This window comes from Aethalodelphis obliquidens, unplaced genomic scaffold (genome assembly GCF_003676395.1).
Source record: "Aethalodelphis obliquidens isolate GAN/ISIS:26980383/991018 unplaced genomic scaffold, ASM367639v1 scaffold2, whole genome shotgun sequence".
Lineage (NCBI taxonomy): Eukaryota > Metazoa > Chordata > Mammalia > Artiodactyla > Delphinidae > Aethalodelphis > Aethalodelphis obliquidens.
In genome coordinates this window covers 62,648,913-62,774,234 of record NW_020837946.1, presented here as the reverse complement: position 1 = coordinate 62,774,234, position 125,322 = coordinate 62,648,913, and the positions used below count along the sequence as shown (strand labels likewise).

Sequence of the window (125,322 nt, the reverse complement as noted above, 5' to 3'; positions counted from 1 at the left end):
GTAGTCCCTAACCCAGTAGAAATTCAATGACACAAAACTTTTAATAGCCAGGAGAGGGGCAAGATAGGGGTAGGGGATTAAGAGGTACACACTACTATGTATAAAATAAATAAGCAACAAGGATGTGTTGTACAGCACAGGGAATATAGCCAATATTTTATAATACCTTTTTAAAATAAATTTGTTTTATTTATTTTTGGCTGCGTTGGGTGTTCGTTGCTGCACGCGGGCTTTCTCCAGTTGCAGTGAGAGGGGGCTACTCTTCGTTGCGGTGCGCGGGCTTCTCATTGAGGTGGCTTCTCTTGTGGCAGAGCAGGGCTCTAGGCACGTGGGCTTCAGTAGTTGTGGCACATGGGCTTAGTTGCTCCGCGGCATGTGGGATCTTCCCGGACCAGAGCTAGAACCCGTGTCCCCTGTATTGGCAGGTGGATTCTTAACCACTGAGCCACCAGGGAAGCCCTATAAATACCTTTAAATGGAATATACTCTATAAAAATATTGAATCATTACGTTGTATACCTGAAACTAATATAGTATTGTTCAATACTATAAAAAAATAAATAAAAAATAATAAATTAAAAAAATTTTAACAACTAAGATTCTTGCTACCTGCTGTCTCTGATTGGCTGTATTGTATATAAAAGTGCAAGGAGAGACGTAAGTCAGAGGTAATTTAAGGTTTGAGACAATGGTGATACTGCTGGCAGAATTGAAATTGCCTTCCAGTAGGTTTGGTGTGTTGGGGGAGGGGTGTTGTGGAGACGCAGAAGCATCATGAGTCATAATTTTAATCTGTTCAGTTTCAGAGGATATTGTTGTACATATTAACCAAGTGCTAATGTCCTGTAGTCAATTTACTTCTTCAATTAATTACACAGTGGGTAACAGCTTCAACTCTCTGGTAAGACTGCCTGGGTTTGACATCCAGGCTCCATCATTTGATAAGTGTGACGGTGGGTAAGTTACTTGGTCTCTTGAACCTCAGTTTCCTTATCTGTAAAGTGAGGGTAATAATAATAATAACAGTAAGAGTAGTATCTTCCTCCTATACCCAATGTGAAGACTAAAAGAGAAAGTAAATGCAAATACCTTGGACTAGGTCCTTATAAGGTAAGTACTCAAAATGCCTTCTTGTTTTTATGATTTATACACTACCTACTTCCTATACAATAGGTTGTCATATTAAAACACATATAAATAAGACTTTAAATAGAACAAAATCTAAGTTAGCAAAGAAATAGAGAAATTGTTGCAATTCATTACTAACTTTAGCTAAGGCGATGCATGTAGCTCCCAAAACAAGAAAATCACACTACTTGTACAATTCTTCTTTTAAGGAAACATGCATTCTGCTATGTCTGGATAAATACAGAATGCAACCCTTCCACCCCAATCCAAGTTGAATTAATTAATCAGTTAGGTGTGGTTATTTAGCATTATCCATTTAATAATTTGCCAGTGTCTCACAAATACAATTTTAGTTTCAGCATAATGAATACTAAATTTTTAACAATAATCAAAAAACATTTTCAGCAATTTCTTTAGGCCATTACTAGTTCAAGATAATAAATTACTTCTTCAGATTAGAATAATGCTTGCACCATCTCTCTAATGTATTTTTGATGGAATCTGGACGCGCATGACTGATCCGTGAGCAAAATGGAAAAACTGTTCATTAGCAAGGCTTTGAGATAATCAAGACTGACACAGGCTGCAACTACGTCTCTTAGACTAAGGTGAACATCTTGTACCTGAGATTTTTTTGCCCTCTTCAGTGGACTATTTTTGTTAGGTTGACTTCTAGTATGAGTGGGCAGAAACATCCAAAAGATCCTCACAGAAACAAATTCCTTATTACACATGTATACACATCCTCTTGGTTCTGTTTCTCTGTAGCACCCTGACTAATACATATGCATATACATTTTGTTTCTCCATTCATCCATTGATGGACATTTGGGTTGTTTCCACCTTTTGGTTATTTAGAATAATGCTGCTATGAACATGCATGTACAAAGAATATTCAGTTTTTATTTCTCGTAATTTAATTTTGGTCTAATTGTTATGGGCAGAATAGTTGATGCCACTAAGCTTAAGTACCTACACGAATGTGAAGTTTTATACTTTCTACCTCTCTACTAGTCCCTTCTCTGGTTCCTCTTCTCTTCCCTAATCCCTAAATTTAGATGCTTCCCAAAGTCCTTGACCCTCGTTTCCCACCAACTTATTTCCCAGGGCAATCTCATCCCATCTCGTATAGTTGTCTCTCAGATTCAGCTGTTTTGCCCACTTTTCTGCATTCCAGTCACAGATTTCTAGCTATCTTCTGGTCATATCACAAAGATTCCTCACTAGTAACATTTCAAAACCAAACTTTATCATTTTCTTGGTAAATATGCCCTTTTTAAAAATTTTATTTATTTTATCTTTGGCTGCGTTGGTTCTTCGTTGCTGTGCGCGGGCTTTCTCTAGCTGCGGCAAGCGGGGGCTACTCTTGGTTGTGGTGCGTGGGCTTCTCATTGCAGTGGCTTCTCTTGTTGCGGAGCACGGGCTCTAGACACTCGGGCTTCAGTAGTTGTGGCTCACGGGCTTAGTTGCTCTGCGGCATGTGGGATCTTCCCGGACCAGGGGTCGAACCCGTGTCCCCTGCACTGGCTGGTGGATTCTTAACCACTGCACCACCAGGGAAGCCCACAATATTCCCTTTCTTTTAATGGCACTGGAGTTCTCCCAGTCCTCCAGTTCAGAATCTTGGTATCTTCCATGACTTCTTTATAGTTAACTGGTTGCCAACACCTACAGATTCACCTATATTCCACCACCCCCACCTTCCCTTTTTTCTATTCTCTAGATCTCTATTCAGGCCCTTACTACCTGGTCCTTACCTTCAGACTCTTGCCCTCCCAATCAGTTTTGCCTACCATTGCCACAATAATATTCTCAAAGTGCACTTTTTTCATATTATTTCCCTGTTCAAAACGCTTTCAGTGTTCCTTCATTATCTTAAAAATATAGTCCATATTCCTTAGCGGCATTCAAGTCAAATCATTGATTGACTTGGTCTCAAGTTACCATTTTACCCTTATTGTTCAATTGTTTACTTTATATTCTGATAGAAATAAACAATGAGCCCTGCACTTCTTTAGGTTAATTTTGCTCATATAGTTTCTGTTTTGGAAAAATTTTATTATGAAGAATTTCTAACATACACAAAAGTGAATAAAATAGTATAATGAATCTCTCATGTACTCGTCACAAGGCCCCAGCTATCATCAACCACTGGCCAACACTGCTCTATCCAGACCCCATCCACTTTCCCAGACAGCACGTCATATCACCCACAAATATCTCAGTATGACTTTCTAAAAGTTAGGGACTCGTTTTGACATAACCACAACACCATTAGAACACTAAAAACATTAACATTAATTGATTAGCATATTGCATTAAAAATCTTTTAAAAACACAATTTTGACATTTATGAGACAATTGAAAATTTTAACAATTTCAAATTTTGAATTGTCTCGTAAATATCAAAAACAGGGGATTTTTTTTTACAGTTTTTAATGCAATATATTTCAAATGGAATGCATTTCTCCATTTCATCCTGCTGTCTTGCATTTCTAAATTCTACCCATCAGTCAAGGCTCAGTCACTTGCCACCTCCTCCACAAAGGCTGCCTTGATCTCATAAGCTGAAAGTTAAATCTGCTTTTCCTCTTGTCCACTTACTCTGTTAGCCCCTAAGGACACAGCAGTATGTCATTTACATAAATATCTTCCCTGCGAGACCACAAGCTCCTTGAGGTATGAGTTAGCCCTGTCCTGACCAGTACAGGTAAGAATTATGTCTTGCACAACTAGTGCTGCTCAAAAGTGATGTTCCGCATGCACCCAACAATATCACCCTCATCTAGGAATTTGCTGGAAATGCAACTTCTCAGACTGGTCTCCATTCCCACTGAATTGAAAACCCTGGGTGTGGGTCCCAGTAATTAGTGCTTTAGCAAGTCATCCAGGTAATTCTAATGCACACTGAAGTTTGAGAATACACATAGTAGGAATTCTATTATTTATTTATTTTTTTTTGTGGTACGCGGGCCTCTCACCGCTGCAGCCTCTCCCGTTGCAGAGCACAGGCTCTGGACGCACAGGCTCAGTGGCCATGGCTCACGGGCCCAGCCACTCCGCAGCATGTGAGATCTTCCCAGACTGGGGCACGAACCTGTGTCCCCTGCAACGGCAGGCAGACTCTCAACCACTGCACCACCAGGGAAGCCCAGAGTAGGAATTCTTTAGACCATCTACAAAATATGAACCCAGCTATAAAGTATCTTAACTCTACTGTTAAGAAAATGAATAGTATTGTCCAAGGGTAACTCCACTGGGTCCTTTGGTGATCCAGGAAAAAGTTTATAAATGTATAGTTCATGATCATTTCTAGGGAAGAATGCATAATGAGACTTATGGAGGGGGTACCTGGAACAGATGTAGCTGGGTCACTTATAATAGTGTCATTATGGAATGCCAGTATTCCTGGGATGCTAGCCAGAGTGGAGGTAATTATTTTCTGAAAGTCACTAGGGTATAAACTCGGTCTGAAATAAATCCATTTTACATTGCAAGGTGACACTGGAGAGATCTTAAATACAATTTATTTTGCAGGAGGCAGATAAGCTTGTGGTAAAAGGAAAACGACCATGCACAGAGACATTAAAGGTCAACACCTCCAAAAGAAATTTTTGTTTATTGCCACTGCACCAGTGACACAAGCTAAAATCAAATATCTCTGAATGATGTTGAATTGCAGTGAGTGCTATAACTCATAGGTGAATGGTTCATGTTATAAGAATATATCTTGTGGTTATACAATATTTGGCATGGCAAAGCATATTGAAGAAATTCTAGCCTCTGTCCTACAGGTTGCAATCTAAGTAAAACAGGCAAGATTTACTGAAAATCAAAACCTCAGGAAAATCTAAATGAATCAGAATAAGAATGTTCTGGGAAGAACTGGAATCATTCAACTACTGGAATTAACTAAAAATAAGGCAACAAGTACAGGGTTTTGAGACTGGCTATCGGATTAAAAGATTTTTTTTTAATTGAAATATAGTTAATTTAAAATGTTGTGTTAGTTTCAAGTGTACAGCACAGTGCTATGTTCTTTTTCAGATTCTTTTCCATTATCGGTTATTATAAGCTATTGAGTATAGTTCCCTGTGCTATACAGTAGGTCCTTGTTGTTTACCTATTTTATATATAGTAGTGTGTATATGTTAATCCCAAGATCCTAATTTATCTCTGGCCCCCAAACAAAAGATTTTTTTAAATCTAGTTGTTAAGAGGAAAAAAGGCATTAAGACAAACAAATTGTGCTGAGGAGACTGGAGGACTGAAGATATTTCTGAAGAGACTGAGGAAATGAGGGGATCCTGGGCATAAGCACCACGGACAGTGAGTGGATGGGATCCCAGTGAACCTTATGTTCTACTTAACTTGTTTGAGTCAGGGATGCCGTTGAGAATCTTGTGAAAGCTATGGCCTTCTTCAAAGAAATGTGCACATGCACTAATATTTTGCATATGATTTCAAGAAGTTCAACGACCTCTAAATAAATCAAATTCAGGTAAGGGACTCCTAGCCTACTGACCAGATTTGGCTAATATTAGACCCCAAAGCACACGCTCCTAAAGATTTCTTTTGTTCAGACATGCTGTTTCTGGCACATGTCAGATGACTAGCAGAGTTCTAGTCATCGTACAAAACATGAACAGAACATGTTAAATGCAGAGTTCTACCACAGCAGGAAGAAAAGGTATTGATCCTAAAGGGGATGGTGGTTGGCTGTACAATTTTCTGAAGCCCCTCATTATGTGGAGCACACCTGGCTTGATTCCGAGATACAACGGTGAACAGTACAGATTTGGGTCTGCTCCCTTCGAGTTGTCTTTGCTCTCAGGCTATAGGAGAAGGTTGATGTTTGTGACCGATTCAAAGAGTGAGCTCAATAAGTATTTAGTGTGAGGGTGGGACAGAGGCAAGGAGAGAGAGAGAGGAAGAAGGAGAGAGAAAAGGGAGAGAGGGAGGAAGAGGCAGAGGTGTCACAGTGCAAAGGAGAAGCAACAGAAGAATTGAGTGGAAGACTGAAATTTTATCACTTTGCCCTACTTCTACTCTACTCTGATCAAGAATCTCACAATTGGAAGTCAACTCCATTTATACACATTATTTGGCAAAATAAGAAAAACTAATGTTAATTATAGGTAAGATTTTTGGGGTGTCTACCATGGGCCTTAGATAAAAAAAAGAAAGAAAATGAGATTATAAAAGGATGAATGCCAGAACACACTAAGCCTACATCCACGGGAAAGAGTGGGATAGTATAGGCCCCAAATAAGGTAATTGAGAGAAAATGCCTTAGGGTAGAAGTGAGGAAGTTCTATAAAGAAGGGTAAACTACACATAGGATGCACAGGAAGAGTATGGTGCCTTGTATCAAGGGAGAGGTGAATTAAGATGGAGCTTCTAAAATTTAATGCGCATAAGAACCACATAGGAAGCTTACCAAAATGCTCATATCTGGACCATGTTCCCAAAGAGTCTGATTAGCTGATCTGGACTGCGCCTGGTAATCTGCATGCAGGTGGTCCATAGACCACACTTTGAGAAAGACAACCTGAAAAGAAGGAAGAGGAAACTATCCATTTTTGGATCTTGATCTACAGAGCTTAGAAATGGCTTTGCTCCATCACTTGGTGAATCGATCTGGGAGAAACCTTGAACTCTACCAATCTTTACTTCGAAATGACCCAGCTTATCAGGCAGGCTCTGTTATTGGTGGGAAAAATCCACTCGAAGATTATTAGTACCAAAAAGAACCAACCTCCTGAATCTCCCTCCTGCTGTGACCCACATAGGAAAAGTTCTGGGGAGCATCTCCACCCCAAGCAACGGGTGGCAGATGGCAAACTGAGGAGGACCAAGGAAATGCTTTAAAACAGGGTTCCCACAGGAACAAAATCATAAACACGTATAAGTACTCTAGAGCTGGAAGTGAATAGTTTACAGGAACAATGGGTCAAGTAAGCACTGTTCTCCTTTTCATCATGTGTTCCATTTTAAAATTTTTTAGGAATTGCTTTTAAAATTAAATTTAATTTTATAATTATGTAAACTATTTACATGGCTTCTAATTCAAATCTAAAAAATAAGTGTATTGGAAGAAATTTAGTTTTTCTCATTCCCTATACTCTATTCCCTTCTCTCCTTTATAGATAACCTTAAAACATTTAAAATTGTTTATTCTTCTATTATCTTTAAACATAAGCAGATGCTTACAAATATTACTCTTTTCTTGGATAAACATTTTACATAATTTTCTCTACCTTAAAGGAGCTTTCCTGATCTGGACACCTGATAACATCGTCTCTGTGGAAAAATGCATTCGAGTTTAGATTAACTGCCTCTGTATAAGTTAGCAGTCATATCAAGTTTTGTGACTTAATAAATCCATTCATTCAAGAAACATTTACTAAATAACTATAACAGGCCTAGGGTTAGTTCCAGATCTTGTGGGATCTAAAGCTTCTCTAATATTGGGTCCTCTCTTTAAGAAAAAGACTATAAAATTAGTATTACAACTTGCAGCAGCTCTCAGCAACAACCTGCCCTGCCAGGGGCCCACGCAAGATTCTCCAGCATCATGGGAAATCAGCCCCTGCATGGGCTTGTGCTAGGGACTGTACTGGTGGTTCGTATACACAGCAAACATGATCCCTTATTTTGTGGAGCTTGTACTGTGGTGCAGGAGCGAGAGATTAAACACATAAGCTCAAGACAAATATACAATTACAAATTGTAATTAAATTCCTGTTATGCGCTGAATTGCATCCCCCCAAATTCATATGTCGAAGTCTTAACCCACAGCACTACCGAATGTGACTATTTGGAGTTAGGGTATATAAAGAAGTAATTAAGTTAAAACAAAGTCATTAGGGTGGGCCTTAATGCAGTACGACTGTTGTCCTTATAAAAAGAGATTAGGACACATTTGTACAGAAGGAAGACCGTGTGAGGACACAGGGAGAAGATGCCACCTGCTAGCCAAGGACGGAGGCCTCTGAAGAAATCAACCCTGCCAACACTTTGATCTCAGACTTGTAGGCTCTAATTTCTGTTATCTAAACCACCCAGTCTGGACTTCCCTGGTGGCGCAGTGGTTAAGAATCTGCCTGCCAATACAAGGGACACGGGTTCGACCCCTTGTCCGGGAAGATCCTGCATGCCGCAGAGCAACTAAGACCGCGAGCCACAACTACTGAGCTCGCGTGCCACAACTACTGAAGCCCACGTGCCTAGAGCCCATGCTCCGCAATGAGAGAAGCCACCGCAATGAGAAGCCTGTGCACCGCAACGAAGAGTAGCCCCCGCTCACCACAACTAGAGAAAGCCTGCGTGCAGCAACGAAGACCCAACACAGCCAAAAATAAATAAATAAATAAATAAAAAACGAAAACAAAACACCCAGTCTGGTACTGCATATATTAGCCCTGGAAGACTAATACAATCCCTAAAAGAAAAGAGTGTTGTAGAGAAAGCACTATTACAGGAATGGTGAGGAAGCTGATCAGAGAAGGCAACTCTGAGAAAGTTCATATAAGCTAAGATGTGAAAAGACGAAAAATGATCAACTATGGGGAAGAAACCGATTTTGCAGATCCTGTTAAAAGGCAAAAGAAATCAAGGTGCTTTGCTTTGGTTAATTATCCCACAGTCTACAGAACCAGATGGTCCCCAGGCGACAGTCTTCTAAAATTATCCACCTAAGATGAAAAGCTAATGTGCAGCCAACTTCCATACAGTCCACAGACTCTGAAGGACTGAATGAGCAGGAAGTTGAATTTTTAATTATAAGACACGATGTATTGATATCATTCACACCTTGATTTAAGGATGTTTCTGAAGAAAATGCATATGATGAAATATGTAGCTCAAACACTTCTTAGAAAAAGAATAAAACAATGTCCTTCCTTATGGTTCATTAAAGAGATTATGGAAATTATAGAACCTGAATATGCAAAAACAAAAAAGCCAAGAGCACAGACTCTGATTAGTCAAGGCTAACGCCTCACAGAGTAGTGATATACTTGAATAAATTGATTTGTCCTTGGCGAGGAAGTGTATGTCTTCATTTTAACTCAATGAATAATACGAATTATAGAATCACAGGATAGACATGGGAGTCCCTTATTTCTTGGTGGGATGCCACATAAACTACTTCTGACATATGCTTATTCAATTTGTCTTGTGAAAGACTGAATATACAAACGGACAATGGCTGGACCAAATATGACAACAGAACTTTGACCACAGCCTCTGAAGCAAAATGCCAAGAATGATCAGGACTTGGTCAGTGACTGTTAGCTTCCCTATTTTTTGCCCCTGGCTTCAACTCAGGACCAACCAGAGAAAACAAAATATGTTTCCCAAACCAATCACCTAAGATGCTCTGTTTCTTGTAAACTCCTCTCTAGCTTGCCCATGCCAACAACCTCTTATCAGAACATACCTGAGGCCTTCCTTCTTTTCACTATAAAGTGTTTCCACTCCTCTGCCCATTTTTGAGTTTGTGTCAGATGCATGAGATGGTGGCTGACTCTTGCTATAGTGAGCAGAATAGTAAATAACCTCTGTTTGCTCTCATTTGGGTGGCTTTAATTTATTTCTATACATGACTGTTCCCAGAGAAGAAAACGTGTGCTGGGTCCCAGGGCCATCAGCAGAGGATGGGAATCAGAGCCCCCTTCAAGCCCTGAGGTGCCCACCTTCATGCCGCTTGATATTTCCTTCAGGGAAGATGTCAGTGATTGGGAAGGTAAGAATAGCCACTGAATCCCCACTGTGTCCCTGCTGTCAAATGATGGGATAAGCCAGCCAACAATTAAAAGTGGTGCATGTATCTGTGAAGTTCTTAGTGATCAAGCAGCTGGCCAGATGTGCTTCAGTGTCAACCAGTCATGATCCAGGTAAACTGGAGTTCTGGGTGGTTGAAAGCATTTGAAACAAGCTGGTTATAGCATCAGCTTTTATTCATTTTGCAGCTGTTTAAAAATCTCACCAATGTTGGCCTTGAGCAACCCAGCCAAGGCTTAGACTAAGAAGAAACATTGCTCTGGAAACAAAATTTCATCTCCAAACAGGGCTCCTGCACTAAAGAAATGACCTGGGGCAGGTTACTTGTTCATTTCCTCATCCCCAAAATGAGGATTACTAGACCTCTGTGAAGTTAAACTTGGATAATAAGATGGAGTATTTTTAAAGGTAAATAATTGGCAGAGCATAAACGCAAGACATTCTAAAGCACAAATGAGTTTTCAGCACAATTGATTTTATCCCAGCGTTTACATCACTCGGATTCAGATTAGCACACTACTGGCAGAAGGAGGGTGAGTGTAATTCATGGGCTGCCTGAGGGAAGAGCAAAATGTGGGGAGAGCCAGGGCTGGCTGACTACTCCCTGGTTCTCCTCCCACTGCAATAAGAATAATAAAGGAGACTGGTAAGGTTCTCACTGTGGACAGAGATTAATATTCACTTCCTGGAAGCCTTGTAAAGTCACTTTCTGAAAAATGACCTGGTGCCATTTGCCATCCCACTTAGTGACTATCAGACCCGAGTTCTCATCCACAGAAACCAGGCTGTATTTTAAGCTCCTTCCAGGTGAGCAGCCCAGGAAACTCAGTGAGCAAAGTTGCCATCATTACGTCCTGTTTTATGAGGAGTGCATTTCAACTGCCACCATTGCTTCACCTCTTCTGGAAATTAGGGTGGTTTATTCTTTAATTCTAGAGATAGATTCTCTGAAGCCTTGATAACAAGATAAATCACTTAGTGCAAAAATCGAATTTGACAGGAAATCCAGTTACACCCAATAGCTGACATATTAAATGTCACTGAAGTTTCTTTCAGGTTGACTTTTGGCATAGAGAGGGGCTTAAGATCAAAAGGAGAACAGGTTATATATATGAATGCTTTATCCCAGTGATTCTTAACCCTGACTGCACATTGCAATCATTTGGAAAGTATTTTTAAAATGCCAATGCCTAGGTCCCATCACCAGAAATTTAATTTATCTGGGGTAGGACAAAGACGTGAGATGTTTGGAAGCACCCCAAATTGACCCCTTGATTAATGGTCAATCAAGACATTTCCTCTAGGAGAAGCCACAGAGCCTGGGGAGGTACCTGTAGACACTGGATCCCCGTAGCAAGATGCCGTTAAATGATGGTGCAGGGCTCCAAGAGAAGCTCAAAGTGATACTTACAGACTGTGAAGAAGATGCCTAAGTGGCTGGGAGTAGCAAAGGCAACACTATGAATGGTAAAATAAGTCAGGTTACCTACCTCCACCTTCCGCCACCTGGTGGGGCTTGATAGCTTTCACAGGCATCCTCGCAGAGAAAACTTTGCTCTCTGAAATCCAGCATCTCATTTCTGACTTGGATTCATAGTTCCTTTTGAGCTGCCCTTCTGTTTATTCCAAATCTACGCGTTTGTTTTGGTGCTTCCCAGGTACTCGTAATGCACGCTCTGTTTTCAGCAAACCATTTTCCTGATTGGTCAAAAGCCCTTTGAAATCTGTCACGTGAGCAACTCTCCCGTGCTCTCAAGTGTATTTTCTAGTCAATAAAAATATGCCTCATTCCTAACGGTTCCACTACCCAGGAGATCTACTACCCAGTGATCTCTAGCTCTGCTTTCTGGCTTCATGGTCAAAAAGCAACACATTTACTTCCAGATTTTATATATTCCATGTATTTCCTTCTCTGTTCCATATCCATCATATTATTCTCTTTGCTAAAGAAATCTCAAAATATTTTTTATTTAAAAGTCTGCAATCAGAAAACAATCTGTCGTATCATATAAATTTTTCATGCCCAGATATTTACTCATCCATTTTCCTGAAAGACCCAATAAAATAATCAAAGAGCCACAGTCTATTTTAAATTAAAATGCATGGCTTTAAGGGCTATTTGACATGCAGTAATTATTTGCATAGTCTTCTAGCCAAGCATAGAAATTGCTAATGTCTCTGCCCTTGAAGGAAATGAGCTGTGCAAAAAATTTCAAGCAAACATGATCCAACTGTTCACACAAAAGAGAGATTGCATAAGAAATGCATTGTGTCTCTACCCAAATTTCTCCTCTACTTGTCACAGATCAGCACGTACTTCACCTCTCTGGCACCAGTTAAAATCATAAACAGATGAGCTTTTCCGTAGAGGAGGGCAGACATGCCCTCTCCACAGATGGTCAGTATCACATGTTGCAGTAATGGCTGGACACGCCATGAAGGTACCATATAAAAACAGTGGGACTCAGAGAACTTCGGCTCCACTTGCTCTATGTGTAGAATTGCCTCTCTTTCAAGATGGATTTCCTTCATAGGAACGGAGTGCTCATTATTCAGCATTTGCAGAAGGACTACCGAGCTTACTACAGTTTTCTAAATTTTATGTCCAATGTTGGAGATCCCCGGAATATCTTTTCTATTTATTTTCCACTTTGGTTTCAACTTAATCAGGCAGTTGGAACCAAGATGATATGGGTAGCAGTCGTTGGGGATTGGTTCAATCTTATTTTTAAATGGTAAGCCTTCTGTTTTGTTTCATTTTTCCTAAAGCTTATTCTTAAATTTGTAGCTTGGTCTTAATGATCACATTTCAGATGTGTATAGTTTTACTTGGAAAATCTTTCAAACATACCAGTCAACTTGAAACACCTATTCCTAAATAGAACGTACATAAAGGCATAGAAATGTATACTTGATCTGACTTAGAAGAAAATTCCAAAAGCCTGTTACATATATGATGTGATTAACCAAGAAGTGAGTTAAACGAGCAGCATCATAATGAACAGATTGATAATTCCAGGAACCACTCTGATATTTCCAGTCTAAGTATCCTAAGCACCCAAGGACTTCCCCTGCAAGGAAAACTGTCCCTGTTTTTATTGGAACCTAGGCTGCCCAAACTCCAGATGACTGTCATCCTCTGTATTGAGACACAGGCCAGAAAGCAAGTTCTTTCAAAGTCTTTTAATCACGAGTTTTCCCCATCAATGTTCTGCTTGACTCATTTTTATAGGAGAGAATCGTTGGTCTCCAATTAAGTAATAGTTGTATATTTAAATATATATGCATATTTATATTTCTTTAAATACAGGATATTATTTGGTCATCGGCCTTACTGGTGGGTCCAAGAAACTCAGATTTACCCAAATCACTCAAGTCCATGCCTTGAACAGTTCCCCACTACGTGTGAAACAGGTCCAGGTAAGCAATTATAGCAGCTGCAGGTTAACTAAAGATATTCCAATAGAGAGCCATTGTGCATGATTATCAGCTAATAACTGTACGATATCATAAAGCGTACTAAAGAAAATGTCATGCATGAGGATGCTAAAAGTTCATAAACAAAAATTGCTAATGAAAAGGACAAAAGTTTTATGAGTAAGAAAATTTCATTTTTTTTATTTGTAAAAGGGTTAATTAAGAGAATATTCCCCAAATGATTTTTTTTTTTTTTTTTTTTTCTTTACGCGGGCCTTTCACTGTTGTGGCCTCTCCCGTTGTGGAGCACAGGCTCCAGACGCGCAGGCTCAGCGGCCATGGCTCACGGGCCCAGCCGCTCCGCGGCATGTGGGATCTTCCCGGACCGGGGCATGAACCCGTGTCCCCTGCATCGGCAGGTGGACTCCCAACCACTGCGCCATGAGGGAAGCCCCAAATGATTTTATAGTTGGTGTTTTTTAGAAAAATGTCATGGTTTGATACTGAAACAAACAAAAAACAATTAGCTAGAACAAATTACCCCAAAACTATATTAAAATTCTAGAAATGTAGATTTATCTGCTGCTGTGCAATTTTCAAAGTTATTATAGATCTTCTGAGAATCACATGAATGAGGAGACAATAGACAGTTTCCGTAAGAAAGATAAGGACTTCCTGGTATTACTATTGCCTATAGAAATTCTCTCTAAGCTTATAATTATTTCTTTTAAATTTCTTTTTTCTCTTGTGTATACAGTATATAAGTAGACTTCTTGATCCATTTTCTTTTTTATTATAAGTAAGATTCTGTATGAGTGTAAAATCTTTACTATGGGAGTTGAGTTTAAGATTTTTAAAAAGGTTTTTAAATATATATAAAGGTAAACTACACGTTTTAATTTCTAAGACTGTGTTATATTGTACCTCACCACAATTTGTTACATAGGCTAAAATTCTTGGCATTTGACATCCTGAGACTAACCCTGAATACAGTCAATGTGTAAGTTCCTAATAAGTTTTCTGAATATCTTTATTTTTTGCTCTCATAAGAGTAGACATCCATCTGTTATAGTACTTATCAAACTATATTATAGTTAATTCTTTAATATCTGGCTCCTCCAATAGACTGTGCATTCCATCATGTCAGGGTGGTGTGTATTTTATCTTTGTGAAAGCAATGTGGGATGGATGGATGAATGGATGGATGGATGGATGGATGGATAGCCTTTCAGACAATTGAAATGGTACTTTGGTTTACCCCAGAACTTCCCAGCATGTGTTCTGTCTTATGAGACATTTTCTGAAAAAAAGAAAAGAAAAGAAAAGAAAAGAAATAATACATTTTACATTCACTCCTTGAAGATTTACAAGTCATGAAGCATATAAAAGGCTCTGAAAATTCCTGTTTAAGAAATAGACTTGAAAGAAACAGATCTATAAGAAATAGATTAGTCTTTATTTAACTTAGTGTTTTTCACAGAGACTGGTGTTGGGCTTTCCTGGTGGCGCAGTGGTTGAGGGTCCGCCTGCCGATGCAGGAGACGCGGGTTCGTGCCCCGGTCCGGGAGGATCCCACATGCCGCGGAGCAGCTGGGCCCGTGAGCCATGGCCGCTGAGCCTGCGCGTCCGGAGCCTGTGCTCCGCAACGGGAGGGGCCACAGCAGTGAGAGGCCCGCATACCGCGGAAAAAAAAAAAAAAGAAAGAGAGACTGGTGTTTAACCTGAATGAATCTCCCCTTGGTAAAAACTCAGGGAGGACATCAAAGTAAAGTGATTTTTTAAAAAAGATCAAGCAACATGGGAAAGGCATTCTGGGGATAGAAAGGCTACCTGTCTGCTAATTTCTTCTGCCAGGATTAATACCCCTTTATAGCTTCCCTCATCCTTTTAATGACAAAGACTCCTTCTGCAGCGGCCAGCCAAAAGATAGGCATGGGGGTAGCTGTTGGTACCCAGCAGTCAGTTGGTAAATCAGACATAGCAATGATAGCCTTTAGATGTTTGACTTTTCAACCCAAGGAAAATAAGCTGATTCAAGATCCAATCCAAGTACTCCAGTTTTCTCATCAATTAAAAACAATTAGATATGAAGAATGACTAAGGATGTGGCAGATTTTCTGATGCAACTGCCTGAGTTCTTACTTACCCTTGAACATTTTGATTTCTGGACTTTGATGAACTTGAATAACCTGGGGAAAAATTTTGAAATAGTATTTTGAGGCTCAATTTGACTCAGTTTTCTTTATTTCTACCTATTTCTAAACCTTACATAGAGCCTGTGCCCTGTGGCTTTTTTTTCTGAGTTATTTATAATTTTCATGGCTAATGTGCTATTCTATTGTCCATTTCTGATAGTGATACTCTATTAACCACCTTTCAAATGGATTGCCACTTTCTTGTTGCAGGAAGTCCATCTGGCCATGCAATGGGCTCATCATGTGTCTGGTATGTCATGGTGACAGCTGCCCTGGGCCACACCATCAGTTGGATGGATAAGTCATTCCCCACTCTGCACAGGTCAGCTTTGCTCCAGTCTCTGTAGCCCTGGAACATGACAGTTTCAAACACAGAAAGTCTTTTGAAAACTTCAGCTTAGTGTATTTTTAGTTATTGAAATGTGCTTATTCAATTCTATCATATCCAAAATAGCAAAATGAATAGAAAATTAAGATTCTGCTTTAAGATAATACCTTAATTAGTTCACAGCAATTACATTATAGGGTTGGATATGTTTAATTGATTAATGACTTTCTAAATGTGCCTTTGGGAACATTAATACAATAATCCATAATACAATAATACAATGTAATCCATAATACAATAATCACTTTGGTAGCTCACAAATAGATCATCTAAAATTATATAATGATGTATTTCTGCATGCACATTCCCTTGCTTTAAGATTAACTAGACATTTTGAGAAGCATCATTCCCCTTGAATGTATCCGTTACTTTCGTATAATTATGCTTTCTTCTTTGAACAGTCAATGATTTTGAAGTCAATAAAATATATTCTAGCTTTAAAGACTATGCAACCTTTTAATTAAAAACATTCTAGAGACAAACTTAAATTTGAACATTAGTAGATTTAATGTTAGTAGATTAATAACATTCCGAAAGGCCTAGACCTTTAAGATTATTCAAAATTTTTGTAGAAATTAGACTTTTTCCTTCTTTTCTTTCCTGATATACTTTATCATTAAAACAATTCTGAGCACCACTTTAATCATAAATTATTAGGCTACCTGAGATAAGATTTGTCAGTTAATTGCATAAAAAATACTGAAACGTACACCATTATATAAGTTATTTATAATAAAAAATTTCCAAGATCCATCTCATATTCTACTTTTTAGAGTAATATTGGGTAATATACAAAACAAGTAACCAAAGGAATTTGGGTATCTTTAAAGTTTATCCTGATGAGACTGTGACCTGTATGCCTTAAGGTATTCATTATCTCAAACAACAACAGTAGAGAGTTGTTGTAATTTAAAGAAAATAGCATTTTCTATCCGTAGACAGTTTTTCAAAGTAGGAATCTAGCTAAGCCTCACCTTTTCTCTGTTAGTTCATTTGCTCCTCCAATTCCCAAACCTGGAAAATCATTTGTTTCTTCTAAAAAGAAATTCTCTTGACTCCTCTTTGATTCTTATAACTGCAACATCTCCTTCAGCCATCAAAATGTACTGAGTGCCTACACCTTACCTAAACATTAGCACACCCTTATTGATTCTTCTTCCATATGGATAACTCCTGCTTACTTTCTCTTTGAAAGTCTTGTTTCTCTCTATTCCATAATTTTTCAGTAATCAAAGTTTGGTCCAATTATCAGGAACAAATCATTCAGAACACTCAAGGATTCCTAGAACTCATTATCGCTAATTCTTTTTTTATTAAAATGATGAGCATTGCTTGGATTTAAATATTTTTATAAGTTTTCTGCACACTGTGCTTCTAATCCAAGACATATAACCCACAGGTCACTTTTCTGTTCCTTATTTTCTATGTGTCAAGAAACAAGGAGCCAGGACTCTTGAGAGTCTGTGAAATTAAACCCAGTGAAAACTTGCCCTTGATGGAATGCTCATGTGTTTTCATCAGCGTGGCAGCTGCCTCTCCAGTGAGTTTTCTTCAAGCAAAGAGAGGCTGAGAGAGGAAAGAGGAAGCACATATGACAAGGAGCAAAAAATATATATAATTCATTCTTGATCGTTGTGGACATTAATAATTCCCCCAAACTTGAATTTCCCCTACTTCATTAAAATAATTATCAGGATGCCAAGTTGGCTTCCTTTTATAGCATTTATTAAAATCTCAGGATATAGCACTGGTTAAATTTAATGCATTGATGAATGTAGAAACATCTGTTAAAGCTTTTCAAATCCTATGGGGTACATAGAAAAAATTTTTGGAAGAAAAAACTCAAGAATCATGATATTATATCACAGCTAGAAGATTCCTCTGAGAAAGATCATCTGGTGTCACTTCCCCCGCCCCCCGCATTTTTATGAATGATACAATTTCTTTGCCTTTTATGCTTGTATCTATTCTTCCATCGTAGACTCACCTGGTCATTTCTTTGGAGTCTTTTTTGGTTGATTCAAATCAGTGTCTGCATCTCCAGAGTATTCATAGCAACACATTTTCCTCATCAAGTTATTCTTGGAGTAATTGGTGGTAAATATGATCACTTACCTTTAGTTGTGTCATTGAATGCTTTAGTGTCCTTTTTTATGTTGACTCTCTCTGCTAATGTTCCCCAATGTCAGGTAATCCTATCAAGCCACTGATACTTAATGCTACCCTGGGAGCTTAAGGGGTTCCACACACCTCTCAAATTCTCCATGGACACAATGGCACATTCTCACTCAGTAGGATAAACCCATTACCTCTTCATGAGATGGGCTTCTCTGAAGTGTGGCTAGAGCTGAGTCCAAGTCTTAAACCACCACTTAGGACGGCGTGCTTGTGTCTCGGTTTGGGGGACTTAATAAGGCCTTCCAACCTGCACACCATGCCGTTCTCTCTGAAACACCTGCAGTGATTATTACCTACCGTGGACTTCATTCAGCAGCTGCTTTGTATTTCCAAGGCAGCGTTCACCATGACTGAGTTTACACTGTTCAGCCCCATGTACCTTTTGAAGGCTCTCTGCGTTAATTGGCTGTGGCAATTGAAAAATGAACTGCAAGCACCTAGATCAGTGCTCTGCCTATGAAGTGGTTGTCACTCAGTGCCCTGGACTCCTGACCCATGCCCCTGCACTAATGTGGATGGTGAAAAGACATGGGGCAAGTGTGGTTTTAGTTACTGCCTTAAAAAAAGGCTTTGGAAAATGGATAGAACCTAGGTTTCTACAGCCCTTTATCATTGAAAACTATGGCTAAATTCTTTAATGCAGAGAGGAATAATTCCTGAGAGGTTCAAAGGCAGACAGTTATCTTCAGTGTCTCTTTCCAATCCCCAGGCATGCTTGTGGCAGAGGCCTTTGAACACACTCCAAGGATCCAAACGGCCAGCCTGAGCACATACTTGAAGACCAACCTCTTCCTCTTCCTGTTTGCACTTGGCTTTTACCTGCTTCTCAGACTGCTTGACATTGACCTGCTGTGGTCTGTGCCCATAGCCAAGAAGTGGTGTGCCAACCCTGACTGGATCCACATTGACACCACGCCTTTTGCTGGACTCGTGAGAAACCTTGGGGTCCTCTTTGGCTTGGGCTTTGCAATCAACTCGGAGATGTTCCTTAGGAGCTGCAGAGGGGAAAACGGCTATAGGCTGAGCTTCCGGCTGCTCTGCACCCTGGCCTCGTTGACCACACTGCAGCTCTACCATTTCGTCAAGATCCCGACTCACACGGAGTATTTATTTTACATGCTGTCTTTCTGTAAAAGTGCGTCCATCCCACTGACTGTGGTTGCCCTGATTCCCTACTGTATTCATATGTTAATGAAACCAAGTGAAAAAAAGATTAATTAGAGTTGTGCGGAGGGTTAGTGCCATGTGGCCCCAGGGTGACCCTCCTCCTCCATCCTCCAGTGAGACCATAGGGCAGGGAGAGACTGGAAGCTTCCATTCGGAGGTCACAAAATGGCGGCCATAGGACCCAATCCATTCACATGTATGATTAGTTTGGCCTTCGGGGTGGTCTTTTTTTTTTTTCCTATTTTAGATTAGTTGCCAACATTTAAAACCAGGATATTTGACACAAAAACCTGAATTTCTGTATTTTCCCAAAAAATCTGACAATATGGTAACACAGGGCCTGCATTCCCACCTGGAGACAATCCACTGTTGCTGACTGCCCCCAGTAGGAGACGTGCTCTTTGCAGGCTATCACAGCTTTCAGTACCCTACAGGCCCCCCAGTATATCTTAAAGTCAGGCTGCTTCTGGCTCCTGTGGGCATTTTAACGGCAATCAAACCTGATCCCCTCAGTGTTCAGATAAGGAAATAGAGGTTTATTCAGGTGAAAGAACTCACCGTTATCACACCACCGTCAGAACAGGAATTAGAACCCAATCTTCTGACATGTATTTCCATGACACCATGTTTTGTTTCTTCAAGAGGTAAAAATCTGTAAGAATGAATGCTTTTACATAGGTTCTATGATGTTTGCCATGTAAATCAGCTATTTTTTCAGAAATGACATTAAAATACCATATGCTGTTTGACTTAGACCCATGCAAGCAGGGTCTTGATGGGGCCAGCAGTAGCTCTAGTTATGGTTACATATCCACAGGAAAGGAAACAGGCCAGGTTACTGTCTGGACTTGAATCTCTGCTTAACTCCTGGTCTCTGTTTTATGGTAGTGCTTTCCAATATTTTAATAAATTCTGCTGAAGATGTTCGGCTTAGAACATTATTTACCCCCCAAAGGTTTATCTCTTCACTATGACATCCTCATACTTTATTTTTAGGAGCTAATCTTTCAAAACCAGGGAAATCAAGTGCCTTTCTTAAGGTCATGCTCTAACCCAGGAAAACTATGAAATGCTTATATCTATTAGCTGGGTTCTGTGTGTACTGAACTGTGATGAAAAGCCACAGCTTTATTTCAGAAAATTATTATTGATGGAATATTAATATACTAAAAATTTTTCAGTAAAGTTTTTTTCCCCTCATTGGACCTAGTAATTCTGGACTTGAAGTTGATAACTAGGGAATTCCCTGGCAGCGCACTGGTTAAGAATCCACCTGCCAATGCAGGGGTCACGGGTTCGACCCCTGGTCCGGGAAGATCCCACGTGCCACAGAGCAACAAAGCCCGTGCGCCACAACTACTGAGCCTGCGCTCTAGAACCCGCGAGCCACAACAACTGAGCCCCTGTGCCACAACTACTGAAGTCCGCGTGCCTAGAGCCCGTGCTGAGCGACAAGAGAAGCCACTGCAACAAGAAGCACGCATACGGCAATGAAGAGTGGCCCCCGCTCGCCACGACTAGAGAAAGTCCACACGCAGCAACGAGGACCCAATGCAGCCAAAAATAAATAAATAATAAAATAAATTTAAAAAAAGAAAGAAAGAAACCGCTTAGGCAGCAAGAAGAAGAGTTTCTCACAGCCTTGGTGAAAATGCCTGCCTTTAGTAATGATGGAAAAGACTCCTCTGCTTCCAATTTATTTGCCAAAACTAAGTGGAATTGAGCTTATTTGACTTAACTGTAACTATAACCATATTTTCATAATGTCCACATATCTACATATTCAGAAGAAAAATGTCAATATCATGAGCTTTCAAGACGAGAAAATCTAGACAAGTGACTTGAGAAACATACATTTGAAAAGATATGCAAATTAACAAGAAAAGTGTGGAATCCCTTCCCTTTGACAACATTTTGAATGGGTATCTGCCTTAGCGGGTTAAGTTGATGCCTTCTCTATGCCTATTTCAGTACAACAGAAGGGTGATTTAAAAAATTACTATAAGGTGCCCTTTAAACTCAAAGTTATATCTCTAAATGCTTTATATTTATTCACACCCTGTAAATAAATTCAAGATCAAACTGGTACATATATATACAAAAAAAACTTGGTATAAGAGAAAGTCAAAAGACTTGCTATTTAAAATGTGAGTCATTTCTTAAGGATATGAAGACTGTATATTCCAGCACGTCAATTGAACTTTCTGCAATGATGGAAATGTTCTGTGTCTGTATGGTAGCCACAGCTATTAAACTCTTGAAACACAGCTAACACAACTGAGGAATTGCATTTAAAAATTTTATTTACTTTTAATTAATTTAAAGTTAAATAGTCATATGTGTCTGTGGCTACTGAATTGGATAACACAGATCAAGTCCCAAAGTGCTTTCCCTAAAAAAAAAATTTTTTTTATGTTGTCACCTGTACCACATTCCTGTGAGACAGCATGAATCGATATTAACTGCTTTATTCTATATGGAGAAACTGAGGTGTCAGTGGTTTGTTGGCAGAACATGGACAAGGTATGTTTATTCCAACCAGGAGATCTTTTGATTAGCCCATGGATGTTACTTTCCAGATGAAAAAAATAATAGTTACTGTCAACAGGTTCAAAACATGCATGGTGATAAGTAATTCCCATTGTGATCTTCACACATTTTAAAAGAAATTTTAACATGTGTGGTAACTGACACGAAACATTTCTGGGGCTCGAAGGATTAAAGTGACCATAAAAAGTTAATAGTAAACTCTGCTACATTTTCGAGAGAAATCCTCTGCAGATCTGGGAGTCTCTCTCTGTGCAACTCTCTTGTCTTACTCTGTCCTGTGAGCTCTAACTGCTTTGGTGTCCCAGGACTCTTAGCTCTGTCACCTCAAATCAGGGAGTCTGAGTTCCCCCTCCCTGCACTGTGCCCCAGAAACCCTTGAAGGGTGACAAAACTGAGTGGAGCTTTATCCAATATTCACATGGCTGGATGACTTTCTGACCAAGTTTTCCTGCTTGTCTGGGTCTCTCATACCCATATGCTGGATATCAGTACTTCTGAAGATCTTCAAAATCTATTCAAAAAGGATCGCTGGTATCTAGTTGCACCTGAGAATTTGGCCCTTGTTGACTGACTGTCCTAGCCTCTCTGGAAATTGCAAACAGCTTTCTGGAAGAATGGACCTCAACGCTGCCAAGAAACTAAGGTGGTGTTCCTAATTTTTCCTTCCCCTTACCTTTAAGGCTTTCTGATGGTGATTCCACACTGAAGGTAAAGTAGTGCTACTTGTTTATTTTTTGAAGTCTTCATTTTGTTTTTCTTAAAAAAAAAAAAAAAACAGTTAACAACAAGAAAGGTCTGTAAGAAGCAACACTCCAGCAACTTCTGCCAAATGACAGCAACTCATAAGAAAATTCTAAGAATTAGAAACGCTTCCTTTTAGCTCTGCAGAGGACAAATGCAATTTATGTCAAATGTGAGGCTGATTTGGTGTGGAGTACTAATTACTGTCTTTGCTGTTCTTTGATGGAGATCACAGTAATGACTTGGAAGAAATCGCATCTCGTTTCTTTTGTTAGCACAGATGTGATTGCACTCAAGGAGGGAAGAAATTCAAAGGTTGGGGTTATAAAGGTTAACACAAAGCTGACTAATTATTTGGTTTTTAATTTCTTAGAATCTTTTCTTCGAACATTTTGCCAGGTGATTTCTGAATCTATCTTCTGCTCAAAAACTGTGATATTTTCCCCTCAATACACTATGTCCTGAAGAAGCTGCTGGGACCCAGGGAAGGTAATGAGAAGAGTGGCAGCTGTGGTCCTGCCGAGCGGGATTTGTGGCACAGACCGGGGGCTGCCAACAGGAGCGATCGCTCTCACCCACCTTGGCCCATTTCCAGTGCTGGCCCAAGCGAGAGCAGAAACCACTGCCCTGGGACAATCTGGGCACTCCACAGGAGGTGCAGTCCACATATGTGCCTGGGAAAGTAACCCAGAGCTGGTTAAGATGAAGAGCTTCCTTCTCCTCTAGCTCCCCGCTGCCTTCCATATCAGTTGGGCCAATCACGCCCCAACTTCTGTTCAAAGACTTGACTTCTTCTTGAATTCAGTCTTGGGAACAGTACTGGCCAGACTGTCATCCCTGCTCACACGCACTGCCATTAATGGAAGGGGTTTTTTTAAGGTGGGCATTGAGTTCACCCATCACTGCCTTTCTTAGATGCCACCCTTGCCCTCAAACTCAGTAATTCTTCATTGAAAGCATCTGATCCTCGAGATCTCTTTTTCTACAGAATCATTCCAAACTCCGCCTTTTTATAATTTTTTTTAGTGAAAGAAATTGTAGAGGCCCTGCTGCCTTTCTATTTGAAGATTGCATTGACTTAACAAGGGGGAAGTCAATGTTCCTGTCCGAGTTTGTGAAGATTTTTGTGTGCATCTCATCCTTTTAGCATTGGAGTATCGGTGCCCTGCTCATGCTGGCCAATCAAGAGATGGTACCGCACATCCCTATATGGATCCCAAAAGGTGTCAGAACTCAAGGGGGCAGGTGCTAGAGAATTCACAGACAGATAGATGTACAAAAGACTTCTTGGAGTTTGGCAGCAAGCACCCGGGATGGAGTCCTTAGACTGGGTTCTAACCTGTCTCTGCGTCTAACCACTGGGATACTGGGAGTCCATTTAATGTTAGTGGATTCAGTTGACCAGTTTCTAAGATGAGGGGCTTAAAATGGGCTTAGAATGAAAGGTTCCTTCCAGCTCTGACATTCTGCAATTCTGAGGATTTCATTCAATAAAACTGGAAGAAGAGCTAGAGTACATTAAATTTTACTTACATGCAAATGAACAAGGCTGTAAATTCTAAAGTGTACTCCATTTTGTAATTTGCTACTTTAATAAACAATTTTAGATTTATGTAATACATTTAAGTCTTTAAAACACCCTATTCCTATTAGTATCTGAATTGTATCGCTATGAAAGGAGATGCATGGAGACGTGAAATAATGTAACTGATCTTAGAGGGCAAAATTATTCATATGAAAGTATTCACAGACTTCCTGCTCGAGTATCTTAACAAAAGAAATCCTGTAACTAAATCACCAGCTCCATTTCCCCTTCCTTAACATCGTAAAGAAGAAATTCTTCTTGCTGGAAGAGATACTAATGGGATATGTACAGTAACAGGCTGAGTGAGAAGGGAAACAAGAAAATTCACTCTGGGGGAGGAAGGGTTTAACCAACTTGCTATGTGAGGCAAGTGCTAGAACTTTGAAATAGCATTTTAGTAAGTTTGTTGTGGACTAATTGTGGATCTCTCAAAGAAATAAAGATAATATTTATTTTTTAATTCTATATGGCTGTTGAAATGTACTTCTTGAATACAACAAAAACTCTAACACCAAATTTTATGATGCCAAGGTTTTTGAGGATGACCGTGCTAAATTAAATTAGAGATTCAGTTCCACGTAGCTTCTAAAATCTTCTCAGACTCAAATAGGGCCCCTTCGGTCTTTGCTCTTTTTTCTCTCTAACCCCCTCTGTCCACTCACCTGACAAACACTTATTAAATGCCTGTAGGTGCTAGAGAATCAAGGATAAGGTTCAATATAGGCCTTTCCCTGGGGTAGATCCCCACGGGCTCCAGGCTCTGGGGAGACTCCAGGGATATCTCTGGCTTGTGGGCTTGGAAGGTTTGGATTGACACCGTCTCCAGCTACAAATTAGCTGGTAACATTATTCCCCATCTCTTCTAAACCCCTGCCTGCCCCCCTTTCAAATTCATCCTCTTCTTGAATCACTTTCTTTTCGACTCTGGCTATATCTTGCCAATGGAATCCAGATCGTTCCCAGTCTGAGACCAATTTTATAATGGGAGAGGATGAGAAAGCATAATCACAAAACACTAAGTTTCTAAGTAAAGGTCTCATTCACTTAAAGTGTAATAAAGCAGGGTATATGGTACGTTCCTGAAAAACCACTAGAATGAGCTGCAAAGGACATCCATCCAGTGACATCTCCTTCTCATAGTGGTGACTTTTGCAAAAAGACTGAGTAATTTCTTCTCTCACTCAATGTTTTTGGAATACTTCTGGATATAAAAGTCATACTTTGAGGTCATTTGTGCACACATCAATACTTCAACATTGCTCTATTGTCTTTATACTTATGTTTCAACATTTTTTATTAATAAAAATCTAAGTGTATCTACTGAGGGTGTTAATCCATAATCAACAACAAAAACTACAACTATGACAAACTACTTCAGTAGCTTATACAAGTGAGAGGTGTTTTTTTCTTGTGTAACAGGTTGGCTGGAGGTGGGCGGTCCAGGCTGCCTAAGGATGTCCGGGAATCAGGTTCTGTCTCCCTTCCTGCTCTGCCATCCATAGTGTGTGGCTTCTATCCAAATGGCCACAGCATGGCTGCTGTGCATTCAGGAAAGAAGAGAGGGGAATGCAAATGGGCTTTCTTAACCCAGGCTTTGTTCCAGAAGGGAAAGCCTCCATAGAGACCTGTGTCTATATTTCATTGACCAGAACAGTCACATGGCTCACCCTAGCTGCAAAGGAGTCTGGGAAGGTAAATATTTTACTTTCCAACCTCTGAGACAGAGGCCCCTCTATCTCAAGGGGTAAGCAAGGGAAGGGGTGTAGGATTGGGTGTCAACCGACAACTTCTTACGTATATAACAATGAATGCAACTTACAGCTGCCTTCCTCCTCTGCAACCTACTAAATGGTTTCACAATAACACACAAAAATTGTGAAGGCAAGATGCTTTCTAAATTATGAAATGGTTTGTGAACGTTACTATGGGGTATATTTAAATGATTAATTGAATTTTCAAACTCTAAGGTTTTTGTTTGTTTGTTTGTTTGTTTTTTTGCGGTACGCGGGCCTCTCACCATTGTGGCCTCTCCCTTTGCGGAGCACAGGCTCCGGACGCGTAGGCTCAGCGGCCATGGCTCACGGGCCCAGCCGCTCCGTGGCATGTGGGATCCTCCCGGACCCGGGCACGAACCCGTGTTCCCTGCATCGGCAGGCGGACTCTCAACCACTGTGCCACCAGGAAAGCCCTCTAAGGTATTTTATGAAAACATTGCTCGTCTCCTACTTTAATTCCATACTTGATATACCAGGAATATATACTCTCAACCAGTAAGATAGCACAATTTTCTCTCTTTTCTGTAGTCATTCTTAACTGTAGACACTAGCTCTGGGTCACCTTCAGTGAACAGTTCCCTTTCTATCTCCAGCTATTCTGTTCTTCTCACATCTATCTCTTTGTATCTGAGAGTAGGAGCTGTACCTGAATTACAGGAAGGAAGGAACTGCCAACTCACTGACTGGCTATATATTCTTCTTCCTTTTTCTACTGCACAGTTTGTCTTAGGACTGATTTATTGGGTTGAGTAGTTGCATCCAGACAGCTACATGCCAATCACGCGTACCCTGGTTACTCATTATGAGCCTTAGGATACCATACAACTCACTAATGAGCACATTATAATGTTGGCCAGTGCTAATTAGATGATAATCATGTGCATTGCTTTATTTACAGTCTATCCATTTAAATTAATTTGACATTTAATTGAATACAGTGTGAAAGAAATTGGAATTGTGTTTCAAATTTCGTTTAAGTTAATTTCACCTGACGTCTCTTATAGGCAGGTGAGATTATTCACTTGATCTGGAAATTTTCAGCAAATACAAATGGACATAATGCTTATTTTATAATGGCACACACGCATATGTAAATTTATCTCAAAATGTGTTTGGAAACAGCAACCAAATTTGCAATTTTTTATCTCCACTAATATCCTTATGTGCTCTGACTGCAGAGAGATTCTGCATGCATAAGAGATATTAACAGATCCAACTCTTAGTTGGAAACATGAGGCAGGATCCTAAAACAACCTGAATAGAATATTCTGATATTATCTTAGGATAGGAAACTTACATTTAATTCATGAATAAATATGTGGCAAACTATACCTAATTATGATCCTATGTATTTTCCTCTTTCAGGACATAGCATCAAAAAATTAAAGGATCTACCTTTTTAAGTGAGTGTATGATTGCCAAAAAATTGCATGCATGACTGCACTACTAAATTCAAAGTCTTTTTATTGAAACAATTTCCTAACAGCACATGTAGAATAGACTTAGAGTAACTGTATGAAAAGGTGTTTCTATACAAAAGGATCTGGAGGCCAACTCTTCTATTTTTTTCTCAAATAGTAGCATTTCTGGTTTATGGGTATCTGCTTTCATGCAGTTTTGAGACACTTACATGACAGAATTTCTTTAGGCCTCTCTCATTCTTGAGAATAGTTTGCTAGGTATACAATTCCAGGATGGAGATAATTTTTCCCTCAGAATTCTGAAGGCAAATCTTTATGTCTTCTGACTTTTAGTGTCATTGTCAAGAGATCCTATGTCATTATGTTTCTTTATTATATGTCTCTTAGAAAATTTTAGTATCTTCTCCTTTCCCCCAGTTTTCCAAAATTGCATAATAGTGTGCCCAGGTAGGATCTTTGTTTATTTATTTTATTTGACACTTGGTGAACTCTTTCAAGTTGGAAATTCACATCCTTCAATTATAGGACATATTCTTGGACTATTTAATCATTTTTCCCCTCAGTTTCCTCTACACTGTCTTTCTGGAACTGCTGTTAGCTAATTATTGCATCTCCTGAATTGTTCCTCTAAATTTTATTTTCTAACTCTTCATCTCTTTCTGTCCTACCCTCAGGGAAATTTCCCCAACTTCATCTTCCAATCCTTCTATTTTTTTCTTCTGTAAACTTTTATTAACTGGGGTAACAGGGAGAGTTTGATCACAGCAGAACCCATCCTGAAAGCATTAGAAATTACAGAAAGACGAGATAAGTGTCAGACACAACAGATTAAGCAAGTCCCTCCATCACCTGAGAAACAATAATATAAAACTGTAGAAACCAAATCTTTGTGAGTGATACAGGATACGGAACAAAAATGAAGACATTGGAACTCCTGGTGTTGCAAAATAAACTTGCAACTTCATTTCTATATTTTTGAAGTTGTAATTCAATGTTTTTCCCAAATCATTTCAAGCCTTCTCCAGTCAACATTTTCCCTCTCATCAATAACTTCCAAGGACCTTATTTAAAAAATAACTCTTTCTTTAAAATTTTTATTTATTTAATTTATTTATTTTTGACTGCGTTGGGTCTTCGTTTCTGGCTGTGGGCTTTCTCTAGTTGCAGCGAGCAGGGGCCACTCTTCGTTGCAGTGCGCGGGCTTCAGTAGTTGTGGCACATGTAGGCTTCAGTAGTTGTGGCACATGGGCTCAGTAGTTGTGGCTCGTGGGCTCTAGAGCACAGGCTGAATAGTTGTGGCTCATGGGCTTAGCTGCTCCGTGGCATGTGGGATCTTCCCGGACCAGGGCTTGAACCCGTGTCCCCTGCATTGGCAGGCAGATTCTTAACCACTGCGCCACCAGGGAACCCCCTAAAAAATAACTCTTAATCATCCATTTTTCTCACCCCACACATTCTATTCCAGGAAACTGGCAGCCTCCCAGCACAGAGCTTATGTTCCTCCTCTTTGAAATGCAAACTTAAACAGATTTTGGTCTTCTTTCTTCAATATTACAAGATGAGCACATGCTTACTGCAAAGCTTAATTCCTTCTCATGGCATTTTTATTCTGCAACTTACTTGTCACTGCCATTTGTCATAACTTAACTAGAATGCTGTCCTCCACCCTCTCCCTCCCTGACTTTGCAACCATCAATGCTCCTGACCTAACTAGTTAACCTGTTAAACCACCTGTGTGGTTATGTACCAGGAAACACTGGACCAGAAACAAATAATATACCTCAATATACAATAGCTCAGGCTTAATTTGTAGGCAGAATTTCATTTGTTGGCCATAGGAAGAAAACACTTATACAAGGTAAAATTCACTATTTTCATTTCATGCTGGGATTTGAAGAAACAAAGGACAGCAACCAATGTGGAGGGGGACAAGGCTTGGGATAGAGCCCCCTGCTCCAGGGACACCGGCAGAATCTAGTCCAGTAAATGGGGACTTCACCACCCACATACTACACCTTGAATCTATAAATCAACATCCCTGACTGCTAAGCTCCTGCTAATACTTGCCTTTTTCTGCCCCTTTCAGCCTGAGAGCATCCAGAGTATCAAAGTCCTCCTTTCCCCATCTTCATCCTTAGACATAAATGAATCTGCTTTCACATGCAAGAAAACTTCAGTCAAAAAACACAGTTGGTCTTCAGTCCTTCTGTTCTTCTCCATATGATCTTGGCCCAGCTCAGTAAACATTTGTCGAGTGCCTATTCTCGACCAGGCTTTGTGTACACTGAGGGTTCAAAAATGCAAAGGATGGTTCTCTGTCCCTGAGAAATTCAAAGTCTCATTTCCTCCAAGTCTTGCTAATACCCACGTAGTAACTGGGACTGGCTCCTGCATGGAGAAAGCACTGGGTGACGGCTGAGCAGCTGCTTGACACTGGATTCTCACTGCCACTGATCCTAGTTTCTTTCATTTTCTATATACAGACACTTAAAACTAAATTACTATTGAAAGTCATTAGAAATTAGCTCGGATGCCAATGTATGACCACGTCTGTAAAAGTAAAATATCACTATTTCTGCTTAAAGAAAAACAAACAAAAAAAAAACCCCACAGCACTTCTGTAATTGGTGCACCAACTGTGCATGAAGTTCTCAAGTCAGGTCAACTGATGGGGGCTCCTGTGGTGACTAGTTTGTAGTAGGCTCCTTTCTGGGCCATCAGTTCTTCATGGGTCCCCTTTTCAATTACTATCCCCTGTGACATGACAGCAATGATATCCGAGTTCCGGATGGTGGACAAACGATGGGCAATGACAATGCAGGTCCGACCTTCTCTGGCTTTGTCCAAGGCGACCTGCACCGTCTGCAAAGGGAAGATGGAAAGTTGATGCAAAGACGCATGCTTGTTCCCTGGCCCACCATCACGAGAGTTCTGTTTCATACCACCTGATTAACATCTCTATATTCAGGGGTTAAATCCAAAGGCTTGACAGGAGAGAGAGGATTAAATAAATATTTGCTGAATGCAATGCATCAGTGACTTAAATTGCAGTCTACAAGCTGAAAAATTTCAGTGAAGCCAGAATGAACCAAACTACAAGATCACAAAGTAATTTTACAATACTTGAGGGTCTAGTTTGCTAAAATGAAACCAAGGAAACAATGTAAGGTAACAGTTAAATGGTCACTCCTGGGCTTCCCTGGTGGCGCAGTGGTTGAGAGTCCGCCTGCCGATGCAGGGGACACGGGTTCGTGCCCCAGTCCGGGAAGATCCCACATGCCGCGGAGCGGCTGGGCCCGTGAGCCATGGCCGCTGAGCCTGCGCGTCTGGAGCCTGTGCTCCGCAACGGGAGAGGCCACAGCAGCGAGAGGCCCATGTACCGCAGGAAAAAAAAAAAAAAAAAGGTCACTCCTGATACTGTTCCTCATTGAGGACATTTTAGCTCTCTCCAGAACAGAATCCTGACTTTTAAGGAGTTAATTCTAAATGGTAAATTTCATAATTGTGTTTCGCCCAATTACATTTCCTTTCATGCAAACTGCACATCCGATACCGCCTCTAACTTTGTGTTGTATGCTTCCCACCTGCTCTGCCATGGAACTTTAGAACTATAAAATATGAAATACCTATCAGATGGCCTGGATTATTTTATTTTATTTAAGAAAGCTCATTATTTGCCCATGAAAAAAGTGTCACCTAGCCTAACAATCTTAAAAACAATTCTTATTTTAAAGTGAAAAAAATTTTTTTATTTGAAGCAATCCTATTTTAAATCACTTTCTCTAGACTATTGTCTTTGGGCGCTACAAAGGAGTGGCAATTTCTACTATTAATGAATCAGAAAATTAACAATACTGCCATTTTATAAGGACAAATATTACAGCAAAAAACTCATTTATAATGATCTAAGACTTTAGAAAGTCAGTACCTACCTTTTCACTTTCTGTGTCCAAGGCAGAAGTAGCTTCATCTAGTAGCAAGATTTTAGGATCTCGTATGATGGCCCGAGCAATAGCAATGCGTTGTTTCTCCCCTCGAGAGAGTTGAGACCCCTGGGACCCAACATTAGTTTCATATTTCTGGAAAAAATATGGTAAGTTTGAGAACCAGAAACAGCCATTGTTCCTGTGCTGTAGGGAGCCCACATCAATGACCCCTCTGAGGATTTAAACAATTTGTTTTTTTTGAAATTGGGAATAATTTGTATAAAGGATGTCAAATCCATTTAGGCATATTAAAAAAATATGGCGTTTTATGACCTTTCATGTTGGGAAACACGGGGACTTTGTATCCCTTTCTCTGCATTTCTTTTAGGTTTGTATTTTTGATCTCTTTCTCCTTGAGTATGAGATCCTCCCTGATTTAAGATTCCCTGATTTCCCAACTCCTGTCTGGAAGATCTTTCCAAGACAGAATGATCCTAGGCATACAAGGGCCTTCAAGAGATCTCCTGGTCCATTCCCTTGTTGAGGTAGCCTCATTCTGGAACACAAGCCTAACTTTTAATCTTCACTCTTGCTGCATACCAGCTCTGTGATCATGAACAAATTATTTAAATTTCTGTGAGCTTCATAACTAGTTAACATATTTGTTGTTTTAGATGAAATTATGAAGGAAAATCCCTACCTGACGCCTATGTAAAAAACAGTTACATTCACAGAGTATTTACTATGCATCAGGTACTGTACTAACTATTCTAGCCAGCTTATCATTTAATGTTTACAGAAATCATTTTCTCCCGATTACTATTTTTCAGTTTCCGTGTCTTAATTTTCTTAGTGATCAACCACCAAGAAAGACCCTTGGTGGATGGAAAAAAGCAGAGTCAATATCACACTACATTCAGACTTGGCTCTGGGAAAGTGAGGAACTCCAAGGCAAATGTAACTTACCCACCACGCACAGGAGTTGCTGCCAAGTAATGAAATGATCATGATGATAATAGTAACAGCAGCAGCTTTCTTTCTGAGGCTATTATGTGTGCTCTCTCATTCTGTTATTTTTTGCATTTTGTAGACGACTGAGTCTCAGAAAAGTAATTGTTACAGAAGTAACTTTACACTAGAAAGTGGCCAAGCTTGGACTCAAATCAATGTCTGTTCTAAATCTCAGGATGTTTTTCCGTTATGCTAAGCTGATGCTCAATGTGGTACTGCTTCACTTACAACAAGGAATAGAGCATCCTTTGCGTTGGATAACATACTACTTTCCAAAACTAAAGATTATGTTGATGAAGGACATTCATTTTGCGTAAAAGACTGAGACGATCTCAGGGCACTGGGAAATAAGTTGTGTTGCCTTTGACCTTCTCCGTGAGCCACAGTCATAATAGTTTTTAGTCTTTCTACCTCTCTTCCTCCCTGTCTGCCATAGGGAATGACTCTGACTTGGTACCCACCTCTGGAAGGGACATGACAAAGTCATGCAGCTGAGCCTGCTTTGCGGCCTCTATGACTTTTTCCGTGGGGATTTCTTTGGTGTTGTCTCCATACTTGATATTGTCCACTATGCTACAGGCAAACAACACTGGTTCCTGGGAAACGATTCCAATCTTCGAGCGGAGAAACTGGACGTTTACATTTTTGCTATCATGCCCATCTATCATCTGCCAAACAGAGGTGACAACCAGGGCACTGAGTTTTAGAATTCCAGCAGTGAGGAAAGTTTGTATCCTGAAGTTAGTGTTATGCAAGATATTTGCTTTGCTTAACAGACAACAATCTAAGGATTCTTGGAAATAAATTATGTTGCCTTTGACCTCTGGAGGTGGTGTCTGCCAGAAGTGGTGTCAAAGTTGTGATCAGACATGGCTGTTTGTTTCCCAAATTCTAGTTCTACGGGTAGTATTATACAAACAGGAAAGGCACTCCAGACAGTATCTAGTTAAAAAAAAAACAACAACTTCCCCTTATCCTTTGGTGCAGCACATCCTCTCCAAGTACACAGAATTGCTCAATTTTGAGACTCCATGGGTTATGAAATGGGGTTTCCTATGTAAAGCTGTTGGACAATGTAAGAATCAAACCTGTTTCCTTGATTTCACTGATACTAACCTCTGAATAATTGAGATAACAGACCCCAGTAAGAAAGGAGTACATTTATTCACTTAGTCAACCAACAAACATATATTGAATTACCTGCCACAAAGGCACCATGCTAGACGGTCTTTTGTATGCTATATAAAGAAAAAATAATTTGTAGTGAGGTGGATGGACCTAGAGTCTGTCATACAGAGTGAAGTAAGTCAGAAAGAGAAAAACTAATACCGTATGCTAACACATATATATGGAATCTAAAAAAAAAAAAAAAAAAAAAGTGGTTCTGAAGAACCTAGGGGCAGGACAGGAATAAAGACGCAGATGTAGAGAATGGACTTGAGGACACGGGGAGTGGGAAGGGTAAGCTGGGATGAAGTGAGAGAGTGGCATGAACTTATATACACTACGAAATGTGAAATAGATAGCTAGTGGGAAGCAGCCACATAGCACAGGGAGATCAGCTCGGTGCTTTGTGACCACCTAGAGGGGTGGGATAGGGAGGGTGGGAGGGAGACGCAAGAGGGAGGAGATATGGGGATATATGTATACATATAGCTGATTGACTTTGTTATGAAGCAGAAACTAACACAACATTGTAAAGCAATTATACTCCAATAAAAATGTTAAAACAATAATAAAGAAAGAAAGAAAAAATCTCTGTTTTTTAGGAACTCATGATCTATCTAGGCAGTTAATTACAGGAACTCGTATGTCTACCATTTGAGCTCTTTCACTTAAAAGGCTTAGAATAGTAAAGGTACAGTATGTCTCACATACTGTAATACTGTAAAGTATTTGGCCCCATGATTTCAGAAAAAGATTATATTAAATGGTGTAAATATATGACGTTTTAGATAATTTTTTCACAGTGTAAAAAACAAACACTACCAGAAAAAATATAAGGCATTCTTCAACAATTAGCCCTCGCTCATCTTCCTCTATGTGTTTTCCATAGTACTTATAGACTGCAAAGCACGATTTAACAATTAAATACTGGAGCTGTTTGCTAATTGTTGTCTATATGCTAGTATTGTAAGCTCCTAGAAGACATAAGACATGCTTCATGCTCCTTAGAATTTCTCACAGGGCCTAATGCAGTGCTGGGCACATCACAGGTACCCAATTAAATGTTGAAAACGTTGAATGTTTGCGTTTGTTAGTTTCCTTAAAAGCAAAGAGGATTTTTAAAAATTGCATTAACGGTGGTATTTTTCCTACTGAAAAATGTTTGTAGAAACATTTTACGATGATGTAACAAAATATATTGTGTCTATGAAATGCAAGGAATCATACTGATTTCTTCATGGGCATTGCTTTCTACCTGTGACCAGAACATTCACTGAGTACATTCAGAGAAATATACTTAATATACATGTTAATGTTGAAGAAGTCAAACATGAAGGATTCAGGTCCCTGCATGTCATGTAGTTCACAGTCTACCTGGGTGATAGACATGAAAGATCTGACATTTGGGGAAACTAGATCCTCTCCTTTGTAGAGATCAGACTCCCAGTGCAACGTACTTTCTAGATTCATCAATCACCAAATACTTTCAAACAAATTAAAATCTTTTTACCTAAAATTAATAAAAGTGATTATAAACTACAGATAATCAACTCTTACTCCTTATTTTCATAACTTCCTGGATTTTACCACTATCTGTTTGCTTGCTTTCTTGTTTTGCTTTATGCAAGGGAAACTTCAGTTGCCTCTTTCAAGTTTCTTTCAGCATTTCTCATCATGTTATCTATCCTCATTGCAATGAAGATTATACTATTCAGGGATATCAGAAAGTCCTTTTTCAAAAAAGAAGGATTAAATAATCAATCAGACCCACACCTCTGCATCATTTCTTAGAAAACTACTTGCAGGTGCACTCCAACAAAATGAGACAGAAAACCGAAGAAAGAGGAAGATACGGGAACTAGGAAATAATGGATCTAATGCAAAAGATACTGCAGGAAACTCATAGGCTGACAGTTGTTCAGCAGGTGTAGGATGTAATTAGTCCAGGCAGTGGCAGAAATAAGGGAAAGAAGCAGGTTCCTCTGAATAGGTATCAGGAGAGAGACATTGGAAGAAACTAAAGATTTTATAAAGGCAGAGAATGCAAGAAAAAAGCAAGTCTTTCAGAAAAACAATCAAGAAAGAAAAATGTAATGCTAATGTACCTCACTACTTAACTATGAGATGAACAATATTTACTTAGCCATAATAAAAGTTGTTAATAGATTTTCAACTTTTAGAATCAACCTAGAGTAAAAGCGTGAAAGACAATAAATGTTATAAACAAAAGGTAAGCGTTTTATATATATTTTTTAAATGTGGTACATGTATACAATGGAATATTACTCAGCCATAAGAAGGAATGAAACTGGGTCATTTGTAGAGATGTGGATGGACCTAGAGTCTGTCATACAGAGTAAAGTAAGGCAGAAAGAGAGAAACAAATATCGTATATCAACGCATATACGTAGAATCTAGAAAAATAGTTAACCTATTTGTAGGGCAGGAATAGAGACATAGATGTAGAGAACAGACACATGTGGACACAGTGGGGGAAGGGGAGGGTGGGACAAATTGGGAGATTAGGTTTGACACAAATACACTACCATGTGTAAAAGTGATAGCTAGTGGGAACCTGCGGTATAGCACAGGGAGCTCAGCTTGGTGCTCTGTGACGACCCAGATGGGGGGTTGGGGTGGGGGAGGAGGAGGGAGGGAGGTCTGAGAGGGAGGGAATATATGTATACATACAGCTGATTCACTTCATTGTACAGCAGAAACTAACACAACATTGTAAAGCAATTATACTCCAATTAAAGGAAAAAAAGATAATATAAAAGTATAGTTATTAGGACTTGAGAGGTAAAAAGAGGGAGGAAGAGGTGAAAATAGAGGTAGAATTGCTAATATTCTCATCTTAGAAAATGAGAATTCAAGAGATGTTATCTATAGGTGATCGAAAAGAAACAGAATTGTATTGATTAAATTTACAAATAAAAGACCTTTTAAAAGTAATGTAACCATATTGGGAGGAGGTGGGTAAAGGGAGGGGGAGAAGTGAGGGTAAGCTAAATTTCCATCTCTTGAGAATAAATCAACAGAGGGTCTAAATTCGTTAAATCGTGAAACAGCAGCATAAGCATATTATTTAGGGACTCTGAGGTAATCATTGGGAGATCTAAAAACATAAAGTGGTTAAAGATAGTTGCCTTTGAGCAGGAAAATGGAGAATGGGGGGTGGAAAGGGTGGAATAAGGGGTTGGTTTTGTTTTGGTTTTTTTAACAAATCTTTCTTATTTTACTTTGTGCTCCTTTGCATATATTATTTGGAAAAAATAGAAAGGAAAAAGAAAAGAAGAGAAAAGAGGAAGAAATTCTGTGGAAAATAAGCAACAAAGCAAACCACCAATTTTTCAAACATCCTAACCAAAGATTTATGGAATATGACTACCAATGTGAGGTCCTTATATTATTTAGACTTTAGCTTCTTGAACCAGGATTGTCTCGGATTTTTCATACTAAATTCCCTTTCTTACTCATTTATCATTGTGTTTCTTATCACCCCCACTTTTTCCATTCCCAGTCATTAGTTTCCTGATTAGTCTGCACTTTCTGCCCCATTTACAGGTAAGTGAATGCTTCTGTTAAGTACACTCATCTCCAGCTTTGCAGTTTTCTTTGCCTAACTGGGCAGCAGACCATCTGGAACTGGGAAGACTATAATGTTAGAAATTGTGAGGTAGAATCAGGTCAACCAGCAAATGACTGGAACTGGAAAATACTGTCCAAGGCAAGCGCTTCGGAATGAGTCTGGCAAGACACAACCTTGAAGATGACTTTTAGGGGTTGGAGATACTCTGCAGAAAGCCAAATTCTCAAATGCATTGAGAATTTTGCATTGCTTACCACCTTCCCTTGGTCAGGATCATAGAAACGTTCCAACAGCTGAATACTGGTGCTTTTACCACATCCACTGCTTCCAACAAATGCCAGGGTTTGCCCTGGACCAACAGACACTGAGAGACCATTCAGAACTTGTATATCAGGTCGGGAAGGATACGTAAATTTACAGTCAACAAAGTCAATCTGCCCCTGGAAGTTGTCCTGTGGACGGGAAGATTAGAGTTACATATGCTCTACTAGAATCTCGACTATTGAAAATGCACATAAGCCTGAGTTTTAAATCCTTGCTTAAGATACCTTCCACACCAAGCTGCTGAAGTGCAAAGTACAAAGACAGCAACTTAATGGAATGGCATTCTAGTCCCTATTCCAGCAGATGTAGAATAAAAGGAGGCTTGAGCATCGAATTTAAAGATATTTGATCTCTTATTCCCATTCTAACCTAAGGGGATTTCCTTGTCACCCATTCTTTGACATTCTGCATGGAAGAAAATAGAGGATATGATTACATCACAGAAGCCAGTAACTGTGCAAATTCCTACAGCTCTGTTCCCCCAGAGATTTAAAATAATAGCGTTACACTTGAAATGACTTACACAGAAAGTTACTTGAGCCCTGAATTGCAAAGGTGAAATACCTTGAGTTGTACTCTCTGACGTGTAAACCCTAGAAATGGATAGACATTTAATAAACCACACAGAGACTTACCTTTTATTGAGCTGAAGGAGAAATAGGGCATTTGACCCATTTTAAAAGATTTCTGAATTTAGTTGACTTACTGGGGTTTAGGGGTTTTTGGCTCTCTTGAACATACCGGGATATTAAAAATTAGGCAGGGAAGATTAAAAAACACCTGTAGGGACTATCAATTAGAAAAAGTGATATTTCATTGAGATCAAAATAATTTTCTGGGAGTCCACATGAACTCATGTGGAACACAGATAAACATGAATTAAATCAGTATTATCGGACAGGAGAAACTGGTTTTTCTACATTCCGTACCAGGATATCAGTAGAAATCCTGGTGGTTGGGTAGGTCTCAAAAGACACGTAGCTTCATTCATTCCGGAACTAAGTGTGTTTTACAGTACCTGTGTACTATAAAACAAGTATTCACTGGGTATCATTGCCTTATTCAAGTTCCAGCTTTATGAAGAACTTTTAATGCTAAGGTACTTCATTCCTTTACATTTCTAAATCTACTGTCTGTCCATTCCGAGGGCATATGAGTTCACCCATACACTGCAGAATTTAGAAGATCAGTGGTCTTGAATAACCAGCCCCAATGGCTGCTCGGCACACACACAGAAGCACAAGCCTCCCCCACTACCCTCTTACCCCTCTGTACTTACCCATCTTTCACCCGCACTACTATACACCTTGATTGTGGGTTGTCGGTCCAGCAGTTGGAAAAAGCGTGCGGCTGAGATTTTAGCTTTGGCATAACTTGGGGTATAAGAGAAGGCTCTCCCAAGAGCTGTCGCACTCAGTACAACTGAAGAGATCACCCTGTAGTTGGACAGACACCCAGGTAGAAAGGGTGCGGTGTGGTTGGTGTCACGGCCTAAGAGGCAGGAGTTTGGGGGTCTAGCCCTGGAAAGGACCAAGCAGCCTTGAGCAGGTCTCTTTAGACTTGTCTGGGAATGGGAGATTGGAGAGATTAGGCTTTTTCAAATTGTGTTCTAAGAGGAAAGGGTGAGGGGAGGATTGAACAAAGGGGGCTCAGATCTCCAAACCCTGCTGCAACTACAACAGCATTTTAAAAACAATTTGTTTGAGGAAAAAAGACTTCTTAGGAAAAAGAAAAAAAAAAAGAGGGAGGTTGAAAGATCACTGGATTGGGTTGCATTTTTACAATGTTAACATTCTATGAATCTATGATTAATGTGTAAAAGACAATTATTGGCGATATAAGCACCAATTCTGTACCAAGCAAGCACGTAATTCATGCTTCAGACAGCATGATGCAATTGCCTGTATCCTTCTACTTGTCCCAGCCTCAATGTGTGCATAATTAACGAGCAAATAAGTGAATAAATAAATGAATGATAAACGTGATAAGAGATAGCCCTTTTGCTCTATAGACCATGCTGCGAGGGGCGCTCCCCGAAGTTGTCCACCTGCACTGCAATGCACCATGGGGCCTGCCTCAGTGTGGGTGGGGTGGTGTGGGGTGTCTCTGTGTGTTTTACTGCTCAGTTCATAAGCAGAAATTGTTTTAGGCCAGACTGGCAAAGCCAGACATCTCTAGGAGCCCAGTCCAAAACTTAAAGCTATGACAAGCACCCGGAATAAAATAGGAAATGATGGAAGGTCATCTTTCATTTTTTAAAGAGAAGCCAGAAATTGGGAGCTTTCTGCAGTGTCCCAATTTTTACACGTTGGCAAATAATTCTTCAAAAGTTTTACATAAACTAAATAAGTCAAGAGTTTGTGATTTCTGATTTGGGGTTAGTAGCTCTACATATGCAAAAATTTAGAAAGGAGACTTTCCTGGTTGAGGTGGGCATAGTGGGGCAGGAGAAAAAAATTTCTTCTATATTTCTAGAAGAAGATAGAGGGCGAGCAGACAGAACTCGTGGCTGGAGAAGAGATTTCTTTTAGGGCTGATTTTCCTAATGCCCTCCAAGGCTTTCTCAGACCGTCTCCCCCGCATTTTTCAAGGTTCCCTGCCCCATCACGCCACACCCATATGCATGTGCACCCAGTCCCTTGCTACCTTGACACATTTAGGTGTCTGGAAATGTGAGAAACCGGACTCAAAGCTAAACTTATTAGAAGAGCAGACTCCAGCTATAAACAAAAGAACAAAATTCCCCGACTAGTCTTTGCTGTCTCTACCTAGGAAGAGTCAGCTAGACATCTGCCTTCTTCACAAGAAGTAGAGCTCAAATAAGGTAGTTCTAGGAACCATCTTATTCAAGGACTTTAGATTCTCTCAGCATTAACCAGTATGGTAGATTGTGAAAATGCTTAATTTGTCCTATTACTCTGTACACACCCTTTTGCAATACGATTTTTTTATTCCTCTGCGATATTGTGACTTATGATAAGAAAACTATATTGGTCTTTTGTCAGTTCCTGGCACAGACTCCTAAACCCTTGGAATTTCCCAAGTTTTGAGAGGACCGAGGTGTCTTTTGTTAATGAAGTGACCTTGGTAAAAACTCTAGATAACCTAAGGATGGGGCCTGGTTGCCTGGAGAGCCAACCATGCGATTAGAGGGGTGAAACTTCAGTCCCTTCCCCAACCTCAGGGGAGGGGAGAGGCTGGAGTTGAGTTCAATCGACAATGGTCAATGATTTAATTAGTCAGGTCTACGTGATGGAGTCTCCATAAAAACCCAAAAGACAGGGTGCAGAGAGCTTCTGGGCTGGTGAACACGGGGAGATTTGAGGAGAGTGGCATTCTTGGGGAGGGTATGAAAACTCCAAGCCCTTCCCACATACCACACTCTATGCATCCCTTCCATCTGGCTGTTCCTGAGTTGTATCCTTTTGTAATAAACTGGTAATCTAGTAAGTACATGTTCCTCTGAGTTCTGTGAGCCGCTCTAGCATATTAATCAAAGCTGAGGATGAGGTCATGGGAACCTTGGGTCTACAGCTTGTTGGTCAGAAGCACAGGTGATGACCTGGACTTGCTTTGGTGTGGAGGGTTGGGGGAGGGGCAGTCTTGTAGGACTGAGCCCTTAACCTGTGGGAGGACCCAACGCTATCTCCAGGTAAATAGTGTCAGGATAAACTGAACTGTAGGACAGCCATCAGGTGTCAGTGCCATGTGATAGCCATGTGAGAGTAAAGGAGAAACACTTATCGGATCCTCTCATCAAAAGATGGGGTCCGTTCCTCTTTTCTCTGAATCTGGACTTGGTCGTATGACTTTCTTTGGCCAAAGAAGATATTAGAAAATGTGATGCATGCAGAGTTGGCAAGTGCTTGCATGTTGGGTTTTGCAATCTTCTGTTGCACTTGGAACTCCAAGAGCACAATGTGAAGAAAACAAGCTCAGCTGCTAAGAGGCCATGTGGAGAAAGAAGGGCACTCAGAAGCCTGACTGAGTCAGCCCAGTCCAGAAGAACCACCCTGACAGCACACAGAATCTTTAAGAAATATTAATCTGAGCTGTTTAAGACACCATGTTTGGGATGGTTTAAGCAGCAGAAGCTAACGGATAGAACCAGACCATTCCTCCCTGGAGTGCTGATCTTTTATGACTCTGGCCAGGTAGTCCTCACCTGAACACATAGCTGAAATGGAGCCCCTCATTGGGAATTAAGTAACCTCCATATCTGTAGGAAGCAGAATTAGCAACAAACACAATGCACTGGGAAAAACCAAAGCAGAATCCGTAAACATTTGCTTTTCGGATGGCTGTCTTGTATGGCTTCTCCAGTTCAGTCTCAAACACTTCTATAAACTGCCTCTCCTTTCCAATCCCAGCCACAGTGCGAATATTACTGAGGGCTTCGTTTGTAATCTGAAGAATGAAAAAGAGTTTTAGAAATAAAAGAGCAGAGATAACTGCTTTCATGACATTTTCAACCGTTACATGGATTAGATCTGGTGCAAATGACAGAAGGCAGTATACAGCACAGATGGGGGCATCATCTGGGAACACAGAGAAGTTGCTGGAGATCAATTTGACTGGACCCTGAGACATTCTATCAGTTCAACACAAGTTCTACTTGATCCTAACATGGCTTTGTTGCCTCTACTTGTTGAGGAAGAGAGAAGAGGGGGAAAAACGGCACACAAGGCTATCTTTGTGAATTCATTTGAAATGTTCAAAATGGTATCTTTAAATGTGTCTGAGAGAAAAAGATTGTTTAATAATAGAAACCTAAAATATTAGATTCTATTTCTTAAAAAATTATGACCAAATACTATATAAGATAGATTAAAACTGAGTATGAAGTTTATCTTTTAGTCTATACTACAAATTTGTATTTGTTTCAATCCCTACTCTAAGGTAAATAACCACTGTTTCTGAATTACGGTCCTATCGTAAAAAAGGTACAAAAGTGGGCTACTTCCTATCATCGGCATACGAAATTCTTTTGGCTTCTGCCTACTTGGGCGATGTTCACATTCCCTCTTTAAAGAGAAAAAACCTAGTTTAGAGTAAATTTGTTAAAAGGTGAGGGTGTGTATATGTGTGTGTGCATGATTCTTTATCCCTGATATCTGTCCATGCCACCATATCTTCATTTACCTCTGATAACCAGATTTAATTAGAACATACTCTTAAAAGTGCATAGCTGGGCTTCCCTGGTGGCACAGTGGTTGAGAGTCTGCCTGCCGATGCAGGGGACGCGGGTTCGTGCCCCGGTCCGGGAAGATCCCACATGCCGCGGAGCGGCTGGGCCCGTGAGCCATGGCCGCTGAGCCTGCGTGTCTGGAGCCTGTGCTCCACAACCGGAGAGGCCACAATAGTGAGAGGCCCGCGTACCGCAAAAAAAAAAAAAAAAAAAGTGCATAGCTAAAACCTAAGCGTATTCGAGACCTAAACTGTGTATATCTCATGGTTCTCTTTGGGAAAGACATTTGCCACAAGTCAGGCAGACACTGAAGTGTGAAAGTTAAAAGCATGTGCCATTAAAAAGATAGTAACTCCTCTCTGTGTGGTTGGCATGACCTGGAGAAACCATTAAGCTGAAAAGACCAAATAAAGAGGAAAGTGAACTATCCTCTCTTGCAAAGGAGAATACTACACCTAACTGGGACGTATAAAAAATAACTGTTTGACAGGAAACTGAACATGTAACCCTCTGTGTTTTCCCCACTATTTCTCCACACCTGCTCAATCTCATATCATCAGAGGCATATATGAAAAAGGCTAATGGGAAGTTTCTAACCATGAATGTTTGTAGGCTGACAGTTTCCTTAAGTCTGTTTGCACCCCTCATTCTTAGCAGTCTGACAGCCACTCAGCCATAAGCAGTCTGAAAAGTGGGTCTGGGAGATTACCTGTCCTGCGACCTCCAGAGCCTGCTTGTCATGAGTGGCAAATCCCATCAACATTTTGGTCTGTATGGCTCCCGATAAAGCCAGGAAGGGGAAGAAGCACACTATGACCAGGCTTAGCTTCCAGCTAAAGAAGAAGGCGATGATCATGGCCACGGTGATGTTAGTGAAGGAATTGACCATCATCCCAATCTGAGAGCCGGCAGCCTGCAAACCAAACGTGATCAACCAATTTCAGACACACAGTCTCTAACTAAATCATGAAAAAGCTATTTTGTAGCAAACAGATAGGTTTTAAAAAATTATTTTGATGAAATATACATAACAATGTTTACCATTTTAGCCATTCCTAAATGTACAAGACAGTGGCATCAAATACCTTCAAAATTGGAACTATCACCACATTTATTCCCAAAACTTTTTCATCATTCCTAACAAAAACTATACCCATTCAATTTAACATCCCTTCCTCCCTCTCCCCAGCCAGCGCCTGTTAACCTCTATTCTATTTTCTATCTCTATGACTTTGCCGATTCTAGGTACCACATATAAGTGGAATCATACAATATTTATCCCTCTGTGTCTAGCTTATTTTATCAAGCATAATATTTTCAAGATCCATCCATGTTACCGCAGGTATCAGGATTTCATGTATTTTAAAGCCGAATAACATTCCATTGTGTGTATATACCATATTTTGTTTATCCATTGATCTGTTGATGAAAACTTGGGTTGTTTTCACCTTTTGGCCATAATGAATAATGGTGCTATGAATATGGGTATATAAGTATCTGTTTGGTCACTGCTTTCAACTCTTTTGGATATGTACCTAGGAGTGGAATTACTGATCATATGGTAGTTCTATGCTTTAAAAAGGGAGGGTCTTTTAATTAAAGAGCCCCCCCACAATGCACTTGAAGGCTGGATTAATAAAAGTACATCTTATTCACACCTTCTTGGGAGCTCATGTATTGACTAATCTCATTACATGGGTATCAGAGCTAGACCAGTCAGCGTGAGATTAATTCTAGTGATAATGAATAACCTATAAAAGCTCCTTGCAGATTGAAGATTACGAAAATAGAAGAGATGAGATTATGGCTTATTTATCTAATCTAAGGTCAAGAATAAGGTGAACTAGACACTAGAATACTCAAATGTTGAGAGTAAAATTAGTAAAAACTTTAAGCAGTAAGACAATGTATATTAAAACCTTTCAAAATGATTATACATTTTGATCCAGTGATTATATTTTGAGAACTAAAAAAATAATCAAGGGTATGCCACAAGCTTGATGCACAATGATATAAATTGCTTATGTGGGGAGGGAGGACCTAAACGGGGAATTCTTTAAGAAATGATGATATATTAAAATGATGAATTAAGCATTCATTAAAAATTCATTGTAGAAGGATATATAAGGACCAAAATATGCTCACATCACATTGTTTCAGGAGAAAAAAGAAAGATTACAAAATAATATGTACGGTGTGACCCAATGACTGTGGGAAACACATTTTCTATTTATACAATAGAAAAAGCGTAGAATGATCAAAATGAAAAATTTACAGGGATTTTCCTCTAAAGAGGATTCCATGTTGCTTTGAAATTCTCCATATCATGGTTCATATTGTTGGTTGAACTGGTAGAAGTCGAGATATACAGTACAGCACTACCAATCCAGTGAGTTTTTTCTTCCAAGAGCCTCACAGGCAAACCATGACTTTTCTTTTTCCTCTTTTTCTGATTTTCATGGCAAGTGAGCAGTGGTGTTGAGAGGCAAAGTGAACTCTCATCCCTTTAACCCAAATGCCTGGTTTTATAAAGGTGTTGCCTCATCTTGTTCACATGTTTAAATCTCCTGAACAAGGCTACAGGTTCTGGGGTTTAGAAACCACAGCTTAGTCTCCCTTAGTCAGAAAAGACAGCCCTTGGAATGTGTCAGGATTCTAGATAGCAATCATCTCCCGTCTTTCCCTCAGGTTCCCGGCTGGGCTGCTTAGAACAGCTTCTTTTCCTAAGACTAACTTACAAGCCAGGCCCCTGTGGAAGGAGGCTTTTTTCCACACACACACCCTCTAGGGGTGCCATTAAGTCTTGTGGAATCTGAGCCTCTGGGCCTAAAAAAAAAACCGATCTGAGAAAGGAGGGAAAGTTCTTCTCAATTGCTAGACTCAGAAAATGCAAAAGTCTGACAGATTTTGATTCATGCCATAACACTGATTCTGGGCATTACCTAGGAGACAGTATGCTTTAGCTGCTGTTTGTCAACTTTGGAAATGGGCAAAAGTGTAGCTCTGGGGTATCCTCCCTTGAGTTCCTGTTTTATAGGAAATATGTACGTGGTTATTGGAATTACGTGATTATTGGAATACATAAAGGAAAGAAAGTCTACTCCGGTTACTGCGTGCCTGGTTTCCACCACGGCTTACCCCTTGAACTTGAGAAGCATCTGTAGCAAGCCTTGTTGTCAGTGCTCCAGGGCTATTTCTGAGGTCATCAAACCAGCCAATGTCTTGCCCTAACATTGCTCTGAAACCCAATTTACGTAGCCTTTTTGTGAGGAGTTCCCCGGATTTAGCAAAAGCATATCCCTGAAACATAAAGGAGTCTTTAGTGATATTTTAACAGGAAAAGGGGGAAAATAACTAAATCGCTTACTGAAAAATAAAATTCCTTACCTGCAGAAATTGAGTGCAAAAAGATACACAGCCTATTGCTACAAAAAACAGGCACACACCATGGATCTGTGACCTTTGTTCTTCTTTATCAGGAATTGAAAAAATCTTTGCAAGACAGTAAGCAAGGAAGTAACTTTAGTATTAACAAACAATAGCAAAAGAAATCAATTCAAATATGTTTAAGAGAAATTTCTCTTAGGCTTTGGGTTAAAAACCAGTTCACTTTAAACATACTAGTGTTAAACCAAAGTTAACTATGAACATGTGCACTTAATTCTCTGTGGGGAAGGAAGGCTGGTGAACGAAACCCAGTGGTTATGACTGACAGAATTTTTGTCTCGTTTCTTTGCCTGATGTAGGCAATTTTACTGGCTTTTCTTTGATACAGATGAAAAATATGATGAAATGCCTCAAATTCTTTACATAATAAGGCAAGGAAAAAAAGAAAGGAAGGAAGAAAAGAAGAAGGAAAGGAGGAAGGAAAGAAGTGGGGAAGTTACTTGAGAATCTGAGAATATTATTCTGGGACAAAACTCAAAGTAATATGACCTATGTCTTTCCCCAATAATAAAGATGGCTTTCACACTCAGGTACCTCACCTATTATTAGTTTTATAGATTACTTATATATATATACAAATAATAGCATCATTATAAAAGCAGCTGGCACACACACAAAAAAGCAACTAGCTATCAAGGCATTGACTGGAATTGTCTTAGGACAGAAAAGCTTCCATCCATCAGAGGCTGAAATTGTTGCTTCTAAATCACTAGAAGCTGAAAACATTCCCCTCAAAAAACTATGGAAATTATGAGTGGGGTTTTTTTTCAGTCTATAATAAGTGGTAAACTATACTCATAAGTATATTCTGAACTTACAGGCACATGCTCAAGTAACTGACTGGGACCCACGCTGTTGCAATAAGAAAATGGAAAGAATAGCTGCATATTCTAATGACATCGGCCCCTACAGTGAAATAGATCTTAGGTGCATCAAAACCCTCCTAATTCAGGCTAAGTGAGGTAACTGTGAGAGTTCAGAAAAGCTATTTATTAGAGAGCTGCACAATAAATCCTTACTTATTGCTCTGCATTGATTTGAGTAACTAGAACAATGCCAGAAAGCAGCTGCTCAAAGGAAACCATTTATTCAACAAATATTTACCGAATGCCTGCTATATGCCAAATAAATCTCCTGCAAACAATGCAGACTACTCCATTAACAAATCCTTTTTTGTAAAGCAGAAGTAACCCGTTGAAATGATCACAAATTCCAAAGTAGGGGGAGGGGTTCTAAATTAATGAGATGTACTCTTTCTAGGACAGAGTTTTTGGGCCCGTTATGGTTCTTAGCAATAAAGAATACATTCATTCTTAATGAATGAAGTGGGTTCAAAAGATGCCACAGTCATTCACCCCACCATGGAATAACTCATGTAAGTTTACTTTACAGTTTACAAACACAAGGACTTAAAGATATATTTCAGTTTGGTTTTAAAAATCACTATACAAATCCCCACAAACCCCACACGGTGATGCCACAATTCTCATTCCTCTCTAAGGTCACCTATTATAATCATGGACTATCGTACTGCATGTTAGCCAGTTTAACTCTTATTTTATAGATGGGAAACTAAAGCCCACAAGATCGAGTCCTTTGTCCAAGTTCATTTAGCTGGTGGTTATTATTAGATAAGGAAATGCCTGGTTTCCAGATTCCAGTGCAGTGGTTTTCTTCTGGGCACGCTCTCTTGGCTCTTGATATTACCCGTCTTCTCAGGGTTAAAAAAGAATGTTTGGCTAATATTAAATTCAAGATTGGGCATCAGCTGTCTGTAACCTCCCCACCCACCCCCACCCCCGCTAACAAATTCTACTGCATGAGTTCTTTGTACATTCTTACTGAAATGCAACCCAAAGGGCTGCCCATCCCCCGGTTCCTCTGTTTTTAGACTAGCTGTAGTTCAAGCACACATCTACATCATTTTGTAAAGGTAAGTTTGTTTAAGGAGAAAATGAACATTCTCTAGACTCTTGCTATTTACCAGATGCAAATGTGTTACTTAACCTACTTTAACTTAAATGAGGATTTCCTTAAATTAGGATTCTTAAAACAACCCAGTGAGGTAGATTTTCTCACCCTATATTATAGATAAGGAAGCTAAGACTCATCAAGGGGAAACCACTTGCCCAGATGCATGCAGACAGCACAGAGCAGAGACCTGCGGCAAGCCCAGGGCTGGCTGACTCCAGCGTTCATGCTTTTCCCCAGCACGCTATGTCCAAACTGCAGTGCTTGGAACACTTGGCACCTTTTCCAAGTCAAATAAACCCAGGGAAAGTGCACCAGAGAAATTATGCTTTACGTGTACATTGAGGCTTCGCTAGATTAGCAACCAGGCCCCTAACGCCCAGTCATTTGCTGGGTCCTCGTTCCAAACTGTGGTCTCAGTACCAACTGTGAATATTGTGCCCTTTAGATATGTCAGAATGAAAACAGTGCAATTAAAACCAGACTATTATCTGACTCATGATTATACCCTACAAGATGAAAGAAAGCATCATGAACCCACTGATGAATATGTGATAATTATGCTAAGAGGCACACAAAAACAACCTTCTTTATCAAAGAAGAAAAATAGTAAAGCTTTATCCTCTTAGCAAATGTAACCCTGTGAGAGCCTTAACGATGAGCAGATTTTGGATTTCACCAACTAGATCCTGCTACTCTGATCCTTCGGTCCTTAAGTGAAAAGCTGAATTGCTCAGGCTAGGATTTTCTGGTTGTGACCAGAAGAAACACAGAGAATATTCTCACCACCAATAACCAAGGGCAGGGGTTATAACTGGATCATCAAATTTTTTTTGACTTGGTCATTTCATAGACCACTAGAGCTGGAAGTTATCTTACAGATCATCTTTGCCAATCCTTCCTCAGTTAAGGAAACTGAGACCCAGAGAAGTGGCATGATGTGACCCCAGGGCAGAAAAAAAGTCTCCTGGCAGGGAACCCAGGACTCTTCCCAAAGCAGTTCATACACAGGGTTTGGGTGAAGTTGAGTGAATGCATTCCATACTCTGCATTTATAAGAGAGAAAGAGATGATCAGCAAAGAAGTTGGCATCCTGGAATTATTTTAAAAGTGAACATCTAGGGCATAGTCTTGGGTCTTAACAGATTCAGTGCCACCCCCTACACGCTCTACATTTGCATCACTGCTCAGTGGAATGCATTTCCAGAGCCTGTCCCTGGTAGAATGTCAGCTTTATGAGAGCAGGAGGGCTCTGGTTTTCCTGCTCCTCCTAATACCAGCAACAGTGTCTGGAAAACAGTAAGTGATGTGTAAATATTTGATGAATGATGAGTGGATTTTTTTTTTTTGCGGTATGCAGGCCTCTCACTGTTGTGGCCTCTCCCATTGCAGAGCACAGGCTCCAGACGCGCAGGCTCAGCGGCCACGGCTTATGGGCCCAGCCGCTCCACGACATGTGGGATCTTCTCGGACCGGGGCACAAACCCATATCCCCTGCATTGGCAGGTGGACTCCCAACCACTGCACCACCAGGGAAGCCCTGATGAGTGGATTTTTTGGTTTAATGTCTGTCTTCCTCATAGACTGGAAACTGCATTAGGGAAGGCACCCTGACTGACACTGTGTTCCCAAGTCCCTAATCTAGGGGAGATAACCAACAAATACCTATTGAGTGAATAAAAGAACATTTCTATTATGTTTAGGGTATGGTATTTACTAGATATTAATGAATATAAATTAATTATTAAAATATTTTCAGCATAACCAGAAATTCAGTTCACCAGAGTTGGCCCCTGTGTTTCCAATTTCCTACCTTTCTGATGATTTCCTCACTTAACACAAGGGGGCAGTGTGAACATTGAAGCCGTGGCTGAGGCCATCCCTATAGGATTGATTTTTTTTTTTGGCGGTATGCGGGCCTCTCACTGTTGTGGCCTCTCCCGTTACAGAGCACAGGCTCTGGATGCGCAGGCTCAGCGGCCATGGCTCACGGGCCCAGCCGCTCCGCGGCATGTGGGATCTTCCCGGACTGGGGCACGAACCCACGTCCCCCGCATCGGCAGGCGGACTCTCAACCACTGTGCCACCAGGGAATCCCTATAGGATTGATTTGATCTTGCTTGTGGACTATACAAGTCTTTCTATACACCTCATGCCTGAGGGGACTTAACTTCTGGTCAGGAACTCTGCCAGAGAGACCGTAAGAGAGAAAGAACAGCAGAGGAGGAAACTAAAACTTAGGACTCTCACAAATCCTTCAGAAAAGCTGGTGCTAGTCCTGGTCCCATCACCCAATGTGACCCTGTGTCACCTTGAACAAGTTGTTACAGTTCTCTAGATTCTAGGTTTGCCACCTTGTTGATCTCACAGGATTTGTGTGTGTGTAAATTTCAACTAAGAAAATGTGATAGCATTATTGAGAACTAATTTTGCAATGATAAGGTTTTATTGGAACTTGGCTCTGCAGTCTCACTGCCTGGATTTAAATCCCAGATCCACCACTCACTCCCCTAAGTTCTTTACGCCTTGGTTTGCTCCTTTGTCAAATGGGAACAATAAGGATACCTACCACAGGTGGTTATTAGAAAAGTTTAGTGAACTATTGTATACCAAGTTCTTAGATAGCGCCTAATTATTGTTTGTAGTCATTATTATTATTGTATTATAACAATGAAGTCAGATGGAGAATATCAAAATTCCTAGGAGGAGAGAAACTGAAATAAGCTTATCCTTTATCCATGCCTTATTTTACTTCTCTCTTCCTTTTCCTGTTTTCTCCCCACCTCCCCATTTCAATGGTGCAACCAGCGGAAGAGAAGAGCATAATACAACATGCATGAACACCTGCCATTACAAGTCAAACTTTGCACCTCAGCTGTTCAGCAAGATCAAAATAGCCCCCCAATCCTTTTGTATTATTCAACCAACCTGCTTTGCATTCTGATTTGGTTTGCATATAGGTAAACTGCCCTCTTTGGACACTAAATTTCAGCCATAGTGCTGTTTTTTTTACAGACACGATGCCTGTTGGAGGGTGCTGCCAGCCCAAATGAAATACCGCTTCACCTTCTTGCCTCCTGTGTGATGGAGACTCGAGACATTTTTAATCCTTCAGAGATGAGAAAAAAGAGCTAAAAAAAAAGCTTAAAAATAAAAAAGAGCTAAGTCCATTACAACAAAGAGCCAACCTATCAAAAACGACAATATCCACTGATAGACAAACCAAAGGCAGGAGGAGAATAAAGCTGGTCCAGCTGTTTGCTTACCCCAAGAATCTGGCTGAAGAAGAAGGCATAGAAGGGTGTGACTGTCCCATTGACAGCTGCGCCCACAGCCCCTACCAGCATGTAGGGCCATTCTGGAGCATTAACTTTCAGAATCCTCCTAACTGGGGCAGGTTCAATTTCTTCTTCCACAGGAATGTTCTTGTCCTTGAGGGAAGAGGGAGTTATATTAATCATCTAAATTTCTGCATAGACTCTTTTGTTATACAGCAGACCCTTTGGCATTCACAGATTTGAGTCATGGTTTGATTGGTTATGAGTGGCGTTAAAGATCTATGAGACGAAGTGATTCGTTATTTTGTGAAAAATCTTTCTGAATTGCTTGCCACCATGCTGTGACTTGGATGGGATCGATCTTAGAGTGTCTGCTCATCTGAAGGTGAGCTCGTAGTTCTCATTTCACAATTGCATAGGTATTAACTCTTGGGGAGTAATAAATATGTTGGATCTGTAAGAAAAATAACCCCCCAATTTTAAAAAGTTTTTGTGCTATAGTGGTATTTACATATTTGAGGACTTGTGAAATTTTCAAGATATGTCCTTCATAAATGTCAAAGCTCTAAAATCTTGTAACTGGCTAAAGCTCTAAGGCAGGCCAGTGTATCTAAACAAGGCAAAATAATTTAAAAAATGTATTAAGTGGTGTCGACGGTTATCAATTGCATGTTTTCTCTAAGGTTTTCCTTAATTAATGCCCAGAAGTAAATGGTAATCAATTTGGATTTCTAAATTCTGCATTTTCTTCACAAGGAGTAAAAACTATTTCAAAATTTCCCTATTCCAATTTCTTTTTTTTTTTTTTTTTCCGGTACGCGGGCCTCTCACTGCTGTGGTCTCTCCCGTTGCGGACACAGGCTCCGTACGTGCAGGCTCAGGGGCCATGGCTCACGGGCCCAGCCGCTCCGCGGCATGTGGGATCATCCTGGACCAGGACACGAACCCGTGTCTCCTGCATCGGCAGGCGGACTCTCAACCACTGCGCCACCAGGGAAGCCCCTCCAATTTCTTTAGTTGCCATTAAAGTGTCAGAGCTAGCAAATTTTTATCCTCTTAAAGGCAAATATATTCAGAACATCATCGTTTTTACCATCATTTTTCCTTGTTATAGATATTGTTCAGTGCTTGGTCTTTAGACCCATTATTCAATAATCTGTTAAATTTATTGCCCACTTTGTTTGAGAAAGGCTTTTAGGTGACATATATAGATCTGTATTGGTTTATTTTTTACTTTTTCTATTAAAATATACTAAAAACGTCTACAGCAAATTGACTACAAAACTATTAGTGCTCTCTTTCATTAATACGCATTTACCCCTTAGGGAGCTGAATGCCAGGAACAGAAGGCAGCAAGGAACTTCAAATACTATCCTTTTGCTTCCAAAGTCAAAGTCTACATTACCAAGTCAATTGAAATAAAAGGCTGGTGTCCCTCTCATTCTAGTTGCAAGCCAAATAGGATGGACGAAGGCAGCTCAGCTGGTGATAGATTTGTCAATGCCTCCGTCTCAAGTTCTCTCTTGGCCTGCCCTCAACAGTTGCACTTGTCATTACTACTCACTCATGCAGCAAATCCTTCAATGATTTCATCTCTGACATCTTACTAAACTCTAGGAAATCAATGCAGAGAGGAAGACAGGTGGCTGGGAAAGCATGAGGGAAACAGGTGTAGAAAGAATGGGGTTCTTGGATGCGCCTCATATGGCCACTAATGGAATGTATCACTGAGTTCTTTAACTCTCTGAGGCTCAGTTACCTCCTCCTCAAAAGGAAAGTTGCATGGGGAAGACAGTTCTCTATGGGTCTCTCATGATTCTCCACATCTTGCGAAAAGAGGCATTGACTTCCTTTGTTCAGGCTATCTCTTCAAGGATATTTGTACAGCAAATAGCCTTGGAGGACAGAGGTAGTGTCTCCATCCCAAGAAAAGGACAGATGTGCTTATTGCCCATTATAAAAACATCAGGTTCCTCAAGCCCAGGATTCCTCTCCCCGTTCATTTGCTGGTATCATCTGGCTCTCTGCATCAACTTAACGGGAAGTGGGGTTGGGCTGGGGAACTAGTGCAAATGCTCTACTCTGGCTCCTGCTTGTGCTCTGAGTAAAAGGTCGTTTGTCTCCGACGCAGAGCTCTTGTGTATTCTGCCAGCATCCATGAAATTGGGTCAGGCTATAGCCTGCAATAGAGCAAAATATCAGACCCTTTACAGTTCTAAACAGTGGTTGGTGTCCAGTTCTGGATGCTTACCAGACTCATGTGGGTCGAAGATTAAAATTACAGACACCTGGGTCCCATCAACAGAAATTCTATTTTAGGAAGCCTAAGTGTGAATTTGTGTTTTAAAAAATACTCCGCAGGTAATTCTGATGACAAAGCCCATTTTTTGAGGTCCTCAGCAGTACACAATCTCCAAAACTCCTTCCAGAACTAAATGTTTGGGGTGATATGTTTGAACGTTTTGAAAGTGACAGCTGTGCTATACCATCTAGGGACATTAAACTCCAATATTTCCTGGAACCACTGTCCCACAGGATGGTCCACCCACAGTCTGACATGATACAAATCTCCCTGGTCTTCTGATATCTGAAGGTATCCCTAAACCTTAACAACAAAACCAAAGACATCTAAAAGCAGTATGAAGTACCTTTTGTCCAGTAGTTAACATTCCAAGATAGGCTAACAGGAAGCAAAATTTAATTAATTTGAATAACTTTCTTTTTTCCCCTTTCATTAAAAATTTGACTTTAAAGGAAACTATGCCCCAACCCCCAAAAAGATGAGGCTATTAAGACTGAATGATGCAAAAAATAGGAAATCTGTCCCTGAGTAATTGACTTTTGATTGACTTTTATTTAATATTGCTAAAAGACAGTAGAAGAATAAAAGAAAATTAAAGTCGCTATGTACAGAAGGGTTTTTACCTCTGGGATTTTGCAAAGCTAAAGACGAATTTACTCATCTAAAAAAAGCTAAAGATTTTATATATATATATATATATATATATATATATAGCAAACCAGTAACTCACAGAGAGATACAATTATAAAAGTTTATATATGCCTCCTCACTGCAGGATTCCTGCCTCTATTGTGTCAATGTCAAGTTGCACAGTGCTCATTTATTTATCATATGTCATGAAGGATCCTGCTAGCAGCTCCAGTGCAGGGAAAAGGACAGTGGCTCTTGTTCATCTTTACATCCCTAACACAATACCTGGCACGTGATAGGTGTGCAATCAGTGTTTATTGGATGAAAGAATGAATGAAGCTTTTATGCCCGTGGCGCATACATGCAACAAAACATTTATTTAAAAAACAGTGATCACTCACTTACAATGTAGATGGTACAATGCTAGACAGTGAGCTTTTCCCAGCTTCCTTCCTTCCATCTCCTTGTGCAGGTCAGGTGAAAATATAACTTCCTACTTAAATCTTATGTCCCGATTTCTATACTTTGTTACATTGACTTTGTCATGCCAATCCATAGGGGTCTCCTGCCTCGATAACGACTTTAAGATATGATGATAGTAAATGGTAACTATGACCAAGAAGCAGGGACTCTCCAAATAACCAAAAACTGATAGTCATTTTTATAGATCCTCTGCCCTATCTCTCAACCATTGCCTAAACCCTCTCTCCAAATTAGCTGTGATGAAGCTATGGATTTCTAATATTTGACCTTGACTCAATCTCCTATATATTCTACCTTTTTAGTTTCCCTAAAAGAGATGCCTAGATATCAGAGACTGGAACCTCTAGCCTGCAGGTTTCCCCTAATCCTACTCTTAATGTTGTCAGCATTGTAACTAAGATCTGACTCCATTTATGAGAGCCAAGAGTATAGCTTGGAGAAGAAGAGAAAACAGGCTGTAGTCATGGCTCTGTCACCAGCTAACTATGAGATGTTGGGTCAGACACCCCACTTAGAGTTTGGAAGGACAGACGTTTAAAACCATTTCCTGAAGTTTTTGGAGTCAAAAGTCTAAGAGACCACAAGGTGGAGATAACTCCTTTATATAAGTAAAACTTTTGCACTGCCACAGAAGGTAGAACATCTCCCAATTAACAGAAGGTCAGTTTAGAGCTTCTTCATCAAAATAAGAAAAAAAAAAAAATTTTGCCAGTGCTTAATCTTACAGAATTTAGTTAACTATTAAAAAACTTTAAAATGTACTTGGATGAGAAAGTCCATACTTTAACCAAACAGGATTAAATTTTATTAACCCTGATTCTGTTGTTTACTTTTAAAAGATACTTAATTTTTAAATCAAAAAGATTCTAATATAATTATCCTACAAATGAGCAGTATTAATATAAGCATAAGACCTTTATTCGCTTCAAGCTTTAGCAAAATCGTATTGGTGTTCCTGTCACTTTCTTCCTTTCTTCCTTTTCCTTCCTTAACTAGAGAGAGAAATCAGAGTGTCAACTTAATAAAATTACACTGGGTTATGGAACATTTTTGTTTCTCTAAAACTAATCTCTATATTTGATTTAGGTTTCCATTTATTTAAATATCTCCTTTCGGAGTTTTCCCTGCCTCATGAGAACTCTGGGAACATGATCTTCAGACCTCCAGGAAATCTGATTGTTCTCTGTAACAATGCTGAGCCATCTACCAGCTTCAACAAAAACAACAAAATTGAATTTTCTTTTCCTTCCTTCCTAACGCTCTTGCTTTTATTGTCGAGTATTTACCCAGAAATAGGGGGAAAAAATTAAAATGCAAAAATTGAATATTATTGGGACTTCCCTGGTGGCACAGTGGTTAAGAATCTGCCTGCTAATGCAGGGGACACGGGTTCGAGTTCTGGTCCGGGAAGATCCCACATGCTGCGGAGCAACTAAGCCTGTGTGCCACAACTAGTGAGCCTGCGCTCTATAGCCCACGTGCCACAACTACTGAGCCCACGTGCCACAACTACTGAAGCCCGCGTGCCTAGAGCCCATGCTCCGCAACAAGAGAAGCCACTGCAATGAGAAGCCCGAGCACCACAACGAAGAGTAGCCCCTGCTTCCCGCAGCTAGAGAAAGCCCGTGCACAGCAACAAAGACCAAATGAAGAAGCTTCAAGATGGCAGAAGAGTAAGATGCAGAAATCACCTTCCTCCCCACAAATACATCAGAAATACATCTACATGTGGAACAATTCCTACAGAACACCTACTGAACGCTGGTAGAAGACCTCAGATCTACCAAAAGGCAAGAAACTCCCCAGGTACCTGGGTAGGACAAAAGAATAGGGGCGGGATCTGCACCAGTGGGAGGGAGCCGTGAAGGAGGAAAGGTTTCCACACACTAGGAAGCCCCTTCGCGGGCAGAGACTGCGGGTGGCGGAGCGGGGAAGAAGCTTCAGAGCCGCGGAGGAAAGCACAGCAACAGGGGTGTGGAGGGCAAAGTGGTGAGATTCCCGCACAGAGGATCGGTGCCGACTGGCACTCACCAGCCCGAGAGGCTTGTCTGCTCACCCGCCGGGGCAGGCGGGGCTGGGAGCTGAGGCTCGGGCTTCGGTCGCAGCGCCGGGAGAGGACTGGGGTTGGCTGCGTAAACACAGCCTGAAGGGGCTAGTGCGCCACTGCTAGACGGGAGGGAGTCTGGGGAAAAGTCTGGACCTGCCTAAGAGGCAAGAGACTTTTTCTTGCCTCTTTGTTTCCTGGTGCGCAAGGAGAGGGGATTAAGAGTGCTGCTTAAATGAGCTCCAGAGACTGGCGCGAGCCACGGCTATCAGTGTGGACCCCAGAGACGGGCATGAGACGCTAAAGCTGCTGCTGCTGCCACCAAGAAGCCTGTGTGCGAGCACAGGTCACTCTCCACACCTCCCCTTCCGGGGAGCCTGTGCAGCCCGCCACTGCCAGGGTCCCATGATCCAGGGACAACTTCCCTGGGAGAACGCACAGCGCACCTCAGGCTGGTGCAACGTCATGCCGGCCTCTGCTGCTGCAGGCTCGCTCCGCATCCGTGCCCCTCCCTACCCCCGGCCTGAGTGACCTAGAGCCCCCAAATCAGCTGCTCCTTTAACCTCGTCCTGTCTGAGCGAAGAACAGACGCCCTCTGGCGACCTACACACAGAGGCGGGGCCAAATCCAAAGCTGAATCCTGGGAGCTGTGCGAACAAAGAAGAGAAAGGGAAATCTCTCCCAGCAGCCTCAGGGGCAGCAGATTAAATCTCCACAATCAACTTGATGTACCCTCCATCTGTAGAACACATGAATAGACAACGAATCATCCCATATTGAGGAGGTGGACTTTGGGAGCAACTATATATATATTTTTTTTTTACCTTTTTCTCTTTTTGTGAGTGTGTATGTGTATGCTTCTGTGTGTGATTTTGTCTTTATAGCTTTGCTTTTACCATTTGTCCTAGGGTTCTGTCTGTCCGATTTTTTTTTTAATCACTTAAAAATTTTTCTTAATAATTATTTTTTATTTTAATAACTTTATCTTACTTTACTTTATTTTATCTTCTTCTTTCTTTCTTTCTTTCTTTCTTTTTCTTCTCCCTTTATTCTGAGCCATGTGGAGGAAAGGGTCTTGGTGCTCCAGCCAGGCGTCAGGGCTGTGCCTCAGAGGTGGGAGAGCCATGTTCAGGACACTGGTCCACAAGAGACCTCCCAGTTCCATGTAATATCAAATGGCGAAAATCTCCCAGAGATCTCCATCTCAACGCCAAGACCCAGCTCCACTCAATGACCAGCAAGCTACAGTGCTGGACACCCTATGCCAAACAACTAGCAAGACAGGAACACAACCCCACCCATTAGCACAGAGGCTGCCTAAAACCATAATAAGTCCACAGACACCCCAAAACACACCACCAGACGTGGACCTGCCCACCAGAAAGACAAGATCCAGCCTCATCCACCAGAACATAGGCACTAGTCCGCTCCACCAAGAAGTCTACACAACCCACTGAACCAACCTTAGCCACTGGGGGCAGACACCAAAAACAACGGGAACTACAAACATGCAGCCTGCGAAAAGGTGAACCCAAACACAGTAAGTTAAGCAAAATGAGAAGACAGAGAAACACACAGCGGATGAAGGAGCAAGGCAAAATGCCACCAGACCTAAGAAATGAAGAGGAAATAGGCAGTCTACCTGAAAAAGAATTCAGAATAATGATAGTAAAGATGATCTAAAATCTTGGAAATAGAATGGGCAAAATGCAAGAAACATTTAACAAGGACCTAGAAGAACTAAAGATGAAACAAACAACGATGAACAACACAATAAATGAAAGTAAAAATACTCTAGATGGGATCAATAGCAGAATAACTGAGGTAGAAGAATGGATAAGTGACCTGGAAGATAAAATAGCGGAAATAACTACTGCAGAGCAGAATAAAGAGAAAAGAATGAAAAGAACTGAGGACAGTCTCAGAGACCTCTGGGACAACATTTAACGCACCAACATTCGAATTATAGGGGTCCCAGAAGAAGAAGAGAAAAAGAAAGGGGCTGAGAAAATATTTGAAGAGATTAGAGTTGAAAACTTCCCCAATATGGGAAAGGAAATAGTTAATCAAGTGCAGGAAGCACAGAGAGTCCCATACAGGATAAATGCAAGGAGAAACATGCAAAGACATATATTAATCAAACTATCAAAAATTAAATACGAGTAACAAATGTTAAAAGCAACAAGGGAAAAACAACAAATAACACACAAGGGAATCCCCATAAGGTGAACAGCTGATCTTTCAGCAGAAACTCTGCAAGCCAGAAGGGACTGGCAGGACATATTTAAAGTGATGAAGGAGAAAAACCTAAACCAAGATAACTCTACCCAGCAAGGATTTCATTCAGATTCGACGGAGAAATTAAAACCTTTACAGACAAGCAAAAGCTAAGAGAACTCAGCACCACCAAACCAGCTTTACAACAAATGCTAAAGGAACTTCTCTAGGCAGGGAACACAAGACAAGGAAAAGACCTACAATAACAAACCCAAAACAATTAAGAAAATGGGAATAGGAACATACATATCGATAATTACCTTAAATGTCAATGGATTAAATGCTCCAACGAAAAGACATAGATTGGCTGAATGGATACAAAAACAAGACCTGTATATATGCTGTCTGCAAGTGACCCACTTCAGGCCTAGGCACACATACAGACTGAAAGTGAGGGTATGGAGAAAGATATTCCATGCAAATGGAAATCAAAAGAAAGCTAGAGTAGCAATTCTCACAGCAGAAAAAATAGACTTTAAAATAAAGACTATTACAAGAGACAAAGAAGGACACTACATAATCATCAAGGGATCAATCCAAGAAGAAGTTATAACAATTGTAAATATTTATGCACGCAACATAGGAGCATCTCAATACATAAGACAAATACTAACAGCCATAAAAGGGGAAATCCACAGTAACACAATCATAGTAGGGGACTTTAACACCCCACTTTCACCAATGGACAGATCATCCAAAATGAAAATAAATAAGGAAATGCAAGCTTTAAATGATATATTAAAAATGATGAACTTAATTGATATATATAGGACATTCCAACCCAAAACAACAGAATACACATTCTTCTCAAGTGCTCATGGAACATTCTCCAAGACAGATTGTATCTTGGGTCACAAGTCAAGCCTTGGTAAATTTAAGAAAATTGAAATCGTATCAAGTATCTTTTCCGAGCATAACGCTATGAGGCTAGATATCAATTACAAGAAAAAATCTGTAAGAAATATAAACACATGGAGGCTAAATAACACACACCTTAATAACCAAGACATCACTGAAGAAATCAAAGAAGAAATCAAAAAATACCTAGAAACAAATGATAATGAAAACACGATGACCCAAAACCTGTGGGATGCAGCAAAAGCAGTTCTAAGAGGGAAGTTTATAGCAATACAATCCTACCTTAAGAAACAAGAAACATCTCAAATAAAAAACCTAACCTTACACCTAAAGCAATTAGAGAAAGAAGAACAAAAAAACTCCAAAGTTAGAAGAAGGAAAGAAATCATAAAGATCAGATCAGAAAAAAATGAAAAAGAAATTAAGGAAACAATAGCAAAGATCAATAAAACTAAAAGCTGGTTTTTGAGAAGATAAAGAAAATTGATAAACCATTAGGCAGACTCATCAAGAAAAAAGGGAGAATATTCAAATCAATAGAATTAGACATGAAAAAGGAGAAGTAACAACCGACGCTGCACAAATACAAAGCATCATGAGAGATTACTACAAGCAACTCTATGCCAATAAAATGGACAACCTGGAAGAAATGGACAAATTCTTAGAAATGCACAACCTTCTGAGACTGAACCAGGAAGAAATAGAAAATATGAACAGACCAATCACAAGCACTGAAATTGAAACTGTGATTAAAAATCTTCCAACAAACAAAAGCCCAGGACCAGGTGGCTTCAGAAGTGAATTCTATCAAACATTTAGAGAAGAGCTAACACCTATCCTTCTCAAACTCTTCCAAAATATAGCAGAGGGAGGAACACTCCCAAACTCATTCTACGAGGCCACCATCACTCTGATACCAAAACCAGACAAAGAGGTCACAAAGAAAGAAAACTACAGGCCAATATCACTGATGAACATAGATGCAAAAATCCTCAACAAAATACTAGCAAACAGAATCCAACAGCACATTAAAAGGATCATACACCATGATCAAGTGGGGTTCATTCCAGGAATGCAAGGATTCTTCAATATACGCAAATCAATCAACGTGATACATGTTGCTCAATAGATGCAGAGAAAACTTTTGACAAAATTCAACACCCATTTATGATAAAAACCCTGCAGAAAGTAGGCATAGAGGGAACTTTCCTCAACGTAATAAAGGTCGTATATGACAAACCCATAGCCAACATCGTCCTCAATGGTGAAAAACTGAAAGCATTTCCACTAACATCAGGAACAAGACAAGGTTGCCCACTCTCACCACTATTATTCAACATAGTTTTGGAAGTTTTAGCCAAAGCAATTAGAGAAGAAAAAGAAATAAAAGGAATCCAAATCGGAAAAGAAGAAGTAAAGCTGTCACTGTTTGCAGATGACGTGATACTATACGTAGAGAATCCTAAAGATGCTACCAGAAAACTACTAGAGCGAATCAATGAATTTGGTAAAGTAGCAGGATACAAAACTAATGCACAGAAATTTCTTGCATTCCTATACACTAATGATGAAAATTCTGAAAGAGAAATTAAGGAAACACTCCCATTTACCATTGCAAGAAAGAGAATAAAATATCTAGGAATAAACCTACCTAAGGAGACAAAAGACCTGTATGCAGAAAATGATAAGACACTGATTAAAGACATTAAAGATGATAAAAATAGATGGAAAGATATACCATGTTCTTGGATTGGAAGATTCAACAATGTGAAAATGACTCTACTACCCAAAGCAATCTACAGATTCAATGCAATACCTATAAACTATCACTGGCATTTTTCACAGAACTAGAACAAAAAATTTCACAATTTGTACAGAAACACAAAACACCCCAAATAGCCAAAGCAATCTTGAGAAAGAAAAACAGAGCTGGAGGAATCATGCTCCCTGATTTCAGAGTATACTGCAGTAATCAAGATAGTATGGTACTGGCACATAAACAGAAATATAGATCAATGGAACAGGATAGAAAGCCCAGAGATAAACTTACGCACATATGGTCACCTTATCTTTGATACAGGAGGCAAGAATAAAGTGGAGAAAAGACAGCCTCTTCAATAAGTGGTGCTGGGAAAACGAGACAGCTACATATAAAAGAATGAAATTAGAACATTCCCTAACACCATACACAAAAATAAACTCTAAATGGATTAAAGACCTAAATGTAAGCCCAGACACTATCAAACTCTTAGAGGAAAACATAGGCAGAACACTCTATGACATAAATCACAGCAAGATCCTTTTTGACCCACCTCCTAGGGAAATGGAAATAAAAACAAAAAAACAAATGGGACCTAATGAAACTTCAAAGCTTTTGCACAGCAAAGGAAACCATAAACAAGATGAAAGACAACCCTCAGAATGGCAGAAAATATTTGCAAATGAAGCAACTGACAAAGGATTCATCTCCAAAATATACAGGCAGCTCATGCAGCTCAGTATCAAAAAAACAAACAACCCAATCCAAAAATAGGCAGAAGATCTAAATAGATATTTCTCCAAAGAAGATATACAGATTGCCAACAAACACATGAAAGAATGCTCAACATCATTAATCATGAGAGAAATGCAAATCAAAACTACAATGAGATATCATCTCACACCGGTCAGAATGGCCATCATCAAAATATCTACAAACAGTAAATGCTGGAGAGGGTGTGGAGAAAAGGGAACCCTCTTGCACTGTTGGTGGGAATGTAAATTGATACAGCCACTATGGAGAACAGTATGGAGGTTCCTTAAAAAACTAAAAATATGACCCAGCTATCCCACTACTGGGCATATACCCTGAGAAAAGCAGAATTCAAAAAGAGTCATGTAGCAAAATGTTCATTGCAGCTCTATTTACAATAGCCCGGAGATGGAAACAACCTAAGTGTCCATCGACAGATGAATGGATAAAGAAGATGTGGCACATATATACAATGGAATATTACTCAGCCATCAAAAGGAATGAAACTGAGTTACTTGTAGTAAGGTGGATGGACCTAGAGATTGTAATACAGAGTGAAGTAAGTCAGAAAGAGAAAAATAAATACCGTATGCTAACACATATATATGGAATCTAAAAAAAAGAAAAGAAATGGTCAGGGGCTTCCCTTGTGGCGCAGTGGTTGAGAGCCCGCCTGCCAATGCAGGGGACACGGGCTCGTGCCCTGGTCCGGGAAGATCCACATGCCGCGGAGCGGCTGGGCCCGTGAGCCATGGCCGCTGAGCCTGCGCGTCCGGAGTCTGTGCTCCACAATGGAGAGGCCACAGCAGTGACAGGCCCGCGTACTGAAAAAAAAAAAAAAAAAGATCAAAAGAACCTAGGGGCAAGACAGGAATTAAGATGCAGACCTACTAGAGAATGGACTTGAGGATACAGGGAGGGAGAAGGGTAAGCTGGGACAAAATGAGAGAGTGGCATGGACATATATACACTACCGAATGTAAAATAGATAGCTAGTGGGAAGCAGCCACATGGCAGAGGGAGATCAGCTCGGTGCTTTGTGACCACCTAGAGGGTTGGGATAGGGAGGGTGGGAGGGAGGGAGATGCAAGAGGGAAGAAATATGGGGACATATGTATATGTATAACTGATTCACTTTGTTATAAAGCAGAAACTAATGCACCATTTTAAAGCAATGATACTCCAATAAAGATGTTTTAAAAAAAAAAGACCAAATGCAGCCAAAAATAAATAAATAAAATAAATAAATTTATTTTTAAAAATTGAATACGATTCAATGTTATGCTGTGTTTGAAACATCAGGGCAGTGTTTAGTTCCTTCTCCCTTGAAGCTTATTAAACTCCTTACATAATGCATCTTGTAGTTATGAGTGGCAGCATCATGGACATAAATGAAGAACCTGTTTCTAGAACTAGAAGAGGTGCTGAGTCCTTAATTGCAAGATGCAGTAAGCAACCATGCTTGCTAAACATTTTCTCTCACTGGATTCATCCTTCTGCTCCTGAGACAAGGTGTTCTTCTATGAAATTTATTTAAACCAACTCTATTAGATACTGAGACCTCTATCTATTTATTATCAATATATTAAAGCCAAAAGAGAGCCTTAATAATCCTTCCATCATAGTTATAAGATTGTTAAGTAGTACTTTATTCCAAATTTGGCATTGTGAATCAGTGTTTATAATTACTCCCAAAATGGATTCTCATACTGAAATTCTTTAAAGACAATTTAAAATTACATCATGTACAATGGATGTGCTTGTAATTGAAATATTCTCTGACTTATTTTCTTTATATATCTTGTGGTTTGGGCCTTATTTTACTACAAAAATTTAATTTTTCATCCTAGTTTTAAAATCCCTTGATGTCCTACTACGTGCAGCTCTGTAACTAAACAGAAAGATCAAAGAGTCTGTAGATCATGGGCAGGTTGGAACGGGACTCAACAGATTCTAGGTTTACATGTGTCAAATAAACAGAAATGTTTGCTAGGTCACATGGTTACCAAATAAAGGACCTTCTGGTTAGGTTTGACAGAGCTATTCTCAGGGCAAGGCAAAGTGCCCAAGTTGATACAATCATAAATAATATATAGTCACCAACTTTAAGAAGCTTATAATTTAGTATCAGGATAAGACAACATGACCTGAAATAAGCCTCAATAAGAAAACTGCCATGAAAAGATTCAAATGAAGAGTAATGGGGGATCGAAAATGGGAGTATCAGGGCTGAAGAATGAAGTTCAGTGATTAAGCAAGGATTTGAGGAGGAGGGATGGTCACCTTATGTGAAAGTTAGACTGTACCCACCACAGCAATAGACATCCTGATGAAGAAAATTTAATATTGTTATATGTGTTGATTCTTCTCCTATCTCTTTCATTTTTATGTTGTTTTGAATGATGTTAAAATTAATAGTGTTAATTTTAAATGCACTCTTAAACAATTATTATAAAATTGTATGAACTGAACAAATGCCCATAAAACCTAATCAGTTCCCATTAATTTAAAATTTGTGATAACTTGTATATCAAACATTTCTGCTGTCAAACACTTTTGGCAAGGTTACTATAATTTAAGAAGGAGATTTAAAATTTTACAAAAATAGTTTTCAGATATCCTTAAAAATTTTTAAAGGATACGTACATAATCAAATAATCTGCTAAGTACCTGTAATTTGCTTGTGTTTATTAGAATGGTTCATCTAAGAACTATCAATTAAGCCTTAATAGCTCAGTTTTAGTTACCATGTATTCTTAAAAGTATTTAATTAATTTGTGCTTCTTTTAAAATATCATGTAAAACATTATGTAAAATTTAGAGTTTCCATCAGGTCTTAATGGAGTCTCCCATTTGGTTTGACTTAGTGAAATAATACTAGATAAAGGCCTTGAAAACTCATCTTCACTTAAAGGGCATACAGTAGTCTCCAGGGGAGACTTCTTCCATCCCCCCCTGAGCGATCGGTACCTGACCTTTCTGTCCTCTTCATAAGTAGACTTATGATCTACAAGTGCTAATGGAGGTTCAGGTCCCAGGTAAGAAAGCTGAGACTTGGACCGTTGCCGGATGGAAGCTCTGTAAGTAAACAGAAAGATGAGTTAGCCTATAAATTATGGGCAGGTTGGAACAGGACTCAGCTGGTTCCGAGTTTACATCACTTGTGTCAAATGAACAGAAATGTTTGCTAGGTTACATGGTAACCAGATAAGGGAGCTTCCTGATAAAGTTGATAGAGCTATTCTTAAGGCAAAGCTAATCAGTTTGGTTGCTGTGGACAGCAGGCTAGACCCTGATTCAGAGTATAACCGAGGAGGGAGAAAGAGAAGGGGGGCAAAGTTGTTCCACTAGTCCACCAAAAAAATGTCCAAGACTCAAATCCATTCCAAACCCACATGGTTCTACTAATTGCTATAATGGCAATGGTCCATCACTGTTACCTCCCTTCTGTTTGTAGGCTGTAGTTTTGTTATCTCTCCTTCTCTCCCTCTCTCTCTTTCTCTTTCACCCTGATGTTTGCTTTAGCATAATGCCACCTGGATACAAATGGACCAGTAGGAGGAAAGAGGGCCACTAGTGAGGTTTTCTCCAGGCTATATACTGCCCATAGGGATGGAGTCAGTTAACAAATCTCTTATTGAAATATAATTTAACTTGGTGTGTTCATTCATTCACTCGACAGAAGCTTACCGTGCACCTACAACATGCAAACCAGTGCCAGGTGCTTTGGGGGATACAAAGACTGGTCAATTAGAGACTTCTCCCTAAGGGGCTTTATAGAAGAGCAGTGCATGCATCCAACCCTGATGTAAGGGAGAATGTGGTAAGTGCTATAAGGCAGATTTAAATAAACAGTATGGAAATTTAAAGGAAAAAGGAATGTATGTCAGGTGTTACCATAAAAAGTTTCACAGAGGAGGTGGTTAAAGTAGGTTCTGGGTATCTGTAGGCTGGAGGGAAGAGCATTGCTGATTGACAGAACAGTATAAAGAGAAGCATGGAGACAGAGTTACTAGTTATATATACTTAGTATAGAACAGATACAGGAAGTAATTGATTCAAATTGTTTTGTTTTTTCCCTGAGATTTCTGGGAAGGAGACTCCTACTCTCCTCTAGATTAAACTTGAAAGTATGTGACACTGGAAGCTGTTGGCAATTATGTCAAGGAAAGAAGCTTCCTGAAAAATGAATACTGAAAAATAAGTAGAGCAGAGAAGGAAAGAGAAAGAAACCGTATGTATCTTGGACAAATCATCGAAGCCCCAGCCTTGCTTAATGCCAAAGCCTCCTTGGACTATTTATTGAGTTATGTTAACTTATTCTTTCCCTTTAAAGGTTAAACCAGGTTGGCTTAGGTTTTCAGCCATTTACAAATAGAGTCTAAGTGATAGAGGCAATCCTGAAGACTTGAGAGGACAGAAGTTACACTATCAAAGCACTTAATCTGAAGAAGTACGGCGTAAAGAGAATGATTTAGAGATGAGGAGACCTGCATCGGCTGTGGTAGTGTGATCTAGATGGAGCTATTCATAAGTCTCTCTCTGTCATCCGTACGCAGGTGAAGTTAGACTAAAACAAATACCAAGGTGGTGCCTGCCTATTATTGATGCTCATCTAGCCTTCTTGAGAAGGCAGCAACGCATCAACTGCATGACTCTAATTTGTTCCCATGTTCTGTTGATGGCATCGCCATCCCCTTAGTCACCAGGTTCAACAGGCACATTTATGTCAAGTCCTCCATCTTCCTTGCTCTTGCTCAAACTATTGCCAAGTCTCACTGTGATCAGGCATGAAACCACACCTCACCCCGATTCCCTGCTACCACACTGGCCTCCGGGACACCCCAATCCCCTCCCACTTGGCCTGAAACTCTGCAGCAATAGAGTCATCTCTTCAAGTTAGGTTAACTAAGGTTGAGAGGTCATCTCCCAAAAGTATGAGAAATAGGTATGTGTCAGCTAGAGAGAGCAGAGTGCATGACAGGGCTGAGACTTAAGGTTATGGGCCTAAATAGAAACTCAGAGCAGTAGAAGCCAAGGTAGGAGTATGTGCAGAAGAGGGCATCAAAATATAGCTGCCTACAGCCCAGTTCTGAGCATGGAAGACCTTGATCCTCGTCCCCTCAAATTTCTACTACTTCATCTTATATTTCTTAAATCTCTCTTTCTCTCATTCCCTGTTGCCCACCATTCCACTTGTCTAGCATAAGCTGTCCCAGTGAGACCATGGGCAGTAAGGGTGTGAGACAGGGGCCTGACCTGCCCCCTCCGGTCTGCCATAAACACCAGCATTAGAATTTTATCACACTCCTTTTCAGAAACTACAACATCTGCCCCTCCCTTCCTCAGAAGCTGAGTGCCACTTCCCACCACAAATAAAAACAGCTAATTTGGGAATATATGTTGTCTCTGTCAACATTATTATTTAGGAAATTACTGTCATCCATGAAATTGCTCTTGAACCTAAAATACATTACTAAAGAGAGACTTAGGCATCAGAAGGACTGAAGCCAAGGAAATATGATACAAATGAACATTTCAATGAGTCATCTTAAAAAAACGATCTGTCAGCATACACAATAAGATATTTTTAACAGACCTTCTTACTCAAACTTATAAATCTTTCTCTGCAGGAGGTTAATAGCTACTTTCTGTGTATAGGTGGTATTTCTGTGTTTCTCTTCCCAGTCACCCAGATGGAGAATTTGTGAGAACTAATAGCTAAATAGGAAATATTTATATTAAAAATGGTTATCTGTTCCTAATAGTAAACTGTAAGTAAACTATGTAGAATGGGAAAAATTTTGTTCATCTGAAAAATTAAGAAAATATTAATTTTCTTGTTGACATGACCATGAGATAAATCTCCTCTTTGCAACCTTTAATTTAGTGATCAAAAGAGTTGCCTAGTCATTTTCTGTGTTTAAGAAGTTAGTTGGTATCTTCAGATTGTGATTCTAATGACCTTTATAATTTTTTTTCTTCCAATCAGAAAAAAAGCTGGTTAAACATAATACCAGATGTCTATAAAAATTGCCTAACATTTTTGGCAATTTTTATATCTTTTATTTTACAGAGAAACATGAAGCTATTGTTTTATTACTTTCCAAATTCAAAAAATTCAATAAAACTAGCATTTCTTAGAATTTTTCTGAATAGACTTGTTCTTAAAAGGAAAAATAAAAATCAGTGAATATTAAAAATAAGTAAATCTGTGTTTGAACTACTTGGAGTTGTTACCTGAATATTATATTTTAAGCTTCTTTAACCATTTTTCAATAAACAATTAGCTGCCTTGAATGAGCTAGTCCTAAACTGAGTCTTTGTTCAGAGCACAGCCTTGAATTAAATGTCCTAGAAATGGTAAACTCCATGGTGGAGAAATATGCTGTCAGTCTGTTGCCTACAAATAGTTTCCTACCTTAAGAGAAAAAGATCTTGAATAACATTTTCACAAATATAGACAAATACTCCTGGGCAGAATTATTCTTAATACATAGACTTTTAACATTAAAGGAACTATTTTTTTTTAAACTTTTAAACCAGAATGAAAAGCTAAATTTATAGTCTTGCTATATAGCATGCTCCAAAAATATGCTTTGGAAGTCAATGCCCACGTATTGATCTAGGAAAAAAAAAATTCATGTTTAGGAAAATTCTCTTTAAACGTCAGACAATGACGCTCTTATTTCATCTAGTTAGAGAATGATTTGACTTTGGATGGGTAACTCTGGGAGCAGAAATACTTGTAATTCAATTAAAGCTCAGCAGGTTGAAGAATGAAGCTAAAGGCATCAATTTGACCTCCATTTAAGACAGTGCTTCATACCACAGTTAGCTTTGGGAGACAAGTCTGAAGAGATTTCTTTTAAATCCCCTTTCTAAGTTTAATAAACAATGTTTTAACTACAGAGCATCTTTATCACGACCCCTACCCTCAATAAAATGAGAAGCCAAATTTAAACAAAAAATCTCTATGAATTGGAGACAGAAATGTCAATATAGCAAGCAAGGATTCATTTGCATGTTCATTATTACACAAGACCTGGGGCTGTGCTTAAGTAAGGGCTCTCCAGGTGGTACCTGAGGTATTGCCAGAGGATCTTAGCTGCAGTGGGCTCCTAAGAACATCTGAAAACTTTAAAATCTGCCCTGTGACTTGAGCTTACCTTAAGCTAGCTTGGTAGCTCCCTCTGCTAAAGGTCTGTTTTCTCTCAAGTAAGGTATCTTCAGTTTCTTCTTTTCCTATTCAACACAACACAAGTGATCCCTTAGTGCATACAATAAACAGAACCATATCAAAATAAAATTATTATTTACTATATTTCCCTAGCATATCATTACTATGTCTGATGCTAAAACAGTCTATTAACTTTATTGCAATAAATGAAAGTTAGCACTTGTCCAGCACATTCTAACACAAACAACAACAAAAAAATCAAAATACTGAGCAAGATTGAATCTTTTGAACTATATGATAGCCTATGTGTTATCACCACAGAAATAGAAAACATATATATATAGCCGATATGAACCACAAAACAACTTATGAGAAGCCTACTAGAGGTGGCAAAAAAAAAAAATGATAGACGCACCAAGTTAAAAAACAAAACCAAAACTTTTCAGAATAAATCACATGTGTTAAACGTATACAGTCATTTTACCCAATAGCGTTCACAAATCCAGACGTGATATGGTAGAGAAAGTTTGGAATGTTTGGTTAACGTAGGTTGAGGTAAACCACTAAACCTGAAAATTCAGATTGAAAAAGAGAAGGTACACTAGGGCCTGAAGTATCTACCTACATTAGTGAAAATAAGCATAAACCTTTTTAGCCATTGGTTAATTCACTCAGCCAACTAGAGGAGAGCTCCTACTGAGTGCAGGACACTCTAGGAAGACTCTCCTATTTGCAAACTGTGAGGGAAAAAAGGGATGGAATTGAAAGTTCTTCCACAAAAGACCTGTGTTTTAGCTCTATGACTTGATCAATAAATAAACCTCCTGAGCATTGTTCTTTCCTTTATCATCTATATAATGTCTCCCAGGGCTCTGAGGAGAACAAATAAGATACTGTGTATTAAAATGCATAGAAATCCAAAAAACATTATAGATAGCTAACTATTTAATATAATGTACAAGCATAATGGAAAAGGCACTTGCCCTTTATGTCTTTTTCATTAAAGGCTTGATCTCCTTGACTTTGCAAAGTCATTAGAGTGAAGTAAACTCCTTTCCTTTCCAACAGTTCTTCATGGGTGCCTCTTTCCACTGCTGTACCACGTTCAAAACCAATAATGACGTCTGCAGCTCTAACCGTGGATAGGCGATGAGCGACAGAAATGATTGTGAGCCCATGCTGAACCTGTAAGAGTGTACAGTGCACAGTTAAGCCAGACTGTAAGACAGAGCTGACATTGACATTTGGGCAGTCTCTGAATCCACAAGTAAGGCAGAGCCTCAGTTCCTGGGAAGATCCTTAAACAGGCTGTACAGACATTAGAAAATGCCAGCGTGCTTTCTTGTGGCTAATAAACGCCATCACATCACATCACACCAATCAGCAACTGGTCTGGTTGCTGCTCTTAATCAACAGCTGAAAACCAAAATGGAAATTTCTTAAATCACATATTTTATGTTAGACTTAACAAGATTTAAAATTTTACACGTGCAGCTTTTAGAAGCACATCATAATGTCTTCCATTCAACTGTGAGGAACATAGTGGGGAGCCAATATGTTCCAGATGGATACACTGACCCATGTAGTCCTTCTCTGTCCCTCCTTCTGTCTCTCCTCTCTCTACAGCTGCCTTTCCTACAGCAACACAAGAATTTCCACACAGACTTATGAAAGGAACTCAGACTTTCAACAAACCTTACTCAGTGCCTCTTGCACCATGGCTTCACTCTCATTGTCCAGTGCCGAGGTGGCCATGTCCAAAAGTAGGATCTTCGGGTTTCGGACAAGGGCTCTAGCAATGGCTAGTCTTTGTTTCTGGCCACCACTCATCTGGCCTCCTCCTTCTCCAACAAGAGTGTCAAATTGCTAGGAAGAAGGTGACATCAGTAATGAAGAGGAAGAATTTGAAGGATCCTGACCGATTCTTTACAAAGGTCCTTTCTAGCTTCCTCCTCAAGCATGAATTTTCACAGGTCCGCCTTTCACTTAAAAAGACTCTTTCCTGAAACAGGGTATTATCTAATCAATATTTGTGTATAAAATAAAGATACTGATTTATCCTTTCATTCTGGGATGGAAAAATGTTTCTCTTTAGCTCAACTTCAAATAAAATGTTTCCACCACAATAAAAGTGGATCAGGGTCCTGAAAATCCATCTTAGAGGATTAGAGCATGTATCAAAGCATTGTCTCTTTTCTCTAGCTAGACAACACAGAAAAACACAACGCTAAAACTGTCTATATATTATGAATGAAAGATCAAAGTAGCTTTAAAATCATTATCATGAATAGCAAACAGTTACTGAGTATCTTGCATGTCTAGCGTTATACTGGAATCTCACAATGGGGCACTGTGGTCAGACTTTTATCTTGCTTATTATTAGCCAACATGAGTTGAGCGCCTACCATGTAGAAGGCATGAATCTGAGCCCTCTACACATATCTTCATATTTAGTCCTCACAGATGCCACATGAGGTAGGTACTATTATTCTGCTCAACTGATGCATAAGGAAATACTGGGGCCTAAGGGGGCAAAGTAACTTGCCCAAGTTCATAAGGCTTGTAAGTAGAGAAGCTGGGATTTGTATGGAGGCAGACTGATTCTAAAGCTTTATACTTTTTAACCACTAGACTATATAATACTCACAGCTGAAATCCTATTCATACAAACATTTTAGAAGGCTGAGTAGGAAGTATTCTAGAGCACGGACTCTGGAGCCAGACCACCTGGATGAGATCCTTGTCTCTCCTGCCTTGAGCAAGTGATTTGATCTCTTGGAACCTCAATTCTCCATCGGTAGATGCAGATAATAATAGTAGCTGCCTGACAGGATGATTGTGAGAGTTAAATGAATTAACAGATGTAAAGTGCTTAGAACAGTGCCTGATATGTAGTAAGCGCTAACTATGTGCAAACTAACAATAATAACTCTTCCATTTAGCAGACCACTGGCCGCGAAATCCGTACAAGTATATTACTAGGGAGTTGGTTTTTGTTGTCGTGTTGTATAAAATGAAGATGAATGAGGAAATTTTGAATATGTGAGATACAGTACTGAAGACACAGTATTAGCTGCCCAAGCACAAGAAAATTAGAGAGGAGTGACAATGATAGCCATCAAAAGGGCATTGTGAAAGTTACTGCCACATGACAAACTTATCATCCGCTTAGACAAATGCTTAATAGACAGAATAAGGAAATTGTATCTGGGTCAAAGGAGCTTTTAAAAGAAAGCTACCCCCGTTTGGTAGGTTTTTGATATATTAACAACAACATATTTTCAGACAAAGGGGAGAAACTCAAGATACATTTCTGGGCATAAAATTAAAACATGACATTAAGATTTTAATAATTTAGGAATCAAATGAAAAGAAATGCACATTACTGTGTAATTTTTTTGCCTTCTACGACTTCTGGGTTTCCCTCTGGAATGAGAGGCTAGGGATACCTGTGGCAGGTCCATGATGAAGCTGTAGGCATTGGCTTCCTTGGCAGCTCGGACTATATCTTCCATCGTTGCATCTTCTCTGCCATAGCGAATATTCTCTGCAATGGTGGTGGAAAACAAAACAGGCTCTTGCTCCACTATCCCGATCTGAGCTCTAAGCCACTGAATGTTAAGAGAGCGAATGTCATGGCCATCCAAGGTCACCTAGAGAACAAGAATACAAAGTCACTTCTCTTGGAATCCTTCAGAGTTCTGAGTCATACTATTAGGTTGTACTTGACCTATGGGGAGAAAAAAAAGAGACCAACGAGATTGTGAAAGAAACAATTCCTCTTACAATGTGGTTGTTAATATAAGGATGACAACATAAATTGAAATCAAGTATAGCTGTAGGACAACTCGCTGTAGAAACACAATTGGTATAAAGCTCACTTGATATAGTTTAACATGATTGGCCCAGGAGTAGAAAAGTTTTTAATTCCTTAATAAAGAGTAGAGTCAGTTATTCACCATACTTTGAATATTTTTATCTTTTGACTTGAGGCCAAAATGAACTTCAAAAGACACAATGAAAATAAGCAATGATCTCTATCTTGTATATATATGTTTAGAACAAAATCTTACTTTCTGGCCAGACTCATCAAATGACATTTGGCTGTTCAAAAGCAATTGAAACTATATGTAATTGAAACTATATGTAAATATATGTAATATATTTAATAAAATATATGTAATTGAAACTATATGTAAATATATGTAACTATGTTTTATATATAGATATGTATGAGGTGTGTGTGTGTGTATATATATATATATATTTACCTACATTATAAGTGTGATAAGTAAATAAATATTACTATTAGAAAAAAGTAAAAATTTTACATCAAGAAAACATGATTTCTATATATTCAGAACATAGTTATGGTGGTATGTAGCAAAGAATACCCAATCAGAGAACAAAGTGTCTGTGAAGAAAGAGAACTCTATCACATTTGCCATGTCACTCTGACAGTACATGCATTATATAGAGCTCATTGCATGGAAGTCATTTAATATACAGTCAAATGATCCTATCTAAAGGCACCAAGGAGATGTTAACAAGAATGATTTTGAGGCAGAGTGAAAAGAGCATAGCCTTTGGCATCCAACAGATCTGGGTTCAGATCTCAATCTCTCTCCTTCCTCATTTGCAAAACGGGCATATTTATCTTTGGAGGTCACTGTGAAAATAAGTGATGATTTTCATAAAGCACTTGACATATAATATTGATAAATAGCAACTATTAATATTTTTTTTTAGTTTCAATCTATGTTGATAGACAAACACAAGGAGAAAGAAACAGTAGTTTTTTAACCTAACTTCTCAAAGCAATAATCGAGAGCTGTTCTCTGTTAATTCTGGTCATGTAAGCTTTCTTATACTTAGCGTTTGGAGAACCTTAGGGAACAATAATAATTTTGTTACAATAAGAAGAAAGAAATGGAAATGTTCCCTCACTGAAGAGGCAGCAATATCATTTTAAATGTATCTGCACATTCAGTTACATCACTGAGCATATGGACTGGTTATTTATCGAACACAACCACCATGGAGGGAATTAGTCCAGTTGGTACCGTCAAAAATCATTGTCAACTATGCAGATGTCAGGATGGTCTCAGTGTATGCTAGGCCTTTGTGTCTGACCAATGTATAACCATTTGCAATTTCCTATCCCCGTGGATTAAGAAGTTTCTAGAAAATACCCACCATGCCTTCACTGGGGTCATAGAATCGCTGAATGAGCTGCAGTGCCGTGCTTTTCCCAGCTCCACTGGATCCTACCATAGCTGTCATTTCCCCTGATTTAATGACCATGCTTAAGTTATTTAAAATCTGCAGAGAAAGGAAAAGAGCAATGTTCAGATTGCTGTCAATTAGGCTGCAAGTTAGAATGCTTTGTGAGGACACTGTGTATGTGTTTACTTATGCCCTCACAGCAATATCCACTGATTTCCCTCAATAACCAGAAAAATTAGTAAACAATGCCTAGGATGTGGTTTTAGCATTTAGCACATTACTTAGTAATAAACTGATAGCTGTAACCAACAAATAAAACACTGTTGAAGTAAATAAGCCAGGCCGAATTTGAAAAGTATGTTCTAGAATCTAATTTAAAATGTTTCTGACACGTCAGGATACCTCAAGGAGACTGTCCCAATTAGCTTAGGGGAGAAAGCCACTTAGCAGTAGAAGACTTTATTGAAACAAACTACTGGCATTGGGGATAGAAGATAAAACAGAAATGACATAAATGTATTTCAATTCAACCGGTATTTGTTGAACAGCTATTATGAACTAGCTCCGAACAGATATTATAAATGAAGCTTTCAGTTATCTGTTCAAAAGTCTTTACTGAGTAAGTACTACCTTGTGATCTATATTTCACAAAGCACTTTTACATATGTTGACATTTAATGTTTATATATATATACATAGTGCTACATTACAGTAATCAAAAATATACTTCAGAAATGTTATCAGAATATATGTAACTATGTTTTATATATAGATATGTATGAGGTGTGTGTGTGTGTGTGTGTGTGTGTGTGTGTGTGTATATATATATATATATATTTACCTACATTATAAGTATGTAGTATTAGAATTAAGTTGCATGGGATTAAGTTCTGTGGGGGTAATAGAAATAGTATTAAGAAAGGGTAGCTAACTATGGAAAACAGTACAAAATTTCCTCAAAATATTAAAAATGGAACTGCCATATGATCCAGCAATTTCACTTCTGTGTATTTACTGGAAGAAAACAGAAACAATAATTTGAAAAGATACATGCATACTAGTGTTCATTGCAGTATTATTTACAATAGCCAAGATATGGAAGCAACCTAAGTATCCATCAATAGATGAATGAAGAAAATGTGGTATACACATATAAACACACACACACACACACACACACACACACACACACACACACACAATGGAATATTACTCAGCTCTAAAAAATTAAATCTTGCCATTTGTGACAACATGGATAAATCTAGAAGGTACTATGCTAAGTGAAATAAGTCAGACAGAGAAAGACAAATACTGTATGATCTTACATGTGGAATCTAAAAAACAAAATAAGCAAACAAGCAAAACAAAATGAAAATAGACTCAGAGATACAGAGAACAAAGGAGTGGTTCCCAGAGGGGAAAATAAGTGAAGGGGATAAAGAAGTACAAGCCTGCAGTTATAAAACAAAGGCACGTGGATATAATATACAGCATAAGGAATATGGTCAATAATATTGTAATAACTTTGTATGGGGACAGATGGTTACTAGACTTATCATGATGATCATTTCATAATGTATGCAAATGTCAAATTGCTATGTAGTATACGTGAAACCAGCACAATATTGTACATCAACTATATTTCAAATAAAAAAATAAAAAGAAAGGGTGGCTAAAGATACTCTTTAAAAATGAGGGATAAGTCTCCTCCCAAAGCCAGTTCATTTGGGGAGTAGATCCTAGTTTTCCTGTGGGGTAAATTGGCTTTAAAGTTATTTGCTCAGTAGGTGCGGGAAAACTGTAAATTTTCTTCACCATGTGCCCTGGACAATCACCTAGTACAAGACATGTGACCATAATATCACAAGATTGCCTTTCCTTCAGGGACGGATCTAGAGATCCTTGTGAACTTATGGATAGGAAATAAAAAACGTCAAAGACAGCAGCTTTCCTTTGCCACTTCATACCCTACCCACTCAGTGTCCCGCCTCCTGCAGGCTTTAAGGAGGTGGTTGATAAGCCATCCTTCTGGATTGTTCTGATTGTTTTGCAGTTTGTTTAGCTTGTACTCACAGTGACAGGATCTGCTACTCATCTTAACAGAGCATCACTCAGTTGACTTAACCTGAATGTGCTACCAGACTGTGTTCCCACCAGAGAGATTTGCATATATTATTATCACAAGGAATACGGTTTGTGGCCTGAGGAATGACAAGACACCTGAGGTCACTTCCAGAGAAACGTGTCTCCCTGCCTTGTTCCTGGAAAATAAGTCACGCTTCATGAAAACAATTATTCTGTGGCTCTGGAAATGAATCATCAAAGAAGAAATTGGCACTTACCTTCACCTCTGGTCTGGAAGGATAGTGGAAGGTCACATTATGGAATGCAATTTCACCCTTAATTCGATCCAACTTGTAACCATCTTCTGACATGCAGTCAATGAGGGGTTTCTGGAGTAGAATATAAAAGGAATATAGCAACAGCATGTATTATATGCATTTACTGTCCATCTCGGTTTGAACTGATTCATAAAACAGAACAACAACCAGGTTAAATACTGCAGTGATATGCCAAAGATAAGTTGCTTCCACATTAAATATGCATTAATGATAGTAATAATATTCACTACCATTCACTGAGAAATTAATGTGAGATTATTACTATTGTAATTACTATTACTATATAGTAGTATTAATATATTACATATATTTATATATAACCAAACTTACATAAATAATTAATATACAATTAATTATAATTAATATAAAATGTCAATGATCATATAATTGGTATAAATATTATCACATTAATTTAATTAATTAGTATTTACTGTATACTACTATGATATATTATTACATAATGACAATAAAATAATAGGTTGGCCAAAAAGTTCGTTTGGGTTTTTCCATAAGATGTTATGGAAATATATAGTATTGATCTATAATTAATATATTAGTATATAATATATTGATATTATTATGGAGTATTGTAAATTGAGATACCACAGAAGACAATGTACAAGGTGTTTTAATATGCTTTTTTCATTTATGTAATCATCACTGTAACCTAACTAGACAGGTGATATGCCCATTTGTTCACTTGAGGAAGTAGAGGCATCTCAAGAGGCCAAGGTCCAGTAGTACCCAACATTTAAGTATCTATTGTAGATGATGATTAAAACTAACGTTCTCAAGTGGTGTCTTCAAATATACCAACTTTCAACTGATATGCTGAATTCCACCTCTGTTGTTGTTAGTGGTGAGCCTAATTCAGAACTTAACCATGTTGTTAGGTCATCAGACAAGAGTGAGGGTCATCTCCATCTACCAGAACACTCCAGGGTCAACTTCTTCCCTCTACCTCACTAGTGAGAGAAATTCATCATCATATCTCTATTTGGGGCTACAGTGTCATCTATTTCTTCTTCTTTGGTCTCTAGTAAAAATAATAAAATAATTTTTAAATGCCTTAATTTTTTGTAATCGTTTCAGGGGCCTCTCAGACTCGTCATCTTACTTGAGCATGCAACAACCCTAAGAATGAGGTAGACTTTGGATAGCTCTATGTGGTTTTCAACAATCTTTTTATACCCCAATAAATGAAACCCCCAAAATATAAAACAACATATTGCCACCTCCCCCCTTCTGTTCTTGAATTTTGACCTCTCTAGCTTGACCACTGATGTCCTTCAATAACTTAACCAGGGAAATCCTAGCCAGGCTGCCAGGGTCCTTTACAAGCCTGTAGACTTTCTGTCACATTTAGAAGTTAATCTAATCTTATGAACTTGGTCTTAAAGTCCTGCGTGATCTGGCCCCTTCCCATTCCTCCAGCCTCTGTCTCTTGCTCACTCTGTTCAGTCACACTGACTTTTAGTTCCTTGCACTCACCAAGCCCTTTTCCAACCTGGAGATCTCTTCCATGGATACCTCCCTGCTCTCACCTCTCAGGCATCTCCCCTCCCACGGGTCCCCTTTTGCATGGCTGACTCACCTCCTTCGGTTCTCAGCTCAGAAACGGTGTCACTGTCACTGTCACTCAATTTATTGAGTGATGGATTGTCACTCAATCCATCCCCTATCCCAACCACTATCACACTGACCTATTTTATTTCCTTGCTTTTACTTATCACCATCTAATATTATCTTATCTTTGAATGTGCCTACTTTGGTATTGCCTATTTCCCATATGATATGAGAGCAGGGGCCTTATTTGTTCTACTTCACTCTTGCACTGCCAGCTCAGAATGGGGTCTGGCTCATGACAGCACTTATTTAAGTACTGCTGAATTAAGGGCATTGTGATAGTTTCTCATATTTTTTAACATTGAGGATAAATTCCTCGTGAGTTCATTCCTGCCCCCAGCCCCAACCTGCTAATGGCCTTTACTTTTGGCTTTTACATACCCGGTCCATTGTCTCAAAAATGCTGGTGGCTGCTGCACGGCCAGCTGCAAAGGCTTCCAAACAGGAAGAGGCATTGCCAAGATTTAAAGCTCCTACTATGACACTGAGGAAAATCTGTAATAAAAACAGACAAACATAGTTTTCATCAATTTGTAAATAGTCTTCACTGTCATTTGGGCTGCCCACGTGAACTCAAAGATTTCTCAGAAATATTCTTCTGTGGGAGTTTGAAAGCTAAATAGCTCTTTGGAAACACTAGGAACAGTTTTTGTTCTGCAAAGTATCTCCAATTTTTCTACTGTTTTGATTTAAAAGACTACATTATTTTTGATTGAATATCACTATTCTACAAAGAAGAACATGTTTTTAGATCAGTAAGAGGTCTAAACAAGGCAGCACATAGACACTGAGTGGGTTAGAGTAGTGATACGATAATTGATTCATTATATAAACAGCCTTATAATGTTAAAGACTTCTGGTTAAAGGGTTGTTGAAATGATAAAGACACTGTGATTAGCTTGATTGTCCTAGAGACTGGTACATGCAAAATATGCCTACTACTACTGCTACTGCTATATTCCTGCTACTAGTGAACTAGTTTTTAGGATAACTACTGCTATACTACTACTAGCAATAATAACAATAATAGTAAGGTATGTGTTTAAGTGCTCTACTCGTATTACTTCATTTAATCCTTACAACAGAAGAGGAAACAGAGGTGTATGGAGGCTGCCTAACTTACCCAGTGTCTCAACGTGTATTAAGGGGTAGAGCATTATTTGAATCCAGGCTCTTGACTGACATTTTGTCCAGCTCCCAGGCTCATCTACTGCTGCTGCACACAAGTGGAGTGGCCAGGCTCCTGTGCAGAGCTGGTGAAGCTCTTCTTTGACTCACCAACCTGGCCATCTCATTAAGTTAGGGGAAGGCTACCTGATCATGATCAGATGTTCCTACCCAACAGCACTCTGTTTTGCTTTGTTTTGTTTTGTTTTTAACATCTTTATTGGAGTATAATTGCTTTACAAGGATGTGTTAGTTTCTGCTTTATAACACAGTGAATCAGTTATATATATACACATATATCCCCATATCTCCTCCCTCTTGCATCTCCTTCCCACCCTCCCTATCCCATCCCACTAGATGGACACAAAGCACCGAGCTGATCTCCCTGTGCTATGCGACTGCTTCCCACTAGCTATCTATTTTACATTTGGTAGTGTATATATGTCCACGCCACTCTCTCATTTTGTCCCAGCTTACCCTTCCCCCTCCCCATATCCTCAAGTCCATTGTCTAGTAGGTCAGCACTCTGTTTTTAATCAGAGCTGTTTATAAAGAAGCAAAGAGGCAATTCGTCATGTTGGCCTCTAGGAGAAGCACAAGACTTCACCCTTTCAACCAAAGAATGAGCTTTAGTCACGTGACTCACATGGAGGCTGTTTCGTTGGCCACCATGTATTGAGGACTGGAGTTATTTTCTGAGCTAAAATAAAGGTTGGCACCTGCATGAATGTAGTCTTTTTCGGGTAATCAAATGAACCTGGTCTGTAGTGGTTTCATGAGCTGGATTCTTCCCATGGGTTATAGCACATCAGGGCAAAATACTTGAGTCCCTCCCCATTCTCTTTCTCCCTTATGGCTGGACCATGGGGCTTCTCAAAGCCAGTCAGGCATCTCCTCCCTCTCAGTAACCTCTCTATTCCATATATCCAGATGCTGTGGGCCAGCTCCTTCTTGCCTTCTCCCTGAATTCTCTATTCTATGCATGGGGACAAACATTCTCTCTTCAACTGTGCTTCATCTGTCCATCTGTCCTTTTCCTTAATTATGGCAGGTACTTCCTCCAATGGCAGATTACTTACTCTCTCAAGCCCCAGTAGTTCATTATCTGTAACACAGGGATAATAATTGCATATACCTCAAGGGATTGTTATGAGAAGTAAATGATAATGTGTGTAAAGGTGATTAATCCAATGTCAGCCACATAAATAATAGTGATGATGATGATGAAAGAAGTGAGATTCCACACTTAGGAAGTGAGAAGATGAACAGACAGAGCAGTACTTGTGGTCTAATTTGTGTTAACACCACCCTCATCAGAGGTCTTTCTAACTGAGCAAAAGAAGCCTTCCACATGTCCTAGTTCAGGGGTCAGTAAACACTTTCTATAAAGGGCCAGTTAGTAAAGAGTTTAGACTTTTTAGGCCATATGGGCTGAAGCTATTATTCAACTCAGTTCCTCGACTATGTAGTACAAAAGCAGTCATAGACGGTAGGAAATGAATGACTGTGGCTATGTTCCAATAAAACTTTATTTACAAAAACGGGCCACAGGCTGGATTTAACTTGTGGGCCATGGTTTGCTGATTCTAGACCAACTCACTAGTGGCCTGAACTGAAGTTTAGAGTCAAACCCTTGCTCAGCCTGGCTTTGCAAGCACTACCTCAAGCAAACATCTCTCTCGGGGTCCTCAGGGAAAGAGGGAGTGAGACAGACAGAGGTACACATCCTAATACCATCGCAGTAGCTAACACACATCATTTCTCACCCCAAATATCTCACTCTTCAGCCCTGTGGACTGTGGTGTGGGAAGAGGGAGGGCAAAAGAGACCTCTGGGGAATAATTTTTCTGTGGGTGTGCTGTGCTGGAGAAAAGGGGATCTGTTCATAGAAAATAAACTTATGGTCACCAAATGGGAGAGTGGGGGAGGGATAAATTAGGAGTTTGGGATTAATGGATACACATTACTATATATAAAATAGATAAACAACAAGGTCCTACTGTATAGCACAGGGACTTATATTCAATATCTTGTAATAACCTATAATGGAAAAGAACCTGAAAAAAATATATATATACATATACATATATAAAAAATGGAATCACTTTGCTCTACACCTGAAACTATCACAACATTGTAAATCAAGTAGAGTTCAATTAAATAAGTAAATAAATAAATTAAATTAAAAGGGATCTGTGGCCCCTTGGAAGAGGTTCAGAAACAGGAAAACAGTAGTTAATGGGTCAAGCCTCAGAGTCACAGGGATCTGAGCTCAAATCCCACCCTGTGCTATCTGGCATATATTTCTCAACCTCATGGCTCCATTTCATTTTTAACTGGTAGCATAATGGCATCAATCACAGAGTGAAGTTGTGAGTATTACACATGGTAATTATATTAAATACTTCACTCAGTGCTTGACACCTTGTATACACTGAATAATGTTCCTCTCTATTACTGCTGTTACTTTTTCATTATCGAGTCCTGAAACTTAAGAGGGGCATGAAAGAGCAGCCATCAGCACCATTCAGTGCCCTTTCATCTTTTTTTCGTAATAGATCATAGAGTATGTTTTTTGTCCATGTACAAGTGATACTAATTACAGTCATTTATGTGAAATACTTACCATTTATGCCCAATTACCGTGCAGCCAATAATGATTTTGTGCATCACAAAATGTGTTAGATTAACCTAATTGTTAATTAGTTTAATGCATTAAAAACACTCAACTCAGCTTATGCAAACTCAGCCTTTATAGTTTGTTCCTCAGAGCATGGCCAAAAAAGTGCATGCATGCTCAAGAGGAAGAGAGAGAGAGAGGGAGAGAGAGAACCACAAAGGGAATGCTTACTAATGATTATACTGTTAAAGAATGTCTCTCATCTTCCCAAAGAAAAGTTTCTTACGATGTAAGTGGAGGCTTGCAAGGAAAAGTTTAGGAAAAGGAGGTGAGGTTAGTTATTGATGATTAAAATGTTAGAGACACATAGTGTGCCATGTCTGCACAGAGTAAGTACTCAAGAAATATCAGTTGAGAGAAGGAATTCTTTACAGAAGGTATAGAGTAGCCTATAATCCAACGGGCAGGAAACTTGAAGGTGAGAACTTGTTCAATGAGTTAAACAAGGACGCCGTTAGACCGAGGTGGCTTTAATGCTACCTAATGTGGCAGCCTACATAAGGGACCAGAACCTAAGCCTGCATGCCTAAAGGCTAAGAAATCAAAACCTAAGGACAACCAATCACGAACAGCCAATTAGGCTTTCCCCAATAAGGCAACTACTTAAGCTACAGTTGATCAAATAATTCCCTTGCTTTGCTTCCTCCTCTTCTCTATAAAGTCTTTCCCCTAGCTTTTATTAATAGACCCCCTCTAACCACTTCTGGTTTGGTGTGCCCAATAGGAGTTATTTTTTCTCAAACAAACTTCTAAAAATTTTAATATGCCTCAGTTTATCTTTTAACAGAACCATAAAATTGGATCTTCGCTGAAGAGAGTTACCAAGGGTAACTCAGTGGTAATTCAGTGATTCCAACTGGAATTGTGTATTTTCAATACCATTTTTTCATTTTGCCCTCTGAACCATTATTTGTACACACTTCTGTCCCCTCCTTGCAGGCAAGGAATCAAAAGAAGGATGTCTTTTCTCAGTGCATATCTTTCTGCAGAGCGAGCAAATACAAGCTGCTGAGACTAAAGTCAACTACTGGTATTTCTAGTTTGGTAAAGCTGAAAGTTCTTAAGAATCATTAGGTCAATAAAGACAAAGGACTTTACAGTCAGATTTTAGACCTGCAGTACTTTCACTGGCTTTTCAAATGTGCAAAGCTATATTAAAGTTATTAAGAAAGTGGTTAAATTACGATAATAGTAACACTTTCCATCTATGCTATCCCTTTAAGGTTTACAAAACATTTTAACATGATTTATCATATTTAATTTTTTTTAAACAAACTTCAAGTGATGCCAGCTGTTTATCTTTCAAAGAAAAACTGAATTTTAAAAAGTCATTCTTCGTGTGTTACCATGCTCTTAATGAAATAAAGTCAGTGCCTTAGAGTGATTATGGTCTGACCTCTAATAATCATTTCTATTTGCAAGTGGAATTTCTATTCAACTTTCCCTAGATATGTATTTATATAAAAGCAGTAGGTCTTAAATTGCAGGCTTCTGGCTAGCAAATTTCTGGTGCACAAAATTTTGGTATTTTGCATTATTTAATTGATGCCTGTCCTACCTAGAATCTGGAGCCAAAATATTTTTTTAAGAATCTTATATGAAACCACTTCCATGCTTTTTAAATTAATATAATTTATTGAATAATTAACAGACCAAATGGAACATATATTTCACGTTTTACCTCCCTGACCTCATGGAGCTTACTGTGTGAGGGTGGGAAGGGACAGGAACAAATGTGAATAAATGCAAGTGTTCAGATTCATTCAAGGACTCTGAAGGAAAAGTTCAGCAAACCATGCAGGAGAATAAAAGACTGCATGAGCATGGAAGACCTGACTGGGGAAGTGCCATCCACTTGGGAATTTGAACAATGACAACAGTCTAACTGTAAGGAGAGGCGCTGTAAGCTAAGGAGGAAAGGTGAGCGGGAGAAAGAGCTTTCCCTGACTCCATCCACACCTGCTATTCACTGTCGAGGTCCCTGTCCTCTGCGGCATATAATACCATCGTCATTACGCATTATGTGATTATTTATTGTTTAGCTTCCCCACTAAACTGTAAATTCCATCAAGGCAAATATCACATTTCTTTTGCTCATTACCGAATTCTCTACACTTTGTATGAGTCTGGCATATAGTAGATGCTCAATAATTAATTCTTGAAAGGACAATTGAAAAGATACTGGAAATTAAAGTAGCCGAGGCATTAGCTATAGCATGGCTACAGTGCAAGTGAGAAATAAAATATACTTGTATTACCTGTCCAGTTGAGGATATTATTGGCTTTGTATTTTAGTAACTATGAGTGAGTGTATTTAACAACTATGTCCATTAGCACATATCTTATGCCATTATTAAGCTCAACCACATAAGCTGTTAATTTTTAGCTAGGAGATCCCTGACTTTCCATTTTCATCTTTTGGACTCAATCAGAAAAATCATTGCTTTACAGCTATAATATCTTCTGTTGATTGGAAAGCATGAAATCACGAGGCTCACGAACTCAAATGCTCAGCATCCCTTTACTATAAAAGGCACAAGCATTGCTGTTTCAACAGATGGACTCCATCAAATCGTTGAGGTTTTCCTCCTTCAGACACTAACGGGATAAACAGAATACCTTCACTGTGGACTTTTCTGAGATACCAGCAGGAAATGTTCTATCTAGGTCATCAAGACGGAAGTACCTGGACAAGGGTTCCTGCTGTATATTCTCCATCATCCAGGACGAGTCTGGAGCCGTACCAGAAGGCCAGAGCGTAACACAAGAAGATGAGACACCACATGAATCCAGTAAAGAATCCCATCACTATCCCTTTTCTAATTCCCCAACGCTGGGCAAACACAAGATTTTTCTCATACCTGTGAACAGAAAACATTTGAGTCTATTTCAGCAACAGCAACAGCAGCAGCAGCAGTTCAAGTTAAAATGTTTACAACAGGCCACAATGCAGTGGTTTTAATCAATGCTTATAAAATCATTCCAAACACAGAGCAGCTTTAGGGAAAGAAAACAACAATAACGCCTGTGTAGTTCCTTAAAAGTTGCTTCAACCTGGCAATGACAATGTGCTGAAAGGATGATGCCTAGCGAAGCCTCATAGTTGATTACTTCGTGGATGAGTACAGTGGGGTAAGCTTTGCCCCAAGAGAAGAGAATTTTCAACACTAATGTTTGACCATGAGGGGTCTAGTATTATTTGTGTTTGAATTCTCTCATTAAGTCACATGACATGAAAGATAATATCTTCCATAGTGGAGGAAATATGCTAATGCAATGTTTTATGAGAAGTAAGGTAATCACTTCACAAACAAATGAAGCAAAAGAAAAAAAAATGAAAAGAGGATAATCAGAGGTTGTAAATCCTATTCTCTTTTTCATTTGGTGAATTTGGTAGCAACTGAGAATGTGATCATACTAGATCTACAACATACGCAATAAAAGTTGAGTTAAGTTGGTGGCTGTTTTATAAAATCAGTACCTGGCACCTGGTAAGCACTCAACAAATACTAGATAAATGGAAGAATAAATAAAATCAAAGTTTTGACAACTGTGTTGTTTTGGTCATTTAGGTTTTGATTTCCATTAACAGTTAATCTCCTAGAATGATGGTCTATAATATATCAATGCTAAATGTTATTTGATTAAATGGAAATCTTAGACTTAGAAAGAGCATATAGTACAGTAGCTGAATAAAACACATTGAATAAAAAAGTGCTCAATTGGGCTTCCCTGGTGGCGCAGTGGTTGAGAGTCCGCCTGCCGATGCAGGGGACGCGGGTTCGTGCCCCGGTCCGGGAAGATCCCACATGTCGCAGAGCGGCTAGGCCCGTAAGCCATGGCCACTAAGCCTGCATGTCCAGAGCCTGTGCTCCGCAACGGGAGAGGCCACAATAGTAAGAGGCCCGTGTACCGCAAAAAAAAAAAAAAAAAAAAAAGTGCTCAATAAAAAAGTGCAAAATTGCATTTTAGATCAGGTAGGCTTTTCCTTAATGTCAGAAGACAGTGTTTTAGACTGGCATGAAGTATGGTGTGTGTACACACACACCATCAGCGTTTGAAACAAATATCCAACCTACGATGGCTTTCTAAAAGCCACCAACTGCATCATCTTCAAGAACACAGAGCTAAAGGCTTGGGAGTCTTTTGTAGGTGGTTTGACCAATCTAACTGCTTAGCTTAGCCACCTCTTGAACAAAAGGTCCCTCAGGGTACCAGAGCAAGGTGAATCTGCCACTTTATACAAAATGGGGAAGATTCAGAGTAGTATGCAGATCAACAAAGTTCAGGAAAGTGGCAGACATTTCAATTAACTAACCTTTCAACCTCTTTTTTCTCACCACCATAAGCAGCCACTGTTGGAATAGATGAGATGACTTCATCAGCCACTGCCCCTGCTTTGGCATAGGCCCTCAATTCATGGTCTGTAAACTTGGACACACTCTGAAGTCCAAATGAAAAAAATAAAATTAGGTAAGTCACTGCCATTCATTGATTCATCTAGCAGAGCAAACATGTAGCAGTTTAATACAAGACTAGATTCCCACTGGAACAGCGTTTACCGAGGAAAGAATTTGGTCCAAGTTTGAGCCATGTTAAGCCTCATCCATGGGTGTTTGGTTGTTGACATATCAAAATGACTCCATTAAAACTCAGCCTCAACGAAACTTCTCACAGAGTATGTACTAAATAGGGCATTCTATGTGACCACAGTGTTTCAGTCAACATATTAATGACGTTTTCAAGTCAAACCATGTCAGAGTTCATTGCTATTGTCCAAAGGCCATGTCACAGTTTACAGACAAATACCACATGCAAAGACCAGAGGCCCATGCAGGTGTCATACTCATTAGAATACAGAATAAGGGAGAGGTTCTGAGCATGCAAAGGCATATGCAGCAGAGGTAATTCCATAGGAGAAAGCTTCAGATAAATATTACACCACTTGACTCAACTGTAGGGACTCAACTAACTAGTTTTGCTTTTTACAAAAGGAAAGAAAAAGACATTGCACTTAATATTAAACAAGTTAAGTTTTTCTAAAATTGGACCTGGATTGAGTCCTAGTTAGAATCAACCACCAAAGACTTCCCTGGCACAGATTAAGAAACAAGAAGGGGAAAAAGCAAATGTTGTGAAAGATTAACTGGCTCAGAAACCTAAAAATATATATAGTACCCAGACTAAGGAAGTTTATCTTCCAAGTTTTTCCGAACTTTTAGCAGCAAAACCCTTATCAAACAAAATCTTAGACAGAATTTTAACATATAAGTAAAAGTGGTATTTTATTACAATATATTTATTTCACAAGTCCACATTTTATAAATCTTGTGAATTGAAAGGCAACAATAAAGGAAAGTAAGGCTATTTTAATCAACATTAAAATTTGACTTTGGATGGTATGGCAGTTTTTGCCACAATCCTCTTCTAATTTATTTCTGAAATATGTAAAGAGCATAGTAATGAGAAAATTAAGTAGTTGCAAATGTTATCAGTTTTTATTGTAACGGCACATTAAAGAATCTCTTGATACTTCAATTAAACTGATATAAGAACTTAAAACATGTATATTGGGAAATATCTAACAGTTGTTCATGTTTCCCACTGTAGGTATATAAAAGTCATACAAAGGCATACAAAACCTATGATCAGTTCTAATATGTCATATTCTAGTATGTCATATATTGCCCCCTCCACCTTTTTTTGTCCTGCTTTTGAATTGAGCTTAGTGAAATTGCTTGTATCATTTTACACAAACATGCACACACCTGAATTCAAGAAGAAACAAGTGCAGAGTTACAACATTCCAAATCGGTGACACATTTACAAGAAGTTGAAATATGGACACTGAGACAAGAGAAACTGTGCTTTGAGCCTATTTGAAATCAAGTTAACCAGTTTATGTTGTTGGTCTCCAACATGTTAAAACGTGACATATGGTCCATTTGAGTGTGAATATTAATCTTTTGTGGGTTTGAAGAAAGAGATTAAATTTTTTTGGAGGGAAAAAAACACTGAATCAAATGTTTGCAGACTCCCCAGTGACCCTCTGTGGAAGTTGAGGCTTTCCTGGAGTGCAGCTGAAAAGCATTTGGTAGGAAAGACTATTGTAAAACTTGCATGATTTGGTGGATTGGGAAAAAAACAAAAGCTAATATCTCTTTAGTAATTAATTCTGTGCCAGATGCCATGCTAAGAGCATAACAAGGATAATGCCTTGAGTCATCACAATGACTTTGGGAGGTACTAACCTTATTTTAAAGATGAGGAAACTGACATTTTGACAAGTTGAACATATCTTTCTTGAGCCAGGTGGTAGAGCCAGGTGGTGGCCTAGTTAAGTGGAATGAGCTCTTTGCTATTGTCACTCTGTATTACCTGGGAAACATTTGAGTAATACAGCCAGTGGAGTGTAGAGAGTATTTTGCTAGAAAATACAGTCATGGAGATCGGTACCTGTTGCTCAATGATGTGAATGTATGTGCAGCTTTTCACTTAAATTCTATTCTCATTTACAGCAAATTATTAGTGTGCCTGACCCCATGACCTGTTATCTAATGTGGCTACTCTAAAAGTAAAATAGAATAATTTCTCAATCCTTGGGAGTGTTTTTTAACTGGGATGACCCCAAATTCCTACTCCTATACTTTTTCTTGGCCTGCATACCTGGGGAATGGAAACTGTGACTGGGATACTTCTCTGAATGGGTCAGATAACCCTCTCTCTGAAACTGATCAGATGGAATGGAGAACACAGTGTAATTGCAGAAATCTCTTTTATTTGTTGGGCCTTTCTGAGGGAAGCATCTGAACTTGGGAGACCACGGGAAGCCACAGGCACACTGCAGAGTGAGTGGGGATTTAGAATCAGGCTTCCTTGAATTTGAATCCTATTCTGTCATTCACTGGCTGTGCAGTTCCAGACAAGTCCCTTTACCTCTCTGAACCTCCATTTCTTATATTTAAAATGGCATTAATACTTTATAAGATTGTTGTAAAATTAGAGATCATGTCCTTGAGCCTCCTAATACTGCCTGGCAAAATAGTAAATATTCAATTAATGTAGCTGTTATTGTTATTAATACAATAATATTTGTGTTATTAAAACATTATTAATCCCTAATCTAATAATGGAATGTTATTTGATACTGAGTAATAATCAAACAAAATAAATCAAAATGGTGATAATGATGTTGACTAAACATACTCAGGAGAAGGGAATCAAGCTTCACATTTTTGGCTGTTTCTCAGTGCAAAAGTCTTCCCATGGAGAGAAGTGAGAAGACATTCTTACCAGACCAATGACGGCTGCTCCAATCCCAATGAGAGGGCTGACAGAGATAATAACCAAGGTCAGTTTCCAACCCCGGTAAAATCCCAGCAGGAACCCACAGACGCTCGTGGTCATGCGCTGAATGAAAATGGCCATTTGGTCGGCAATGGCATCATTGATTTTGTTAATATCACTAGAAACAAGAGAGGCTTTGGTCACTAAAACTGAATTTGGTCAATTCAATATCTTGCTGAGAAAGTACAATCTTTCTTTTCTAAACACTCCTATTTCTGTACCCCATTGCCGTTGGGAAACTTAATAGCTTCTCACATCTTGGAAATTTTGCTGCAGCTTGGGAGGGCAGCAAACCTCTCTCCTCATAGCCAAGGGAGTGTGTCCTTAATCCAGTTTTCCTGACTGGGGTTCATTCAACATAGGCAAAGACTTTTGGAAACCCTCTTATTTGTCCCTTTCTTTCTTAAAGCTAATATCCTTGGTTTGTCCTAAACAACCCTTCTTTCCTTTATACCTGCTAAATCTTTTCAGCCTCAAGGTTCTACTCACATACCACCTATTTCATAAAAATTTATATAATCCCCCAGGGAGAAGTAATAACTTCTTTCCTGTGTTACCATAGCAATGTAATTAATCTGTATACATGTGTATATGTATGTGTATGTAATTATTGCTTTCTGCTTATACGCAGTATAGAATTGTGGTTAACAGCACAGACTCTGGAGCCAGACTCTGAATTTAAACACAAGCTGTTCTTGGGCAAGTTACTTGGCCTTTCTGTGTCTCAGTTTCCTCATCTATAAAATGCGGATAAAAACAGAACCTACCTCAGTCGGTAGCAGTGAGGATTAGTTAATACACGTAAAGTATTGGGTTGGCCCAAAAGTTCGTTCGGGTTTTTCTGTAACATATGGAAAATCCGAACGAACATTTTGGCCAACCCAATATGTAGACCAGCGCCTAGCATACAGTAAACAATCAATGTATGTTAGCTCTGATTATTTGCTTGAAACCTTTATCCCTCCTACTAGGCTGTAAGTTCCTTGAGATCAGGAGCTCTGTGGTATATCTTTATGCCTTGCATAGGGTAAGTGCTCCAGAGTATTGGTTGACTATCATTACATTAAATTCATATTCCTGGAAACATTCCCATAATCTCTGGTCCAGATGGAGCAAACAAGGCTCAGGACTTGATAGCAAAAAAGGACCTTAGACATTACAGAGAGGTTACACAACTGTATTCTAGCAAGGTTAAGTATCTGTTCAAGGTCAAAGTAAGTAAAGGGCAGAATGAGTGCTGGACGGTAGGGGCCCCAACATTCAGTCTGCTTTTATCTTCACTACACTACACATTGTCTTTCATGGGACCTCAAACTTAAATTCAACACGGTTCAACGGTTCTCATTACTCAGAGCTCATTCAAAAATTATGGGGGCGGGCACTATTAATGACCCAGACTAGTATTTAGGTGTAAACTGGATTTAAATCTAGTTTTTCAGTTTGAATCTTTCTCAAACTATTTTGAATTTTTTTTTTGTCATTATATGCGGAAATTATGTCAACAGGCAAAGCAAGATAATTCTTTCTAATCATATTGTTTTCCTTATGGGTACATAGATTGTGACATCCCTCAATTTCTTCTTTCGAGATCAAATAACCCTACATCCTTTAAACTCTCTTCTATAATGCTTCATTTCTAGTACTTTAGTCCAGGACCTACAAACCAAATTACAGTATCCTGACTTTCAATTTTTAAGTCATTTTGGAGGAGCTTCAAGATGGCGGAAGAATAAGGCGCGGAGATCACCTTCCTCCCCACAAATACATCAGAAATACACCTACATGTGGAACAACTCCTACAGAACACCCACTGAACGCTGGCAGAAGACCTCAGACCTCCTGAAAGGCAAGAAACTCCCCACGTACCTGGGTAGGGCAAAAGAAAAAACAGAGACAAAAGGATAGGGACGGGGCCTGCACCAGTGGGAGGGAGCCGTGAAAGAAGAAAAGTTTCCACACACTAGGAAGCCGCTTCGTGGGTGGAGACTGCGGGTGGCGGAGGGGGGAAGCTTCGGAGCTGCGGAGGAGAGCACAGCAACAGGGGTGCGGAGGGCAAGGCGGTGAAATTCCCGCACAGAGAATCGGAGCTGACCGGCACTCACCAGCCCGAGAGGCTTGTCTGCTCCCCGCCGGGGTGGGCGGGGCTGGGAGCTGAGGCTTGGGCTTCGGTCGGAGCGCAGGGAGAGGACTGGCGGCGTGAACACAGCCCGAAGGGGCCAGTGCGCCACGGCTAGCCGGGAGGGAGTCCGGGAAAAAGTCTGGACCTGCCGAAGAGGCAAGAGACTTTTTCTTGCCTCTTTGTTTCCTGGTGCGCGAGGAGAGAGGATTAAGAGCGCTGCTTAAAGGAGCTCCAGAGACGGGCGTGAGCCGCGGCTAACAGCGTGGACCCCAGAGACGGGCGTGAGACGCTAAAGCTGCTGCTGCCACCACCAAGAAGCCTGTGTGCGAGCACAGGCCACTATCCACACCCCCTTCCGGGGAGCCTGTGCAGCCCGACACTGCCAGGGTCCCGGGATCCAGGGACAACTTCCCCGGAAGAACGCAGGGCGCGTCTAAGGCTGGTGCAACGTCACGCCGCGCAACATCACACGGGCGCTACGTCACGCTGGCCTCTGCCGCCGCAGGCTCACCCGGCATCGGGGCCCCCCCCCCCCCCCCCCCCCCCCCCCCCAACGGCCTGAGTGACCTAGAGGCCCGAATCAGCTGCTCCTTTAACCCCGTCCTGTCTGAGCGAAGAACAAATGCCCTCAGGGGACCTACACGCATAGGTGGGGCCAAATCCAAAGCTGAAACCCAGGAGCTGTGCGAACAAAGAAGAGAAAGGGAAATCTCTTCCAGCAGCCCCAGGAGCAGCGGATTAAATCTCCACATCAACTTGATGTACCCTGCATCTCTGGAATACCTGAATAAACAACGAATCATCCCAAATTGAGGAGGTGGACTTTGGCAGCAACAATATACATATATATATATATATATATATATATATATATATATATATATAAAATTATTTTTTTCCCCTTTTTCTCTTTTTCCGTGTGGATGACAGGCTCTTGGTGCTCTAGCCAGGCGTCAGGGCTGTGCCTCTGAGGTGGGAGAGCCAAGTTCAGGACGCTGGTCCACAAGAGACCTTCCAACTCCACATAATATCAAACGGCCAAAATCTCCCAGAGATCTCCATCTCAATGCCAAGACCCAGCTTCACTCAACGACCAAGACCCAGCTTCACTCAAACAACTAGCAAGACAGGAACACAACACCATCCATTAGCACAGAGGCTGCCTAAAATCATAATAAGTCCACAGACACCCCAAAACACACCACCAGACGTGGACCTGCCCACCAGAAAGACAAGATCCAGCCTCATCCACCAGAACACAGGCACTAGTCCCCTCCACCAGGAAGCCTACACAACCCACTGAACCAACCTTAGCCACTGGGGACAGACACCAAAAACAAGGGAACTACAAACCTGCAGCCTGTGAAAAGAAGACTCCAAACACAGTAAGTTAAGCAAAATGAGAAGACAATGAAACATACAGCAGATGAAGGAGTAAGGCAAAAACACACCAGACCTAACAAATGAAGAGGAAATAGGCAGTCTACCTGAAAAAGAATTCAGAACAATGATAGGAAAGGTGATCCAAAATCTTGGAAACAGAATGGAGAAAATACAAGAAACGTTTAACAAGGAACTAGAAGAAATAAAGAGCAAAGAAACAATGATGAACAACACAATAAATGAAATTAAAAATACTCTAAATGGGATCAATAGCAGAATAACTGAGGCAGAAGAACGGATAAGTGACCTGGAAGATAAAATAGTGGAAATAACTACCTCAGAGCAGAATAAAGAAACAAGAATGAAAAGAATTGAGGACAGTCTCAGAGACCTCTGAGACAACATTAAACGCACCAACATTGGAATTATAGGGGTCCCAGAAGAAAAGAGAAAAAGAAAGGGACTGAGAAAATATTTGAAGAGATTATAGTTGAAAACTTCCCCAATATGGGAAAGGAAATAGTTAATCAAGTCCAGGAAGCACAGAGAGTCCCATACAGGATAAATCAAAGGAGAAACACGCCAAGACACATATTAATCAAACTATCAAAAATTACATACAAAGAAAAAGTATTAAAAGCAGCAAGGGAAAAACAACAAATAACACACAAGGGAATCCCCATAAGGTTAACAGCTGATGTTTCAGCAGAAACCCTGCAAGCCAGAAGGGTGTGGCAGGACAAATTTAAAGTGATGAAGGAAAAAAACCTACAACCAAGATAACTCTACCCAACAAGGATCTCATTCAGATTCGATGGAGAAATTAAAACCTTTACAGACAAGCAAAAGCTAACAGAACTCAGCACCACCAAACCAGCTTTACAACAAATGCTAAAGGAATTTCTCTAGACAGGAAACACAAGACAAGGAAAAGACCTACAATAACAAACCCAAAACAATTAAGAAAATGGGAATAGGAACATACATATCGATAATTACCTTAAATGTCAATGGATTAAATGCTCCAACGAAAAGACATAGATTGGCTGAATGGATACAAAAACAAGACCCATATATATGCTGTCTACAAGAGACCCAGTTCAGACCTAGGCACACATACAGACTGAAAGTGAGGGTATGGAGAAAGATATTCCATGCAAATGGAAATCAAAAGAAAGCTGGAGTAGCAATTCTCATAGCAAAACAAAATAGACTTTAAATAAAGACTATTACAAGAGACAAAGAAGGACACTACATAATGATCAAGGGATGAATCCAAGAAGTTATAACAACTGTAAATATTTATGCACCCAACATAGGAGCACCTCAATATATAAGACAAATACTAACAGCCATAAAAGGGGAAATCCACAGTAACACAATCATAGTAGGGGACTTTAACACCCCACTTTATCAATGGACAGATCATCCAAAATGGAAATAAATAAGGAAACACAAGCTTTAAATGATACATTAAACAACATCGACTTAATTGATATTTATAGGATATTACATCCAAAAACAACAGAATACACATTCTGCTCAAGTGCTCATGGAACATTCTCTAGGATAGATCGTATCTTGGGTCACAAATCAAGCCTTGGTAAATTTAAGAAAATTGAAATCGTATCAAGTTAATTTTCTGACCATAACGCTATGAGACTAGATATCAATTACAGGAAAAAATCTGTAAAAAATACAAATGGAGGCTAAACAATACACTACTTAATAACCAACAGATCACTGAAGAAATCAAAGAGGAAATCAAAAAATACCTAGAAACAAATGACAATGAAAACACGACGACCCACAACCTATGGGATGCAGCAAAAGCAGGTCTATAAGGGAAGTTTATAGCAATACAGTCCTATCTTAGGAAACAAGAAACATCTCAAATAAATGACCTAACCTTACACCTAAAGCAATTAGAGAAAGAAGAACAAAAAAACCCTAAAGTTAGCAGAAGGAAAGAGATCATGAAGATCAGATCAGAAATAAATGAAAAAGAAATGAAGGAAACAATAGCAAAGATCAATAAAACTAAAAGCTGGTTCTTTGAGAAGATAAACAAAATTGATAAACCATTAGCCAGACTCATCAAGAAAAAAAGGGAGAAGACTCAAATGAATAGAATTAGAAATGAAAAAGGAGAAGTAACAACTGACACTGCAGAAATACAAAGGATCATGACAGATTACTACAAGCAACTCTATGCCAATAAAATGGACAACCTGGAAGAAATGGACAAATTCTTAGAAATGCACAACCTTCTGAGACTGAACCAGGAAGAAATAGAAAATATGAACAGACCAATCACAAGCACTGAAATTGAAACTGTGATTAAAAATCTTCCAACAAACAAAAGCCCAGGACCAGGTGGCTTCACAGGGGAATTCTATCAAACATTTAGAGAAGAGCTAACACCTATCCTTCCCAAACTCTTCCAAAATATAGCAGAGGGAGGAACACTCCCAAACTCATTCTACGAGGCCACCATCACCCTGAATCCAAAACCAGACAAAGATGCCACAAAAAAAGAAAACTACAGGCCAATATCACTGATGAACATAGATGCAAAAATCCTCAACAAAATACTAGCAAACAGAATCCAACAGCACATTAAAAGGATCATACACCATGATCAAGTGGGGTTTATCCCAGGAATGCAAGGATTCTTCAATGTATGCAAATCAATCAATGTGATACACCATACTAACAAGCTGAAGGAGAAAAACCATAGGATCATCTCAACAGATGCAGAGAAAGCTTTCGACAAAATTCAACAGCTATTTATGATAAAAACTCTCCAGAAAGTAAGTATAGAGGGAACTTCTTACCTCAATATAATAAAGGCCATACATGACAAACCCACAGCCAACATCATCCTCAGTGGTGAAAACCTGAAACCATTTCCACTAAGATCAGGAACAAGACAAGGTTGCCCATTCTCACCACTACTATTCAACATAGTTTTGGAAGTTTTAGCCACAGCAATCAGAGAAAAAAAAGAAATAAAAGGAATCCAAATCAGAAAAGAAGAAGTAAAGCTGTCACTGTTTGCAGATGACGTGATACTATACATAGAGAATCCTAAAGATGCTACCAGAAAACTACTAGAGCGAATCAATGAATTTGGTAAAGTAGCAGGATACAAAATTAATGCACAGAAATCTCTTGCATTCCTATACACTAATGATGAAAAATCTGAAAGTGAAATTAAGAAAACACTCCCTTTTACCATTGCAACAAAGAGAATAAAATATCTAGGAATAAACCTACCTAAGGAGACAAAAGACCTGTATGCAGAAAATAATAAGACACTGATGAAAGAAATTAAAGATGATACAAATAGATGGAGAGATATACCATGTTCTTGGATTGGAAGAATCAATATTGTGAAAATGACTATACTACCCAAAGCAATCTACAGATTCAATGCAATACCTATCAAGCTACCACTGGTATTTTTCACAGAACTAGAATAAAAAATTTCACAATTTGTATGGAAACACAAAAGACCCCGAATAGCCAAAGCAATCTTGAGAAAGAAAAACAGAGTTGGAGGAATCAGGCTCCCTGACTTCAGACTATACTACAAAGCTACAGTAATCAAGACAGTATGGTACTGGCACAAAAACAGAAATAGATCAGTGCAACAGGATAGAAAGCCCAGAGATAAACCCACGCACATATGGTCAGCTTATCTTTGATAAAGGAGGCAAGAATATACAGTGGAGAAAAGACAGCCTCTTCAATAAGTGGTGCTGGGAAAACTGGACAGCTACATGTAAAAGAATGAAATTTAGCACTCCCTAACACCATACACAAAAATAAACTCAAAATGGATTAAAGACCTAAGTGTAAGGCCAGACACTATCAAACTCTTAGAGGAAAACATAGGCAGAACACTCTATGACATAAATCACAGCAAGATCCTTTTTGACCCACCTCCTAGAGTAATGGAAATAAAAACAAAAATAAGCAAATGGGATCTAATGAAACTTAAAAGCTTTTGCAGAGCAAAGAAAACCATAAACCAGACGAAAAGACAACCCTCAGAATGGCAGAAAATATTTGCAAATGAAGCAACTGACAAAAGATTCATCTCCAAAATTTACAAGCAGCTCATGCAGCTCAATATCAAAAAACAAACAACACAATCCAAAAATGGTCAGAAGATCTAAATAGACATTTCTCCAAAGAAGATATACAGATGGCCAACAAACACATGAAAGAATGCTCAACATCATTAATCATTAGAGAAATTCAAATCAAAACTACAATGAGATATCATCTCACACCAGTCAGAAAGGCCATATCATGAAAATATCTACAAACAATAAATGCTAGAGAGGGTGTGGAGAAAAGGGAACCCTCTTGCACTGTTGGTGGGAATGTAAATTGATAGAGCCACTATGGAGAACAGTATGGAGGGTCCTGTACAACTAAAAATACAACTACCATACGACCCAGCCATCCCACTACTGGGCATATACCCTGAGAAAACCATAATTCAAAAAGTATCATGTACCAAAATGTTCATTGCAGCTCTATTTACAATAGCCAGGACATGGAAGCAACCTAAGTGTCCATCGACAGATGAATGGATAAAGAAGATGTGGCACATATGTACAATGGAATACTACTTAGCCATAAAAAGAAACGAAATTGAGTTTTTCATACTGAGGTGGATGGACCTAGAGTCTGTCATACAGAGTGAAGTATGTCAGAAAGAGAAAAACAAATACCGTATGCTAACACATATATATGGAATCTAAAAAACAACAAAAAAATAATCGTCATGAAGAACCTAGGCTGAGGAATGAAATAAAGACTCAGACCCACTAGAGAATGGACTTGAGAATACAGTGAGGGGGAAGTATAAGCTGGGACAAAGTGAGAGAGTTGCGTGGACATATATACACTACCAAACGTAAAATAGCTAGTGGGAAGCAGCCGCATAGCACAGGGAGATCAGCTCGGTGCTTTGTGACCACCTAGAGGGGTGGGATAGGGAGGGTGGGAGGGAGACGCAAGAGGGAGGAGATATGGGGATATATGTATATGTATAGCTGATTCACTTTGTTATAAAGCAGAAACTAACACACCATTGTAAAGCGATTATACTCCAATAAAGATGTTAAAAAAAAAGTCATTTCGTTGAAGCCATGAAACCTATGAAAAAAGCCATGCTCCCTATAAAAGCGCAACTTAAGAGACAAAATGCATCAAAAGAACTGAAAATGTGTTTCCAATTGTTATTTAATTTGGAAACAAGTGTTTCATTAGCGAAAAATCACACATTCATTAAAATGTCCTACCAGCCACTTACTCAGAAAATCTTGTATTCAGCTCTCCCACTGAATTGCAGTCGAACCATCCTATTTCCATTCTCATTATTCTCCTAAAGTACAGTTTTCTCATTTTCTGTATCTGGCGAGCTGCAGCAATTACCCAAAAGCATATCTGTAAATGGAGCAAGAAATGTTTAGCATTGTCATAAAAATAGTCATTAATTCCTTCTCTTTTCAGAAGAAAATATTTTCACTATGACAGTTGAGAAAAGGACAAAAGTAATTCACAATATGCCTCTTGTTGGGAATTAAGGTGTGAGCTCTGACATCTGCTGAAAGTGGGGCTGAGCCGATCCACTGTAAACAGGGAAGCCAGAGGCTTGGGTTTGAATCCAGCTCGGCCACTTGCAGGGTTAACCATATTAAGCTTCACTTCCCTCATGTGTAAAAGAAGGCTTATCACACCAAAAATAAATTATTGCTCTTAAATCACTACTTTTGCATGCCACTTCTGATGAATTTTTCCCCTGAGAAGCCTTCCAATAAGCATTCATACATTGTTTTCCAGCTGTTGGACAATGATTTTCAGAGAAAGTAAGACAAACATTATGACATAAGCAGGGAATCTTGCTGACAGTTTCCCCCATGCAAGCAAAATAAGACTGTCATTAAAACTCCAGTGCCAGAATGGTGAAAACTGACTCATTTCTCTTTACAACTAACACTAACTTCCTGGAATTCTTAAGTGAATGGAGAGTAGGGGGGATTTATTATTTTTCCTACGTCAGTAGGAAAAAGATGAAATACTTTTCTTCCTTAATAAGAGTTAACACCAAGCCCTCCCATAACTGAAATCTAGGATATGGATTCAGTTTACAGAACTTGGGTTGGACTGCAGTTTGGTGTGACTTTAGCAAAAACAGAGAAAAAGAAAGTCAAGCTTGCTTTCCTCCAACTCCCTACTCCCAGCTTTTTCCAGGTACGAAGAAGGTTCGTACTTGCTCTCCCTGTACGAACACACCCACAGCTGTCTATTTCTGAGTTTAGACGAGAGGATGAAGCAGGAAGGGCAGGGGAGAACAAGACACTGGAGCTAAAAGTCTATTCTCCATTTCTCTGGACAAGCGTTCCTCCCCAACTGAGAGGAAGACTCCTTCCCCACCGTCTATTGTCTGCCTGAAATAAAGCTGTAGTCCTTGGGGCTTCTGAATAGCTTTAAAGAACACACTTTGCATTTCATTGTCACGTCTTTGAACCCAGCTGCTGATCTATAAATAAAATGGAGGCGTCACTAACTTGAATATATCCTGTGACAAGTACCGCGACAGCGATGCCAGCATAGTAACTGGCAAACTTGACCATTTCACTTTCAATGTCCAGAAACCTTCAAAAGAGGGAAAAAATGGTAAGACTCACAGGTAGGATCTAGCTAACAAAGATTGCATTTGTGAGTACAGAGGAATTTAAAATATACATATTGTATGTTTCTATTAAATATGGGTAAGGCGTTTTACCTGTGTAGAATTGCAATCAATCCAAATCCCCAGACAGACCTCATGGTATCCACCATAGCAAAGATGCCTACCTCCTTCATTTTTACAGGCAGAGATGCGAGGGTTGTGAAATAATTCATGGGCATTTGTTGGAAGACAGGGGACCCTAGATGGCAGCCCAGAGCTCTGTCCACTGAGGCCCCTTTCACTCATGCTCATCATTAGTGGTAGTGCAATCACAGCTAGAGAAATGTTCTAAAAAGCCAGACAAGTGTCTGGAAAGGCACAGGTAGAGAGATGTGTGCTGTAAATCAGAAGGCTTACTGTTACCTGTCCAGCAATCTTAAGCCAGCTTTTCAACTCCTTCCTCTCTCAGAGTAACACTAGGAGAAATGTGTGTGTCATCTTCCCATAGAGAGAGAAAAACACTTTATTAACGCAGTCTTCATGCTGACCAGAGCCCAGGAATCCTCGCTCCCCAGGACAATTTCTAAATTGTCAAAGAACTTGTGGGAAAGCAAGAAAACTACACAGTATTTTCCCATTACAAGTATCACACTGTGACACAGGGTTTGGAACTGGCAGGGGCAGGGAGGGGAGAAAAAATGATTCTGAAATCACTTTCAGGAAATAAGAAATTTTATCATTAAAAAACTAACATATTGGTTGTTGATATACCCGATCCTCGGGGATAAGCTAGATGATGTCCATTTCTTTAGAGAATCAGAAAGTAGCATCTTTAGCCTAGATGCTCTCAGTCTACCAGCTTTCTATCAGATCTTCCTTTTGTGACCCAAGCTTGAATTGTTCTCTCCCTCTACTGAACTCAGACCAAGTATTTAAGTATAATTTATTTAATTCAGAACGAACTATTATTCCATGGCAGATTTTATTGCCATCTTACACTATTATTCAATATTTTTATTGAATATATTTATATCGAGTATATTCATGTTTCTCTTGCTAGTAAATTGCAAGCTACTTGACAGCAAAGACTAGGTAAGCTGCTTGCTCTCACTCCCGAAGCCTGGTACAATACCTTACACATTAAGTAGGTACTCAGTGAATGTTTCTTGACTTTTCTTTCACTTGCAAAATACTAATGAGGAAGGGAAACAACTGCCTTGGTCAACCCCTCTGACAATCTCCAAACCAGCTAATATGTCTGTGTTCACCACATTCCCAGTCTTTCATGATGATTTAAGGGAACCCCCAGAATGAAAAAGATCTAGAAAGTCATAAACTTGTATACAAGTATCCATGATCAGAGGCCCTTACAAAAGCTAAGTATCTTTGTATAGACTGTACAATGCAGTATTTATGAGTAAAGACTTCTAATGTATAAATGAGTGCATAATATATATGCTATTGATACTATGTATAAAATAGATAACTGATGAGAACCTACTGTATAGCATAGGGAACTCCACTCAGTGCTTTGCAGTGACCTAAATGGGAAGGAAATCCTAAAAAGAGGGGATATACGTATACGTATAGCTGATTCACTTTGCTGTACAGTAGAAACTAACACAACATTGTAAAGCAACTATACTCCAATTAAAAATTTTTTAAAAAATAACTGAGTGCATACTCTTGGTTTCTGTTTGTGAAATAAAATTTGGGTGTCCAAAAACAGAAAACTATGAGCATTTGTCAAAAAGTTTTCCTTAGATTCCTTGTGGTGCATTTATTTTACAGACACTGTAAGCAGAGGTGAGAGTGCCTGTCGTGAAAAACGCAGCTGCCAGTCATGAATGAATGTACTCGACTAAGAGCTCTGAGCACTGACCCAGCTGTGGGATTTACTGGAGCAAAGTTCAGGAACATTACATCACTGTCGGGGGGTGTGGATAGGACATGTGTAGTTTGTGATTGTTTTCACTCCTGAGGTACCCCAGAGATGAATGGTTAACTCACTTCTATTTGATTCTGGGAAGAAGTCATTAGAGTCATTAGAGTTTTAAAGACTACTTGGGAATATTTCTGGGACAACAGAGCAAACCTATCAGAAAAACTGATAGGAAGGAAAAGGGGACGTCAACTTGGTTCCTTTGACTGCACATCAGACTTCATCATCTGCATGGTGGAAAGCTCTTGTGGTTATAAAATCCTAATAAGGATTCTGTAAAGTTTACAGGTTATTTGGACCACAGACTGTCTTTCTTTTCAACAAAAAGAAAAACAAAACAAAATTGATACATGCCTACTTGGATAAATTAAGATTCCCCTGACGCATTTGTTGAAGAGAGAAGAGGGGAGAGAAATGACAATTAGAAGGAAAAGGTAAAAGATATTTAACAACGATATGAGGTCTTTATGACAAGGTGCATTGCCTCACCAGGAGCGCTCCTTTCAATGGTTCTGATGCCCTGTAGACCCAGTAGCATTGAAACCTTAGAGTGCATATCAGTGTCAACCCAAACTGGCAGAAATGTGTCCATATCCTACTTCCAAAATGTTGAAAGGTCCATGTTCATTAATGCATGGGACATTGACCTATGGACAAATGGTTTATCACTGGGTAAAGTTGCTTTATAGAATACCCACACACTAGGGTAGCATATTGCCAGAATGGCTAATGCAATTGTGAGAAATATTACAGAGACATTATATATGCCCTTTATCTAATTTTCCCCCAATGGTAACATCTTGCAAAACTATAGGACAATATCACAACCAGGATGTTGACACCGATACAATGAAGAGCAGAATATTCTCATCATTCAAAGATTCCTCTTGTTGCCCTTTGATATATACACATACTTCCATCTTTCTCACATTTCTGGAGGCCAGAGGTCTGAAATCAGCTTCACTGGGTTGAAATTCAGGTGCTGACGGGGTTGTACTTTCTCCAAAGGCTCTAGGGAAGAATTTGTTTCTTCCCTCTTCCAGCTTCTGGTAGCTACTGGCATTCCTGAGCTTGGGACATCACTTCAAACTCCTCCTTGATAGTCACCTTGCCTCTTTTTTTCTCTCTATAGTCAAATCTCCCTCCGCCTCTTTTTAGTAACTGTCCCTTTAAAAAATACTAGTGATTGCATTTAGGGCCCACCTGGGTAATCCAGTGTAATCTCCCCCAACCCAAGATCTTTAAGTTAATCACACCTGCATAGACTCTTTTTTCCATAAAAGGTAACATTTGCAGATTCCAGGGATATCCTACATATTTTGGGGGGCCATTATTCAGCCTACTGGAGCTACAGTCAAAATATAGATACTGGGGCTTCCCTGGTGGAACAGTGGTTAAGAATCCGCCTGCCAATGCAGGGTACACGGGTTTGAGCCCTGGTCCGGGAAGATCTCACATGCCGCGGAGCAACTAAGCCCATGCGCCACAACTACTGAGCCTGCACTCTAGAGCCTGCGTGCCACAGCTACTGAAGCCCACTGCGCCTAGAGCCCATGGTCCGCAACAAGAGAAGCCACCGCAATGAGAAACCTGGGCACCGCAACGAAGAGTAGCCCCCCGCTCAACACAACTAGAGAAAGCCCGCACGCAGTAACGAAGACCCAATGCAATCAAAAAAAAATAAATTAATTAATTTTTTAAAATATAGATACTATTAAGTATTGGTAAGAATGTGAAGAAATTGGAAGCCTCACACATGTTAGTGGGAATGTAAAATGGTACAGCCACTTTGAAAACAGTCTGGAAGTTCTGCAAATGGTTAAACATTTATTTATCATATGACCCAGAAATTCCACTCCTAGGTATATACTCAAGAGAATTGAAAACATATGTCCACAGGAAACCTTGTACATAAATGTCCATAGCAGCATCATTTGTAATAACCAAAAAGAGGAAGCAACTCAAATGTCCATCAACTGATGAATGGATAAATCCACTCATTATATCCACACTATAAATGTATTATATCCATACAATGAAATATTACTCATCAATAAAAAGAAATGAAGTATGATTCATGCTACAACGTGGATGAACCTTGGAAACATTAGGTTAAGTCAAAGAAGCTAGTCACAAAGGACCACATATTATATGATTCCATTTTCATGAAATGTCCAAAATAGGCAAATCTACAGAGACAGAAAGTAGATTAGTGGTTGTCTAGGGCTGAGGGGGGATGGGGAATTGGGGAGTGAAATTTAAGGGATATGGGGTAGGGGGGTTGTGTGCTAATAAAAATGTTCTAAAATTGATTGTGGTGATGAATGCACAGCTCTATGGATATACTAAAAACTATTGAGTTTTATACTTTAAGTGGGTGAATTTTATGGTATGTGAATTGTATCTCAATAAAGCTGTTTTTCAAAGTACATTGTCTCACAGTGTCTAACTTCAAAATAGTACTTGAGTGCATAAGCTAAATGTACATTGCTAAGAAAATAGACTGAAATCCAAGAGAAAGTACAGGCTTGGATTTTTGCATCGATGCATCCATATGTGGGGCAGGTAAGGACACAAACTTCCCAATGGCTGTGGTGGTGAGCCTCCAAGGAGCTTGATTGTTTTTGTCTCCTGGTATTCACAGTCTTGAGTAATCCTCACCAAAATTATACCAGGGCTGGTCTGTGTGACCAACAGAAAATGGCAGAAATGATAGTATGTCACTTCCACAATTAAGTTACAAGACACTGTAGCCTCCATTTGAGCGTCTACACTTTAACTGGGTAAAAAAAAAGAAAAGTATGGGGCTTCCCTGGTGGCGCAGTGGTTAAGAATCCGCCTGCCAATGCAGGGGACACAGGTTCGAGCCCTGGCGTGGGAAGATCTCTACATGCCATGGAACAACTAAGCCCGTGCAACCACAGCTACTGAGCCTGTGCTCTAGAGCCCGTGTGCCACAACTACTGAGCCCACGTGCCACAACTACTGAAGCCGATGTGCCTAGGGCCCATGCTCCACAACAAGAGAAGCCACTGCAATGAGAAACCCATACACTGCAACGAAGAGTGGCCCCCGGCTCGCTGCAACCAGAGAAAGCCCACGCACAGCAACAAAGACCCAACACAGCCAGAAAGAAAGAAAGAAAGAAAGAAAGAATTTCCTTCTTTCTTCTTCTTTCATTCTGTTACCCCATTATTTGACTATTCTGAGCAAATAAATTCTGAGAAGCTACTCAGGAGGCCTAACGTTCTGTAATCCTTTTTAGCCTTATTCACCAAGAGCCATTTGGAAGGAGGCTCTAGCCTAAAATTCCATCCAATGGATTACAGTTGATATGTGGAAACCAATACAATGAAAGAGAAAATCCAGCTCCTACATTATACATGCATGCTTATGTTGATAAAATCATTGAGTTGCCTTGTATAGTTCAAGACCAACACACCAATTATAATAGGTGGAGACATTGTACTTTTAATGATATACTTTTTCCAAGAAAGAAAGTTGTGAAAGAGTTGGGTAATTTTGGAGGCATGTTTACTACTTACAGGTAAGAAAATGTCCCCTCCCTCTCTTCTGTCCCACCCAAGTCCATTTTAACAGTGATCTTACCACACGAAATCTAAACGTTTATTCAGAAGTGCACAAACAGTATTCATGTCAATGACCACAATAGCTCACGATTAAAATATTTAACTCATCAATGGAGTTGCTGGTAAAGGAAAGGCCTGAGAAAGGTGTGGTCTACACAATCAAATATCTATTTACATGTTTGGTATCATGTGAATTCAGCCAAAGCCAAGGAATTTCTGAAAACCCCTATTTGCTCTGAATTATTTGCTCACTCTCAAGTATAGGACCCAGTAAAAATGAATAAAGTAATGGGTAGCCACGGTGAATTCCTTTCTAATGGATGCCAGTGATGCAGACGTTAAAGGCAGATTCATTCTTTAGTTCATCTAATAAATATTTATGAGCATTTGAGACAAAATATGTCTCAAATTTTGGTCCCTCTAACATTTATTTCCAATTTTTAAGACATAACAGGATATACTTTCAGGAATTTTCCCTTGAAGAATTTATCTTCATGCATTATTAATGATTGGGGTCAATTTACATCATACATAAGTCTGAATGGATTTTTTTCAAAGGGGGAAAACGGATTAGCTTACATTTTGTAGTCATACCACTCTGTAAAAATCGTTCAATTCTGTTCCCCAACATAAATGAAAGACTTAAAAGACTGTCATTGGGAATTCCCTGGCTGTCCAGTGGTTAGAACTCTGCGCTTTCACTGCTGAGGGCTCGGGTTTGATCCCTGGTTGGGGAACTAAGATCCTGCAAGCCACGTGGTACAGCCAAAATAATAATAATAATAATAATACTGTCATTGAAGACAGTCTCTCTTTTACGCAAATTGTTCTGAGTGTTACTTCCAAATTTAGAAGAGAAATACACATATTTAGACATTGGAAATTTATTTCTTATGAGTAGGCTTGTTATTTGTTAAGTCTAATTCTGCACATTGTATGTTATCCTGTACTTTCCTGTCAAGTGCTAACCAGTTTATAACTACGTACTTATCTGCATGGTCGTTGATTTCATTATGGTCTCACCAACTAGACCCAAGCTCCACAAATATAAGGACCATGATTCATAAGGTACCACTGAATCCATGATGCTTACACATTTTCCTGGTACATAATTGGTGTTCCAAAAATTTTGGTTAAATTAGTAAATGAATGAAAGACGCTAACAACAAATAATATTATGGAAGAACATCAGTGATTTAGAAGGATTTGTCATAATCTGGAATCAAGTCTGTAGAAACATTTTTAAATGAAGGAGAAAAATATAAATTCACTTGGGGGTGCCATTCCAAGTGTCTTTCTAGCTAGGATGTGCCCTGCCCTTGGTTCTTGAACCTGAGTGGGTTCATACGTGCAAATGAGCTTGTTCTGGCCCTGAGGCAGCATGAGGCAGGCTGCAAATTCCACGCTATGACAGTGAATCAACTCTGTGTACACTACAGACTCACTGATTACAAGGCAGCCTGTCGGGCTTATCACAGACAGAACAGGAGCATGGTGAGCTCTGGTTAATTCTGCATGGCTGTCTTCTATTCATAGCACCATATCACTCTTCCACAGAAACTCAACTGCTAACTGAGACCAACGGCCCCTATTCCAAGTCCTAGAGCACAGGAATGATGAAATTCCTATTGCACAGAGAAGGCTGGGGATCAAGTGAGTCATCTGGCGTGGCCACAGCAGCTGAGGAACAGAAGGGAGGAGAGGAAGGAAGGAAGGAAGGAAGGAAGGAAGGAAGGAAGAAAGAAAGAAAGAAAAGAAAGAAAGAAAGAAAGAAAGAAAGAAAGAAAGAAAGAAAGAAAGAAAGAAAGAAAGAAAGAAAGGAAGGAAGGAAGGAAGGAAGGAAGGAAGAAAAGAGGGAGGGAGGGAGGGAGGAGGAAACAGGAAAGAGGAAAAAGGAAGTCTTGGATATGAGACATGACAAGGACTCAAGTAAAATTCATGGGTCATCCTCCAACTGCATCAAGTATTGGTAGTGTCATCCTCAAGCCTGTGGTCTACAAAGTGGTGAAATCTGGGTGATGTATTTAATGAGCAATTTCCAGTTCTGGGTTTTGCTGTTGTTGTTATTAAGCTTTAAAAATCCGGTAGGACAGGAAGAACTTCAGGGCAGAGTAATTTATAGAAATAAGGATAAATTTATGTTTCTTTTTGCTCTGTGTTAGACACCACTCCAGCTCAGTCCATCAGGTTCTCTTCACACATTTTGAATTACAATCTAAGATACAAGCCAAAAAAGTGAAAAGTAAAAAATAGCAGCGTACCCACAGCGCGTTCCATTTGTCACGTTCTGGTAGAGGGAGCTGTTGGTCCATACTATCGTGTTATTCACACATGCTTTTCCAGGGATCTTGAGTTCTTGTAATTCCATGTCATACTCAATAGAAACATCTGTCATTGTGCCAAAAATCAGTAGCACGCCTGGATAGGCTACTCCATGGAGAAATGCACATAAACTTCCCACAGACATCAGCCAAATGTCAGTCTTTGAAGAAAATCGAAACTTGAAAAACAAAGGATTCAGAGATCATCTATGGGTGAAAAGCAGGAGAGGTAGGAGGACTATTTAATTTTAGTTACTAGATTCTGATAAATAGTATTCAACACCAAGTCTTAAGGGAATCATCTTAATTGAAAGGTAGAGTTCTCACTAATATTGAAATAAACGGTATGTCGATTATCTAAATCATTAGACTCTTACATTGTTAGTTCATGTTATCTCTTTCCTAGTCTCTTAATTCATTCTCTTCATCTCAGGAGCTGACTTTAGTTCTTAGATATTCATTCCCAGCTTAAGGGGGAAACAATCACTGGCACAGATGCTATTGCCATGTAGATATTCTGTGTGGGTTATTCAGCAATTGTATAAATTGGCTCCCAGAACTGATACTGACAATGAAGAGTGCCTGTTTGTGCCCAGAAATGCCTCCACTCTGCAAATTTGAGAAAAATACCTACACTATGGAATTTCTAAAGACGTTATAAGAATAAGTATACATGACGTGATTACTATGATAACTTTCCTTACTAAAATGATAATTAGGGGCTTAGAGATTATCTTCTACAACCCTTTTATGATCTACCAGATAGAATTTGTGTGTTTAATCAGCAATAAGTTTCTAATTGCTATTCAACATGTTATCACGTAGACAGTTTATGACTGAAAAAGTGATCATTGTAGTTAAAAAATCTGCCAATGTGATTATAACATTTCCTCCACCACTTGAACAACTCACAGTGGCAAAACCTGTGCCATAAATCAGCACAGCTTTATTACCAATTGAAAGAAGCCAATTTGACTGCTGCCACCTTTCTTCTTCTTATCTTCTAACCTGAGGAGGAAAACACAGGGGTTTAAAGACCATCCGTTCCAAAACAATGAGAAATATGGTGATTTTATGAGTCATTCTTTAGTAAGAAAGAAAGCCCTCACTAGCTGTGAAATTCTTTCCAAAACTGGTATCTTAAAAACTAACCAGGGGTCTTCCCTGGTGGCCCAGTGGTTAAGAATCCGCCTGCCAATGTGGGAGACATGGGTTCGAGCCCTGGTCCGGGAAGATCCCACATGCTGCGGAGCAACTAAGCCCATGCACCACAACTACTGAGCCTGCGCTCTAGAGCCTGTGAGCCACAACTACTGAGCCCACGTGCCACAACTACTGAGCCTGCACTCTAGAGCCTTCGAGCCACAGCTACTGAAGCCCGCGATCTGAGACCCTGTGCTCCGCAACAAGAGAAGCCACCATAATGAGAAGCCCGTGCACTGCAACGAAGACCCAACGCAGCCAAAAATAAATAAATAAATTTATTTTTAAAAAACTACCAACAATGACCTACTGTATAGCACAGGGAATTCTGCTCAATATTCTGTAATGGCCTAAATGGGAAAAGAATTTGAAAAGGAATAGATACATTTATAAGTATAGCTGAATCACTTTGTTGTGAAACTAGCACAGCATTGTTAATCAACTATACTCCAATATAAAATAAAAAAAAAATTTAAACTGGCTATTACTTTCAGATTTACCTCTTCTAGAGATTTCAGTATAGCTGTATCTCTTGTTCAGTAGAGATTCACTGAGGTCTTTCTGAGAGGTGCTAAGAGAAAATTAAAAGTACTCTGTACTCCCTGTTACAGTAGCAAATAACTATTGGACCTCAGCTTTGAACCTCGGCCTCTTTCTACCTACATTTCCCTATAAGTTGAGGTGGTTGGATTATCTGATTTATAGCTTCCTTCTCGCACTTAAAAAATTTTACAACTACATTAAATATGACAAAAAATTCAAAAAAAACTCCCATACTTCCCATAAACTCATATTACTTATTATTTCTTATTCATTTTATTGCTTATAAAATTGTACTCAACCCATCCTTGAACTTTTCAACTCCAGGGATCTCCACCTCACCTGAGTCATCCATTCACGAATATACCCCAGGTCTTATTTTCACCAGGAACTAGTCTACTCTATCGGCTCTTTGGGACTGAGCATGCATCTTGTTTTCTCACTTCCTTCCTCCTTCTATACCTATTTGTCATCTCAGTTGAGACCCGCAGTCCTTTAAACTCTCCATTTACTTACAATCACTAAACCCCATCAAGATGTTGCTTCCTTACTCAGGCATCCTAAGTCCCACTGCTGGCCATTTGGACCACACTTTCACCATTATCCTCAATCCTTTTCGCCAAATCCATCCTTGGAAACCCCACCTCTGCATTCAGCTAGCTGTTCCCCCATCTCTTCCTGAAGCCAGGCTGCTGGGCCTGCTAGAGACAACCTCTCCACCATCTGAAAGGTGCTGCACATGCTGTGCTTAGCACTTGGCTGCCCTAAGCTTCCCTTCCAGCTCAGAGTAGAATCACAGATCCTTGCTGACACATCCACAGCCCTCCGTGGTCTGGCCAGTTGACTCTCTGACCTTGTTTTCTCCTACTTCACTCCAATTTTCACCACCCGAGCCACCTGGCCTCTTTGCTGACTTTTGTCCATGCCAAATTTGTGCCCACCTCTGGGTGTTTGCACTTGCTACTTCCTCTCACCAAAATGCTCTTTCTTCAGATATCTGCATGGCCAACTCCCTCACCTCCTTCATACCTTCTCTCCAAAGTCACCTTCTCAATGGAACCTTCCATGGCCAAAGTCTTTAAAGTTTCAACTCTCCCCTACATCATTTCAAATCTCCATTTCCTTGTTTACTTGTTTCTTCTTAGAAAGGGAGTGATAAATTATCACTAGCTCCCATGCTATATATTTTATTTATTTATAGTGTTTATTATGTATCCTTCATTAAGGGAGGGAGCTCTTCAAGGGCATGTGAGTTCCTCAAGGACAGAGATTTTTGCCTACTTTGTTCTTTTCTATATCCTCAGCACCTAAGCCCAGTAGGTCCTCAATTAATATTTGTGGAATGAATGAATGAATGAATGAGTATGGTCTCCAACCTCAGCTCAACCCACAGCACTGTACTTCATCCCTCTACAGATTGTTCCCATTCCCCTCAGCAGCTTTATCAAATTTTCACTGTCATCTTCTCATCCTACGTTACCACACTTATCAGGAGAAAGGTTCGTATCCTCTAAAAACCAAAGCACTCACTCAGCTTTCCTGCTCATCCTCATTGTAGCTCATTCATCAGCATCCATGCCCTCCTCCATCTCTTTCCCACCTCGTGAGAAAGAATGGTTATTCTGCACCCAGCTGACCCTACCTTCCAAATCCAAAGCTAATGTTACCACAACTACCACCTCCCTCTGCCATGAATTACTTAAAATGTCTTAAATACCTTCAACCTCTCCCTTTCCACCACCTCTATTTCAGAAACTTAGCTGGTACCTCCTTGTTTTCTAAATTAGACTCCTTTAATCCTGCCCTCATGCCGAGTATGCTTAAGTGGCATTTGTTTTATAAGAGAATTTAAACTCTTAAAGAGAAACATCTAATAATTACATTTTAGGTTTCTACTATTTGCTTTTGGGAAGAATTGGGCTTTCTTCTCTGTGCCCATGAAATCATACTTGTCCAATTTTTCCTCTGCTCATTTAGGTCAGAAATTCTGTGGTGTTCCTGGACATACAAGGGAGATTTGGGCCTAATCCAGAAGGAATATTCCCAAAGGTTTTTGAAATCGAATTATAGTAATGTTTTAAAGAGAAAAAGAATGGATTATATATACCATTTTGTAGGCAGTGCAATGTGTGAAAAATATTGCTTCTGCTTTGTGCCTTTTATGGGAATATTAGGAAATTATTTTGAAGATGTGATGTATTGTTGAGTAGTCACTTACTTTGATTTCTTATCATTGTCATCTGTCAGGATAAAAACAATACATAAAGCAGTTAATAATAATGACAAAATGAAACATAGTCATTAACAATTTTGCTCTGGAAAACCATTTCTATAATTACTTTTATTCATGGAATAATGCAAAATAATTATTTGCTTTTTCATCTCTCTCTCTCTCTCTCTCTCTCTCTCTCTCTTTCTCTCTTTCTCTCTCCATATTATAGAAGACATTTTTTTCACATTCAGGACTGCTGCCTTGACTACGTTTCTTGACTTTTCTCCAGAAAATGAAATGCTTTTACCTTCTGGATGTCAACTAAAGACCAACATTTCTAAATTAGCTAAAGAAAGTCTGATTTTTTGAACTACCAAATAAAATGAACAATTATTTCTTGTTTGGTTCTTTATAAACATCAGAATTTGTCTACTTAAAATGCGGACCACAAATCAACTAAACAATAAGATATCATTGACACCCCCATGCCAGTAGAAGCCATAGGATTTAGCCACATACTATTTTCCCCAGCATAGGTCAGAGCAGACGGAGGGGAGGAGGTGAAAGTGGGCGCTCAGGGTCCTGAGTGTAGGGAAACCACAAGGAAAGGAACCCGAGGTGCTAATGCCAACCATTGTCATAGGACAGCACATCCTGGTTCCCCTGGCATTTAAATTTCATGTCATTTCATTTCATTAAGAGTAAAGACGTGGGGCTTCCCTGGTGGCGCAGTGGTTGAGAGTCCGCCTGCCGATGCAGGGGACACAGGTTCGTGCCCCGGTCCGGGAGGATCCCACAAGCCTAGGAGTGGCTGGGCCCGTGAGCCATGGCCGCTGAGCCTGCGCGTCCGGAGCCTGTGCTCCGCAACGGGAGAGGCCACAACAGTGAGAGGCCCGCGTACCGCAAAAAAAAAAATAAAAAAAATAAAAAAATAAAGACGCATTACAGTGTAGATAGAGATTAACCTCTTAGGTTTGGGAATCAGAACCAGATTAGGATTACGGCTCCATTAATTATTAGTCACACGATTTTTGCCAAGTTTTCAAAAATGTATCCAACTCTCTGTTTCCTCTTCTATAAAACGTAAAATAATAGGATTTTAAAAAATAATAATAATAGCTTAGAATCATCTGCCCTCACTACACACCATGTACTAGTGCTACACACATTACCTCACTCTGGCCAGCAGAGTGAGGAGCAACGCTCACTAAACATTTACTACTATAATCAATTATAACAATATACGAATAAAGGTAATAATAATAGCCAGTGCTAGAACAACCCTACTCTACCCAGGGAAGAGATATTTATAGGTGAGATGCTTTCATTCACCCAGGATTTGTGCATTCTTACCTAGCACTCTCAGCCATTCCACTAGATGGATTCCAGGGAGAAACACCTAGAGTATGTTAGAAGACCATCCAGTAACAGTTCAACTTATTGCCATTGATTTTTCTCTTCTCCTTAAACCTTCACTAGCTTGTTCCACTTTTGTTCTCACCTCTCTTTGTACAAGAGACAGTAAGAGAAAAAAGCCACTTACATGATCTATCTGACTCAAAACCATGATTGTCCTCTCCAGATTTCTTCACGCTGCGAAGAATTACTGAGTCAGACATGGTAACTGCAGTCCACAGCCAACAACTCTAGAAAATAAAATAAGAATCATTGCGATTATTATTTATTTTCTCCTCCTTAACCAAAGTAGCCAAGTGAAAGAATAATTTGGTTCAAGAAATTATCTTCATTAACAATCTCAGACAAAAGTAGATTTTTAAATTGGTTAATAACCCCATGAAAGAGTCTAATTATTAGGAAAGATGAACCCAAACCATTGATTATGACTTTCTCTGGTTGCTGGATGGATAGTTGTTTTTTATTTATTTGTTCTTTCTGCTTATCTGTGCTTGCTTGTTTGATTGATTGATTTTTTTAAATGAGTAAAAATAAAAACAACTAGAAGGGCACAGCCAACTGGTGACATTCTTGGGTCAGTAGAGTTGACCAACAACACCCAAATACTGGTGGGTAGGTTTCAGTGCTCCTTTGTAAATGCAGCCCCTAGACCCAGAATATGGAAAGTCCAGCATGGACCAGGAGAACTGCTACCTAATTCATTTTATAACACAAGGATAACCTTGACTTCAAAACAAATAAAAATGTTATAAGAAAAAAAATAGAATTATAATTATTTTTGAAAGTAGAGTTTAGAATGCTAAATATGTTCAATATAATCTAGCAGTTTATGAAAAAAACATAGTGAGCAACGTTGATCCCAGAAATGCAATGACTGTCTAATGTAAAAAAAATTGGAACATCCTGATAGATGGAGAAAAAGTATTCAGTAAAAATTAATATCCATTCCAGATGTTTAAAAGCCCATAAAATTAGAAAAATCATTACGTTGCAACCCAATGAATGAATTTGGGTACTGATCAGTGACAAATACTAAAACCATTCATTGAAATACTGGCAAAGATTAAATATCCAATAGTGCAAAGTGTTGTGAAGATATAAAGACTTTACACTAAGTTGTCAAATCTCCTTAAGCTTCTCTTAGCCATGACAATTTCTTATAAATTTCTTCTTTCTGATGATCTTGACAGTTTTGAGAAGTACTGAACAGTTATTTTACAGAATGTTCCTGAAATTGGGATTTATCTGCTGTTTTTCTCATGATTAGACAGGAGTTGTGTGTTTTGGGGAGGAAGACCACAGAGATAAAGTACCCTTCTCATTACGTCATATCAAATGTACTATCAAGATGATGGTATCTATCAACATGATTTATACAAAATAAATTTAAAAAAATAAACTCATTATTAAGAAGCAGAGTGAGAGGGACCTCCCTGGTGGTCCAGTGGTTAAGAATCCACCTGCCAATGCAGGGGACACAGGTTCAACCCCTGGTCCGGGAAGATGCCACATGCCATGGGGCACCTAAGCCCGTGTGCCACAATTACTGAGCTCATGCACCACAACTACTGAAGCCCATGGGCCTAGAGCCAGTGCTCCACAACAAGAGAAGCCACCACAATGAGAAGTCTGCACACCACAACAAAGAGTAGCCCCCGCTCGCCGCAACTAGAGAGAGCCCATGCGCAGCAATGAAGACCCAGCACAGCCAAAAAAAAAAAAAAAATGCAGAGTGTGAAACATTAACTATGTAGTTTATGAGGTCAGTTAAAAAAATACTAAAAAAAACAAATTCAGAATTCTTTTATCCAACAACAAAATTTATTTAACATAGCAATATTACATTCAGGCTGCAATGTTTGCTGGTTATAACATTTTTGAAATTTTGACCAAAATTTTTTTTCAAAAAGCAAAGAAAGAAACTCTTTGAAAATGAGAAAATAATAAAACAATGTGAACCATAGTTGTAATATTGCATTTCCTAATTTTAAAATGAGACTTTTTTGTGTGTGTGTGTGGTACGCGGGCCTCTCACTGTTGTGGCCTCTCCTGTTGCGGAGCACAGGCTCCAGATGCGCAGGCTCAGGGGCCATGGCTCACGGGCCTAGCCGCTCCGCGGCATGTGGGATCTTCCCGGACCAGGGCATGAACCCGTGTCCCCTGCATCGGCAGACGGACTCTCAACCACTGTGCCACCAGGGAAGCCCAAAATGAGACTTTTTTTAAAACTCCAGTCTCCAATTATTTTTTTTCCTGGCTAAGCTCTTCATTTAAAAAGGTTTCTTTCCACTGGTGTGCAAATATTTGGCAGTTTTTAGAGGCCATTGGCATAGTGTCTTGCTTGTGAACTTTGGAGTTCCACAGATCCCAGTACTGCCTACGGCTTCACTCTATGTTGGTGGGTATGTTTTTTAACCTTTCTCCAGGCCCCGATTTCTCCATGTTTTAAGTCAATGGAATACTACTCAGCCATGAGAAAGAAGGAAATCCTACCGTTTGCAACAACATGGATGGAACTTGAGGACATTATGCTTAGTGAGATAAGCCAGACAAAGAAAGACAAATATTGATGATCTCACTTTTATGTGGAATCTAAAAAAGCTGAACTTGTAGAAACAGAGAGTAGGATGGTGGTTACCAGGGCCCGGGGAGTTGGGGGGAGTTGGGGAGATGTTGTTAAAGGGTACGAACTTGCAACTAGAAGATTAGTAAGTTCTGGAGATCTAATACACAGCACAGTGATGACAGTCCACAATACTGTATTGTGTACTTCAAAATTGCTAAGAGACTAGATCTTAAATGTCCTCACCACAAAAAAGAAATAATAATTATGTGATGTGATAAAGGTACTAGCTAAAGCTACAGTGGTGATCATATTGCAATAAATAAATGTATCAAATCAACATATTGTATCCCTTAAACTGACACAATGTTATATGTCAACAATGTATCAATTAAAAAATTAACTAATTAATTTTTTTGAAGGGTGAATTTGCCCTTTTGCTTTAGCTGGGACATCATCTTTTCCTGCCCTCAGACATCTGCACTTCCGGTTCTTGGGCCTTCAGATTCCAACTGGAACTACACCACTGGCCTCCCTGGGTCTCCAGCTTGCAGATGGCAGATTGTAGGACTTCTCAGCCTGTATAATCACATGACTCATAATAAACCTCTTTCTATGTATCTATATACAATCCTATTCTTTCTGTTCCTTTGCAGAACGCTGACTAAATCAGTTAGTATTCTATGAGATTGTTTATTTCTTATAGGAGAATAACACAGCTTAGCTGTGAGTGCCAGGCCAGCAACCAAATATCTGGGACTGTTCTTTTGTTTGTTTTCTTTCTCAACATTCAATGCATCACTCTGGACTTCAGTAGTCCACTCCAAGGAGCTATGTTTTAAAAGACACACTCTCTCCAGTGCTACAGGACATGCATCGGTTGCTCAGTCAGAAACGGAAGCTAGGGGACTTCTCTGGTGCTGTAGTGGTTAAGAATCAGCCTGCCAATGCAGGGGACGCGGGTTCTAGCCCTGGTCCGGGAAGATCCCACATGCCACGGAGCAACTAAGCCTGTGCGCCACAACTACTGAGCCTGCACTTTAGAGCCCACGAGCCACAACTACCGAAGCCCGCATGCCACAACTACTGAAGCCCACGCACCTAGAGCCCATGCTCCACAACAAGAGAAGCCACCGCAGTGAGAAGGCCAGGCACTGCAATGAAGAGTAGCCCCCTCTCGCCGCAACTAGAGAAAGCCAGCATGCACCAACGAAGACCCAACGCAGCCAAAAATAAATAAATAAATAAATAATAAAAAAAGAAAAAAGAAACGGAAGCTAGTTGTTGCCTTATCTCTGGTCAATTCCGTGATGACTTTTAAAGGCCATTGTGTTGAAAATGGTAATTACTTGTGTGCACCCACAAAGATAGTAGCAATTTTATAACACTACATTTGGAGAAGTGCAGTGAGATATTAAAATTACTAGAAAGAATAAACGAAGACTTTGCTTGTGGTATTTTCCAGAAAAAAACGATGTTTCCAAAATTAGATGTTAGATGAATGGCCTCATACCATTACAAGTGTACCCTGATGTATCATTAGACCATGTTTTCCCCACTGGTTAATTCCCTTTTTATTAGATGAGATCCTGGGAAATTCTTAGAGCAGATGCTGGAGAACATCTCTGTTAGTCTCTGAAACCCTGGAAACAGTGGGAATCTAGATTTCAGTGAAAAGCACATTTGTTGTACAGGGTGGTGAGAGCATGTCTCTTCCTCACTTGGTACATTTATGATTTAAGAGTGCAAGCAGATGTCATGTCATCTAATTCTACTCTCTCAGCTATTATCTATAGCATTTAAGCTAACAATTTGTTCTTGAGCTTCCTGAAGCGTGTGAAAGGTACTTGGGTATCATTCATTGCAAGAAGCTTTAATTAGGGTTTCTTAACAATTTACAGTAACAAAATTGTACTTTAACCCACACAAAAGAACTCAGATTTGAAAATAACTTACCAAGATATTTCCTTTTCACTCTGCCTTTTTATATAGTAAATTATTTTAATCTCTAAAAACTCTCTTTGGGAACAGATTGAGAATTTTCAAGGTCTCCCAGAAAAATTGTCTTTCAATAAACTTAAGAGAATCTAGGAGTTAAAAGTAGGAAATCAAGCTTTCTAAGCACTGACCAGCAGATTTTGGCCACCTAATCATGGAATCCCCCAAGAATTCTGAATCGCCCACGCCAACACCAGTTTCCCCCTCTGCTAAATGGTACGTGGTCTATACCCTGAGTACTACCTGCACTTCTGTTTAACTCTCCAGGGTCAAAGTTTCTTTTTCTTTGATAAAATGTGTAATCTTATCAACACAGAAATCTACATTAGAGAACAGTCTCCTGACCTTTATTGGTAGTAATAGCAAGGATTTTTCTACCTTAGAACATTAGCAACAGCATTCTGGAAGACAACTGCCGGGGAGGAGAGAGAGTATACAGAGAGCAGCACCTGGATGGTTGCCCGAGAGAACCTGGGACAGTGAGAGACCTCAGAGAAGGGGCTAAGGGAGCAGCGGCACAGGGGGTTGAGGCTGTCAAAGCTGGAGGAGATACACGTTCTATAGGCCGTGCCAGGAGCAAATCAAAGATCCTGAGAAGGGCTTCCCTGGTGGCGCAGTGGTTGAGAGTCCGCCTGCCGATGCAGGGAACACGGGTTCGTGCCCCGGTCCGGGAAGATCCCACGTGCCACGGAGCGGCTGGGCCCGTGAGCCATGGCCACGGAGCCTGTGCTCCGCAACGGGGGGGGCCCCAACAGAGAGCGCCCCCAAAAAAAAAAAAAAAAAAAAAAAAAAAAAAAAAAGATCCTGAGGACAACATAACATGTCAGAGCCCATCATGGGCCATCACACCAAGGCTGCTAGTGTGACCTCAAGACACCAGCCTGGAGCAACAGATGAGTGGGCTGACCTTCACCAAAAGCTGGGTCGACGCTAGCAACTGGCTGATGATACTGCAGAACAATTGGAAAAGAAAGGAAGGGAGGGAGGGAAGAAGGAAGGAAGGAAGGAGGGAGGGAAGGAAGGAACAGGTTGGGGTAAAAACAGTTCTCCCAGTAGCTGGAATCCTTCCAGGCTGAAGGATATGATAATAATCAGGACATTCAACCCACTGCCTGTTTTTGTACATCACGTTTTCTTGGGACACAGTCATGCCCATTTGTTTTCATTTTGCCCTTGGCTGCTTTGGGGCTACAATGGCAGAGTTGAGTTGCTGTGACAGAGACCATTCCCACCTTCCCGCCAATGCCTCAACCTTCACTGTCTAGTTCTTCACAGATATGTTTGCAGACCCCTGCATTATGAAGTCAGTTCAGGAGTGCCTGAAGCTGGGGGAGAAATCTTTGGAGAGCTGATTTACCCAACCTAAAAATCTTACGGCACACCAGCCCTCCAACCTTCCCGTCCTCATGGAGCTTACATTGTGACAGGGCAGGCAGATGACACGTAAGAAGTAAGTACTGTGACTGTGAGTAAAAGAGAAGTACAGGCATCCCCTAGACCCTCAAGCAGGGCCCTGCCCTTGTCTAGAGAGTAAGGGAAGGCTCTGGAACCAGCACAATTAGCATGGGACCTTGAACATAGGGAAAGTTAGCCAAGGGAACAGGAGAGAGAAGGCCGTTCCAGGCTCATGCAAAGGCCCAGACTCAAAAGACAATACATAGGTGCAAGGACCCAAGGGTGTCCAGTGACTCTGAGGGAACGTGGATGGGGCAGCTCTGGAGGATGTACCACTTCATTCCTCAGGGCCTCATAATCCTTAATGCTGAGGACTTAGGTCCTTATCCCCAGGGCAACGGGAACTAGTAAGGGCTTTTAGGCAAGAAAAAGATATGATCGTATTTATACTTTCAAAAAACACAACACTCTGATAAGCCCACACCCAGAGAGACAGGGAGATCGGGCTGGGAAGGACAGAAATCTCCCAGGCCCAGCAGCAGTGCCCCCTCATTTACCAAGGTCAGGGGCATATGCAGTTCATTTCACTCCTGGGTAGACAGGCCTGAGGTGACCAAAGGAAACAGGCTGTGTGATGCAAGACAGCCAGGCCAACAGTGCCCAGGCTCTTGTCACTTTAGGACACAGTTTCTCTACTCTACCAGTGTTCTCAGCTTTGAATTTTCTCTGAGGAGATCTGTTCTGCATTCCGGTTCATTTTCTTCCGAATGATATTTTTGAAACACGTTGATCTTGCCTAGACTGAATTCAAGAGAAAGAGGCTGAGATTTTTCCATGTTTAGGCCTTGATGGTAAGGAGGATCTAAATGCTGTAGCAGCCACTGAGCGGCGGGAGGCCAGTCTCGAGGCTGGAACAGCCTCCGGACCTCACATCACACTGTGAATATTGGCTTTAGCTTTTCTCTCGTGAAGTCTTCCCCTCTGTAAAACCATTCAAGGCTGCCAGCACCACACTCTCCCCTTCCCTGAGCTGCTCAGAGAGAACTGCACCTGCTCCTGGTGAATTTGGAAGTCCCTTTTGAAGTCACAAGTTCCGATTTTTTTAAAAAAAGCCCTTAACAAGTCTTTCACTGCTGACATTTAGGTATGTAGGAAGGGCACCCTGATTATGATCAAACCCAGCAAATGACTTCTTTCTCCAAACGATCATTAAAGGAGAAAAGAAATATTGATTTATACCAAGAAGCAAGAAAAATAGAAAAATACTGCCTTGCAGATAAGCAGGTGTGTGTCAACAGTGTGGAGACACTGTCCCGGGATAAGATGAAACAGAGGCCCTTTAGCCATGGGGGCTACAGCTGACTGAGAAGGGAAAGAAATACACAGTGATCCTCAAGGGGCAGACGGGTAGGCCTGCTTCACAGGATCGCAAATGAGACGGAGAACTAAGGAACTGCTCTTGAAGAAAACAGGATTTAACACCAAAGTTCCTCCCTGCTCTTCTTGGTCTCTATAGGTGTAGTTCTTTCACCTTCATAAAACAAAGTAAACCTAATACTTGATTCCTGCTAAGGAATTCGGCATTTTCTAGCAATTTCAGTGTCTTTTAAAACCACAGAGTGAGCAGTGTTTTTTTCCTAAATTACTTCCAAATCCACTTCCAGCATTCATCGGCAAATATTTGTCACCGTTACTCTTAGTAGCAGGACACACAAATTATTCAAGGGCTCAACAATCTAGTGGGGGGAAGGGCATGTAAACTGCTAGGCAGGGAGATGGAGGCTTCAAACAGATAATGACAAGAGTGGTACAGGCAGAGTAGGAGGGTAACTAAGTCTGGGGGAGGGGGGCATAAGGTGAGGGTTGGCTGCACACAGAAAGAACCTCTATTAAGAAATAGCTAGTAGGGGCTTCCCTGGTGGCACAGTGGTTAAGAATCCACCTGCCAGCTGCATAGCACAGGGAGATCAGCTCGGTGCTTTGTGACCACCTAGAGGGGTGGGATAGGGAGGATGGGAGGGAGGGAGACGCAAGAGGGAAGAGATATGGGGATATATGTATACGTATAACTGATTCCCTTTGTTATAAGGTAGAAACTAACACACCATTGTAAAGCAATTATACTCCAATAAAGATGTTAAAAAAAAAAAAAGAATCCACCTGCCAATACAGGGGACATGGGTTCGAGCCCTGGTCTGGGAAGATCCCACATCCTGCAGAGCAACTAAGCCCGTGCACCACAGCTACTGAGCCTGCACTCTAGAGCCTGTGAGCCACAACTCCTGAGCTCACGTGCCTAGAGCCCGTGCTCTGCAACAAGAGAAGCCACTGCAATGAGAAGCCCGCGCACCACAACGAAGAGTAACGCCCGCTTGCTGCAACTAGAGAAAGCCTGTGCACAGCAACGAAGACCCAACGCAGCCAAAAATAAATAAATAAATGTATTAAAAAAAAGAAATAGCCTGTAAATAAGTTAATACCTTAAAAATTTAGTAATAACCACTATTAGATCCCAATATTGAGTTCTAAGTACAATCATTATCATTTGCTTCCAAAATGTCTAGAAAGCTATTCCCCCCTTCAAAACATTAGAAAAAACGCACTTTATTCCCAGTCTTAAATGTGAATGATATTTGATCAGTATGTTCAAATCATCAGCAACATGTGATTTCTACTGTCTAAGGAAACCAAAAAATGGAAATAAGATTCTAGAATCCAATTTTTCCCCTTCTAGCCATGAATCCAGAGCTTATATTTTCTAGCATCTGAATTATTGAAAACTAGGAGAATGGAGTCAGTATAGTTCTGTATTAAACCAGCACCAGCTTTCTGGGGTAAGATTTGTGGTGGTCAGTGCATACAGAATTGTGCTTTCATAAAGCCAAGTTTAAAAAGTTCAGTAACATTTTTACTTTGCACTGATTATTCAATCTATTTGCCCATTTGCACCACACACACCCACATACCACACACATGCACACACATTCTCAAGACAATTGATGCATTAAAAAAGTATTACTATAAATGAGATAGCAACAAAGATTTACCTGTATTATATACAATATTATGAAATCATTAATGTATTCTGCAAGTTCCTAGCCAAGCCCTGTAGCATTGTTTATTGCATAACAAGAGGCCAGCCTTTAATGAATCAGAAACACAACACGCCACAAAGTAAGACTTAGAGGAAATGAATTTGCAGAACATAGTCTTCACATGCTCTAGACGGTATACGTCACTTACCTGTGAACGTGAAATTGAAGAAGCCAGAAGAAACAATGGACTCCACTGTGGAGAGTCAAAAAGTTTTCTAACCCGTTCCAACTTCAGTTTTCATCATTGTAAAGCACTGAACAGAATTCAAGCTTTTTCGAGAACACTATCTATTTGCTTAAGGGTCAATGCCCTGAAGGCCAGCCTAAGCAGAGTTCAGTGACATCTGAGGAAAGGTTGAACACCCTCAAAATAATAACCCCAAACACAGAGTGCACTTGGGAATCCCTCTGAGGGTGTCAACAGGCTTTGCAAGTGTTGATTCAGCTTCGAAGGAGAGGTGAGACGCCAGCCGGGGGTGCCCAGCAAGAACACTGTGATTCTGGCCATGTCCAACTCTTCTGTTTATAGGCCATTATTTTTGAAGAGTTGCTTGAAAACATAACAAGGCAGAAAAAAAATACCTTAAAGCTTTTCCTCCTCAATTTAAAAGATCACTCTTGGAAAATCTTTAGGTTGCAGGCGCTGATATTCCTGCCCCAGCCCCAGAGTTTCATGGAGACAGATAACCTCAAAGAACACCTGAAACAGCCTTTTGCTCAAAACTCTGAGTGCTCAGATGACCCTTGTACCCTGGTCTGAACAGTCAATAACCTCAGGCTCTACCCACCAGATGAAGCCCTGTGTAAGTAAAGATTAATGATTTTTTAAAAGGTCCAAATGAACAGAAAACCAAGTCAAATCAACACCTATAGCTTCTCCAACAGCTTTGTGCTGCCACCCACATCCATTCCTCTCTCTTCCTGTTGGTCCTTCCATCTTCTCAAATGCTCTTATTTCTTCTTTCTCTCCCTACCTGAGTGAACCCTTTCCTAAACACGCCTCGCTATGGCCTTCAGCAATGAATAGTAAATACCCAACATTGGTCATCACTTTATTGGGTACCTGACTCAGTTGAAGAGTTTAACTTGTACCACCTTATTTGGACTTCTCAGTAACCGTAGGAGTTAGGTGCTATCATTGTTATTCCCATTTTATAGTAGAGGAAACTGAAGCTCAGAGAGGTGAAATAATCCACCCAAGGTCTTACAACTAGTAGGTCGAGAACCTATGCTCCTGACCACTGTAAGCTAACCCTCTTCCACCCCATGCTCTGAAATGCTGTGGAGGGACCAATGCTTCCCAGTTTGCAGAAAGCAAGATCAAATTAAATAATAAGATCAAATTTTCTCAATTTAAAATTTTTTGGCCATAAGTTTCTCTTTGAAATTCAGCTTCCACTACTGTTTGTCTCTACTGGAATCTACATACAAGATTTCGACAGTTTGTGGTTTAGCCCCAAATTTTGTGTTATTATATTTAGATGTTAAAATCTCAATATATCAAGGTCAGCAAAGGCAAGAAAGATTTCTTGATGTTCCCCTATCTAAACTGGTTTGAGAATCCCGGGGGTAGGTTGACTTCTGAGACAATGCAAATATAATAATACTGGGTTTGGCACCAATTAGGACCCAGGAGAAAAAACTTGACACAAACCCAAAAAGGCAGCACAGCTGTGGGATTGTACCTTTGATTGGGGGAAGATTCTCAATAGAATTTTGCTAACTTTGTTGTGGTGAAATTGTTGACAATAGCCAAAGGGTGAAAATGCTCAGGAGAAAACTGAGCAGAGCTTCTCACTGGTCCTACTGTCCTAAGACCTCCCTTTGTGGGGCATATAGACCAGGAGGAAGATAGAGCCTGGAGTTTTAGAGCAGGAAACAATGTTGCAGATATTTCATCCACCCCTCAGCTTATAGATGAGAAGTGAGGACAGAGCAGTGACCCCTCCAGAGGCCCTGGGAGGGTTAATGGCATCTTCCTTTGCTCTTTCAACTCTGGCCCCTTGACAGGGTTGGCCCAGGCAGAGTGAATACCGTGTTAATCATTCCTATTTTGTTCCAGCAGTAGGTGTGTTTTCTTTATGGTTTATGGTCTGAAAACAGGTAAGGCCGTGTTCCCTGCTGTCCTCCAGTTAAAACATCAACTACTGTTTGAGTGCTTACTATGTGCCAAACACGGTTCTATCCTCTGAGTTACAGGAATGAGCAAAACAGATGAGAATCCCTGTCCTCAGGAACCTTATATTCTGGTGGGGGGAGGAGCTAGACAGTAAAAAAATAAAACATATATGTCAGATGGTGATAAATGCTATGGAGGAAAACATTGCAGGAAAGGGATGTGATAGGGAGCGTGCGTATGTGTGAATGTGTGTATGTGTGCGTGTGGCAGACAGGGGAGGGGACGGAGAGTGTTGCCATTTTAAATCAGGTGGTTGGAGAAGATGACATGTAAGGAATGACCTGGAGTAAGGAAGAAAGTACGTGAGTATCTGGGAAAACAGCAAATGCAAAATCCCTGAAGCAGGGGCACACCTGGTAAGTTTAAGGAACCACAAGAAGTCGTGTAGCTAGAGTAGAATAAGTGGGCAGAGCAGTAGCAGGCGGTATCAGTATGGTGGAAGGAGGGCAGCGGTTCTCAGGCTGTGGCCACTAGACTAGCGGCAGCAGCATCACCTTTCGGAACTGGAAAATCTGGGTCCTACCCAGACCTACTGAATCAGAAACTCTGCGGACGGCCCCCAGCATGCTGAAGCTTGAGAAACTCTATCGTAGAGCCTTGGAGGTCACTGTAGACCAATTTGGACCATGTTTCAAAATCATACACCAAAATGGCTCAGGGAAGGCCCCAAACCATGAAGACAGAATTCAACCAACAGTTTAA

At 39.8% G+C, this 125,322-nt stretch overlaps 2 protein-coding genes across 5 annotated transcripts; one reads left to right on the top strand and one right to left on the bottom strand.

Annotated features, from left to right (window-relative positions):
- The first annotated feature begins 12,342 nt into the window (after positions 1-12,342).
- Positions 12,343-20,148, top strand: G6PC2 (glucose-6-phosphatase catalytic subunit 2). Of its 2 annotated transcripts, XM_027115125.1 has the most exons (5): positions 12,343-12,650; positions 13,226-13,335; positions 15,738-15,849; positions 17,897-18,012; positions 18,803-20,148. In XM_027115125.1, exons 1-5 carry the CDS (start codon positions 12,433-12,435, stop codon positions 19,312-19,314), a joined length of 1,068 nt encoding a protein of 355 aa, XP_026970926.1. In that variant the 5' UTR covers positions 12,343-12,432; the 3' UTR covers positions 19,315-20,148. The 2 variants fall into 2 exon arrangements, with proteins under 2 accessions (XP_026970926.1, XP_026970934.1); XM_027115133.1 differs by lacking the exon at positions 17,897-18,012 and having other exon boundaries at positions 12,433-12,650; positions 18,803-18,827.
- Positions 20,149-28,649: 8,501 nt separating this feature from the next.
- ABCB11 (ATP binding cassette subfamily B member 11) lies at positions 28,650-122,644 on the bottom strand. 3 transcript variants are annotated; one of them, XM_027129074.1, is made up of 28 exons: positions 122,590-122,644; positions 113,518-113,620; positions 111,981-112,002; positions 108,973-109,027; positions 107,960-108,198; positions 100,063-100,150; positions 98,805-98,938; positions 89,917-90,088; positions 86,942-87,066; positions 85,310-85,484; positions 79,158-79,271; positions 77,091-77,201; positions 74,719-74,844; positions 72,972-73,175; positions 71,218-71,388; positions 70,506-70,707; positions 69,512-69,581; positions 65,318-65,420; positions 51,225-51,389; positions 45,928-46,032; positions 45,679-45,840; positions 43,250-43,453; positions 41,518-41,759; positions 38,632-38,788; positions 37,283-37,480; positions 32,731-32,937; positions 31,265-31,411; positions 28,650-30,194 (listed from the first exon to the last, which is right to left on the bottom strand). In XM_027129074.1, exons 2-28 carry the CDS (start codon positions 113,591-113,593, stop codon positions 29,994-29,996), a joined length of 3,975 nt encoding a protein of 1,324 aa, XP_026984875.1. In that variant the 5' UTR covers positions 113,594-113,620; positions 122,590-122,644; the 3' UTR covers positions 28,650-29,993. The 3 variants fall into 3 exon arrangements, with proteins under 3 accessions (XP_026984875.1, XP_026984885.1, XP_026984894.1); XM_027129084.1 differs by lacking the exon at positions 122,590-122,644 and having other exon boundaries at positions 69,512-69,587; positions 113,518-113,593; XM_027129093.1 differs by lacking the exon at positions 122,590-122,644 and having other exon boundaries at positions 31,265-31,410; positions 32,727-32,937; positions 113,518-113,593.
- Positions 122,645-125,322: the final 2,678 nt, after the last annotated feature.

Excerpts from the sequence above, each read along its gene's own strand:
- ABCB11 (XM_027129084.1), bottom strand. The coding sequence starts at position 113,593 with ATGTCTGACTCAGTAATTCTTCGCAGCGTGAAGAAATCTGGAGAGGAC. Across the intron at positions 108,199-108,972 it reads AAATTGGCTTCTTTCAATTG|TTTCGATTTTCTTCAAAGAC; the intron begins GTAATAAAGCTG and ends TTGTTTTTCAAG. Across the intron at positions 71,389-72,971 it reads TCATCATGGACCTGCCACAG|CAATTTGACACTCTTGTTGG; the intron begins GTATCCCTAGCC and ends CCTTCTTCCTAG.
- G6PC2 (XM_027115125.1), top strand. The coding sequence starts at position 12,433 with ATGGATTTCCTTCATAGGAACGGAGTGCTCATTATTCAGCATTTGCAG. Across the intron at positions 13,336-15,737 it reads TACGTGTGAAACAGGTCCAG|GAAGTCCATCTGGCCATGCA; the intron begins GTAAGCAATTAT and ends TTCTTGTTGCAG. Across the intron at positions 18,013-18,802 it reads TATTCTTGGAGTAATTGGTG|GCATGCTTGTGGCAGAGGCC; the intron begins GTAAATATGATC and ends TCCAATCCCCAG.